This window comes from Lampris incognitus, chromosome 3 (genome assembly GCF_029633865.1).
Source record: "Lampris incognitus isolate fLamInc1 chromosome 3, fLamInc1.hap2, whole genome shotgun sequence".
Taxonomy (NCBI): domain Eukaryota; kingdom Metazoa; phylum Chordata; class Actinopteri; order Lampriformes; family Lampridae; genus Lampris; species Lampris incognitus.
In genome coordinates, this window is record NC_079213.1 from 69,373,501 (window position 1) to 69,517,679 (window position 144,179).

At 44.8% G+C, this 144,179-nt stretch overlaps 5 protein-coding genes and 1 pseudogene across 8 annotated transcripts in view; 1 reads left to right on the forward strand and 5 right to left on the reverse strand.

Moving 5' to 3' along the window:
* Window positions 1-6,684, reverse strand: part of rexo1 (REX1, RNA exonuclease 1 homolog) — a 25,269-nt gene extending 18,585 nt beyond the window's left edge. The window contains exons 1-8 of the mRNA XM_056277459.1: window positions 6,457-6,684; window positions 4,131-6,025; window positions 3,810-3,911; window positions 3,189-3,408; window positions 2,776-2,924; window positions 1,862-1,999; window positions 1,436-1,568; window positions 844-972 (exon numbers count right to left, since the gene is read on the reverse strand). Coding sequence (XP_056133434.1) covers window positions 844-972; window positions 1,436-1,568; window positions 1,862-1,999; window positions 2,776-2,924; window positions 3,189-3,408; window positions 3,810-3,911; window positions 4,131-6,025; window positions 6,457-6,646 — 2,956 coding nt within the window. The 5' untranslated portion in view covers window positions 6,647-6,684. The remainder of the gene's footprint in view (window positions 1-843; window positions 973-1,435; window positions 1,569-1,861; window positions 2,000-2,775; window positions 2,925-3,188; window positions 3,409-3,809; window positions 3,912-4,130; window positions 6,026-6,456) is intronic.
* Window positions 6,685-34,992: 28,308 nt separating this feature from the next.
* On the reverse strand, window positions 34,993-48,234 carry mknk2b (MAPK interacting serine/threonine kinase 2b). 2 transcript variants are annotated; one of them, XM_056277814.1, is made up of 14 exons: window positions 48,101-48,234; window positions 47,193-47,406; window positions 46,572-46,662; window positions 46,197-46,298; window positions 46,002-46,099; window positions 43,193-43,272; window positions 42,850-42,923; window positions 42,589-42,693; window positions 42,150-42,205; window positions 41,809-41,904; window positions 37,390-37,584; window positions 37,002-37,166; window positions 36,843-36,883; window positions 34,993-36,695 (listed from the first exon to the last, which is right to left on the reverse strand). In XM_056277814.1, the coding sequence occupies exons 2-14, from the start codon at window positions 47,241-47,243 to the stop codon at window positions 36,422-36,424; spliced, it is 1,428 nt and encodes a 475-aa protein (XP_056133789.1). In that variant the 5' UTR covers window positions 47,244-47,406; window positions 48,101-48,234; the 3' UTR covers window positions 34,993-36,421. The 2 variants fall into 2 exon arrangements, with proteins under 2 accessions (XP_056133789.1, XP_056133790.1); XM_056277815.1 differs by lacking the exon at window positions 41,809-41,904.
* A 5,006-nt stretch (window positions 48,235-53,240) lies between these two features.
* On the reverse strand, window positions 53,241-58,147 carry mob3a (MOB kinase activator 3A). Of its 2 annotated transcripts, none has more exons than XM_056276395.1 (4): window positions 57,967-58,147; window positions 56,546-57,014; window positions 55,122-55,324; window positions 53,241-54,498 (listed from the first exon to the last, which is right to left on the reverse strand). In XM_056276395.1, exons 2-4 carry the CDS (start codon window positions 56,961-56,963, stop codon window positions 54,469-54,471), a joined length of 651 nt encoding a protein of 216 aa, XP_056132370.1. In that variant the 5' UTR covers window positions 56,964-57,014; window positions 57,967-58,147; the 3' UTR covers window positions 53,241-54,468. The 2 variants fall into 2 exon arrangements, with proteins under 2 accessions (XP_056132370.1, XP_056132369.1); XM_056276394.1 differs by having other exon boundaries at window positions 56,546-57,104.
* An 11,705-nt stretch (window positions 58,148-69,852) lies between these two features.
* On the reverse strand, window positions 69,853-92,043 carry LOC130110033 (tyrosine-protein kinase ZAP-70). 2 transcript variants are annotated; one of them, XM_056277007.1, is made up of 13 exons: window positions 92,003-92,043; window positions 85,793-86,309; window positions 84,318-84,478; window positions 84,004-84,142; window positions 83,545-83,623; window positions 83,359-83,381; window positions 83,228-83,267; window positions 82,649-82,856; window positions 80,306-80,512; window positions 77,593-77,785; window positions 70,716-70,856; window positions 70,452-70,564; window positions 69,853-70,236 (listed from the first exon to the last, which is right to left on the reverse strand). In XM_056277007.1, exons 2-13 carry the CDS (start codon window positions 86,195-86,197, stop codon window positions 70,119-70,121), a joined length of 1,827 nt encoding a protein of 608 aa, XP_056132982.1. In that variant the 5' UTR covers window positions 86,198-86,309; window positions 92,003-92,043; the 3' UTR covers window positions 69,853-70,118. The 2 variants fall into 2 exon arrangements, with proteins under 2 accessions (XP_056132982.1, XP_056132983.1); XM_056277008.1 differs by lacking the exon at window positions 92,003-92,043 and adding an exon at window positions 86,616-86,722.
* Window positions 92,044-93,541: 1,498 nt separating this feature from the next.
* On the reverse strand, window positions 93,542-97,084 carry LOC130109809 (interleukin-11 receptor subunit alpha-like; annotated as a pseudogene).
* Window positions 97,085-118,454: 21,370 nt separating this feature from the next.
* Window positions 118,455-144,179, forward strand: part of adamts10 (ADAM metallopeptidase with thrombospondin type 1 motif, 10) — a 115,997-nt gene continuing 90,272 nt past the window's right edge. The window contains 1 exon segment of the mRNA XM_056276784.1: window positions 118,455-118,557. Coding sequence (XP_056132759.1) covers window positions 118,455-118,557 — 103 coding nt within the window.

A 144,179-nucleotide genomic window follows, 5' to 3' on the forward strand; every position in this document is an offset into this window, starting at 1 on the left:
CAGAGTTCCTTCCTATTAAGGATGTGCACATCCTCATCCTTGAGTGGCCACTGGCCTGTAGATGGGTGTAGACTGCGGAGTCCTGGCCTGATGTGTTAGCTCTTCTGTGTTGTGCCATTCTCTTGGCCAGCGTCTGTTTAGTTTCCCCAATGTATAAGTCATGGCAATCCTCCTGTCACTTAACAGCGTACACTATATTGCTCCGTTTGTGCCGGGGGACCTGATCGTTGGGGTGGACCAATTTCTGGCACAACGTGTTTTGGGGTTTGAAAGCAGCTGAGACGCAGTGTTTGGAAAATATGCGTTTCAACTTTTCCCACTCCCACCACATACAAAATCACCACTAGTTTACACTTAGGCAGCTGTTGTCCTTCTATCTTTGATCAGCTGGTGCACAGTTTATCTTCCTGGCTTTGACAAGCCTGGAAGATGCCCAAAGTACATCGCCCAGAGTACATCTGTCTCCCTCTGTGATTGCAATCATTCCCAAATCCTCTGTGAATAGTACACACTGCCACTGAAACTCTAGTTAATGGTCACGGCAATTTGCGTATGAAATCGATCGTTTTCAGTCATTAGCCACTGTATTGTTTATAAGGGTGGGAATACCTGTGGTAAATTGAGACTGAAGAGGTCACTTAGATGAGTGATGAAATGTTCTCTCTCAATAAACGTTGTGTCCAGATGAACTGATTCTATTTTCTGTGATAAACTAATGGTCACAAAATATATGAAATCCTGAAATGAGGAGAGGACTATTAGGACTACGGCTGAGGCATGCTGTAGGCTCTATGGATTACTGTGAACTTGATATCTCCGTCTTCATTCCTCTGTCCTCCTCACCAGTAAGTTTCTCCTCCTGCTGTTTGCCCATCCTGTTGATGGTAAAGCTGGTGGTGGCAGCCAAACGACCCCCCAGAACTTCCTCATGGGACTGGGCTCTTCTGTTAGCTAATCCTGGGGCTTGTCTGTCTGTTAAGGAACATGTAAAAATCAAATATTATATAGAATATAAAAAATATATTATGTATTTTTATACCATGGTCACAGACAGTACTTGTTTCTGATTGGCTGGAGTGTGTGCATTAATCATATAATGCAAATATATGGCTCAAAAACGTTTAACAAAAAATGTGCGAATGTTTTTATTTTAATTCTTTGGTGAAGTATAAACTGGATAATCCATGACAAGGTGTGCATTAAAATCCTTTAATGCACACCTGGTCGTGGATTATCACTTACTTAGCACTGGACCGAACATACCATTACAGCTTTGTTCTGCACAACTCCCTCTCATATATACAGCAACATATGTAATGGAATACACCACGTATGGATATATCACAACCATCACAACAGTCACATGTTAAATGTTGGTGTATGTTAGCTGAGCATCAAATATAAGCAATTGATTTTTTTTTTGTCTGATTATGACGTGACATACTGGTGGAAGGCAAAGAAGAACAGCCGATTTTGCTGCGGAGCTTCTTCAAGGTGTTGACGGCCACATTGAGGTAGATGTTTTTACTACTACTGCGCTCATATACCATCTTCTCCTCATCCAGGGCCTGTAAAATAATAGTCACAGCAATGTAACTTTTGCAACCCCAAATTATTCTACTACAACACTTACTCCCCCTGATAAATCTGCTAAATGCCCGTAACGTAAATATCAATGTTACACTTGCATGCTACAATCATGAACAGCAAACCAAATTCAAACCTCATCCAAATTATAACATAATTTGCATTTAAAATCTACTTCATTGTGTTAAGACAAATAAAAAGATGCCTTGTTCCTTGAACAGCTAGCAGAGGTTAGGCAACAGCTGCTGCCAAGTCTTTTTTCCTCCACACATACCATCTTAAAGGCAGCTTCCTCCGAAGGGCAGAATTTGACACATTCATCTATGAAGTTGTTGAGGTAGCGCTGGCGAATGTTGGTGGGCACCTTGGCCCCAAATTCAGTAGGGATGACTGGGCGTTTCATCGAAGTACTCTGTCAGGGGAAACAGACCGCGAGAGAGCGGAAGAAAAAGACAAAGAGAGAATCTTTACTGTGCGGCATCAACGGCATTCAGCAAACTGTTTTTTGCAGCTTTTTTCCCATAAAGACGTTACAAGAAAGACAACGACAAAACCAATAACCCTCGGTTTGGAATAATGAGTGAACCTCTGCTGGTTATTACCTGTGCTATTTATCTGCATACCTTTATCATTAAGGGTATGCTGATAAGTGCACAAAAGCCACAAAAGATCATGAAGGGGGAGGTAATAAGAAGGGAAATGAGAATTTCCAGGAGAGAAATGGACAAATCAGACAATGAGAATGAGCCTGAAATCTTAAAAATTTGTAAATGACAACTTGATAAATTTCAATATCATGTTAATAATAATAATAATAATAATAATAATTTTACTTATATAGCACTTTTCTAGAACAATGTTACAAAGTGCTTCACAAAAAAAAGACAAAACCAGACAAGAATAAGAGTAAGATCAAATGACAGTAAAAATAAAAACAGTAAAATCAAAAATAAATATCAAATATTTGTAAAAGCTTCCATAAGAAGAAAAGTTTTGAGACGAGATTTAAAAGAAGCTAGAGACTTAGTTCGTCTTAGCTCAACAGGAAGAGAGTTCCACAGTGTGGGGGCTCTAACAGCAAAAGCCCGATCACCCTTTGTAACCAACTGAGCCCTGGGAATAACTAGCATTAACTGATAAAGCCAGAGTTTTGTTTGCATGTCTATGAAAAGGTGGGATGTTACCTACCTTCATGGTAGGAGTGTGGGCAATCCTCTTTTGTATGAGTGTGGTGGAGGTCTTGGACATGATACCAGCTGAGGTCTGGGCCTTGACAGACAGATGGGCTGTGAGAGTTTTGCTGGGGAGTAACACTCGGCTAGCAGTGGGCTTGGCATCTGCGTGGTCAAGTCACACACATATAGTTCTATCTTTAGTCTTATAAAGTAGATTTTAATGTTGTGAAAGATTGATTGAAAACCCACGGAAAAGATGAGCAGCTTAGAATACTGTTAGTAGGACAACACACACACAAACAGGAAATAAAAGGGGAGGAACTTAAAGAGAAAGTTTAATTAGAAATGAAAATGATGTGTCCATAACAATAAAATGTTTAAACTCGTTTGTATGACGCATACAGTAGAATACAGACGCATTAATACCAGACTTGGAAGTGGATGATGCCAGTGGGCTGGGACGGTGTGCTATTCTCTTCCTCTCTCCAGAAAAGCCCGGGCTGGAGCTCGGGGAGGCAGAGGCCGTCTTGACTGCAGCAGCAAGCTGGGCGGCCTGCTGCTGGGCTATCTGCATACGTTGGTAGCAGATCTCCTGGGCTGTGGGTCTCCTGTACGGCCGTACCACCATCTTGCTATTTGCATCAGTCTGTCAAAATGGAGACGTTTATTTAAGAGAGGCTTCTGTGTTTACACAGTCATTTCTACCTCTATGGAGAAAGTATAATCTTGAAAACACAGGGAACTAATCAATTAATTGACTACCTATTTTACAAATGTATGTGACACGTGTAAGGAAAAGTTGTTGAAAGCACCCCAAAACTAGCATGCTGAGTAAATAATATTTTTTGACTATTCAAACTTTAAAGGTTTTCTGCCCGGTGATTTTTTTTTTTTATTATTCCAACAGGTGATTGGAACCAACTATCTTGTGATTTTGGGTTATACAAAAAAAACATGATACTGGATAGATATAATTTTGGTGATTTCTGCTATGGCTACATCTTTAAATGATGCTAGAATAGAATTAAGTCAAGCTGGCAAACTCACATTTCCTTTGGCAGCAAAATGGGAGACTCTCTTCTTCTGGCCAGGGTAGAGAGTGGTTAAAGTGTGCTCAGTGCTTTCCTCCTCCTCTGAATCTCTGGAGGGCTTAAAAGCAATATGCATCAATATTAATTCACCTCCTAAAAACTGGCATTTCAAACAATGCCCCTTAATGAGAAGGCAGCTGATCAAACTGGCAAACTGTAATATATTAAGGGGATGAAACAAAATATATAAAGTAGCTAAAATAGAGTGCTATATCACAGTGACACGGATTAGATTTTATGACAGATGTCCTGAAAAAAATTGGTAATGTAGCGATACCTGTTTAGCTTGCCTTCCCTTGTCTTCCTTCTTAACATCCCTGGATTCATTGAAGATTCGTAAACACTCTTCCATGGGGTCTGAGTCAAAGTCCACATCCGCCTGGAGAATGGACAGGTCCACGCCACCATCTGCCTCGTCGTGATCTGTCCTACCGTCCCCAACACCCCAGCCCCCTTCGTCTTCGGAAGAGGACTGTGTTAGCACTGAGGTTATCCTCTTATACTGTCTTCGTCTCTGTAAAGCATCAGCCACTTTCCTAACAAGCACCTTCTCGGCTTCATTATCATCATCACCAACCTCACCCTCTAGCGCGTCAACCTCCTCTGGGCTCTCATCCCCAAATAGGTCGGCATGGCTCAGACTCGGCGTTCGCCGTTTGTCCTTCACTGTTCCTTTCTCTCCTGATGAGCTGCTGTGCTTCTTCACCCTGTCTTTACTGCTCACAGAACTACCTTTATTATAGCTGCTACTGCCAGTAAAACTGCTTTTCTTTATGTCCTTCTCTCTTCTAATGGTATCAAGTTTACCATTTCTGTGTTGGTCCTTGTGCCGACCATGCTCCTTTTCTTTGTTCAACATCTTGGATTTCTTGCTTTCCCCTTTTCCATTTTGGCCATCTTTCTCTCGTTTATTTGACTCACTTTTTAACTTTTCCACAGTTTTGATTTTCCTGTCACTTCTCTTCTCTTCTCCATGCTCCCTCAGCACTTTATCCGCTGATTTTTCCTTGACCTTGCTTTTCCTGTCATCTAATTTTCCCTCACTCTTGCAGTCATTCTTTTCAGAGTCATGGCTTGATTTCTTTGTCAGTTGTTTGTCCTTACTGCTGCTGTTGGTACAACTGCCACCTTTAACACTAGATCCTCTGTCCACTCCCTTCTCAACTTTATGCACCTTCTCAGACTTGCCATTCTTTCCTTGACTGGATCTAGAGGCTACTTTCTTATCTAGGTCTTTTTGCCGACCGAGTTCCCGACTGTCCAGGTCCCTCATCACCTCTGCCTGCTCCCTAGACTCTTCTTTACTCCTGTGTGTCAGAGCACTCAGTGTCCCCTCTTCCCTCTCTTTTTTCCCTGTCCCGACAGCATCATCAGTTGACCTGCTATTGCCTTTTCTCTGTTGGAGGGAACTAAGTGATGTGGGTCTATATTGTGTTCCAGAGCTCTCTTCATCAGAGTCAGAAATAGTGTAATACTTTTGCGTGTCTACAACCTGTTGCCGTGGCTTTTTCACCATTGGTACATATTCCTCATCTGTTGATGATCTCCCCGTTCCAGTTAATTTATGCATTTTGCTGCTCTCCATCTTTGCAGCCTGTGTACTCTGTTCCCTCTTGTGCTTTCCAGTAATTCGGGCTGAGTAGTTGGAGAGGGGGTCATATTCCATATCAGTAGATGGTTTACAATTGTCTAGGCTGTATTTACACTTAGAGGAGTTATTAGAATAAGGGCTGGAAGGAGGGAAGGTGAGATGGGGTGTATGAGTCCTAGGTGCAGGTTTTTTTATAGAAGTGGGGACATATTCCATTGAATTAGCATGGTTCCCCTGGATGTCTGAATCCAGCGTGTACTTGCTGCAGCAAGGAGTGGGATTATATTCTGTCGGTGTCATCTGATAATTCCCAGGATCATAAACCAACTGGGAAGTTGCTGCCACTGGATTCGGTCTTTTAATAACATCCACAGCAGAACTGGTGATGGAGCTAGGGTCATATTCTTCATCCCCAATCTGTGAAAGCTTCCGCTTCTCCCGCTCCACCTCACTACGAACCTCCTCGATGGCACGGTTGACCAGCTCCAGAGCACCAATGATATCACCTGAGGCAGACTGCTCTCCATTCTGCTGCTCCTCAGGTCTTACAACCTCTGGGTTGTATGGATCATAGCCTTGCTCTGCAGAGACACACGACAATGCTTACAAGACACTAATTACATCCCAGCACAAATGAAGTAGACTATACCAATTTTGTAAAAGGATAATGGTAACAAAAAACATAACTAAACTAAAACTAAAGAAGACATCGCAGAAAAAAATTACGTAGACTTGGGTTATAATGGTAAATATTTCCGGTGACCGAGCTAACTGGCAGAACTTTAGTACATATTGTTATGCAAACTGGGCTAAACTATGCGATTAACAACACAATGGCGCAACATTTACACCTCGTATAATGCAGTAAACAGGAAACCACTACACTACGTGATGGCAGTGCCTGCTGACATTTCTCAGAAAACGAGACCTGGTTACACAAACTCCGCTCCAAATACGCCATCATTAGCTCAACCGGACGACAGACAAAATCCGGATGAAAACACAAAAGTACCACTTTGCTTGGAGTGACATTTTCTCTCCTTTCGAACATCGCCTGCTGCTTCATAGGACGCACGTCTCTGTTGGCTGTGTCTGAAGTGACAGTATGGTCTGTTGCACCCATTTTTGTCGCCTTTGCCTTCGCAGTATTCGCTGTAAAATGGACAGTCAATCCCTCGGAAGAAACCGGTGGATCTCAGCATGATCTCGAAATGTTTCTCTCATACCCGAGGGCACGCGTTCCACTTAGTTTCGGGTGGTTCTGACAGTAAACTAAGAACTGCAAGGCTTGTACAGGCTGTGGAACAACAACAACGTCTCTACGTCGCCATGTTGGATGGTGGTAGGGAACTGTCGCGAGAAGTCCAACGTGATTACGTCATCGGGGACATGAAAACTCTTGTCGGCTGAACAGGAAGTTATGTCGGGCGCTTCCTCTTACATGAGTTGTGGATGTTTTAATTGTCGATTCATTACTAAATGTGCGTATAAAAGCCCCCCCCCCAAAGTATCATAGGCAGTCGGATGTTCTTCGCCAACGTATGTAAACCGATTACGAAAATTATGTCACGCTACTGCCCTATCAACATTGCGTCAATACAAATAAAATCTGATTGATTGATTTGTAGGTGGTGTAAAACTAGACCTCCCAGAACAAATAACGTAGACTCGTTTCATGTTTGTATCGCTAAATTTAGTCTTGGTGAAAGAAAGTCACTTTATTTTGTCGTACAGGTTATAATGGGCAGCTGTGGTGCAGCGCCCGGGGACCAACTCCAGTTCTTTTTCCTACTGCCTTGCTCAGGGGGAACGGACAGGGGCATTAACCCTAACATGCATGTCTTTTTGATGGCGGGAAGAAACCCCTCGCAAACATAGGGAGAACATGTAAATTCCCCACATCAAGAACCGGGAACAGCCTGGGGTTCTCACACTTGAGGCAACTGTGCTAACCACCGGTCCACCTTGCCGCCCAAAAGTGTATGGTTGCCGTTTTATATATTGTCTCAGCCCTGAAGTCCCTGACCCCCCCTTTTTTTTTTAAACCCAGTGAATAATTCTGTGCGACCTCATTAGGCTTAATCGTTTAGACCCAGCTCATGGTTCGGTCTTTAATGGGAAAAGTAAGACAGCGTATTTTAATTCTTTATTAATTAGGGAATCCAGAGACGTTTGACGTGGTAATCGAAAACATCAGGCCACCCAAGACACCTGGAAGGGGAAAAAAAAGAATTCAAACAAATGTACCATCAAAACGTGCCACTGGTCCCAAAAGTTTGTAGAATCGGTCCCATTAGATGACCCCCCCCCCAACAGAACACCTTCTTCCTTTAACTTGGAACTTCGCTGATTAAGAAAGTTAAGTTCAGATAGTGTGTCTATCCGTATATAACTTTAGATTTCTTTTCTCGAGGTTTAAATTGTCAGCTTACGTACAGAAAGTAATGAGCGCTGTGAGGCAGGCTGGTCTGCCCTACTCTGCAAGAGTGAGGCAGTTGTATGTGTATTTTTAATTATGAACTGCATCTTAACCTATTAACGTTTCCTCCTCAGATCGGTTCAATAGCGTCGAAATCACAAAGACTCGGGACAGAGAATTAAGCTTGAGTAGGTCTCAAAAGTAGTAACAGCCCAATACTGCACACCTACCTGCAGCAGCACTTAAAACGCCGAAAGAAGGCGCCCGCCCGTCATGACTTTATATGAGCCTCCGCGCCACAACAGGTGACGCAATTAGAGTACCCCAACGACAAGGGGAAAGGTAGTTTTTGATACCTGGGGAGGGGATATCACTATGTCGCCCTCTGGTGACTGCACTCACACTTGGGTGAGAAGACTCATCTGAGGACTGGTTATCGTTTGACAACGTGCAAGACTTGACTTAAACAAACTCTACAGCCTTTCTATTTGAATTTCCTTTTCCCGTTTGCTTGGATTTGTTGTCTTATTCGCTTTGCTGGACGAAAAATGACAGGATTCAAGTAGAATTACATATTTCACCTTGAACTGTAATGATCTTCATTTTGTTAGGAGTTTCTCTCTTCTTCCTCACTTGCCCTATAACTGAGGGAGGTCAGTAATGTTCGTGTTCTTGCAACATTTAAATTCCTAGTTATTTATGGACATTATATTCTGTATTTGGTCTTTTTCAGTGAGAAAATTAAATACATATTCACAGCAGAGTGAATGCAATTTGTGAATTTCAGTGTCCAATGGGAAATTTTGGTTAATCACATTCAGATTGATAGATTGCGTCTTTACCTTCATCACCGAGTAGGTATGTGGCTAATCTAAAGAAGGTTCAATAAATTCAGGTATATGAAACTGATTTACGTACTACCTCAGTGCGATTAGTTTACTTTAATTGGGCATATGAATGAAAATAAAGACTTGAGACTAATCCTTTTTATTTCATTTCTGTCATTACCACCCACACTAGATTTTAGGTATGAGACGTGGGACACGTTTGCCCTTGGGAATGAAGAGGAAGCAAAGAATCTGCAGAGAAATCTGACGACAGCTGCAAATGACTCACACTCTTGCTCATCATATCTGGTAGAATATGTTTAGTGGCAAGACTGGATTTAGTTGAAAAAGAAAGGCAATGGGTGTTTTAGTTGCTCTGTCAGATACGTGTACAGTATAAGCCCAGGTTTGACAACAATAACCTTTTGTTTTGAGTCCATCCTGTCATCTACCAAAATGCAATGTTGTGATTACGTCGTTTTATTTATAACGTTAGCACGATGTTGCTACAACATAGTTACACGTTAATAATTACATTGCTGCAATGTATCAATGCAACATATATTTCAAGGTCATTTTACATCTTCGCAACATTACCAACATCATGACACATCCAGTACTTCACAATGGGATGTTGCAGCACCATTTCTTAAATGCAACGTATATATAAAGTCGTTTTAAAATAACTTTGCAATGTTACCAACATGACATATACTTCCCAATGGGACATTGCTGCAATGTTTCGGAAAGGTTAGTCATTTTGCAACACCCATGCAACGTTGTCATGTTGATGTATGCAGTGTGGTGCTATGGGACGTTGTTGCAACGTTTCTGAAACTTTTCAATGCCAACATACAAACCAATAGAGAAGCCATACTGGAGTTAGCGGCTCAGTTTTCATCCCTTACCAAAAACTCAGACAAAATGCTCACTGTCAGAGGCACAGTGGAGGAGTAAATATTGTGTGGATGTCATGGTAGTGACAACAGCGGTGCCTCAAAACAGACACGAAAAGGGCAAGTGTAACAGCTGTGTCAAACAGGGTAATGAGAATTGTGTTCACACTGTGGTCAAGCAGGGCACTGGGCACAGGGCTGTTTAATGAAGGTGTAGAGACAGGGAAACTTGAAGGGGGGGGGGGTCACTGGAAGGGGACAGCCTGTGACTTTACCTTCAACCATGTCCTTCTGAGGGCTTGAAACATAGTACCAGTTTAGACACCACTCAAATGAATGTTGAGAAATGCAAACAAAAACAGGAAACCAAACTTGTGGCACCATTGATTGGAGAAAAAGGCATACTCTCATGCCTGATAAATGGGGTATATTACGAGACATTATTGGATACTGGTGCCCAGGTCACTATTGTTGGGAGAAGTTGGCTTGACAAAAATCTACGAAACACTCATTGAACCTATAGCAAAATTACTGGAAACAAACGAGCGTCTTGATTTAACTGCAGCCAAACGGCTGGGCATGCCTTTTGAGGGGTGGATTGAGGCGGTAGTGGAAATTCAGAGTGTCATATATGGGCGGCTGGCCATAGAGGTGCCCACGTTAGCGAGCCAAAGTAACCTCAGCTTTCCCCTTGTAGGTTTCAATTGCCCCTTTTCCACTACATGGTACCGGCTCAACTTGACTAGACTCGCAGTGTGTCATTTTCCATTACCGTAACAGTATCCCCTCAGTGTAGCTGGTCTGCATTGATTATGGTACCCACTCCTGTTTTTTTTTTGGAACCTCGACAAAGGTGGTACCAGAGAAGTGGTAACAGTTACCAAAATGTCAGTACTTTCCAGTAATGGAAAACGAAAAAGTCGAGTCAAGCCGGTATCACGTAGTGGAAAAGGGGCAAGTGTAGTGAGGGAAATTATAAAAGGAGAGGGGGGGAATAGACCTCTAGACTCTAAAGGAAGTTACAGTTAAGAGGAGCATCGTTGGTACTGGGGATGACTCAGTTGGGGCTATGGTCGATGAGCAGGAAGACTGCAGCTGCATGGTGAAGTCTGAGAAAATTGGATTCAGCAGTCTAAGTAGGCAGGTTACAGATGTGAAGTGCTGAGTGTGAGGCTTGCCAAGTGGGGGTATAATGCTGTTCAAGCCATGTGTCATGTCTTACCTTCCTGAAGGCCTTGAACTCTATCCAAGCATTGTAGAGCTTTCACCAGAGGCCTCCAAGGTTATGAAGATAAAAGTTCTGAATTCATCCAAACATTACATCTGGCTTGCCCCGAAGACATTCTTTGGCCACATCGAGTCGATTGTAGCTATGACCCCTGTACCTCTGACAACACCTCCAGGCATAACCCAGACCACACACACCTCAGGGCAAAAGCCAGGCTGCGCTATTGATGATCCAGACAGAGCTTAGTTCCAGTGATGGCGACAATGTCAAAACAGAGACAGGTGAAAAGTGGCACCCACTAGTAGACTTGAGCCATAGCAGGCAGAGACAGTAAGACAAACGTTATTTGAGGAATCAGATGTGTTCGCCAAGGGGGAAGGAGACATAGGGTGTGTGCATGAGGGCTCAATCTGAAAATTAGACTCTGATGATATACCTGTGGAGAAGTCATACAGCTCAATTCCTAAGCCGCTCTACAAAGAAGTGAAAGACCATGTCCGCACCCTACTCGAAAGAGGCTGGAATCAGAAGTCCAAGTCGGCATACTCTTCGCCTATTGTCTGTGTGAGGAAAAAGGACCAAATTTTAAGGCTGTGCAATGATTTCACGGGTCTGAACAAGACGACAATACCAGACAGGCACCCTCTGTCAAGAATTCAAGCTCTTTTGGACAACCTGGGAGGGTTCACATGGTCCTACATTCTCGATCAAGGGTCAGCCAATAACCAAGGCTTTGTGTCAGGAGTCCAGGCACATGACAGCTTTTAGTACACGATGGGGCTTATACAATTGGGTTCGTATCCCATTTGGATTGATGAACGTCGCAGCTGCATTTCAAAGACGCATGGAAGGGACATTTGATGGGATCAGAGATGAGTGCTGCTCACCATATTTAGATGATGTGCTACGCTACTCAAAGACTTTTGAGGATCATGTAGAGGATGTTAGGCAAGTGTTACAAAGGATGTGTCAACATGGTATCAAACAGATGAGCCAAGTGTGAACTCTTCAAACGGGAAGTGAGATACATTGGCCGCATGGTTTCAGAGGAAGGAGTCTGTGTGACCCGAAGGACCTACAGGCAGTGAGGGTGTTAAAAGAGAAGTCACAATGAAGAGAAGTGACAATGATATGGGCAACTGCACGGATCCCCCTCAGTTTGGGTTTGGGATTGAGAGATAGCGAAGGCCGTTATGGGACAGTGTATTCATGTTGTCTGTGAATGTGTGACTTCTCCTTTAGGTGTAGATAGACTGCTGAGTCTTGTCCTGAGGAGTTTGGCCTTCTGTGTTGGGCAATCCGTTTGTGTAGTGGTTGTTTGGATTCTCCTATGTATAGGTCAGTGCAATCCTCATTGAATTGTACAGCATACACCAGATTGCTTTTCCGGGTGTGTGGTAAACGGTCTTTGGGATGAACCAGTCTTTGTCAGAGTGTGTTGCTGGGTTTGAAGTATACCGGGATGCGGTGTTTGTTGAAAATTCTCCTGAGTTTCTCAGAGACCCCAGAAACATACGGGATGACTGTTCTCTTCCTTCTGTTCCTTTTCTCCTCGTCGCTCACCTGGTTGGTCTTTTTGGAACGTGTTGCAGTTTTCACAAAGGTCCACCACTACCCCAGTTGGACCTTTGTGCGACGGGCACGGCCAAACATCGGTACACAAAGAGCCATGGACATCTATATCTCTGACAACGACTCCAAGAGGATAAATTCTGAGTCCCAGAACCAGCCAGTCAGACTAGCTTCGTCTAGTCAGAAAGGCACGAACTGAGGAAGCCTCTTGGATGAGAGGCGAAACGTCTTCACGGATATATACCAAGTCCAGTTGCACTTGATTCAACTCCTTTGGATGTATTCATGTTCATCACCCTTGTCCTATTGTACAGTATGATTGCAGATCAATCAGTAAAGCACTGAAGGAAAGTCTTGATGCATGCTCAATAATCCATGTAAGAAAATCAAAAAAAGGTTGAATCAGTTCATCTGGATACGTTTCATAGCTCAACTAAGTGACATCTTCAGTCTAAACTGACTGCAGACATCCCCACCCTTATAAACAATACAGTTGCATAACACCGAAACCAACGACCAGTTTCATATGCAAATATGGGTAACCATTAACTACAGTTTCAATGGCCATGTGTACTATTACAGAGGATTAAAGGAACTTTACAATCACAGCATTCTAAAATGACGACAGATGCACAACGACTGAAACCAACGACCAGTTTCATGTGCAAATATGGGGGTGACCATTAACTAGAGGTTCAATGACCGTGTGTACTATTCACAGAGGATTTGGGAATGTTTGCAATCACAGCATTGTAAGATTGTGATGCATGTACCTTAGCCCCCTCTCCCTTCGGTGCAGGGATAGTCATTCCCTCTTAACACAGATGGCCTCTTTTGACTCCCCATTCAAACCAGCGTTCCTCCCTATGAAGAATGTGCACATCATCTTGCCTCTGTACTGAGGAGTTCCTTAGGAAGGAATCTGCCTGTGGATCCACTTATGACACCTCCATGGACTGGATCAACATACTAGAGTAGAATATTTTCTGACACCAAGAGTTTTAGAACTACATTCTTTATTGTGATCTGGGAACAATGCACTCATCTTCCTCACTCCCCACATAAAACCTTGTTACCTTAGCTGTGTCATTTGTCATAAGAATAGTACTACATAGTTTTGCCAATTGGGAATGTTTGCAATCACAGCATTGCAAGATTGTGATACATGTACCTTAGCCCCCTCTCCCTTCGGTGCAGGGATAGTCATTCCCTCTTAACACAGATGGCCTCTTTTGACTCCCCATTCAATCCAGCGTTCCTCGTTACGAAGAATGTGCACATCATCTTGCCTCTGTACTGAGGAGTTCCCTAGGTAGGAATCTGCCTGTGGATCCACTTATGACACCTCCATGGACTGGATCAACATACTAGAGTAGAATATTTTCTGACACCAAGAGTTTTAGAACGACATTCTTTATTGTGATCTGGGAACACTGCACTCATCTTCCTCACTCCCCACATAAAACCTTGTTACCTTAGCCGTTTCATTTGTCATAAGAATAGTACTACATAGTTTTGCCAATTGGGAATGTTTGCAATCACAGCATTGTAAGATTGTGATACATGTACCTTAGCCCCCTCTCCCTTCGGTGCAGGGATAGTCGTTCCCTCTTGACACAGATGGCCTCTTTTGACTCCCCATTCAAACCAGCGTTCCTCCCTATGAAGAATGTGCACATCATCTTGCCTCTGTACTGAGGAGTTCCCTAGGAAGGAATCTGCCTGTGGATCCACTTATGACACCTCCATGGACTGGATCAACATACTAGAGTAGAATATTTTCTGACACCAAGAGTTTTAGAACTACATTCTTTATTGTGATCTGGGAACACTGCACTCATCTTCCTCACTCCCCACATAAAACCTTGTTACCTTAGCTGTTTCATTTGTCATAAGAATAGTACTGCATAGTTTTGCCAACAGTTTGCCATAGATTCAACACATTTTCTTTAAATGCATTTTTTTTGTTGCTTTGACCATCTGTGAGATGTCAGTGTAAATCACAAGTTTAACTCAATGGTTTGCACTTAAGAGTACCTTTGGATTTCCTTTAAGGCTATGACCTACTGTCCTTATTTATACACTGTTCAAAATGCATTTGTCACATTATTTATTATGACCTAATGTCCTTATTTATACACTATTCAAAACGCATTTGTCACACATTATTTGTAAGTGTTGTTTCTGTGCATGAGTGTGCCAAGTATGGTGACTGTTTGAAAACTTAAGGTATTTGCATTGCAGAAGGTTGACAGTATTATTCACTGGAGCACTTGCTGAAATACACTTTTTGATGTTCACATAAATAAGCTGTTGAATAAAATGGGATTCAACTTGTTTTTGAAAAAAAAAAAAACAGAATGTGCACATCCTCGAAAAGAGTGGCCACTGGACTGTAGATGGGTGTAGACTGCAGAGTCCTGGCCTGACGTGTTAGCTCTCCTGTGTTATGCCATTCTCTTGGCCAGCATCTGTTTAGTTTCCCCAACGTATAAGTCACGGCAATCCTCCTGGCACTTTACCGCATACACTATACTGCCGTTTGTGCCAGGGGACCCGATCCTTGGGGTGGACCAACTTCTGGCACAGCGTTGCCTTGGGGTTTGAAAGCAACCAAGAAGTGGTGTTTGGAAAATACGCATCTCAGCTTTTCAGATACTCCCACCACATAATCACCACTGATTTGCGCTTAGGCAGCTGTTGCCCTCTCTTCATGGTGATTCCGTATGTGGTGGGACTGATGAAATGACCATCCCTGAACCGGGGGCGGGGGTGGGGGGGGGGCGCTAAGCGTACATCTGTCAACATCTTACAATGAAGGCTGTGACTGCAAACACATTCCCTAGTCCTCTGTGAATAGTACACATGGCCACTGAAACTCTAGTTAATAGTCACACTCATATTTGCATATGAAACTGGTCGTTATGCAACTGTGTTGTTTATAAGGGTGGGATACCTGCAGTCAGTTTAGACTGAAGATGTCACTTAGTTGAGTGATGAAACGTATCTGTCAATAAATGTATGCAGATGAACTGATTCAACCTTCTTTGACGCTGAAGGAAAGCCGTGTGTCCTGTAGGTTCTTGATCACATCACGGGTGGCGAGACAGGCAAAACGAGGAACCGGTAGAGCGAGAAACAGGCAGGGAACACTGGGTCCAGGGCAAGAGCGCACAGGGGAGGGGGACCTTGCCCAAACCGGGAAGCAGGAAGACACGTGGGGTTCCATGGACACAGATCAATGACTGGAGGCAGGGGCTGGGCTGGGCTGGGCAGAGCAGGCAGGACTGTGGGAAACACAGAGAGCAAGGTTCAGACCAGGAAACAGTAAGAGACAATGTCTCAACATAAAGGCTGGAAGCATAGACTGTACTGAGCAGGCACTACACTATATAAGGAGTAGGGTTGATTGCAGTAGATGAGATGCAGGTGGTGGACCTCTGCTCTGCCTGCCATACACCTGCCTCCAATTCTGAAACACACATACACACACAAACAGGAGAGAGAAACTATGGCAGGGGGCGTGGCCAAGATAAGGGGGACAATTAGGGAGACTGAGACTAGTGTGAATCCTGGGGGGAGGGGCTGGGACATATACTCTTTCTGGAGGAAAGACAGGGTACAAAGCAGGTAGACAGGAATGTTGATGAGGAGTTGGGAGAGGGAGATCGGCAGATGATTGAAGGGAGGGGCAGGAGGAGGGGAGCAGTAAGGCAGGGCAGCCAGGGAGGGATGAACAGAGAGAAGAGTCAGAAGGGGGGTCAGACGGTATGGACCACTCAGATTGCTCGTTGTGTCAGAGGCACCTGCTAGTCAGGTTGAGCAGGGGGATGTTTATTCAGAGGCAGAATTGAGTAAGTTTTTGAGGGTGACCAAAAATAGGAAAAATGTTGATGTATCAGATTATTTTCCTGATGTTGAAAAAGTTTGAGGTCAGTGCAGGGGATCACAGCCATACAGGAGTCTCCTAGTTGGTGAGTGACTCCTAGGAGGAAGTATAGGTTGAAGAAATGGGCCACTATTGTAAGAAAAAGCTTTGCTTTGAACAGTAAAGGCATGCCGGTGGGGCTTATTCTTTTTTTCTAGTTGTTGCTTTTCACCTTTTCTCTTGCTTTTTATTTATTTTTTTATTTTTATTTTCTCCCCAATTGTACTTGGACAATTACCCCACTCTTCCAAGCCATCCCGGTCGCTGCTCCACCCCCTCTGCCGATCTGGGGAGGGCTGCAGACTACCACATGCCTCCTCCGATACATGTAGAGTCGCCAGTGGAGGGCGGCATAAGAGGCTTTGGCCACTAATGTTTTCTCCATAGGGTGGATCCTAATGTGGGGGTGGGTTGCCCTTTCTGTAAAACACCTGAAAGGGTTTTTCACGTTTTTACTGAATGTAATCATGCGACACCTTCGTTTAACCTGCTGTTGATGTTATGTGGGAAGTTGGAGGTGGGCTTAACTGTGGGGCTGTATATCTTCGGGCTGAGGTACAAGGAGGAACAGGGTGAGAGGGAGTGGGTGTGTGGATCCAGTGGCCCTATTCAGGGCACTTGTCACTGCAAGCCTGAGAGCAGAATATGAGTATAACACCTGGGTGAATAATACCATGGGCTTTGACTATATCTGGTGTGTAGGGATGTTTTGTTTGGAAGGGGCGCTTGACTGTATGTTTGTAATGGCTGGTGTGATCAATATGTATGTAACCATACATAAAACTGAACAGCATGTGTGGATGGTGGCGAGGGTCTGACGGCGGTGGTTGGTGTGTGTGTGTGTGTGTGTGTGTGTGTGTGTGTGTGTGTGGAGGTTTGTGAGGTGTAGGTTGTATGTTAGGTTTTTAAGTATGTAAATAGTTTGTGTTGATTTATGAGGTGACTCTGTTCATTAAAGAACATCAAAAGTCACAAGTCTCTCTGCTTTAATGACACACAGGACCCAAAACGTACTTGCTTTTTTTTTTTGTATCAACAATACCATATTGTGGCAAGCCGGGAACCCCCAAAACAAACACAACAATAACCACAACATGAACACATCACTAAAACACAATTTTAACATGAACATTAACAGTCCCATCAGCTATTGTGCTTCCCCGATTTGGCATGATCAAAATGACAGATGAATAGATCTGGGGCTACCTTTTTTTATTCTTATTTTTGTAAAACAAGACTAGGTTTAAACCTAATACATGGTGAAAACGTTTAGATAGTGGCTGTTTTTGTGTGACTACATTTAAAAAGCAGTTGTTTTGACATCGGTTACGTGAACAGTGGCTATATGGGACAGCAGTTTTCAAACCCTGATTATTCACACAGTTAAATAGCGCCAATTTATTTTCATATGGAATAATTACCTGGCTATAATCACTGTTGCCATGATCACTGGAAAGTCTGGGCATCTCATCTCATCTTCAGCCGATTCTCCGGGTCACGGTGGCAGCAAACCAAGTAGGGCACTCCAGATGCCCCTCTCCCCAGCAATACCCTCCAGCTCCTCCTGGGGATCCCAAGGCGTTCCCAGGCCAGATTGGACATGTAATCCCTCCAGCCTGTTCTGGGTCTACCCCGGGGTCTCCTCCCAGTTGGACATGCCCGGAAAACCGACAAAGGAAGGCACCCAGAAGGCATCCTAAGGAGATACCCGAACCACCTCAACTGGCTCCTTTCAATGCGAAAGAGCAGCGGCTCTACTCTGTGCTATCTCCGGATGTCTGAGCTCCTCACCCCAAGGCTGAGCCCAGACATCCTACAGAGGAAACTCATTTCAGCCGCTTATATCCGCAATCTCACCCTTTTGGTTACTACCCAAAGCTCATGACCATAGGTGAGGGTTGGAACGAAGATTGACTGGTAAATTGAGAGCTTTGCCTTCTGGCTCAGCTCCCTTTCACCACAATGGTCTGGTATTACAACATCCGCATTACTGCTGATGCTGCACCAATCTGCCTGTCAGTCTCCATCTCCATCCTACCCTCACTCGTGAACAAGACCCCAAGATACTTGAACTCCTTCACATGAGGCAACAACTCATCCCCATCCCGGAGGGAGCAAACCACCATTTTCCGGTGGAGAACCATGGCCTCAAACTTGGAGGTGCTGACTCTCATCCCAGCCATTTCACACTCAGCTGAAAACCGCCCCAGTTCGCACTGGAGGTCGCGTTCCGGTGAAGCCAACAAAACCACATCATCTGCGAAGAGCAGAGATGCAATTCTGATATTCCCAAAATGGACACACTCTTTACCTTGGCTGCGCCTTGAGATCCTGTCCATGACTATCACAAACAGAATCGGAGGAAAGGGACAACGTTGGCGGAGTCTGACACCCACCAAAAACGTGTTTGACTTTGTGCCGAGAATGCGGACACAGCTCTCACTTTGGTTATACAAGGACCGGATGGCTTGTAGGCTGCCCTGGGACCCCATACTCTCACAGAGTGCCCCGGGGTACACAGTCGTAAGCCTTCTCCAAGTCCACAAAACACATGTAGACTGGCTGATCAAACTCCCATGCCTCCCTCAGCACTTCCGCAAGGGTAAAGAGTTGGTCCGTTGTTCCACAACCAGGATGGAATCCGCATTGTTCCTCCTGGATCCGAGGTTCCAGGAGCCTCCTTTCTAGCACCCTAGAGTAGACTTTCCCTGGGAGGCTGAGCAATGTGATGCCCCGATAATTGGAGCACACCCTCCGGTCCCTTTTTTTAAATATTGGAACCAACACCCCAATCTGCCACTCCACAGGTACTGTCCCCGACCTCCACGTGACACTGAAGAGGCGTGTCAGCAAAGACAGCTCAACAATGTCCAGAGCCTTCAGCATCTCAGGGCGAATCTCAGCTTGGTGGCAAGGCACCGGGCCTTGCCACCAAGGAGCTTCTTAACTACCTCAGAGACCTCTGCCAGGGATATGGGTGGGGCTCCGAGTCGTCAAGACTCTACCTCCTCCACTGAGGAAGTGTTAGCCAGGTTCAGGAGCTCCTCAAAGTGTTCTTTCCACCGCCCGACAACATCCCCACTCCAGGTCAACAGTTCCCCTCCCCGGCTGAACTCAGCCTGAGTCAAGCCCTGCTTCCCCTTCCTGAGTCACTGGATGCTTTGCCAGAACTTCCTTGAGGCCAACCAAAAGTCCTCCTCCATACTCTTGCTGAACTCCTCTTACACCCAAGTTTTTGCTTCCGTGACCGCCTAGATATAGTTGGGCTCACTTCCACACATAGCATGGGCTCTGGTACCAAATTCCTGGAGGGGCTGGACTCTTTCCGGAGTTGGCCAAGGTGACAGGAGCCGGACAGGTGTGGGGATACTCACAAGTCCCCAGTTGAGCGCCGCCATGTTCGAGTTCTCCCCGGGGAATAAGAGGGTGACCTCTATATGACTGCGAGTCGCTGGTGGGAAGGCTCTGACTGTTGTGTGTGCATATACACCAAATAGCAGTTTGGAGTATCCGACCTTCTTGGAGTCTCTTGGTGGTGTCCTGGATAGGGTTCCACCTGGGGGCTCTATAGTTCTGTTGGGGGACTTCAACGCTCACATGGGCAATGATAAGAGAAACCTGGAGGGGTGTGATTGGGAGGAACAGCTGCCCTGTTTCGGTGCCTTGTTATTGGACTTCTGTGCAAGTCATGGGTTGGCCATAACAAACACCATGTTCGAACATAAGGTAGTTCATAAGTGTACTTGGTACCAGAACACCTTAGGCCGAAGATCGATGATAGACTTTGTGGTCCTATCATCAGATCTGTGGCCATACGTTTTGGACACTTGGGTGAAGAGAGGAGCAGAGCTGTCAACTGATCACTGGTGAGTTGGATCAGATGGCAGGGAAGGCTGCCAGATAGACCTGGCAAACCCAAATGTGTAGTGAGGGTGAACTGCAAATGTCTGCTGGAGGCCCCTATCTGTGAGTTCTTCAACTCCCACCTCCAGAAGTTCTCGTGTATCCCAGGGGAGGCAGGGGACATGGAGTATGAGTTGGCCATGTTCAAAGCCTCTATTGCGATGCAGCAGTCTGGGCGTGACACCTCTTATAAATAAATGCGCTTCAGTTACCACCAACTATCTGAAGACCCTAATAATTTTCACTCTAACTACGTGTGGCTGTTTGCGCTGGTGTTTATGGACTGGACATTTTTGCAATGAGGCATTTCAGTGGTATCCAAGAGCAGCAATATTCTACGTTCATTAGAGTGCAACCTGCTGCGCTGATTCATGGCCAAAAGCAAAATGTCCACTTCTGTGTTTACCAGCGACGTCAATGGTAAGCCGACCAATTGCGCAACTTCCAGTGACGTCGTTGGTGAACTGATCCAGCAGCCCAATCATGTAAAACTGATCAGTCAGTCAGTCAGTCAGTCGGGGACATTCATGTTTTTGGCCGGTCCAGTCAAAAAAAACAAAAACAAACCATGAGATCCGGCATTATTCATAAAACATTCGGGGCCTAGCGACGTCACTGGCACTTATGTGATGAGTGCCAATTACAGGCAGAGTAGGGCGGGTCATTCCGTCGCCATCCTAGGAAACAAAAATCTGCTACCGGTACTTCTAACTTGGTAAATTAGCTAATGAGGTGCAGATGTTGTCAAGTCAAAATTTACAAAGAAAAGAATAGTTGAGCAAGAAAACCGGGTATTCAAAGACAAGCTATAAGTGAGCTGATTAAATGTTATTTTGTTATCGCCGATCGCTCCAGACCCCTGACCTTGAATAAAAATCAGATGCGTACCTTTGAGCTGAGAACCCCTGATCTAATAGCCTAGTTATCTCCATCTCCCCAACTAGCCTATTCAAGGCATGCTCATTTAATAAAATGCTTTTGAAGTTTTTCATTTAATGCAACTGTGTAGCCATGGGTGTGCCCAGACGTACCAGTGCCATCTAAATATCAAGCTGGTACACCCAGCGTAATCATAAAAAATGTATGAGGTAGCTGAAAATGAAAAAAAAAATTATTATATCTTACACCATTGAAATTAATTGTAAAAAACCGATGGGACCAATAAAAATAAAATAATTCTTATTTCTTGCTTCTTGTTTACTGTATTGTAGTGACCCTGTATTGTTGGGAGTCTGATAGAGTCAGCCGATCATCCTCCTGCTCTCTGCCAATCATGGGAATGCATGTTATGTCAATCAGTGTATGTGCCTGTGGTTGGTGGGGGGGGGGCTGGCCTGCTGGTTATTTATTGGTTTTCATTTGGGGGGAATGAAACCCAGTTACTGAGGATGCACAAGCCAATGCATTCTTAGTGCTGGTCCTAAGCCCGGATAAATGGGGAGGGTTGCGTCAGGAAGGGCATCCAGATTTCCATACTGGATCGGTCAAGGCCTGGGTTACCAACAACCGCCACCGGTACTGTTGACCTGCAGGGTGCTGGTGGAAACTATGCTACTGTTGGGCGAAGCAGAGGGGGAAAGCATGTGCAGAGGCAGTGGGAGAGAAGGAAGGGTAAGAGTGTGGAGGTGAGAGTCAGAATATTGGCACTATGACTGGTAAAGGGAGAGAGCTGGCTGATGGAGAGAAGAAAGGTAGGTATACTGTGTGTGCAAGAGACCAGGTGGAAGGGGAGTAAGGCCAGGAGCATCAGAGGAGGGTTCAAACTCTTCTGCCATGGTGCGAATGGGAGGAAAAATTGGGTTAGGGGTAATTCTGAAGGAAGAGTATGTCAAGAGTTTGTTGGAGGTGAAGAGAGTGGCGGACAGAGTGATGAGTATGAAGCTGGAAATTGTGTTGATGAATGTTATCAGTGCATATGCCCTGCAAGTTGGGTGTGAGATGGAAGAGAAAGAATAATTCTGGAGCGATTTGAATAACGTGGTGGAGAATGTACCCAAAGGAGAGAGTGGTGATTGGAGCGGAATTCAATAGTTATGTTGGTGGTGATGAGGAGGTGATGCGTAGCTATGGTGTCAAGGAGAGGAATGTGGACGGACAGATGGTTTTGCGAAAAGGATGGGAATGGCTGTGTTTTTGTCCCCAATTGTATCCGGCCAATTACCCCACTCTTCCGAGCCGTCCCGGTCGCAGCCAATTCAGGGAGGGCTGCAAACTACCACATGCTTCCTCCGATACATATGGAGTTGCCAGCCACTTCTTTTCACCTGACAGTGAGGAATTTCGCCAAGGGGACGTAGCACGTGGGAAGATCACGCTCAGGGGTGAGCAATCTTATCAGGAAAGGGCCAGCATGGGTGAAGGTTTTTGCTCCAACCACGCAGTTACACACCTGATCCCATTAATCAACCAGTAGAGTCTTTGCTGAGGAACTTGATTAGGAGACACGGGTGTGTAATTGCTTGGTTGGAACAAAAACCTTCACCCACACTGGCCCTTTCTGGATAAGATTGCCCACCTCTTACTATTCCCCCCCAGTTCCCCCTCCCCCTAAACAGGCGCCCCAACCGACCATAGGAGGCGCTAGTGCAGCGACCAGGACATATACCCACATCTGGCTTCATACCCACATCCCACACGCCCGACCAAGCCGGAGGTAACACGGGGATTCGAACCGGCAATCCCCGTGTTGGTAGGCAACGGAATAGACCACTACGCTACCCGGACGCCCAAGACAAGGGGACTTGGTGATGGAATGAGGAAGTACATTAAAGTATACAGAGGAAGAGGTTGACGAAGAAGTGGGATAGTTAGGAAAAGAGGAAGGCCAAGGAGGAGGTTTATGGATGTGGTGAGGGAGGACATGCAGGTGGCTGGCGTGACAGAGGAAGGTGCAAGGAAGAGATGGAAACGGATGATCCGTTGTGTTGACCCCTAACGGGAACAGTCGAAAGTAGTAGTTGTTACTCTTTGGGGGGAGTGATGACCTTGTGAGTTGTAGGGATTATGGCGGTCTGTGCAGCGTGGCTGTGGCCAACAACAGCTGAGAATAAGTGACACCGTGCATTCGTAAATTCTATGTGATCTTTATAGCGGTGAACGCTACAATATGATGATAGGGTAAGGTGACCAGATTTCTCAAATCAAATCCGGGGACATTTCCAGTTTTGAGTTTAAAAAAAAAATCAAACGTTATCATGACGAAATAAAAAAAAACTGGGACAATTACAGTTTCATTTATTTCAGGAGAGAGGATGGCTTTGTTGCTGGCTAGCATCTCCATGAACTCCTGACAAGGGAGGTTGATGTTGTTCTTCACTATTAGCATGGCCTTGATGGTCTCAACGGTGAATCTATTTCTGCTGTCTGTCCAAGTGTCATTCATGAGGGAGAACACCCTCTCTACTGGTGCATTACTCCCAGGTAGGCACAGGACAACAGATACACATCTGGCCAGGTTAGTGTGTGGGATTTCGTTTGCTTTAAAGTGAGAGAACACTGTGCCCCATCTCTGAAAGAGAGGTGTCTCATCTTTTCTCCAGTGTTCAAGTGCCCCCCCTTTCAAGAATTCATGCAGAGCAGAGACCTCGTCAAATAGTGTATCCTCATCGATGTGGACACTGGGGCACTTTTCTTTCAGTCTTTTGGCTGCCTTCTCAATCTCCTCACGCTGAGGTGTCTTTTTTAAAAGTAGACAGTTTAAGTCTGAGAGAGAGTCTGTGTGCTTTCCCCGAGCCTGTATGTAGTTGACAGCGGTGGTGAAGAATGACCGGGATGTGGTTAGAAAGGTGTCTCTCGTCATTGCTCCATTTTCTTCAAGCTCCCTTAGGAGTCCTCTGGCCAGAACTGGGATGAAGTTGTCGTCATGTCGTGCAGTCAATTTTGCCTCTAGGTTTCTCAGAATTGCAGCAGACTCCACAGCACAGCGGTCCTGGCCTTCAAGCATCTTGATTGTGTCACTGAAATTGGTCAGGTTTCCATGGGCAAAGGCCAGCCACAGCTCAGTCAGTGGATCTTCAAACATCCTTCGCAGGACAACAGGGCATTTCTCTTCAGAGCGAAAAAAGGATTTCAGTGGTGCATACATTTTCAGCACTCTTTCTAGTGCAGGGAGCATAGACAGCCAGCGAACATTGCTGTGCCCTTATATGTTGTGGTACTCCTGGCCAACAAACTCACAAAAGCTCTTCAGTCTTTCTACTCGAACAGTAAAAATATGAAAATATCCAAATATCTTTGTGAGTAGGTACTCCACATCAATGGGGATGATATCCAAAGCTGTTTTGGTTACATTATGGATGATGTGGACAGGACAACTCAAGCCAATCACCTCCCGCTGCAGAGAATCTTTGACTTTGGTGTGGACATTGACCCTCCCTGCCCTATTCAAGCCTCCAAAGTTAGTATTTGTGTTGTCGGCAGAGAATGCCACTACTTTGTTTTCAAGGGTGAACTTTTCTATAACTACCAAGATCTCAGCTGCAACTTACTCTGCCGTTTCTCCTTTAAGCTCAACAAAATCAAGCAGTTTCGTTTCTACGGACAGGCTGCCATCATATATTTTGCAGTACCTGACTACTACTGGCAGCAACTTCACATGTCCATGATTGGATCCATCAGTGGACAGGGACACAAATTCAACCTGGTCTAGGTCCTGTGTTACCATAGTAGTGGCCCATGGTGCAAAAACGTTCCTCACGATGGCATCACCTTTGGTCCTAGCACATGAAAACTTTGGCTCATAAAGCTTCCTTGTCAGTTGTGCAGTGCAGTCCAGTCCAGAGAGCGGCAACTATGATTATGCTTCATCGTATGGTATGCCAAGATTCCCTCCTGTATGGCTAAATCATATTCTTTTTGAGAAGGCTCTACCTTTTTAAAGAAAGTAGTGACAGAGGGCACACCTGCACTGGCAGTTAGAGAGGCTTTGTGTTTCTTTGTCTGTTGGTGCTCCACCACAGCAGTTCTCCCACCGCTGCCTACGGAAAATGAGGATTTGCAAAGAGTGCAGTGCACCATTGTCTCATCCTGGCCAGGACGACAAGGATGAATAAATGGAAACTCTGTTTGTAATTTATCCGTAAAATGACACTTCCTCTTCTTTGAAAGAGCCATCTTGTCAGTCTGTCTTCTTCTCTCTCCTTTTTCCTTCCAATAGGCCTATTCTTCTGCTCTTTCCCTCCTCTCTCCTTCACTCTTCTTTATCAGTCCTATTTCCTCCTCTCTCCTCCACTCTCCTTTATCAGTCCTCCTATTTCCTCCTCTCTCCTCCACTCTTTATCAGTCCCACTATTTCCTCCTCTCTCCTCCACCCTTCTTTATCAGTCCTCTTATTTCCTCCTCTCTCCTTTATCAGTCCTCCTATTTCCTCCTCTCTCCTCCACTCTTCTTTATCAGTCCTCTTATTTCCTCCTCTCTCCTTTATCAGTCCTCCTATTTCCTCCTCTCTCCTTTATCAGTCCTCCCATTTCCTCCTCTCTCCTCCACTCTTCTTTCTATTCTTCCTGTCTTCCTTCTTTCTATCAATCTTCCTACTTTCTACTCTTCTATCAGCCTTCTTATATTTTCTTCCTCTCTCCTTCACTGTTCAGTCTTCCCCTATACTAAAACAGAGACATAATCTCATCACAACACATGCTAATCTTGAACAACAACAATATAACACTGGGTGTAATGGTACACATAAATCACGCAAAATCCCAAACGCATACACCATAGGAAATGCCTGTCATAAAAACACAGAACCACAGGGTGGCGCATTTCACCATAGCCTGTCTGCCTGCCTGCCTGCCTACAATGCAGCCCCATTCATTTGAGCTTGTTCTGTCTGTTGGCTCGAAAAACATAGGCCACGTAGCATCGCTTACATCTTACAAATCAACACATTTTTAGCACAAACAAACAGTGTAAGCTAGGAGTGGCCACACAGTAAGAAAAGTTACATTGGAAATAACGACTCAAAAGTAGGCTAACGTTACCGGTGCAAACCGCACCCCACAGTAATTTCTCGACTAACGTTAGCTGCTAACGTTAACGTTAGCCTACTTTTGAGTCGCTATTTCCAATGTAACTTTTCTTACCGTGTGCCAGTGTATGGCCACTCCTAGCTTATGTTACACTGTTTGTGCTACACTGACTAGCTGAGGGATGTCGAGGGTGAGAGGATGAGGGATGTTGGCACTAACGTCAACTGTTAGCTGAGGGATGTCATGGTTCATGTATGCTAACGGTTAGCCGAACTCACAGTCCCACACAAAATAAAGTTCTTCACACACGTACTTACCATATAACGGAGTAAATCCAGTCAGGACCAGGTCCCCGAAAATCCTCAAGCCTTGGATCAGTGACAATATAGAAGCCATGGCACGAATGATGAGAGCTCTTCTTTTGATTTCCGCGTGCTCTCTGCTCGCTCGGGCTTCATAGTAGTATAGCAACAGCAATGCATCGGGCAGCAGTGCGACCACCAGCTACTGGTCTCGCGCATAGAGATTAGTAGAGACGACGTCTATCTATCTGGTCTCGCGTAGCTTGCTCCGCCTCCAAACAGTAGGCGAAGGGCGAGAGACTACGTTGTTTCTTTGTTATAATTAATATTGAAACATTAACACACCGTTGTTCTGTGTCCTAGTCTGCGCGCATCAAGACGTATACCATACATAAAATGCTGAAATCGGGGACATTTCCGGGGACAACTTTAGCCGGGGACGGGACATCCAAAACGGGGACTGTCCCCCCGGAAATCAGGGACGTCTGGTCACCGTATGATAGAGCAGATTTTTCGATTGGCAGTGCATTTCACAAATGCCAGACAGCGAGCAGGTAGGTTAAGATACGAAATCATGACGAATCAAAGTAGTGTAACCGGTTATATTTTTGCCCGGTGCGGGATTCGATACGGAGTGTACTGCACCACAAGGCAACATCACTAACCGTTCGGCTAAAGGGTCAGACCCGTTAACTAGGGGCTAACTTTTCTTATTAGTAGTTTACAGTCGTCACCCTCCCCGGAAGCGCGCCCTCGCGCTTTGTTATTCCCGCGCTCCGAAGAGATTTCTAAGGATCTGCACACTTCCGGATCCCACCGCTGCCACCAATGTAACCGGTTATTTTTTTGCGCGGTGCGGGATTCGATACGAGGTGTACTGCACCACAAAGCGACATCACTAACCGCTCGGCTAAAGGGTCAGGCCCGTTAGCTAGGGGCTAACGTGTCTTATTAGTAGTTTGCTTAAGTTTTTCACCAAAAAATATATTGTGAGGAGCAGGAGGAAGAGTTCAGATAGGGTTAAATAATCGTTCTCAACCCAAACACCTACTCCTACGCCAGTTTCTCCTCAACAAGTGCTAGTAGTAACGACAATAACGGGCTCCTTATGCAGCCCCTTCCTCGTCAGCGAGCTGTACTGTCGGAAGACTGTTGTACTGTCAGTCGGAAAAAAACTAGTATCAGGGCATCATTGATGACATACAGACTGGACTCTGTACCTGTTCTCATTTGAAAGATAAATGGTTGAATTGCTGGACTATAATGAAGTAATTTCAGCGTTCAACACCAAACCCCGTCGTCGCCTGTTGTTATCAAAGGTATGCTAATTTTTTTAATTTCGGACTGTAGTAGTCTATTGCCTGTTTCACTATTATTGTTGATTGGGTATGGTTTTTGTTGGGTGTACAATTAGGGCCTTGACACACCAAACCGGCATCAGAGAACTAGCGGCGACGGAGGCCGACTGTTGCGTCGGAGCCAAAAAGTCGCTCTTGAGCACCCCGCAAAGACTACGACCAACGGCCAACTACGTTCTGCGCCTGCGTAAAGGAAACAACTCTCCATACCAGCAGGTGGTGGTAGTCTGTATTCGTCATTCAAAATTTGAAACCGGAAGACCCAGGACTGCGGATATACAAACAGTAAACAATGCGGCGTTTGCTTACCATTTTCACTCAACAATCGCTCACGGAGTTCTGTTTTCACCACTCGGTTGGCATAACGTTTTTCTGTAATGTCGTACAGAGCTGGCCTCTCCCGAATCATGCTGATCAGCTGGTTTTCAGTTTTTTCATTCCAGTTTGCCATGTCGTTAAGAAAATATTAGCTTCTTGGAATTTTCAGGTGAGATGACGAAAAATGTGAAGAGCCTTCTGTGTGTGGCCTCTTGACCTCGTCGTTTGCTTGCATTCGTCACTTCCGTTTCTCTTCTCGTGCACTGATTCGCTAAGCTGAACAGCCAATCAGAGTGATCTCTTACCGACGGGCTCCGCCGCCGACTCAACATGCTGAATCGGCCGAAAAGCTGCCGACAGGGGTCCGACTAGTGCCAACGGTGCGGGACACCGCAAAAACTAGGGCAACAGGCGCCCACCGACGGCCCGACATTGGTGTGCCACGGAGAGAGAGAGCGCGTGAGAAAGAGAGAGAGGGAGAGAGAGAGAGATCTTCCAGACGCCCAGGTGTCAGAAAAGTAGACACATATTTACTCTAGTTAACACCGTCCTAGAGCACACGTTAAATTATGGTTACCTGGGACTGAGAATCAGTGCCTCGGGAAGCTTTGGTCTGGCAGTGAATGCACTGAAAGAGAAAGCCCGAAGAGCTTTCTATGCAATAAAAAGAAAATTCTATAAAACAGACATCCCAATTAAAATCTGGTCCAAAATCTTTGACAGTGTCATCCTGCCCATTGCAGTATATGGAAGTGAAGTATGGGGTCCACTTAGTCAGCAAGACTACACTAGATGGGACAAACATCCAGTTGAAGCCCTGCATGCAGAATTCTGTCGAAACTTGCTAAATAAGAAAAACACCAACAAATGCATGCAGGGCAGAATTAGGCCATTTCCCATTGACAATAAATATCCGAAAAAGATCACTTAAATTCTGGATGCACCTTAAAGCAAGTCCCCCCGACACATTGCAATTTAAAGCATTCCAAATCCAAGAGCTAAGGAAGAGTCCCCTCAGTCAGCTGGTTGTGAAACTAACTAACCCCGTAACCACTAACATAGATGAGTTTCAGACTAGCACTGCAAACCAACCACAGATTAGAGTAAACCAAATCATCAAACAATGCAAAAACTCATATTTGGAACATTGGGACATAGAAACCAAATTACAACACATTAGAATGTTATCGGGCCCTAAAAAGAGAATACAAATTGGCTGACTATCTCTCCACTGTCAGAGATAGTAAGTAGAGACACATCCGTACCAAGTACAGGCTCAGTGACCACAGTCTAGCCATTGAAAGCGGCAGACACACACAAAAAAAATCTTGAGCAAAGAATATGTGGTCACTGTACCACAGGTGAGGTTGAGACGGAGTTACACTTCCTCCTCAATTGTGAGAAATTCCAAGACATAAGAGAAAAATACCAGGAGAAATTTGAAAACCAGATTCCAAATTTTCTACTCCTGGATGAGAAAGAGCAATGGCCACTTATTTTAAGAGAGGGCCAAAGGTCACACTTGCGGCACAATATGTGTCAGAATACCATAGCCTAAGAGTCAGTGAGTGGCCAAAACACTGTCAGTTACTGTTCCAACTACTGTTCCAATTACCGTCAGTTGCTGTTCAAGTGCTGTTGTGTTTTTGCCGGTTCTACCTGTTCCTTTTTCCATTTGTTTAAAATTTTGTTTATGTTTTTGGGTACTCTGTTGACCTGTTTCGCTGTCACATGCTTTGGCAACATTATAATGAATGCAGTCATGCCAATAAAACATTATTGAATTGAGCGAGAGAGAGAGAGAGAGAGAGTGGCCGCCATGCCAGGCTAGGCTGGCCCAGATGGTATCCCATCTCGTGTCACCTGCTCTAGTTAGCTATCAGATGTTTTTACAGACATTTTAACCTGTCATTGTCACTATGTGTGGTTCATACATGCTTTAAAAAAACCTTTATTGTGCCCCTGCCCCCCCCAAATAATCACCTGTATCCTGTCCTAATGACTACAGACCTGTTGCTTTGACATCAGTAATAAGGAAATGCTTTGAAAAATTAGTGAAGACATACTGAAATCTTAACATTCCTGCCAATCTTGAACCATTACAGTTTGCTTATCCGCCAAATAGATCTGTGGAAAATGCTGTGTCACTGGCTCTGCATACTGTGTTAAAACACCTTGAAGGAAAAAAACCCTATGTCAGAATGTTGTTTATTGACTGTAGCTCTGCATTTGATATCATTGAACCATATGGTTAAATGATTTTCTGACAGGCAGACCTCAGACAGTGAGACCAGCTACTCATCTACCATAGTTCTCAACACAGGAGCACCGCAAGGTTGTTGCCTTGTCCCTTACTCTACTCTACAGTCTGCTCACACATGACTGTGTTGCCACATATCATAACAGCATAGTGACATTCGCAGATGATACCACAATAATTGGATTGATGAAAGACAACAGTGAAGGATGCCTATAGAAAGGAGGTAGGGGACCTATCCATATGGTGTCAAGATATCAACCTCTCCCTGAATGTTGAGATAACAAAGGAGATAATTGTTCATTTTAGGAAGTCCAAAACAGTTCAGACACCAGTTTACATCAACATGGCCCCTGTTGAAATTGTGAAGAACTTCAGATTTTTAGGCATTCAGATCTCAGACTCCCTCTCCTGATCTCTAAACACCAGTTGTGTCATTATGGTACAGCAGAGACTATACTTTCTGAGATGTCTTGAAAATTTCAGAATGTCCACAAAAAAAACTCTGGTCAATTTCTGTCAGACTACCATAGAGAGTTTCCTTACTTGAAGCATGCTGGGGTGGGTTGGCAACCTGACTGAACAGGATCACAAACAACTGAAGCATGGTAAAAACGGCTTCAGAAATCATAGGAGCAGCACTGCCACAGCTTCAGGACATGTACACCACCCGTTGCAGAAGGAAGGCCCTAAGTATGATGGAGGACACCAGCCACCCAGCACATGATTTGTTCTCCCTCCTTCCCTCAGGACAATGCTTACAGAGCAACAGAGGTCCAACCAGCTGCCCCACATACAGTTTTTACCCCCAGGTGGTCAGAATAATGAACAGTAGGCTCCTTACATAAGTGATTTATTATTTTGTGGGAATTCTTGTTTGTTTTTGTTATTTATTATTTCCTTATATGTAGTTTTAAGGGCTGAAAGCCAGGGCAAATGCATTTCATTGCATTGGAAGGTACATGGTACTTTTATATGTATATGCCACAAAATGAACTTGAACTTGAACTTGGTCTTGGATGGGCTAGGCCAACCTGATTTTCAAATGGTGAAAATTGTATCGTTGATTTCCTCATTGATGTAGTAAAACAATTTCCCTTTATTCCACGCTAAATGAAGAAAGAATATGGTATGCCGTTAACAAGGCAAAATGACAGCCTTTTGTCTAAAACCACAGAAAATTGAATTGGTTCATCTGGACACAACATTTATTGAGAGAGAGATGTTTCATCACTCATTTAAGTGACCTCTTCATCCAGAGCACTGCCCAGGAAAAGATTAATGAAAAGCCGCCAGAGGACTGCTGTGAAAGTCTGCAGAAACAGGCAGTGATGGGGAGGGATAAGCTTGGAGACCGCAGCTTTTCCAGCCACCCTTTGTACTGTTACATCTTAAGCCTATCTACATATGGGCTGAAGTTGCACTGTAGATGCATCAGCTCATTACAAGGCATTTTTCTTGTCTTCGGTCATGTCCGGACACATGAGTCAAAGCATTGGGCTGGTCAGTCTCTAAATTTGTCTGTATGGGACTGTATAGCCAAGACACACAAGGCCTGTCAAATGCTGACTCTTCTCTTGACAGGGATTACTGATAGTTGGACTTGACTTTCAGTACCACTGGATATTTAAGCTTTGAAATTGCATTTCTCTTTGGCAGTTTGGTGTGTATAAGTGAAGAGCTGTCTGTCACAAGTTTGAGAGATGGATTTGGTAACCTCCAATCTGTCACACAAATGTACACTTCCACAGGAAAAAAGTACAAGAGCACAAAAACATAGAGTTCTGAGGTTAACAGTGCAATCTCAGAAAAACATAGAAAACTCAAATCAGTAAAGGAATATTTTGTTGAGTGGCATTTTTGAGGGCACAATTTAGTGAGTGTATTAAAACTGGAATTGCATCACCTTATGGTTCCAGCAAGGGGGACTTTGTCCAACGTTGGCTCTATTATCCTCCGACCCATTAAGAAGAAAGAAAAAAACAACTTTTATCAACTCTCTGTTAAGCTGTTTTGCGAAGAATATCCTGTACTATAAAAACGTTTATCATTATTTACGCAATAGACCACTAGAGGGAGCTAAATATTCGTGAAGGTCACCATTGTGAAGTTTTCCGGCAGCAAAAACATGAAGGCAGATCGGAGCGGGCAGATCGGAGCGAGCACAACGATATTGCGTCATTTAATTTCCTCCTTTCTTCCTTGAAAACCTCGTGACTTCGCATTAATACTGGGGGGAGGGCGCATGTTACGTAACTTTTTATTCCCCCCCCCCTTCGCCTCTGTAACCTACCCTGAACTTTTTCCCCCGTTTGATGCAATAACTGAAAATTAGGGAGTCTAGTCTTGTGGTGTTTCGGCGAGGGCACAACCCAGTGCGTCCGAACGGAGAAAGTGAGGTGGCACATAGGAAGCGGCTGTTGCAGCCAGGTTGCATCAGTCATTTTTTTAACCCACCCACACCCACACACACCCACGCGCACACGCACACACCTTTTTCTCAATTGTACTTGGCCAATAACCCTGCTCTCCACATCCAGCTTCCCACCCGCAGACACGGCCAATTGTGTCTGAAGAGACGCCCGACCAAGCCGGAGGTAACACGGGGATTCGAACCCCCCCAGGTTGGTAGGCAACGGAATAGACCGCTACGCTACCCGGGCGTTGCATCAGTCATATGGGAACAGACCGGCACGGTGACGTCAGCTCAAACTCAAGGTGATGTCCGTCACGTTGCGGCGAGCTCGACTGGATAACCGAGTTTTTGTTTGCCAACAGCTGAGGACAAACGTGACTCAAGTCAGCTCAGGTATCGAGTGTGCTGCTGATAAAGAGGAGGGGGCCAGGAATTAAGAGGACGAAGTCAAACCGTCAGATGGCCTTAGCCTTGGCCAACTGATATGACTTGTCAAGTTGACTGTGAAAGGGGTGATAAGGGGTGAGAGGGCACACATGTTGGGGAAAAAGTTTGCTGGCGTTCCCACCGCCATGTGGCTTCGGTGTGGCGTCAGGGTGGACCAAATAATGCAGACAAACAAAGTCAAGTGTGGTTCAGAGCATTTTTATTTTTATTTTTTAGAAAACGATACAAAATTCTGTAGCAACTGTCATAAATGTTGCTTTGAGTGAACTGCAATCATTCACATGGTACAGTAAAGTGCTTATTCTAAATCAAAATGTTTTGCTTTTTTGTATTCGTTGCATGTATTTACTTTAGGTTTTCTTCCAATGAACATTAATGGGGCATGGGGTGGATTCAGAGTGTTAAACTAAAGAGTGTCAACACACAGAAAAAAAAATCCTCAAGGCTTAAGGATAATGATGTACACAGACAGAATCTATACAACCCCTGCTCCATGTCCAACTTTTACACATTTGATCGACTCACCGGATCAAATGTTTTGTCTATGGGCTACATTCAAATTGTGGAGCAGTTGAAGGACTGTCCATTTAAAAGATTGACTGTACTTTTTTAACACTTCCAAACTTCAAGATGACTTACAATATTAAATTGAGAGGATTCAGATAATTTTATCACTCCCCACCCCATCCCTCCGGTACAAGGCAGTCCAAAATTACTGCCTTTGACAGAAGTAGAAATGGTCAGGACCATATGGAGACTCCTAATACAGGATATTGTGAAGAAAATAGCCAAAGTCTGTGCATTTGACAATCCCCAACCCTAGCAAAATGTAGGGACAAACTTGGTGTGATACTCAAGGGAGAAAAAGGCAGAAATACTGAATTGAGTAAGTATTTAAAACCCCAAGATTACCTTAATCATCAGCTTAATGCTGTTTTAGGTTACTGATGCAAAGCAGTATCCCAACCGGAGAATAAACAGCTGCATAAACAAATTCAAGTAAGTCTTACTATAAGACATATAACCCCACAATGACACATTTGTAGAAAGGTTTTAAGAAATATTACAATCAGTGTCCTTTTATCAGCATTATGGGCCCAATGACACGGAGGGAGCCATTTTCCAGAGTACCGAACACGGCAGTGCTGGCAACACCAAATGGACAAATCAACAGTTCTGCTCTTCTTCCTCTAAGGCGATGGTTTACGCCCTGTGTTATCCCAGTCTACATCATGACTTTTACCCACTTTGGTGATTGGCTACAGTGTCTTGAGACCTCATCGTTCTTTTTAACTGTCATTTTCAGAAATATCACCTATGCTGAACAAACTGATTTATTGCCAACACTTGAACATATGAAAAATAAAAGTTAAATTAAAACAAACCTGGGCATAAACTGCTCCAGATGAACTAAAAACCTCTCTTGCCATGTCACCTTAAACACAACATTACTACTCTGAACTTTCAAAAACGGGATTAAAAAAAAACGGGGGTGTGAGGGGGAATGCTGCATTTCACCTGAAGTGAACAGCACCTGCATGAGAATCACCATAAAATATAAAAGCTTACTACACCCATACAAAAAAAAAAAAATAAAAAAAAAAAACAGTGTGGCACATTGACATAGAATTTCACAAATATGGAAAACAAGTTAACTTAATGATACAGCTACACATACTTGGAAGACTTTTTTTGTCCTTTTTAATTTGCCTGGAATGTTTATTTATTTTATTTATTCCCAAAGTTTGTTTGCTTATCTAATAATTTGCACCAGGAATTGTCAGACCATGACAAAAAAAAAAAGAATAAGTTCTGAGTGGGTGTATCATGTGAATGAATACAGCGTTGGTTACCCCTTCAAAAAGGGTGGTGGTCTGATTAACCATATTCAATAAACAAGTGACACCTGGGTTGCAAAATGTGCTTTTCTGACCCCTGCTGAATAGTGGGGGTTATAACTTTCAAGGCCGAAACAATTAAGCTCACACCTAATGACATAATGACTAATGGTCTGGATGAGAGAAGAAAAAAACTGTTCTGACATGATAAAGTTCTGACAAATCACAAATTACTGAAGAATGTAACTAACACAAACCCAATTTCACTTTCCCAGCCTTTATCATTTACCTGTACCAAGAAACAAAGCAGTCATAGATTAAGCCTGGTACAGAGAACCTTCGTTTTGTTATTGCCATGCATCACAATCCAGGAAGAGTTCAATTGTAACCCAATACGCACCAAAGAAATGCCATAAGAATTGCCTGATTTTCCAATATATAAATACTGAAAATGTGACCACTGGTAATTTGGCATAGATTTACATGATAAACTGCACTGACTGGTGCAGCAATAAGTCAGGGCTGGTTGGTTACTCTGGATCCATTAGGTGCATGGCTATCAAGAAGGGTTCATCGCAGACCAATAAAAGAGGCTCAACTGTGACGAATTTACCGAAAATTGAGATAAAGTCGAAAATCAAAGCTTTTAGGGGCGCCCCCAGCCACATAATGGACTGTACCAGGCACAGACAGCATTGGCTTACAGCTCTTCCAGCCCCCAACACTGAATCCCTTCTAGACAGAACAGCCTTCATCTTGGCATATTGCATAAGTTTGTACGTATCTGCAGATGGGCCATTCATGCTTATATATACACAACCAAAGAGAACATTCCAGATAACTTAATTCACAGTGGATCCAGTTGTAACATGTGGGAGCAGCACAACAGGTTGTCCTTTGGTGTCTGAGCTTGGTTTCAATAAGTGTTTTGATTTTTTTCTGAATTGAGTTGTACAAAAAGAAAACATAACTCAAAAGGAGAAAAAAAAAAACACAACAACACTTCCCTATTTAACCCCAAATCTAGAGATGGCCCTCTCTCTCTAACTTGGACGTGCATATACACATGTTTGCTATATGCAGGCCCTGGGCTGATGTGCTTTAAAAGTGCTGCAGAGAGGCAGAAGGCATTTAGAGGGAAGGCTGCAGGTAGCAGCCCCCTTTACAGTGAGGCAAGAGAGCCTGAATGACTGAAGAACCAAGGCCAGCTAGAGTCAGAGAGAGGGGCCACACTCTGGGAGGGAAGGTAAGAGGGTATTTAGATCTGAGTCAGAACACAAGGTTAGAGGTCAGGGTTTGGGGAGCTCAGGCACAATCTCCCACAATGACGAGAGGAGCAAGGAGCTGACGGAGCTCTGCAGCAGAGACGGGCCCTCCCTTTGGCTGGCTGTTTCTCTGCCTGCGTCTGGCTAGCTTGGAGTTTGATGGTGGGGAGAGGTGCATGGAAGAACCGCTGGCAGTGATAACAAGTGGAGCTTCTTGTTGCTGCTGCTCTTCCATCCCATCCTGCTTTGCCAGCTGCCGGTTCACTGCCATAGCCTGGCCAGCAAAGAATGTCAGGTCCCTGGCACTGCTGGTCCTGATGGATAGGAGCAGACACACAAAAGCAGTGAAAAGGTAGCCAAAGGGTAATGAACTGTAAACACTGCCCTCACATCTAATAACTATCCAAAGGAATGCGACAACCATAAATGTAATTTCGTCAACATTCTAGAGCATGTCTCACCTTTGATGCAAGATGGATGTGGGCAATGTGTCAGAAGCACCCTGAATAAAACAGAGAGACCTGTTAGACGGCTTGATAAAAATAAATAAAAACACTCCCTCAAGAAACACAAGATGTATCAAAAGATTTGCTAGAGGGTTTTAGTGGGTGTGAACTTACTCCCTGCACCCAGGGGTGCTGCAGCACTTGGCTGGCACTCAGGCGATTTTTGGCATCCCGAACCAAAAGTTTGGATATAAGGTCTTTGGCACTTAAGGAGATGTGGGCCCAGTCTTTCGCAGGAAACTCATACTTCCCTTCCTGGATACTCTCAAACAAAGTATTCTGGAAGAGAAAAGGATAATATATTCACAATCATACATTAACCCAAAGAAACAAGGTTTATGTTTCACTACTGTATTATACAAGTCACATGCATAACTAAATATTATAAGCGCACCCAATTACTGATACCATCTCTTAGGCAACAGGATGTTTTCTAAAGTACAAACGCCAACAGGAGACAATGGGGAGAATAAAGCTGAACGCGAAGGTGACTTCTCCTTACCTGGCAAGTGTGGCAGGGCTCTCCCAGTTCCCAACCACAGCCACCACCACAGCGGCCTACAAAAGGTGGGTAGCCACTAAGCATGATGTAGAGAATGACTCCAAGGCTCCACAGGTCACAGCGCTTGTCATAAATGGTGGCCTCCTCACTAAAGGCTTCAACCACCTCAGGTGCCATGTACTCTGCAGAGCCACACTGCAGAAGAAAATGGTGGGGAAGGGAAAGACAGGGAGGGGAAAAAAAAAAATTAAGCCTAGAGGGCAACAAAACCAGTCATAGACTGATGAGTGGCTTGAGCTGGTGCTTTGCAAAACATCTCGTGGAGAGGTCACCAATGTATAAAAACAGAAAAGGATTGAAGAGAACGTGAACACAAGCTGGCACTGTCAGCTTCACATCTATAAACACACTTTTGTCCTGAGCTCAGCTGCTGTCTGCATTCCTTCATTCAGCTGATGCCTCATGTGCTCCTGGGGAAAAGTGGGCCCTGGGACCTTGTCTGGGAGGGCTGACTGTGAGAGTCACATGGTGTACAGCTAGAGTCAACAGGTCAGTCAGTTCAACACAGGCCTGGATGGGGGGGGGCTTAAAGGAGGACTGGATTATACACATAGATGGATTCTTTTAAAAGGGCTGTGATGTTTTCCCTCAACATCTCTCCCCCACAGTGGAAAATATAAAGAGGCATAATCGGGAACATGGTGTGCACTTATCCAACCAGGGCAAGTGAAGGGAGGGCTGAGCTATAAGGAGGCAGATTAGTGTGGGTAGGCAGCAGCAGTGAGTGAGTCATTGTCTGTTTTGACCACTCAGCTGCATGCAGGCCAGGCAGAATTGGCAGAGAGCAGGCACAGGCTTGGTGATGATACCTTGTTATGTAGCTTAGGAAGAAACTAGGCCAAACACTGAGCAGAAAAGAGGATTGGCTGTCCTGCTGAGCCAGAGACAGGGTTGAGCCATTCACTGTTACGTAATTTGCTAACACAAACACCAAATGCCGTTTTATTATGTGGAGAAACACAGAACGGGAGTGGGGGTTTATAAAGCAAGTTGTGAGTTCAACAGGACATGTGAACAAAGACATTCCACTGCTACTTCCTTTGCCCTGCTTTATTCTACAGGCTTTGATAAACACATTCTGACAAAGGAGCACTCGCCATTTTATATTCCTCAGGGAGAATTTACATAAATCCCTTTCAGGGGCTAGAAAGCTTGTATATTTTGACCTCAAAGAGGAATACCCAAAATAGTGGAGACAATTAGCTCTCACAAATGACATTTTCATCTCAACTAGTTTGTTTTATTTCAAGGGTTAGTAACCAGCTATTGCCAATTAAATTGCTTTATCACTGTACAGCACAACACTTTCTTCACCATTTTAGGGTCCAGAATTACTGCTGGAACCCTAAAAAGTGTATCGAGTATAGTTCTATATCCTTCTTACCATCTGTGGCAGTGTGTTTACATAAAGCAGACATCTACTGTGTCCCAGTGCCATGTCCCAGCTGTCTCCTGACTCCTCCTCCACCCTTCTGCACCCTTATGTAACGAAATTTTGCTGTGCAGGAATCTCAACTCAGACAAACACTCTTTTGTGGGAGAGCAATAACCCCCTCCCAAGCCTTCTCCACCGACACCACTGCAACTAGGATCACCCCCCACACATGCAAAACAAACCCCCCCTACCCTTAGGATCTAGGTCAAATTCAGCTGCCATTAAAGAACACTACTGCCCACACCACCACCACTACAGGCCCAGTGCTCTGGCATTGAAAGGCACTGTGAAAGCAGTTGTGCTATCAAGAGAACAGCTATCTTGATAACTCCCATTTCAAAGCCACCCGAAAGACCAATAATCAAAAACGAGTCAGAGATATCCAGACTATGACACCCTGCCACGGTCACTGATAAGAACTGAGGGCACACAGTAAAACGTCAAGAATTTGTGAATCTAACCAGTATCGGGGTCTAAAATCTGCACAAAATACTAACTAGTATTGGAGTACTGCAACTCTCCCGTGGACTTGCATCATTCTCAGCCACTTCAAACCCTGCTGAGTAGCGGATAGCTGCTAATCAGGTGACGTTACATGGGGATTTTGTTGGCAACGCAACCTGGGGCTTTCCTAAAACCATGTGACTGTCAGACCATACACCAAGGTGACGCCACACAGGCATGCGTGCACATACACACACACACTATTGGTAAACAAAAGGATCATCTCCAAGTGTATACAGGAGGTTCTGCTATATTGTCTGTCCACAGCTGCCCCTGATCTGGTAACATTTCTATATTGCAGTCACAAGACATATATTAGTAAGATTAGATTTAAGTTCAGCAGACAGGAAGATACTTGTACTGTGTTCTTGGTAAAAACCAGGTGAGACATTTCCTTGAAAAGTCTACCTCCCCCCAAGCCAAGGCTCAAAGCCAGCCTCCTTGCCTGTAAACCTAAGAGCATGTGCATATCAACAGCCATCATGTGCAATTCTTGTGCAATCCTTAAAGGAACTGAATATTCATTTCAACTAGCCCGGAAAATCTATGTATAAAGGTAACTATATGCAGTACCACTCTATTGAGCAACAGCAACTATAGGAATGTGGGTAAAGGGTGTGTGGGGGGGGACAGAATGCAAGAGATGAAAATCAGAAGACCGTTCCTGTGATTAAGGCACATCAACAGCCATCATGCGCAACTCTTGTGAACAGTCCCAAAAAGAACTAAATATTCATTTCGACTAGCTCAGAAAATATATGTATATAAGTAACTATATGCAATACCAAGCATATAGTTAGCAACAGCAACTGTAGGAATGTGGGTAAAGGGTGTGGGGGGAGGGACAGAATGCAAGAGATGAAAATCAGAAGACCGTCCCTGTGATCAAGGCAAAGAAAACAAGTCAGGGCGCATGAACAGACTGGCATTTGCTCCTCCCTCTTCTCTTCCCCTAATGCTGCTCTAGCCAATCACAGCGCAGTTGCTAGGTATAAGGGGGCAAAAAAAAAAATCTAGAACAAGCTTTATGCATGTCCTTTGTATGGAGAATACAAAGAAAATGCAGACTTGCACAAGTATGGTCAGGGCCAGTGGGTGGAGTCAGCTATAGGCAGACTGAGTGGGTGGTTTTGTCCCCCCCCCCCCCACCCAAACCATCTTTGTGGTTTTGACGCCACAGGAGGAGGGGGCTCAGCACGGGTTTGTGTATTTTGGTTTCGTTCGCCGTTTCTAGCAGAGAAACCTCTTCCTTTCCTCCACTTCCTCATACCACTAGCCATGACCTTGTGAAAACTGAACAATGTGTTCCCCTAGTCTCACTACATTATGAAGATATAATTTCCTGTCTTGAAAACCAAACAAACATCCAACTGCTGATATCACTGGCTCAGATACACTAGTTGAATGAAATCATCATAAAAATAAGTTGGAAAAACTGGTAGAATAAACAGACATGGAAAAAAAGCAACAGGACAAATGAGCTACCCCATCCCCACTCAAAATCAACAGACTAAACATGTGAGGCCTTAAAACTATTTCCTCCACCACCTCCAAATAGTACAGGGATGGGCCCCTGATCAGTAAGCCGTCAGCTAAAAGGATCAGGTTACCAGTGTAGAAACTCCCCCACCCATCCCTATATTTTCTGCAACTTGAACAGCTTTCTGTGTCACCTGTTACAGTTCATCTATCCACCCACTTGACAACCAATGGTCAGACTTCACTGTTTACTCTCACACAGTGGGAACACTGCCCTTTGAAAATTTTCCCAATTGCAGTTTTAAGTTGCAAGCTTACAGCTTCTCGGGGTTCGGCTCGTAGGCAAATGCTTTGCATTTTGGCGCGTGTACAAGGGTTGGCGGGTGGGGGTTAAACCATCATAACCCCCGCATGTGCCTCCTTGTCTGCGAGTGATAAGCAGCAGGATGTGGACATTAGACTGAGAGGGACATCTACCTGAACATAGCTGATATTCCCAGCATGACAAGGCATTAAGGAATTGCCAGGTAAATGATAGTGAGCAAGCAGAGTATGCCGGTTCAGTGTCATGTGACATCACTTCAGAGAAACTGACAGAAATCTTTTTATCTCAAATACCAGAGCACTTTCTCTCACCCAATCAGAGGGCTTTCCTGCAGCCAACACCACTGAGCATTGCCCAATAGGCACCCAGATTGACTTGATAAAAGGACTGTTTTAAAAACAGCAGAGAGAGAGAAAAAAATTCGACTCGCAACACCCTGCCTATCCAACTCAAGGAAACAAGAGAGTGGCAGACAATGTCACAGATCAACCATTTCATGACTGTAAATAGCTGTGTTTATATACTGTATCCCCAAATCATCCACTTCCCTTCTTAGCATTTCTCCACTCCCATTTAACCATGCATCACAAAATAGTCAGCAGGCTGGTGGACTTACAGGAGTGAGGAGCTCAGGAGTGGAGATGGGTGAGCTGTCACTATTCAGCTTGATCCCACTGCCCAGATCAAAGTCACAGATCTTGACTGGGGATATCTGCCAAAGATGTACGGTTTTGAGTTACTAGGAATGCATATCACACACACACAGGGGCATTCTTAATGTGTAACCACACTTCGGATACAAAAAACATTTCATAGAAAGGTTTTTGTCTTGATTTATCACTAATGAGCTCGATATCACAAACCCTCAAGAAACTTATCACGATCACAAGATTAAGAGTGGCCTTTGAGCCAGAGCCAGTGATTAAATAGACTCAAACACGCCTGTGGTAAACTCACCTTGTCCTCATGCTCACACAGGATATTTTCAGGTTTCAGGTCTCTATGTGCCATTCCTGGAAAAAAAAGAAAAAAAATGACTATGGGATTGGTAATGTGTTAGGCCGTTTGTTTTTCAAAACAACATGTTTTATCTAAATGAAACAGAACAATTATCTATGAAGGCTAATCATAATGCACATTAATCCAGTGGCATAGTTGTGGCCGAAGAGATTGCTCCACTGCTGATCAAGAGGGCACACTGTGACCCAACCATCTGTGTACATGCTAAAGGCACCAAGGTAGTTATGCTCCATTGTAGTCAGAGAAAGAAGTGGTCCATTTAATTACCCAGGATGTAAAACCCCTCTCAGTGCAAAGCCAACCTTAAGTTTTGTTGGACTCTTCCGCCATCTTAGAGGAGTAATAACATTATGTGGTATTGCAGAAGTGAGCGTACCCTTGTTATGCAGAAAATCAAGAGCGCTGGCAATGTCCTGCACCACAACGCTGGCTTCCTGCTCGCTGAAATGCCGTCTTTTGTGAATATGAGCTAGGACGGACCCTGAGGGGGAAAAAAGGATCAATTATCTACAAACAAAAAGACTACAGTTTCCTGCACATTCATCAGAAGATTTTGTGGGATAGTGGCATTACAGCGATGTTTTAAAGCGAACCAAGGATGTGATGAGGATTTTTGGCTGCTGTTACATGCACCAACCTCCTCTCAGCTTTTCAAACACCAAGTAGAATTTGTCTTCCTCTTCAAAGAACTCAACCAGCTCCAGGATGTTCCTTTAAAAGATCAAAACAATAACAGGATTAGCTCATTTAGTGTGCCATATGAATCAGCAATCAAATGAAAACATGAATACTTTGTACAACAGCTTTCCATGTTAAAAACTGGAGCAAAAAAAAGAAAAAAGAAAGTAGAATAACATGATTTATCACTCCATGAATGAACTATGGCACTGATCATGTCTGACAATCCGCAGTATGATCTCCTTACAGGTCAGTCAGTCAGTCAGTGTGATGTTCAGTTGGTGACAGCTGAATGGTATTACCTGTGGCCCTGGCACTGGTAGAGCATCTCAACCTCGCGGAAGACACGACTGCGACTGTGACCTGGTCTCTTCTCAATGATCTAGAACAGAGCAATAGTTGGATTAAGTCACAAAGGATCTAACAAGCACAAAACCATCCAGACCAATGGCGCATCTGTGCTGCGTGAGTCAGTTGCAAGTCATCTCCTTCGCAAGTTGTGGAGCTACTGAACTTGAAGAACTGCTGCTCCCCCATTTATAGGTGGCATGTCACGTGTTGTGACTTTTGGTACCAAATGTCCCTCTCAGATCGTCCATGAGTGATTAACCACAATTTGCGATGCATAGCCTATGGCAGCAGTTCCGTGGCGCCGTGGGAAAGAAACCCTGCGTAATCATTCATACTGCAAAAGTAGAAACGGTTGCCAACATAGGGAAAAGTGAACAGAGGGAAAACCAATGCACACAGAATGCCATACGGCAATATTACAACTTCACCTGTGACTGGATTTTAAGACAATAGAGCATATTTTGGACATGATCCCTATTCAGTGCCACTTGAAATTCCTGGGTTGCACACACACAAAAAATTGGCAACCTTTATCCCATTCTTTGACACAGTTACAAAGATGGTTTTAACCTACTTATGACACTGCCTGTGCAACTTGAGAGGCAATGTACTGAAATGTACCACTCCTCTATATAGAACATTAATGTGTAACCCATATTCCCCCCTCAAGTGCTCTATAAGGAGCCTGAGTGTCTCTTCACATCAACGCAAGAGCTGATTCAAAACCGACAACAAATTACTCTAAACATAGCCAGGTGCTGCCTGGAACTTTACCACTGTGGGCCCCTGGATGGCTTGCATGTTGCCCAGCCAAGAGACAGAAAGAGAGACTGCTGACACTGAAGTAAAAAGCCTGAATATTCCAGCCCTGGTCATTGTCTGCTTGGGAGGGTGTGCATGCTTCTCTTCCTGCTACATGGATTACAGCTGCTATTGAAACCCAGCGGGGCCAGAGTGCACTGTGTGTCTAGGATTAATGCATAGACAAGAGGCCTCAAAGCCTATGCACTGTTTCAATCTGAGTCAGCAGCACAGACAAGCCCCAATCAGTTTACTTTCTCCTGAAAACAACCCCCTATCCCACAGGGGGAAAAAAGGGGGGCAGCAAAATGGAACTCATGTTTTGACCTGAACTGGAAATAGCCAAAGTGGTAGTTATGGTGTCGTAGGGAGTAGAGTATGGCGGTTAAAAAAAAAAAATACCATGCTGCCTCTGTCCCTCTGGTGGTCTTTGGGAGTTTTACTGTCGTGTAGCAGAGTCACATACACTTCCTCCAGGAGGAGGATAAATAAGATTCATAACAGCCTCACTTTGTAAGCGTCCCCACTGAGTCACACTGCAGCTCAGTAAATCAATCCAGGCTTACGAAATGATGCGTCCAGCAGGGGCATTAGGTAGAGAAGCAAAGCCTCAGACTGACATAGCACAGCCCTCTGCAGGTTCCTCTACGCTCTTCAGCTTTTGTTACAATTGAAGGAACCCACACCGCCATCTCCCCCCAGTCTTGCAGGGGGAGGGGACCAAGGAGGACATCTGGCAGGAACTGTCTGCCCGCCCCCCCGACCAGACTGACCTAGAGTAACCGCTTCCCCTCTTGCCCCACCTAATCTCTCCCAGCCCAGCCACAAGGGAGCTACCAAACCATCACTAGGTAAACAATACTACTGTAGAATGGTCACTTGAGAAAATGTGTGTTCCAATTCCAGAAATATTTATGGTATGATATAGACTCTTTGCTCTACTGCGGAACAGCCATTCAACACTGGGGGGGGGGGGGGAATCATGAACTTTCAGTTGAAAGCAACAGAATTCTTGAGTGAATATAAGGAATCACAAGGAAATGATGCTAAGAATACAAAAGGGCCTGAACACCTCCCCTTACCATCTCCTCTCACAAAAAAATTCTCAAGTGGTGTTACGTAACGAGAATTTTTTATTCTTTTACTATTTTTTTGCAGAATGAAAGCCCAGGAAGAAGACCCTGGAGTCTAACATATGTTGCAATCCACGCCCCATTAAAGGGAAGGCTGAGCAACGAGAACAAAACAATGTAAACACCCCAGTTCACAACCATAGCTCGGAACCCCTCCTTCCTCTGAATGTGGGTTTTATTTTGACATAGCTGCCAGTACACAATGTTCCCGCCACTAGAGTGCTCTGTAGCCAATGTGAGCAAAGAGAAGGGGCGTATATAGTCCTCCAAGCCCTTTGATAGGTTAGCAGAGCAAGAAAACAGTGAGGTGGAGTGTGCAGCTATTGTTACACTCAAAATAAGAGCAGAGCAGTGTCATAAACATCTGATTTAGAGGGCTGAGTAGCGAAAACTTGTTTTGCCCTGTGAACCAAGTTAGAAATGTAGTGTAGAAAAGACTGGAACAAAGACAGTGAGGAATGAATGAGTATGACCCTTTCAAATACTTTGTGTGCCCTAGTTTTTCCAAGTTTCACAATTCAAAAGTACCTAACAAAACAGGAACCCCATGGCTTCACAGGTCAAAGTCATGGCTATCCATGTACTTCACCATGCAATTCACAGATCAAAGTTAACAAATAATCAAGCGCAGTCGTATGAAATGTAACATCTCCATATCAATCACAACCCAAGGTACTGGTAGGCAGCAAGCAAGTGTTATGTAGATCACATTCACAGACACCATCGAGAGAGCAAATTCTGAGGGGGTTTGTTGACATAAACTATGCAAATTATTGCAATACTATTACAGCCATTAAATGGAGTTAAATGTAAAGGAAAGTCTTACCTTGACAGCATATTCTTTATTGGTAATGAGGTTGATACAGGTTTGCACCCTGGCATAAGCACCCTCTCCTAAGACCTCTTCCTGAAGCCTGTAGACATCTATTTCAGAAAAATATTAAGATAAAAAAAAGATTTAAAAAAAGCTTAATAAAAATGACCATGAAGGAGAAAACTTACTCGCTGAAAAATTGCTTACCTTCAAACCGTCCAGAGAAACTGTCAGTTGCCCGGCAACGTTTTTTCTTCTTGTTTCTCTTCTTGGCATCTGGGATGTCAATAGGCTGACTTGAGGGCATGTCTGTTAAAAGTCAGAATGAGTATCCCAACAAAGAGCTTTATCTCAGGGAAGCTTTTAGCATTTCTGCAACACAAAGAACTATAGAAAGTACCCAAACCCCTAATTCTCAAGTAGTCATAAATAACCATTACTCCTACTTTGAGTGCATCTCAAAATATTGCCAATTTGTATTCCAAAGAAAAAGGTCTATAGGTTAACTAGCTCAAATGTTTAGTACTTTGTCAGGAGGACACTCATAAGAAACATGCATAAAATCCTATGTAAAGCTCTCACCGTGTCTGGGGGAAGATTCAAAATTAAAGGTCGAATCAAGAAGGAGGGATCCATTTTTAGTGAAGTCATCTGACTCAAAGGGATTTTGGCCCTAGATCAAAATAACTCCATGTTAAACGCATACAATTATATCAATGAACCATGTTAATAAATATACCAAGGACTTTGCTTTCCTGGCTAAATGTCACTCATCCTAACATCAGTGAAATCAAACAACATGAACGGGTTAGGTTTACAATCTTAAAAAAAAGCATCATTTGCTAATAATCATAAAAATGGTCATTCACACTCTAGAACAATTAACAGAAATATGGCTTGGCAAAACGCCAGCAGCCTTATCTGAACTAAGAAATGGCATGGCGCGCATACTTCCAGACCATGGCCCAGCCTCTTCCATTCCTACAAAGTATTTCCTCAGCAGTGAATAAGTCATCCGACTCCTCAACCTAGACACGCATTAGCTATATCCACACGTGTCATGAGTTTGAACATCCGCTGGTATCCCACACCTTGCGGCTGACAAACATATGTGGTTATAAATATTGAGCCCTGGTCGCGTCCTGACATCGAAAAGGCATGCACCGAGCACTGTTCTCCTTCAGCGTTCATACCCACACTCACCTTGAAAGACCGGTGGAATCCAGTTACTTCGGTAATTTTATTTTGCACCATTTTTCTTCGATTTTGGGTGATTTTGCGAGTTTGCAGCGGCTGCAGTGGCTCGGAGCTGATCTCGAATTGCACTTCTCCGAAACAGAGAGCCGTTCCAGAGAAAGGAGCAAACGATCACACAGCACTGGCTGGTCAACTTGGTGCGACGCTTTAAACGGGAGCCCTGCGGAAAATGCAACACACCGCAGTTTTTTTAGAATCACAGCCTGCGCAAATCAGAGGTAGCATGTGGCCAGCAAAAATAATAATAATAATAATAATAATTTAGTCATAAAACTAGTATAGAAAATACCATTTTTATGATACACTACCATCAGTTTCGACTACAGGCACGAGAGCAGAGCAAATCAAACCATTTCATTTTAGCAACACGACTCAGCTCGGCTTAAGGACTTACATCCATCAGATGTTCACGTGTTTTCTCTAAGACAAATAAAAGACTTCTCTAACAATATAAACTGCCCTGAAAACAATCAAGGCGCGGCCACCCAACAGCACAGCGCATTCAATTGCGTCAGAAAAGGACGACAAAAGCCACTGGTCATGACAGTCAACCAGCGTTCGCTACGAACAAGCTAACCCAACTAATAGAGAATGGGATAAAAGCTTTTTTTCCTACCCAAATATGCCATCCGTGGGTAAAAAAAAGAAATAAAAGGTTTATTGGAAGGCTTAGCCGTGTCTATACATCAATAAACCGAGGCAGCAACCACAACGAAGGGGGGGGGCTAAATTAGCCACCCTTCAGCTAGCTTAATGAAGTTTAAAGCGCTGCTACAGTCCGATTGCACTAGTATGCTCGCCTGATATGAAACCCGTCGTCGGCGCACCTTAAATAGCGAGAAAGTGCAACTCACCCCGTTGATAATTTTAAAGCTCCAGTGTCGGCGTCGTAGTTGGACCCACTGCTTCGAAAGCCGCAGATGATGGTCGAGGAGGGGAGCGCCTGGCAGTTGAGTGCATAGAAGGTGGTAGAAAAACAAATTGCAACGACGATTTTATAATCTTCCTTCGGACTCCTCCCACATTTGCAACAGAAAAAAAGAAGAAAAAAGTCGATCGCAGGCTCCGCCCCCAGAGCTCACCCTCCCTCCTCCGAAGTACAGGATGGATGACGTTTATTCCAGAATTGGATGAAGTGGCTTAATACCATTTCTATTTCGTAGACACTATACTCGCTTTATCCCGTGAATACTCCATCATATTCTTTCATTTTTTTAACGGCAAATGTATCACCTACATCCTGCACTAAAGCCATGGTAATTATAGCAACTCGACGTGATAATTCTAGTTCATCAATAGGACATGTCATTGTAACGCAAAGGGGACAAAGCTGAGAGCGGAAATGAAATGGGATGCAGCTCATAAACGTTGTTTTCTTCATTGGCCCACAATGGGAGGTATGGAGGAATGACGCGACTGTTAACGTGCACATAGACACCAAATAAAAAAAGTAATGGTTGAACATAAGTGTAGTGTGATTGCTCACTGTATTTTGGTGGAAGATGTGTCTGGACGTTGGAGAAAGATGTGACAGATAAACATGTAGACAAACCAGACTCATTAGTTTACTTTGAGGGTGGCTTAGAATTCATTGTTAGTGCTGACAGGGGACTGCCATGCAACAATATAGATACAATCCCCCAATATTCAAACTGTCTCACAATTAGTTTGATTATTTTTTTAAAAAAAACCTATGCAAGTTGTGCTTGTATGCAGACACAGAAACCAAAAAACACATGACTCTTTCTCTGAAAAGGAGAAAATCCGTGTTTAAAATGTCATTACTAGTGACTGTAATCATTATATTGACTTATGTTGCTAAAACAATCCATCTTTGAGGTGGCGCATGCAGCAATCTACTTTCCAAGGGAATCGGATTCTCAACACCATCAACAAGTAAAATGGTGGCAACACACACACACACACACACACAGTTAAATACTAGTTACATTCAACATGGTGAAATGGCAGAACTGGCGTAAGTATCTTCTAAGATGGGGTCCAATCAAACTTATCATTGCACTTACTAAACAGTTGCTTGTTAAAACATCACATGTGAATCGATGGGAAATAAATGAATAAGCAAACTGACTTGCGCAAGACAAAGCAATTTACTTGAACTCCTGACATCCTGAGCCAAACAATTGACAAGGAGGGGGTCTGATGGAGTGTCTGAACTATTACTGGCCCCAGTAACAACTCCCAACTACAGTACAGTATGTTGTTTGGTAAAGGACCAGGCAGCCAGCAGCACATTTTAGAGCATAATGAGGAGGTTATGAAGAGGGTAGAGGTTCTCTCTCTCAGAACAGTGATAATGAAAGAGGTCCAAGAACTCCTATGGTGTAGAAATGTGTTCTCTCTCAACCCATTTCCTAATTGCGAGATGCCAAAACAGTACTGTCACCCAAGGTATAAGTATGCCTCGTGAATGTTTTCTGAGATTAAAGGCAAGATGTAAAGGGATAATTTTACATAAAAGACAGATGGCACACCAGTTAATTTATATTGCTTTTTTTCCCTCTATGGGCCATTACTTTATTAACTGTAGATCCTATCTATAGTGCTGTACCCACCTCCTCAATAAATAAATAAATAAAAGTATTGCAATGAAATGTTCAAATGTCTATCAGGGCCGTGTCATATTACATAAGTAATAGAGTACCCAAAGTTTATCCCCTCAAATAAAGTTGGGTATTGCAAAACATGTTAATATGTAACATATTTGCTTACTGTATATTATCCTGAACCTGTACATCTTTTCTGTATATGATTAATCCGTTGTTTATCAAGGATGTCCTCGGTAAATACTTACAAGTTTGTTTTTTTTTTAAGAAAAGAATGTGTTTTGAGTGGGGGCTCTCCCATTTCTTCTTCCTTTCACCTTCTGCCCCTTTAACATAGGCCCAACTGTAGCAAACGTTGCGCAAGATGTTGGCACTTTCCATAGCAGAGAGCACATGGTGCAATCGTAGATTTAGTGGGAAAACAAGTCTCTGTGTTGAAGTGCATGGGGGTGGTTAAATGTCACTATAGGGCAAAAGGAAGAGGGTCGGAGATCGTATGGCTCAACACAGAGGCACCACCCTTAAGCGGTTGTGAATGGGTCTTAATCAAGAGTAAAGGGGTGGGCTGTCCTATCAATGAGCGGATCCCGACGTCTGAAATTGAATTGGATAAATGCAGGAGGTGTGTCGTGTGGTTGTTGTTGATGATGATGATGATGACAACGATGAGACTGTGGTTTACAATGTATAGGAGACTTTCAAAAAGAATATGTTCTGGATAAAAATGTAGCATGGTCACCCATTCTTCTGTATCTATATACCTGCATGGCCGTGCACGTGGTTGCCACTTCTGTATAGTAAATAGCCCATTTTCCTACGCTACTAACGATACATCACAATCACTTACTGCAAGACAACATTTCACATCTTTACATCCATTCAGCGGATGGCAAAAAGCCACGGAGGAAACAAGTTTCAAGCTAAATGTTATTTCAAAGAGCGTGAACGTGTTTGCGAGTGATCATGGGGATACGGATACGTATGTGCACGCGCCCAGCACGAGTAAGTAATCACAACAGCTAATTAACATATAGGTGTTTTTTAGGAAGTCCGCACACTTAAAATATTGCACACACTATTACACGTAGTTGCACTTTCCTTTAAAAAAGGTCAGCGTCACACGATGGAGAGTGTAAATTCTTGCTGATAACTCTGTAGGGCACACTCTCGACACGAGTTTTATACAGGAGCAGGAAAACACAATTCTCTGGATGAGAGGGAATGACAGTGATTATAACGGATCACTGAAACAGACACACGGGGGGTGCCACCTCTTATTGCAGGACTAGTTTTATTTTGCATCAGCCTTTGCTTTGATCCAGATTCTCGACCCTCCTTCCTCTCCCAGTTTGATCTGCCCTCGTTTGGCTTTTGAAATGATCTAAATTTTTAATTTCTCGGAACTTCCGCGGAAGATTGGGTAATGCGGTCGGTGTTGCTACACAGATGGACGGCGTTAGGGACATTTTTCGGGGGGCAATGGCGTTCGGAATGTTACGACACGGCCTGGTTTCTGCTGAAGCGTGCGCGCCAAAGCATCACACGTGTTTGCAATCTTGTGCACCTTTTTTAGTAAATTACGTGGAAGGCGTGAAAATCCCAAATCTCATCAGGAACGAACTGTGATTTTCCTTAAGTGCTTTAATTCCTTGGCAGTGGTCAGTGCTGTCCTTTGCTGCTGTGTAATTTATGCACATGCTTGTACTTAGTAAAAAATATACAGTAGCTGGGGGGTGCAGAAAAGGTAGACATGCATAGCTTACTCGGTTGTATTGTTTGATACCAGAAATGATTGATGAGAAAGCTATTTAGCTCAACATTAACATTTGGACTATCTTCCGTTTTAATGCGTGTCGTGCTACCACTGTGATAACGCATGAGGCAACCGACTAGCAAAACATGAAACAAGTAGGGCGTGTACGCGTACCGGAACCGAGGTTCGCTGAGTCACAATTACACCCAAACACAAACTCGGGAGTAAAATAAAAATAAGCAAACACAAACAAACAAACAAACACATTGTACAGTTAAGACAACAGACACCGCCTCCGTACGATGGGCGCAGCCTCTCGGATCTCTCGGCCCCGTTTGCGCATAACGTCCTCCGGGTTATTCTGGTAAATTCCAGGAACACGACGGGAGGGGGGGGGGGGGCGCATGCACGTCTCGTCCCACACGTAACACTTACTAACGCAACACACGGCCCGCAGTGTTGTGGAGGAAATGACTCCTCTCAACTAAAGGACAGTTAGTTGACAGGGAGGAGCAGTTGTCATACGGGAAGATCAGGTTACCGCCGTCTCGGAGAGTTACATGCCGTTTCACCAGTGCCACAGCAGAATGTGATTAAAATCACACGTGGCTTAGATTTGTCAATGGAAGTTGTTAGAAATGCCCCCCCCCGCCGCCGCCGCCGCCCCCGCCCCACTATTTTGTTTTCGGAGAGGAAGTGTCGTCGACAGGTGTCAACACTTCTAAAAAAGCAAGGTGGAGTCTAGACTCAAAACCAGCTGAATGTGCGTTCTCATGCCTCAAAACGGCGTCCCGTGAAGTACAAACCAAAGCCGTATTTGCAGATTATCGGTAACTTCATCATAACCGTATGTATTCGACATAACCCGAACTGCTATAACCGCTTGTAAATCTGCCCCGCAAATGGGGCTCTCTCACAACTTTACTAGGAATTATTCACGACCCGTTTCCGCGAGATCGAGTCCTCCGAGGCAGAATAAAATTTAAAAAAAACAAAAAACCGAAACGCTGTGTACATCATCGAACAGTACAGCCCTGTTTCTTGTATAACCAGCTTAGTCAAATCACTAACCTAAATTAGCTCTGGAGAGGCTCCACTTCTCCTGTTCGTTGGCATAAAAAAAGGGCATCAGACAGATTTCATAATTGCCACCATGGCGGAAAACACGCTCCAGCTGACACGGTCTGTGCACGACGCCACCCAGTGGACAGTTGTTGGACCTTGTCTCCGGATCTCGCGTGACCCTCAGCTGCTGCGGCGTCTCCCACAGACGCCAACCAGTCACACACCTGAGAGCCAGGCCGCACTGCGAACCAGCAACTGTGCAAACAAAAGCCTCGTTTCTGCTGAAACCTCTTCAGCAAAACAAGTATTTTCACACACGTGCAAGTGTAGCTGTGAATGTAAAATTTTACTCGATAAGACTAGAAATCTCAACAGGCTACCTTGGGCCGTTGTGCATGCTACGGAATACCACCGTACCCCCATGATATTGATGACTACATGCTAGATAAAAACGCTCTACATGGTTAGAGACACGCCAGGCAAAAACAGATGACTTTTACACGAATCTTATCTTGCACTCAAACATATATGCATATTTCAATGCTAAACAAGTACACAGCATATACTCGTATTCATATTCCAAGTACAGCGGGGGGGGGGGGATAAGTACTCAACACATCAACTTTTTTTTCTTCATTAAACATATTTCCAGTGGAGCTTTTCACGTGAAATTAAGACCAGACATTGGTGTTCATTCAATACTTAATTTTCGTGTGTCATTCCAATTTAATTCACATACTTTTGATTGACATGTTATAATTCATTTAGCTGTGTTGCCATATTGAGTACGAATAGCAATGTTTGGTCTTAATTTTATGTGAATAACAGCACTGGAAATATGTTTAATGAAAAAAAAATTGACATGACGAAAACACATTTCCCCTACTGTATGTGGAACACAGGCAGAGGGCAAGATACAACTCTACTGTGTTTTGAGTGCCCAAACGTTATCTTGATTACCTGTCTGAGGCATGTTTGATTTAACCACATCACTGTTGGCTCTGTTCGGATAAGCTGCACGAGCTTACATTGTTTCAAGTTAATGTTGCATAGCCAAAAAAACACGTATTTGCTTCGAGGCAAGAATGCTACCAGCTTTTTAAGTTAGTAAAAATAACCTCTCATTATCAACCATGGTCAATACTGTTAAATGAATCGTGATAAATATTCACGCAGGTTTCTTTATATATGATTTGCATGAATGAATATGTTACGATTGGGTATGTTCATAAGAGTTCAATAAAATCACTGCTATAAAATCCTAGTGGTAAAACTGACCACTGGGGACTCTTGGAAAAGGGGGTAATCTTTCATGTTCTAATATTACACAAAATGGGGAAAAAATAGCTTGGTTGGTTACAACCAAGGTAATATATATAACCCAGTGCTACTGATTTCAGGAAAGAAAAGAGGTTAGTTAAATCAAATTCTACCCACACGGCTCGGGGTAGGACAACAGAGTAGAGAGCGATTTTAATGTAACGACATCTTGGATATGTACAGTTACAAATTACATTAATTTTGGGAAAGATGACAACTAAAGAAAAGTTCTGGAATGATTCCGATTCAAACGAAAAGAAAACCTAAACATCAACACAAACATATAGCTCTTAATACTGTGCTCTGATAAAAAGGCTGGAATTTTTAAAAGGAGCAAAATTGCCATACATGACATGATTCCTGGCTAAATCCTACATGGCTAAAATAGATTACAGTACTTAAATACAAAAATAAAGACTCTTTTCGATTTGCTTTTCTTTGTTCACTGCTGCAGTCTTCTAGATGGACGGACGTGGTCGTCGGTGGGGGAATGTGTCAGCTGATCAGTGGTGCTCCCTTAGTGGCACATCCGAGAGGTCATCTCTTTCTATATGTATCAGGGACAAAAAAAACAACAAAAAACATTAAAATGAGAATTACACCTACAGTGCAGGGAAGTCTTGGCGCCAAGACTGGAAAAATAAAAAAATTAAATGTACTTCAAAAGACACCCCTGTGTAGTCTTAAAATTTACATTGCACTGCAATTAAACAGAGTATGGTTTTTTTACTGCACACTAATCCATAGCAATTACACACATTAATTGATAACTGCCTGCAATTCATTTCTCATCTTGTCTAGAAAATATATTAAAAGTGACCAGAAGCCAATATCATACTTCTTAGTAACACTGCAGGAGAGCAGGGCCAAAACATCCAAGCTACTTTCTTATGTAGCTTCCAATAACATTATAGACACCCAATTGACCTATTAGGACATGTTCTTTACTGAGCAGAAATATCTTAGATTTGATTTTTTTTTTGAGTGGATTTCATTATCAAACTACATAGTGCATCTTTGAATAGTTTAGGGTTGGGAGCTGAAAATTAAATAATTTCACCATCATTGATCTTTGTGACAAATTAATCTTTTAAGCGTATTAGCTGGCGCCATACATGTTGTTGTTGTTCCCTCTAGACAAGATTTCAATGTTTCTTCCATTTGACCTACCAGAGGTTCCAGCTCTTTCTGGTCGGTGAGGTTAAACTCGGTGACAAAGTAATAGAAATGCTTGTAGCAGGTATTGACATGAGCCTCGGCCCCCATCTGGCTCACACGATCAAAGTGGTGGATGTAGACGTGAACAAACACACGGAACAGACGAGACAAAATCTTCTTAGCCACCTGCATGAAGGTCTTTGGAAATGGAGTACCTGGGAATAAACAGAAACAAACCAACAAACACGTTCACAATATAGTGATCTCGTGACACAAATATACTATACATAAACAGTTCATACAAGACTTTAAGACAATTCAAATCATATATTACATATTCAAATTTTCCACTACATTAATACTCAGAGACTGAAGGTCAAGTTTACCATGTTTGTGTCATTTGTGCCCCAAAGTGCCCTTGATTCACACTAATGAATGTGACAATGTTATCTTGAAATGCATTGTATCAAAATGGGTTGCTCCTTCCGTCACAAGGTCTTCTTAAAAGTCTCTCCTACATGATTACTTTACCTAGAAACCTTCGAAGGACTGTCTTGATAACTGAGGCCCTGCCCCTCATGCCTTATGTTGGGAACCAGTGTGCTGAGGGATCTAGTCAGTATCCATTTATGTGAGGTGGAAAATCATTACCTCTTGATTTGAACCATAAGCCATGATTTATGACTTTCCTTTCATGAATTCAATTATATTTCAATATTCTGTTCCAAAGGACACCAGCTAAGGCCATGCCTATTCGTAGCCTGCTGTGGATCGTGTGATCCGTTTACAAATCCATTGCTGGGATGTTTCTGTAGCCAGACAGATGCCATGCTATGTGCATGGCGGTGGGGGACAAAGATAAGGGAAAGCTTAGAATATCTGGATTACAATAACTGTAGATAAACTAGAAGTGTGCACTTCCCCCAGCATAATTCCATACAGTCCAGCTAACAAATGTGGCCTTGTAGATTAAATATAAAGCATGCCATGTTTAGTTGTTCTGTTATAACAGGAGGATGATTGTATATTATCATACAATATTACAAACTTGTAACTTGTAATATACACTGCACTCATTTTATGATGGGCCCTTTTTCTTCTTTTACACTTTATTGAGGCCTTAGGACTTATAATGACCAAGTGATGAGAGCTAGTACAACACAAGACAAACAAGTTCTTGTGTAAATCTTAAAGCAGGGATTTTAACCCACGTCTTCACCATTTTTACACAGAATTAAAAATCAAGTCATCCCCAAACCTAGGTGAGAAACAAAGCCTCTTGCATTGGAGCCAAAGTTTCAGAAAACATATTGCTCCTACTGTAGGAGCACTCTCTTTGACAACCCATGAGAGGTAAGCCTATGACCTAATTTTGGATCCCAACGTAAGACATCAAGGTCTTGACAGGACCATCTGTGTCTAATCTCAACACTTACCGACGTTGGTGGGGAAGATGTGCTCGTTGTTGATCTGTACCTCGATCCAATCCATTAGCAGGCTCATGTACTTTGGTGCCGAGAGGGCAGTAGGCCTCTTGTACTTGTGCTCATCCTGCCAGCGGTATTCGTACTTGGGTCCACCGGACATATTAGGGCAGGTCTGGTCAGTGCAGGAGTCACTGATGGTGCCATAGATGAGGTTGATGCGGTTGAAGAAGTCCACCACATGGACAGCCACCCAGTCATTGAGGTCCTCTCCATGGGGCAGCTGCACAGCCTGCTTCAGGTCCAGCCCCGCGTTCAGAGACGCCTGGGCCTTCTTGTGCAGCTCGAAGCGCTGTGTCCCGGGCTCAAACTTGCGCTTGGGCCGGAATGTCCTGTCTTTGTTGAAAACTTGTTTCAGGGCCAGGGACATGGTTGCATGCGATGGCGGCAGTTTGTTTGAGCGCTTCTGGTGAATTATTTACTGGTGAAATGGAAACAGTCAAAAGGTTGTGTAAACAAGCAGGGTAGATCTGTTGTTATGGATTGTCTTTTAGTATTTGTCTTTGTGTTCCTGTGCACATGGTAAAAGGGAGTGGAAGAGAAAGAGATAAGGGAGAGATCTGTGGTTAGTAAGTGTGCACCTCACAGTGCTATCCAATGCTTTTTTGTTTATAACCTGATTTCTCCCTGCCAATTTTTTTAGTTAGGCAAAAAAACAAAAAACAAAACAACAATCAGGTAGTCAAATCATCACTGTTGCTGAATTTCAACTTAACAGAACAGAACAGTTTCTCAGCTCATATGGGCAGTTGTGTATATATAGGCCAAGTCGTCATCAAAAGTCTATTCAAGCCACACTCAGAAAACAACGTACTGTATGTTTCTTCAGGTAGGCTGCAAGTCTCAGTTGTTGAGACCGAAACCAGTGACAACGGCAGTGGGCACCGACTTACAATGCACAAAGAGAGAACACGACTTGTTTCCTATCTTAAGCACGCATGCCAACGCAATACGAAGAATTCACGGAATGACAGTAAAACGCCTTAATCGTCACAGCTGCTGAGGACGGCTCGTTACCGACTGCAGCGGCAACCTTCGCATCCGCGTAACCGCATGTTGCCTGTGTGAAGTTCCCGTGGCGGAGGTTCACGGCGGTCGACACGATGTAAGCCGAGCTACAGGATGAAACGCGGCGGCGCACGTCGACAGGAGCCTGCAAGTTTATTCGTGACGCGGATAGATCGGACTTGTTGCTTCTTTACAGGTGACGACGGGGCGAGGACAAAACAAGCCGGGCACACTTTATTTTTTTGTTGCCACAACGGAGCGGAACACACGTTAACACAATATGTCCCCGAGTCAAGAATAAAACACAGACATACGATCTACGGTGTCGAAATGGCTCAGTTGAAAGCCACTTTCGCCGAACTTACTTGTTCCGCCTTCCTGTTCCGTCAATGTTTCCTTCGACCTTTGTCAAATAGTCATCCGCGTATTGTTGTAGACCTCCGCCGCGAACAGACTACATTATGAATACATTACGTAGCGCTTATTATATTCTTTCTAAACATTCTACAGACATGTCACTTTATTAGTGAAACTAAGGACTGACTCCTCCCTACCACACGAAGAGAACTACTTCCTTTGATGATACGTCACTCTGCCACCCGAGGTGTGGTAGGCAGTCCGTCCAGCCTCGTTTTGGTCGCCTTGTAAAGCTATTTGCTATAGGAGCTATAAAGGAGAACTTAATACATTTCCCGGTAAAAGGAATGACAAAACACAAAAATGCTTAGCACACAGCGTATTTGTCTATAATGAATACATCATCTACTATCATCTACTGTAGGGTAATGCAGGGCCTAATTATCATCATCATCATCATCATCATCATACGAATAATACAAGTACAAGTAAATACATAATACAAGTATTTACTTGTATTAGTACACATACAACTTCTGTATACTGGCTACAAATTGTTATTGTTATAATTATAACATAAGTATATAATATAGTATATAATTACATAATATATAGTATATATTTTAATAAATAATATATTAGTACATTACATAATATACAAGCAATATAATACATAAGCATAATAAGTTATCAACTATTCAGCCATAACAAAACTCTGTATAGTTGTGACATACCTGTTGTATATACGTACTTACCTCCAATATTCTATTTATTATTCCATTTATTTCTTTTATTTGTCTTTTTTTGTGAGTGATATATGCAAGCACTAGAAACTGCTGTAAACCAGAGTTAAATCCCTTGTATGCATAAACACCCTTAGCCAGTGAAGTTGATTTTGATTCTTATTCTCATCATCATCATCATCATCAACAACAACAACAACAACAACTGAAAACACGACTGAAAACACTACTAAAAACGATTATATTGTGGTGATACACAATTGAGGGTAGATTCACCAGGGGCTGTTGCTCCTTTAAGGCAGACGTTCAGAGTGCTGACGTAGGCACCGAGTTTCTGGGGTGGAGCCATGTTTGCAGCAGCCTCGCGGTTAGCTGGTTGCCACGAGATATTGTGCAATTGACTCGACTCGATCTCTCCGTCTCCTCATTCCTGCACTCCCACAATATCATGGTAATGAGCTTGTATTTTTCAATGAACTGCTTTGCAGAGGAAATAGTACTGATAGAAATAATGGAAATAATATATGAAAATTATTCTTTTGGCAATAATATTGTAACGTGCATGGATAAGTAGACACGTGAGCCGTTGGCTAACGGGTCGGACCCTTCAGTCGAGCGGTTAGCGATGCCTCCCGCGGTGCGGGAGGTACGTAATCGCGCCCCGGCTGTTACGGTCCGGCCTGGGACGCCCTACTCGAAGGAAGGGGGCAATGTAACGATCACGGATGAATAGTGTAGCGAATTCGGGGGACAACGCAACCACAGGAACTGCCGCGGCCGGGAAGCGAACCCGTTTTTCGGTTCACTGCCACTGTCCGCACCCTCAGCTGTCCTCTGCGGGTCTGACCCGCGAGCCAGCGGCCAGCGTGTCTTCTTATCCATGCACGTTACAATATGCTCGCTAGCCCTTGGCCAACGGGTCGGACTCTTTAGTCGAGCGGTTAGCGATGTCTCCCGCGGTACGGGAGATACGGGTTTGCGTCCCAGCTGCGGAAGTTCCTGTGGTTGCCCCCCGAATTCGCTACATTGGTGTTAGAAGTGAGATGCGCACGTAAGCGTTTCCCGAAGGGGGTGGGTAGTTTAACGTGCATGGATATGTATGTTATGTCTGCACACATCGACAGTGCTGCATTTGATTTGGTGCTGTTCTATTGTGCTGGGATCGATTGGTGATGCCTGCGGGCTCTGGGTTGTTTGATCGGGTCTGCCTGTGATGCTGTGTCAGTCTAAATAAAGAATGCAACGTAGCGGTTGTGTCGAGCGACAGCGCTGTGTCCTGACGTGATTTCTAAATACAATATTGGCGACGAGGATGGCTGATATCTCTCTCCCACCACCTGCCCCCTTCCTGGCATTACCTGGCGAGCCTCCGGTACCATGGACTCGCTGGCTACATAGTTTTGAAAATTACATCATCGCCTCAGGGCTCGACGACGTGAGCCAGGCTAGGAAGACGGCTCTGTTGCTACATTGCTTGGGAGCAGAGGGTCATCGTGTGCTCGGGACTCTGGGGAACGTCACAAGCTTTGACGAAGCTGTGGGACTTATGAGCACTCATTTCGCTGCTCCACAGAGTGCCCTCCTTCGGCGATTTATATTCCGTCAGCGACACCAACTGCCTGGTGAGTCTGTGCAGCAGTATGTAGCTAATTTGCGAGGGCTAGCTAGCTCATGCAAGTTTGGCGTGCTTCTGGACGAGATGGTTCGCGACCAGCTAATCGAACACACCAACAACGCAAAGGTGCGTGAGACTCTCCTGCTGGAAAAAGACGATCTGCTGCTGTCCAGAGCAATTACCATCGCTCTACAGGTTGAGGGAGCAGCTGAGTGTGCTGCTGTGCTAAATACACAGCAAGTGGCCACCTCCAGTCAAGCTGCCAACGACTCCTCCCTCTACTCACGGCTGCCCCTCGGGACGCAACCCAGCCAGAGCGAGGCGGGCGACGACTCCACTGGGGACGTCTTGCAACTGCAACGACGGCGTTCTCGGCCCCGCCCTCAACAGTCCTGTGGTAACTGTGGGTCTCGGTCTCATGTTTCAAGGGCTCAGAACTGCTCTGCCCGTGGCCAGACATGCCGTAGCTGCGGTAAGCAAAATCACTTTGCCAACGTCTGTCGATCTTCCCCGGCTGGGTCAGAGGGCCACACCCCCCAGTCTTCAACCCGCCGTCATTCACAAGGTGAGCTCTGGGCCAGTGTCATTCAAATCATGCACTGATGTGTGCATCCCCCTGCTGTTGGACACCGGTGCAGGTGTGTCTCTCCTGAATGTTGATACCTACAGTCAATTTTTCGGTTCACTGCCACTGTCCGCACCCTCAGCTGTCCTCTGTGGGTATGGTGACTCCAAAATCGATCTGGTTGGCGATCTACACTCAAAATGGCCTGAACTCACCACTTCCGGCACTGTGACCTCACAGATCATCATCGACTTCCTGGACTCTCTTTTCTCTCGCTGGGGCCTCCCAAAGACCATCACCACTGACAACGGCCCTCAGCTGGTCTCTGCTGAGTTCACTGCTTATCTCGAAAGCAAGGGCATCCGTCATATACGCACTGCATACTACCACCCCCAGGCCAATGGCGGCGTTGAACATTTTCACCAGTCACTGAAGAACGGCCTCAGAGCACACATGGCCCAAGGGTGCTCTTTCACGCAGGCCATCCGTCACACTCTGCTGCACTATCGGGCCACACAGCACTCGACCACAGGCGTCTCCCCAGCCTCTCTCATGCTAGGCCGGGAACTGTGCATGCCCCTTGACAGGCTCCGCCCCTCCACACCCCAGGCACCTCCCTCTGGGGTCAGAGCCTCAGTCACTCGTCAGCAGACGCGGATGAAGCAACGGTTTGGCCAGTCAAAACGAACCGGGGTGCCAGACATCAATGTGTCAGACTGAGTCAGGGTCCGCAGGCCCCACAGGGACAATAAAATGGCTTCATACTGGTCCTCTCCTCTCCAAGTCACCCGTCAGCTGGGCCCAGCCACTTACCTCCTCAGCGATGGCACTCGGTGGCACTCCAGTCGTCTACGGAAGGTGTCAGCTCTGCCACACACAGCTGGTGACACAACCATAGCCATTCCCTCGGCATGGCGAGACGCCCCGGGGCTTCATGCAGCTCCTACACGGGCCCCAGACATTCCTGGGCCTCAGCTTCCCCTGCCTTCTCCCTCCCCACCTCGGCCTGCCCAGTCTCAGGCCACCCCGCGACCTGTTCGCACACGTTTACGCCCTGGCCACCTAGAGGACTTTGTGTCAACCTTTCATGTTTGAAATCCTGCCGGGGGGGGGGGGGGAATGTTATGTCTGCACACATCGACAGTGCTGCATTTGATTTGGTGCTGTTCTATTGTGCTGGGATCGATTGGTGATGCCTGCGGGCTCTGGGTTGTTTGATCGGGTCTGCCTGTGATGCTGTGTCAGTCTAAATAAAGAATGCAACGTAGCGGTTGTGTCGAGCGACAGCGCTGTGTCCTGATGTGATTTCTAAATACAATAACGTAGACACGTTAGCCCTTGGTCAACGAGTCGTACCCTTTAGTCGAGCAGTTAGCGATGTCTCCCGCGGTGCGGGAGATATGGGTTTGCGTCCCGGCTGCGGCAGTTTCTGCGGTTGCCCCCTGAATTCGTTAGCAATTTACTTTCTTATTTCATAACAGGGGTGGCGCGGTGGCCTCACAGCAAGAACGTCCTGGGTTCGAGCCCCCGGGTAGTCCAACCTTGGGGGTCGTCCCGGGTCGTCGTCTGTGTGGATTTTGCATGTTCTCCCCATGTCTGCGTGGGTTTCCTCCAGGGGCTCCGGTTTCCTCCCACAGTCCAAAAACATGTAGGTGAGGTGAATCGACCATAATAAATTGTCCCTAGGTATGAATGTGTGTGTGTGTGTGTGTGTGTGTGTGTGTGTGCGTGTGCGTGTGCGTGTGTGTGTGTGTGTATTTCGGCCCTGTGTGATAGTCTGGTGGCCTGTCCAGGGTGTCTCCCCGCCTGCTGCCCAATGACTGCTGGGATAGGCTCCAGCATCCCCGCGACTCTGAGAGCAGGATAAGCGGTTCAGAAAGTGGATGGATGGATTTCCTAACAGGGAGTCTATTATGTATTGTTTTTCACCATTTCACAGATGACATTGACATTTATTTTACTTTGTATAGTAGTTGATTAACTTGTATATATAGAAAGAAAGACACACAGAGAGACAGACAGACAGACAGACACACACACACACACACACTTGCTTTGCTTGCTGGTAGTCCATCGAGTCTGATGATGACATCCCTCCTCGTTAACGGTGTGTTCTTTGATGACTGTAGAGTCCAATGCAACACTTCTTCAGCGATGTTTTTAGCTGGTCTTTGTATCGCTTCTTCTGACCACCTGCAGACTGGCGGCCCAGATGAAGCTGTCCATACAGGACTTGACATGGCAGGTGTTCTTGAGGCATCCTGATGACATGCCCAAGCCAGCGCAGTTGGTGTTCAGTGACCATGGTGTCTATGCTCTTGCAGTTTGTCCTAGCAAGAATCTTAGCATGAGGAACACGATCACGCCATGTGATCCCCATGATCTGCTGCAGACACCTTATGTGGAACCGCTCCAGCAACCTTAGGTGGCGGCCGTATGTGACCCGGGCTTTATAGCTGTAAAGGAGAGTTGTGATGCAGACAGCTTTGTAAACGGCAATTTTGGTGTGCAGGTGGAAGTGTTTGTTTTGGAAGACCTTACATCGGAGTTTGCCGAAGGTTATAGAAGCTTGTTTGATTCTATGAGTTTCATGATCAGTGTTGCAGCCCTCAGAAAGGATGCTGCCCAAGTATTTGAAAGATGGAGCAACTGAGAGTGGTTGGTGTTCTATAGCGAAGACAGGCATAGTGGGTGGGGGGGGGTGGACCTCCATTGGCATAACACCTCAGTCTTGGTGGTGTTGACTGATAGACCCAGCCTGCTGTAGGCATTCACAACTGCGGCAAGGATGGTTTGCAGGTCTTCTGGTGTGTGAGCTACAAGAGTGCAGTCATCAGCGTACTGCAGCTCAAGGACCTGCGCTGCAGTCTATTGTGATCCCTCTACCGTCTTCCAGATCTTTGTGAAAAAGTTTTGTGACACATAGGAGGTAAATGTTAAAGAGTACCGGTGCCAGCACACACCCCTGCCTCACTCCAGTGCATACATTAAAGGGCGCCAATTCCTGTCCTCCTATGGCCACCCATGCCACCATACCATCATGGAACTGTGATAGAATGTTCACAAATTTGCTTGGACAGCCAAACTTTCTCAGGATTTTCCAAAGTAACTCTCAATTCACAGTGTCAAAAGCTTTGGAGAGGTCGACAAAAGCCATGAAAAGGTCTTGATGTTGTTCGCGTCACTATTCTTGTAGCTGTCTTACTGTGAAAATCATATACACAGTACTCCTGTTCTTCCTGAAACCGCACTGTGACTTTGGCAGCAGATGTTCTGTCAAGTGCATCATCCTGTCAAGTGCATCACCATCCTGCATAGCACTACCTTTGCTAGGACCTTGCCTGCAACAGCTAGTAGGGATATGCCATGACTGTTGCTGCAGATGGACTTGTCACCTCTGTCTTTGTACAGGGTGACAATTTTAACACCCCTCCATTGTTGAGGGACACTCTCCTGGGCCCAGACCTGCAGGATGTACTGATAGATCCTTCTGGTGCACAAGTATCCTCCTTGTTGTTGGAGTTCTGCTGAGATGCCATCACTGCCAGGGGACTTATTGTTCTTGAGGGAGTTGGTGGCTGCAAGTACTTCTTGAAAAGTTGGTGAGTGGTCAAGGTCTGGGATGGGTGGAATTGGCAGCTCTTCCATGATGGATTGGTCAGTTGGTGAGTGCTGGTTAAGAAGGGCTTCAAAATGTTCAGCCCATCTTGCCAGGCTCCACCTTTGGTCTTTCAGGGTTGTCAGTCCAAAGGGTGTGATAGAACAGTTCCTAGGGCCATATATAGTCTTTATAGAATTGTAAAAGTTGTGCATATAATTTCTGTCAGCACATGGTTGAATCTCGTGAGCTTTTTTCATCCACCATTTATTTTGCAGAGTGAGCTACGTTGTTTGTACCTCCTTACGTGTTGTTTGCCACTGCTGCCGAAAGCTGGCGGATGCAGGGCAGTTGAGAGTAGCCTTGTGTGCCCTATGCATGGTTTCCAGCAGAGATACAATGGTGTCAGAGTTCTCGTCGAACCAGTCCTGATGTTTTCTGGCTCTGTAGCCTATAGATTCGATTGCAGCTTGATGTAGCAATGAAGTTAGGGAAGTCCGTTTCTGATCCATGCAATTGTCAGAACTCAGAATGGCGTCAAACTCTAGTGCCATCGTGCCTACAGAGCAATGGAACTCATTCCGTGCTGGGACTGACTTCAATTTGGCACAGATCAGTTGCTTTTTTATGGGTTTCTTGAGACGCTGTGGGGGTTGCACTTTGATGTGGAGCTTGGTCATGATCAGGCGGTGATCCGTCCAGCATTCTGCACCTCTCATGGCCCGGATCAGCAAGACATCACTAGTGTCAGTACGTCTTGTTATGATATAATCAATCAGGTGCCAGCGTTTAGATCGTGGATACAAAGAAATACACACACACACACACACACACACACACACACACACACACACACACACACACACACACATATATAAATATATACATCCATCCATTATCCAAACTGCTTATCCTGCTCTCAGAGTCGTGGGGATGCTGGAGCCTATCCCAGCAGTCACTGGGTGGCAGGTGGGGAGACACCCTGGACAGGCCGCCGGGCTGTCACAGGGCTGTATATATATATATATATATATATATATATATATATATATACACTACCGTTCAAAAGTTTGGGATCACCCAAACAATTTCGTGTTTTCCATGAAAAGTCACACTTATTCACCACCATATGTTGTGAAATGAATAGAAAATAGAGTCAAGACATTGACAAGGTTAGAAATAATGATTTGTATTTGAAATAAGATTTTTTTTACATCAAACTTTGCTTTCGTCAAAGAATCCTCCATTTGCAGCAATTGCAGCATTGCAGACCTTTGGCATTCTAGCTGTTAATTTGTTGAGGTAATCTGGAGAAATTGCACCCCACGCTTCCAGAAGCAGCTCCCACAAGTTGGATTGGTTGGATGGGCACTTCTTTGAGCAGATTGAGTTTCTGGAGCATCACATTTGTGGGGTCAATTAAACGCTCAAAATGGCCAGAAAAAGAGAACTTTCATCTGAAACTCGACAGTCTATTCTTGTTCTTAGAAATGAAGGCTATTCCATGCGAGAAATTGCTAAGAAATTGAAGATTTCCTACACCGGTGTGTACTACTCCCTTCAGAGGACAGCACAAACAGGCTCTAACAGGTACTATTTAATGAAGATGCCAGTTGGGGACCTGTGAGGCGTCTGTTTCTCAAACTAGAGACTCTAATGTACTTATCTTCTTGCTCAGTTGTGCAACGCGGCCTCCCACTTCTTTTTCTACTCTGGTTAGAGCCTGTTTGTGCTGTCCTCTGAAGGGAGTAGTACACACCGGTGTAGGAAATCTTCAATTTCTTAGCAATTTCTCGCATGGAATAGCCTTCATTTCTAAGAACAAGAATAGACTGTCGAGTTTCAGATGAAAGTTCTCTTTTTCTGGCCATTTTGAGCGTTTAATTGACCCCACAAATGTGATGCTCCAGAAACTCAATCTGCTCAAAGAAGTGCCCATCCAACCAATCCCCAACTTGTGGGAGCTGCTTCTGGAAGCGTGGGGTGCAATTTCTCCAGATTACCTCAACAAATTAACAGCTAGAATGCCAAAGGTCTGCAATGCTGTAATTGCTGCAAATGGAGGATTCTTTGACGAAAGCAAAGTTTGATGTAAAAAAAATCTTATTTCAAATACAAATCATTATTTCTAACCTTGTCAATGTCTTGACTCTATTTTCTATTCATTTCACAACATATGGTGGTGAATAAGTGTGACTTTTCATGGAAAACACAAAATTGTTTGGGTGATCCCAAACTTTTGAACGGTAGTGTGTATATATATATATATATATATATATACACTTTTCATGCTCATTATTTTTACCCCTATTTCTATTCATATTTCTGCTGATGTGTCAATGAAGTTTCCCCTCAGTGGCTCATTATGGTTGGTCTCGTTTCATCTAGTCTAATCTAAACTTGTCATTCTGTCATGGCAGCCTGAGGAGACGCTCTTTGCCACTGCTCGTCTGTTGTCGGCTGTTGTTTTCTTTTTTGTCTTCGTCACCTTTTGTATACGTGTGTTGTTTAAATCGGAGAGTACCGCTGGCGTCGTGTGTTGCTGCCGCTTCTCCCACCGTCTTGTCTTTCCCCTCTCTGTCCCCGTTTTGCCGCCTAACTAGCTAACTGGCTAACTACCATCCGGCTAACGTTAGCTTTACGTGAGCTCTGACCTCCAGGCTCAGCACGCTAGCTTGCGGATCTGGCTCTGTCCCCCAGCCCCCGCTGGATTATTTATGTTATTTTCCCTCGACAGTGGACACTATCCCTCTTTGGACCATCATCAACTGGGACTAGCATAATCTGGACATCACCATCCCTTTTTTTTCCCGGTCCACTGTGCTATCCACGTAACTAGCTAACTGGCTAACCACCACTCGGCTAACGTTAGCGTTACGCGAGCTCTGACCTCCTGGTTCTGCATACTATCTTGCGGATCTGGCTCCGTCCCCCAACCCCTGCTGGATTATTTATTTTATTTTCCCTCGACAGTGGATACTATCCCTCTTTGGGCCATCATCAATTGGGACTAGCGTAATCTGGACATCACCATCCCTGGCGGCACTCCCCTTCATATCGTGAGTAGCTAGCCCCATTTAATCCGTGTTCTGGGCTATCCCTCTTATGTTTCCAACGTTATTAATCCACCCTTCTCATGGAACCAATACTCTGCCCTCTTCTGTTTTTACTTACGTTACCCCCCTTATCATGACTACATAGAATACCCTGGTTTCCCTTTTTATTTTCTCCCCTGATTAGTTTCCCTCCTCCTCCCATACACTACTCTCCTGATGAACTCCTGTCCCTCAATAAAAACTACCGGCTATTCTCTGTTGCACGCACCTCCGCGCTGTCTGCTGGCATCCTCCGTTATCTTCATCACGGCCCCAGACACTCCCGTCATCTACATCCTTCCACTAACCCTGATACGATATCCCACATCCAAACCCTATGTTCTGTACTCGGCCCACTCCTTTTCATCATCTACATCCCCCCTCTTGGTCAGATTCACCGCCATTTCAACTTGGACTTCCACTGTTATGCTGATGCCACCCAGATATACCTCAGCACCAAATCCCCTCAAAATCCACCCCTCTCTCACATCAACTCCTGTCTGTCTGCAGTTAAAGTCTGGATGCAGCAAAACCTTCTCAAACTCAACAGTGACAAAACTGAACTCCTCTTCATTGGCTCCAAGACCACGTTCAGCCAAATCAACAATCTTGCACTCACCATCAATGCACTGTCTCCCCTTCCTCCCAGGCACGCAACCTTGGTATGATCCTTGATCCCACCCTCTCTCTTGAGCCACATATCTGCCAAATGGTCAAATCTTCCTTCTACCACCTTCGCAACATTGCAAAAATAAGACCCTCTCTCACGCGTCCTGCTGCTGAGATACTGATCCATGCCGTCATCTCCTCCTGCCTTGATTACTGCAACTCACTCCTCTATGGCATCAGTGCTAGCTCTATCAAGAGACTCCAATTGGTCCAGAACGCATCCGCCCGACTTTTAACTTTCACCAAATCCTGGCACCACATCACTCCAGTCCTAAAAGACCTCCACTGGCTACCCATCTCCCACTGGATCAATTACAAAATCCTGGTTCTTACTTATAAAGTCCTATGCAAACTGGCTCCCCCATACCTCACCGATCTCCTTTCCCCCTACCAACCCTCTCGGTCCCTCAGATCCACCTCAGCCTCCCTTCTTTCTACCCCCAGGTCCAACCTCCATGGCTTTGGTGACCAAGCCTTCGAAGTCCAGAGCAGCTCCCAGGCTCTGGAACTCACTTCCCCAAATCATTAGAGACTCAGAATCCCTCCCACTCTTCCAATCCCGTTTCAAGACACACATTTTCTCCATTGCCTTCACGTGCCCGTCCGCTCATCCACCCCTGGTCTGGGGCAGGCTGGGGACTGAGCGCTTGACCTGCCCCCTCCCTCAACTCCCTCCCCAAGCGCATCGGACACTGCTGTGGGCTGCCCACATTCAGGTCATTGGTCAGGACTCACCTCTTCAGACTTCATCTGTGATTTATGTGATTTATGATGTTTGTTTTTCTTTCCCTTTTGTATCTGTCCAAGTCGGAGAGTACTGCTGGCATTGTGTGTGGCTGCCGCTTCTCCCTCTCGTAGCCCCCCTTCCCATCCACCCCTGTATGTCTGTGTTATGTTTATCTGTCGTCTTGTTTCACCCCGTTTATTGTAAAGCGACTTTGAGTATTAGAAAAGCGCTATATAAGATTGATTTTATTATTATTATTATTATTATTATTAATATTATTATTATTATTTTCCAAGGAAAGCTGTAGGACCCGCTGTCTTAAATCTAAATAAATATATGGATGTGATGCCATACCATATGCCATACAAATCATTAAACAACCACCTGACTATGACATATGATTGAGTAAATAAGAATAAAGTGACTAAAATGTTATTCCACGGGGTTAGGTGCTGTCAAGTCACTATTTAAGATTGTGTCTGACTCATTTTTAGGTAATCCCGTATAAAATTAACATATTTGTATGGAGACTGACTTCCGTTTTTGTTTCAGTCATGTTCAGTCAGAAGTTGCTTTAGATACAGAGTGAAAAAAAATCATACATACAGTAAAATATGATGCGATGTTTGAGTGAGTGGGTGACAGCTTAACTTGAATATTTTCATATCAAGGAAGGATATAACTTCAAATCACTCGTCTTAATGTGAACGCAGTCTGAACCAGACCAGAAGACAACCTAAAGAGGTTAAGCCTTCAAACATCGATCAATACCAGAAGCTCAGGGCTTTTTAATGAAGCACTTCTACAATTACAGTAGTAAATAAACAGTTGAAAATAAATGTGCCAAGGCGCTGCCTGAAATAAAACTTCCATTTTCCATCCAAAATGAATTTATTCATCATTGTGTTGATGACAGTTTCTCCACCTCACATCCAAACACACACCGATTCATCATGCTTGAATGACACATTTAAATACAATTTACAAACATGCATTTAGTATCGCTGAGGCTTGTTTAGTTTTGATGGCACTGTAGCTGAATCTGGTCGGTGTGAACAGTTCATAAGAAGCTCTTTGTTTTTGCTTGTCGATGCTTAATTGAAAGGATACATTGTGCAGCACTGGGACAGAACGTCCCTTGTTTGTCTCTACTTGATAGGCGTAGCAGCTTCTGTCTGTCCCTCAGGCTGGCCCTTGTTGGATATGGAGTAATAGTAGGTCCTCATGGCTCCCTCAACCTTCTTGAAGTCTGGACGTTCCTCATGTCTGGAAATAGGAAGACCAAAAAAAGCAACCATTCTAAACGTTGTCAATGATAGGTGGCACTGCCACGAGGCCTTAAATGCACCATCTACTGAAATGCTCTGCAGAGCTGCACATAAGTATGCTTTCTACAGCGTATAAAACACTGTTTGTGCCACAGTTCAAAATAATTTTACGACGTTCCCATATAATTCAATTTAGAGGATGAGGGTCCTTACTTGTATGTCCAGCAGTCCTTCATCACGGCATAAATTTGCTCCGGACATTTGGCTGGACATTCCATTCGTTCACCGTTTTCAATAAGGCGTATTACGTCTGGAATTTTCATTTTCTGGTTGGGAGGTCAGAACAAAAAATAATTGCAGCTCGTTCCCATATGTAGTGTGAATACTGTAGCCATGCTAACCTTTATACAAAAAGAAATCATTAAAAAAAATGGTTTACTTTTGTGCATTTTTGCCTTGCAACACACAAAAGGCTACCTTGTAAGGTTTTCCTCCATAGGAGAAGGCCTCCCACATGGTGACCCCAAAACTCCAGACATCACCTTTACTGGAGAACTTGTGGAACTTGATGCATTCTGGAGCATACCACTTCAGCGGCCATTTTCCTAATGTACGAGCCTAAAGAGGACAAAAGGAATTGTGGAAGGTGTATTATTAAGCCGATTACTGAGAATCAGAGATAGTAAGTGAGGGGTGAAAGTGGGAACAATTGCAAGTGGAGGTTTCCTTGCTTTATGGGGCTAATAAGTTTATAACAAAAATGTCCACAAAGTATTTTGCCAACCCGTGTATTCTGTTGTTGCTCCCAAAATTGTGTAATTTCCTCAAACGCAAGGTTTCCTGATGCCAACATTTTTGTAGTTGTAGTCCAACCAAATGTGAATCATTTCACCAACATTAGTGATGGGCAGGAAATAGCAATGGTTTTAAAAAAAGTGAACTGTCCCTTTAATCCGACTGCAATCCTTTCCTTTTAAGAGGTTATGTTGAGATGTTTGTGGATAGTTCAACACTGCCTTGGTTCCAACAATGGTAGGAGCAGACTGACTACCTAACTAAACAACAGTTAGTACTTTGCTAGAACTGTAATCCAGAATGTCTTGATGCATGCTCAGTAATCCAGGGAAGAAAATCAAAGAATAAGGTTGAATCAGTTCATCTGGATACAACATTTATTGACAGATACATTTCATCACTCATCTGTGTGACCTCTTCAGTCTAAACTGACTGCAGGTATCCCCACCCTTATGAACAATACAGATGCATAACGACCGAAACCAACGACCAGTTTCATATGCAAATATGGGTGTGACCATTAACTAGAGTTTCAATAGCCATGTGTATTATTCACAGAGGATTTGGGAATGTTTGTAATCTTACTAGCCCTAAAAATTGATAGTGCTGGAGCATCGGGCCCACACCCGGCCGTCACCAGCAGCAGGAGCCTCGAGGGCTAGGCCGCGACAAGTAGGAGGCCTACTGCGGTGCGCACGGGAGCCTAGGGCGCAGGCCCGGATGGAGCCGCCCTGGGTACAGATCTTGGTGGTAGTAGCAAATATTCAAATGAGAACGTTGAAGGCCGAAGTGGAGAAGTGTTCCATGTGAACAGCAGTTGAACATGGGTCAGTTGGTCCTAAGAGATTAAAGTCAAAGTCCATCCATCCATCCATTGTCTTTACCGCTTATCCTGCTCTCAGGGTCGCGGGGATGCTGGAGCCTATTCCAGCCTGGACAGGTCGCCAGGCCATCACATGGCACACACACACGCACGCACGCACGCACGCACGCACACACACACACACACACACACATTCATTCCTAGGGATGTGTCTGTGAATGTTCTCATTCATCCAGGTCATGGTTATCCAAAGGAGTTGAATCAAGTGCAACTGGACTTGGTATATATCCGTGAAGACGTTTCGACTCTCATCCAAGAGGCTTCCTCAGTTCGTGCCTTTCTGACTAGACCAAGCTAGTCTGACTGGCTGGTGATGAGACTCAAAATGTATCCTCTTTGGAGTCGTTGTCAGGGCTATAGATGTCCATGGCTCTTTGTGTTCCGATGTTTACCAACGCCCGTCGCTAACAGAGCGATAGATATGAGTGGCTCTTTTGTGTACCGATGTTTGGCCGCTCCCGTTGTTATCGGAGCTTTTGATATGCGTGGCTCTCCTGTGCTCCAATGTCCAGCCGCGCCTGTCGCCATCGGAGCTATTGATTTGCATTTGTTTAGCAGCGACGGTCGTTGCAGGTGTTAGTTTCGACTTCATTATTCAGTGGTTATGAGAGTCATTGGAGCCGTTAGTGACCGACTGTTGTTGTTGGAGGCTAGGCTTCTTGAGTCTCCTGGGTAGAGATGAAAGGACGGCATTGTAAGTGGGAGATAGGTGGTGTCGCAGACCTCCTCCTCTGTTGAGGGATGTTTTTTCCAGTTTCACATACACTACCGTTCAAAAGTTTGGGATCACCCAAACAATTTCGTGTTTTCCATGAAAAGTCACACTTATTCACCACCATATGTTGTGAAATGAATAGAAAATAGAGTCAAGACATTGACAAGGTTAGAAATAATGATTTGTATTTGAAATAAGATTTTTTTTACATCAAACTTTGCTTTCGTCAAAGAATCCTCCATTTGCAGCAATTACAGCATTGCAGACCTTTGGCATTCTAGCTGTTAATTTGTTGAGGTAATCTGGAGAAATTGCACCCCACGCTTCCAGAAGCAGCTCCCACAAGTTGGATTGGTTGGATGGGCACTTCTTTGAGCAGATTGAGTTTCTGGAGCATCACATTTGTGGGGTCAATTAAACGCTCAAAATGGCCAGAAAAAGAGAACTTTCATCTGAAACTCGACAGTCTATTCTTGTTCTTAGAAATGAAGGCTATTCCATGCGAGAAATTGCTAAGAAATTGAAGATTTCCTACACCGGTGTGTACTACTCCCTTCAGAGGACAGCACAAACAGGCTCTAACAGGTACTATTTAATGAAGATGCCAGTTGGGGACCTGTGAGGCGTCTGTTTCTCAAACTAGAGACTCTAATGTACTTATCTTCTTGCTCAGTTGTGCAACGCGGCCTCCCACTTCTTTTTCTACTCTGGTTAGAGCCTGTTTGTGCTGTCCTCTGAAGGGAGTAGTACACACCGGTGTAGGAAATCTTCAATTTCTTAGCAATTTCTCGCATGGAATAGCCTTCATTTCTAAGAACAAGAATAGACTGTCGAGTTTCAGATGAAAGTTCTCTTTTTCTGGCCATTTTGAGCGTTTAATTGACCCCACAAATGTGATGCTCCAGAAACTCAATCTGCTCAAAGAAGTGCCCATCCAACCAATCCAACTTGTGGGAGCTGCTTCTGGAAGCGTGGGGTGCAATTTCTCCAGATTACCTCAACAAATTAACAGCTAGAATGCCAAAGGTCTGCAATGCTGTAATTGCTGCAAATGGAGGATTCTTTGACGAAAGCAAAGTTTGATGTAAAAAAAAATCTTATTTCAAATACAAATCATTATTTCTAACCTTGTCAATGTCTTGACTCTATTTTCTATTCATTTCACAACATATGGTGGTGAATAAGTGTGACTTTTCATGGAAAACACAAAATTGTTTGGGTGATCCCAAACTTTTGAACGGTAGTGTAGATGGCTTCCTTCACCCCCCTTTCAAACCATCTATCTTCTCTGTCCAAAATGTGTACGTTGCTGTCCTCGAAGGAGTGTGACTTCTCTTTTAGGTGTAGATAGACTGCTGAGTCTTGTCCTGAGGAGTTTGGCCTTCTGTGTTGGGCCATCCGTTTGTGTAGTGGTTGTTTGGTTTCTCCTATGTATAGGTCAGTGCAACCCTCATTGCATTGTACGGCATACACCAGATTGCTTTTCCGGGTGTGTGGTACACGGTCTTTGGGATGAACCAGTCTTTGTCGGAGTGTGTTGCTGGGTTTGAAGTATACTGGGATGCGGTGTTTGTTGAAAATTCTCCTGAGTTTCTTGGAGACCCCAGAAACATACGGGATGACTGTTCTCTTCCTTCTGTTCCTTTTGTCCTTGTCGCTCACCTGGTTGGTCTTTTTGGAATGTGTTGGAGTTTTCACAAAGGTCCACCGCTACCCCAGTTGGACCTTTGTGCGACGGGCACGGCCAAACATCGGTACACAAAAGAGCCACTCATATCTATGGCTCTGTTAGCGACGGGCGTTGGTAAACATCGGAACACAAACAGCCATGGACATCTATAGCTCTGACAATGACCCCAAAGAGGATACATTTTGAGTCTCATCACCAGCCAGTCGGACTAGCTTGGTCTAGTCAGAAAGGCACGAACTGAGGAAGCCTCTTGGATGAGAGGCGAAACGTCTTCACGAATATATACCAAGTCCAGTTGCACTTGATTCAACTCCTTTGGATTCCTAGGGACAATTTAGTATCGCCAATTCACCTGACCTACATGTCTTTGGACTGTGGGAGGAAACCGGAGCCCCTGGAGGAAACCCACGCAAATGCGGGGAGAACATGCAAACTCCACACAGAGGACGACCCAGGATGACCCACCAAGGTTGGACTACCCCGGGGCTCCAACCCAGGACCTTCTTGCTGTGAGGCAACCGCGCTAACCACTGCGTGACTGTGCTGCCCAAAGTCAAATTCAAAGTATCTTTATTGTCAAGGAAATTAGTTTGCAGACAGTATATATAAAACTCTCATGCAAAACAAAACATACAAACACCAAGGCAGAATTGACACATCACTGATGGACAACAAAAAATAACAGGACGTAGTGGGCAAGAAGACCCAAAGGAGTTCAAATATACAGACTATAGAAACAACAGATCTGCAGACAGCAGATGAATACTATCTACTATTTAACATTTGAATGGCAATGGGGACAAAGGAAGCCTTGTATCTTTCAGTCCTACTATAGGGCATCCTCAAACAATGATCTGAGGGTAACAGCTCAAACTCTGGCCGAAGGGGGTGACCTTGGCACTCCAGAAGGGAAGTAGCCTTTCTGAACACCTTCCTATTATAAAGGTCAGTAAGCTGGGCTTAACATCTCCCTGAAATCTTACTAGCCCATTTGGTGAGTCTATCAAGCCTTTTTTATTGGCCAGAGTCAAGTTACCAAACCAAGCAACAATACAATACATTAAAACTGTTTCAATAAAATTTCTATAAAAGAGAGTTATCATCTGGGAGGAGACATTAAATATACACATTTTACTCAGGGAAAAAAATCTTTGTTGGACCTTCTCTGATGTGGAAGCAACACACTTCTCGACAACAAGCCCCAGATATTTGTAGCTGTCCACAAGTTCAATGTCAGCACCTTTAATGCTGGTTGGTACAGGACTAGGAGGAGTCTTCCTAAGCTGATTATCATGTCTTTAGTTTTAGACACATTTAAGTGGAGAAATGACTCATCACACCAAGACACAAAATCATCGACCACAGGTCCATGTTGTTCCTCCTCCCCTTCAAGAAGACTTACAATCACTGAATCATCTGCAAATTTGAATATGTGTCTATTGGTATGGTTGCTGCGACAGTCATTAGTGTGCAAGATGTAGAGTAACGGGGAGAGGCAACAGTCCTGAGGGGAACCGGTTGAGGAGTACAGCTGATTGGAAAAGGAGCCATTAACCCTCACACACTGGGACCTATCAGTCAAGAAGTCCAGTATCCAGTCAAGTAGATTAAGATCCAGTTTGAAGAGATGAATTGGCTCTTCTGCTAACAGATGTGGCTGGATCGTGTTAAAGGCTGAGGAGCAATCTATAAACAACAGCCTGGCATGAGCATTGTCCCCTCAAGATGGCGGTACAAAAAATGTAATAGCGTTATCAAGGCATCTTGTACACCCCTATCGGGCCTGTATGTAAATTGCAGTGGATCAAGGGATTTCCCCACCTGCGATAAAACGTCGTTTTTAATGAGCTTCTCAAATATCTTCATGATTAGAGATGTCAACGCTACTGGCCTATAGTCATTTAATGTCTCAGGGGTTTTAGTCTTGGCAACTGGTACAATTGTGGAATGTTTCCACAATTTAGGGACCCTCTGTTGCTGAAGGGATAGTGTGAAAGATTCCACACAACTGTTCAGCACAGGTTTAAGAACCTGGCCACAGATATTATCAGATCCAGGACTTTTGCTAGACTTGGTGACTTTGGAGTGTTTTTCCACATTTTTGATATCAACAGTCCAAGCTGGGGGGAGCTCTAGTGCTGTTCTTTAATGCATCCAATTTATCTGTGAGGTCATGATGATCAACTCTTAAGTAAAATTTGTTCAACTCATCAGCCAACTGTTTATCTGAATTGAAACCAGCCAGAGCAATGTTCCTGTTGCCTTTGTCTTTTCCAGGCTACCCTTAAATTGGTACTGCTCAGCTCAGCTTCTATTTTACCTCTGTACCTGAGTTTAGCCTGTTTGATTTCTGCCCTGATCTCCTTCTTTGTTTCCTTAACGACAGTATCATTGCCCTCTTTAAATGCATTGTTTTCTCCTTTTATGAACCAGACACTGAAGGGCTGATGAAGCCCATGGTTTGTTGTTAGGGAAAATCTTGACAGCCTTGGTCGGAATCCCATTGTCTGTACAAAAGGAGATATGGGCAAATGCCGTTTGGTCTCCGTCGCCCCTCTGATCGATCGAAATGGAGTTGGGTTCAGATCCAAAGCTGGAGTGGTGGAGATAGGCACAGTGAGGCGTCCAGTGCGGTAACGCAAGCAAATCACGGTATCTACCTGATTGCAAACATTCCCAAATCCTATGTGAATAGTACACATGGCCATTGAAACTGTAGTTAATTGTCACATCCATATTTGCATATGAAACTGGTCATTGGTTTCGGTCTTTATGCAGCTGCATTGTTTATAAGGGGTGTGGATACCTGCACTCAGTTTAGACTGAAGAGGTCACATGAAACGTATCTGTCAACAAACTTTGTATCCAGATGAACCGATGCGCTCTTCTTTGAGTGTAAACCAGAATGTAACAGCTCTCTGGCATTTATACAAGTTTCTCTCCTGCACCTCCATAGCCTTTGCTGCTGAAGGACTGGCTACTGCCCTGTGAACCTGAGCTGGAACCAGGAGAGGAGAAAGCGGTTTACATCGGTAAGACTCTGAACCCATCCATGGCAAAACTGCAGCACATTTCAATGTCTCTATTGTGCAAGGTAATCAAGTGGGTGAACCGCTGCGAATCTGCAATAAGCGCCTCTATCACAGAAACACGTCTCATTTCTCCCTCACTTTCTCTCATTGCAGTACTCTGAATAATCAAAAACTTTTTTTTTTTAGTTTAAGTAAATGTGCTGAAGCATTCCCGCAGTCATATAAAAAATAACGTGTACCTTGTAATAATTGTCATCTGCACCCAGGGCCTTAGATAACCCGAAGTCGCTGATCTTGGCAAACTGTTGATTGACCAGCAGGACGTTGCGAGCTGCTAAGTCTCGATGCACAAAGTTTTTTTCCTCCAGATACATCATTCCCATTGACACCTGGTGCATCAGGTTAACAATGTTCTCTGTAGTCACAGATTCCCTATGGGAATATAATAATGGCAATAACAACAATGAGGATCATAATGATAAATACAGACATAAGCAGTGACTGAAGCCTTTAAATCAGTATGGACGAACACCTCAGACAGGCCAGAAAGGCATAACAGCTTTCATGCAGGAAAGTCTCAGGTACATAAGCTGAATAACAACCGGACTATCAGTTATCAGTTGAGTTATATCATATTATTCACCCATCTTTGCATCAAATTTAATAAGAGTGACTCTTTTTTCCATGTTCTTACATTTACTATTGCAACAAATCCATGTGTGTAAGGGCACCTGGGCAAGGCCCCAGAAAAAGTATTAGTTCTACGTGCACTGTGGGAGATATATTCTCTCACGTGTAATATTTATGGTGCCACCATTGGGTCAATCAGGTTTATGTTTGTCATGTGGCCACCAAGCTCCTTCATCTATTATGCAGACAAAATTAATGTCTGTATCATGTACCATCTCACAGACAATTGCAATAATGTGAGAACAGTTGAGGATGAAGGAGAAAAAAAGAGCATCTGGGAAGTCAGTAGAGAAGTTAATAATGCTATCGACTTGCAGATTTTTCCCATTTGGGAGAAGGCAGAGCAAACAAGGGGAGGCAGAGAGAGAAAGGACAGTGCAAGAGAGCAGAATAATGAAAAGTCGTGGAGAGTAATGCCAACACATGCACTTGTGCAAGCATGTCTCTGTATCTGTGCACGTGTCATTATATCCTATATGTGCGTCACAGGAGTCTCCATTATGTCCCCTCTGACCCGATCTGCTTCAGAGCTGCCAATGTGAGATAGATAATCTGCCCTGTCCGTGAATTCCATCCCCACTGGTCCCCTCTGCAAAATGCAGTGTATCCATTTACACTATAGTAAGACTCTTCAGCCAGGAAGGAGTTAGCGTGTTCCTCCTCTTCTTACATGTACAGAGGCAGTGCTCACAACGTTTCAAAGATTTTTCACAATGAAGTTTGTTTACTAATTAACAAATTAATTGATGAACAGCGAAGGAGGAACACAGTCTGTTAATTGTCACTATCCTTTATCCACAGAGGAATCACAGGCCCATATATGTAAATACCGGGGTGTGATGGCGGCACGTGTTGCTGCCGCTGCTCTCCCATCTGTCTCGTTCTCAGCTGCCAGGATCCCAACGTGCACACCAGGACGTGGCAACACATCCCCCCAACTCTAAAAACAAACTCCGCTGGCTCCTCGTCAAATCTAGAATGGATTACAATATCTTGCTATTGAACCTTGTGGTTCTAAATGGCCTGGTTCCACCTCATATAGCTGATCTTTGGCCCACTCACACCCCTGGCTAACCTGTCCACTCCACTCCTCTGAGGCTGGTCCACTTTTTCGGCATCCCAAGAGCCAGCCCGTCACAGTTGTGGTATCAGGGTTTTTTTTGCGTTGCCGCCACCAAGGCTGTGGAACAACCGATCGGTGTCTCCAACAACTGCCACCACACCGTCTCGTTTAAATCACAACCAAAAATAACCCACTGCCTCTCATTCCTCAGGTATGTCCCGTAGTATATCGTTTCATCTTTCCATTTACTTTCCATTTATTGCAATTTGTTTATTGTTTTAGGTTTATTGCATCAAATCACTTTTAGTTATTCGGCACTTTAAAACACAAAGTTGGGCGTCCGGGTAGTGTAGTGGTCTATTCCGTTGCCTACCAACACGGGGATCACCAGTTCGAATCCTGGTGTTACCTGCGGCTTGGTCCGACATCCCTACAGACACAATTGGCCGTGTCTGCGTGTGGGAAGCCGGATGTGGGTATGTGTCCTGGTCACTGCACTAGCGCCTCCTCTGGTCGGTCGGGGCACCTGTTCGGGTGGGGTGGGGTGGGGTGGGGTGGGGTGGGGGGGGTAGCGTGATCCTCTCACGCACTACGTCCCCCTGGCGAAACTCCTCACTGTCAGGTGAAACAAAGCGGCTGGTGACTCCACATGTATCGGAGGAGGCATGTGGTAGTCTGCAGCCCTCCCCGGATTGGCAGAGAGGGTGGAGCAGCGACCGGGGCAACTTGGAAGAGTGGGGTAATTGACCAGGTACAATTGGGGAGGAAAAAAAAAGGGGGGGGCACAAAGTTGGCACAAAGTGTTTGGCATGCAGAGAAAAAGCGTGGGAAATATAGATATTTGTGTAGGGATAAGATGAACAACGGCACGTACGTATCTCCAGGCAAACAAGCACACATATAAAATGATTTACAAGCAAAGTGAATGAGACAAGAAGAAAGGGGGTAATAAGGCATGGGAGGGGCACGTCAGACGCTGCCAAAGGCCAAAGAATTAAAATAGAATTTAAGTGGCCTTTTGAAGATGTCTTTAGATTTAGCGGCTTTTAAACTCTGAGGAAGGCCGTTGCAAACTGCAAAAGGCCCGGAGGCTAAAGGTTTTGTCTCTGCAACATAAGACGAATGTATTCCCAACATTTCTGCAAACAACAGGGATCAACTGGCCCTCAAACTGATCAAAACGGACAATGTGGACTGACTTCTTGCTGGAGAGGAATTTGTTGAGAGGTCCAGCGGAGGCCATCTCCATGACCAGCATCAGCGCGTCTGTTTGACACAGGCCCAGCATGCGGACGATGTAAGGGTTGTCAAGCTGGTGCATGATCTCAGCCTCTCTCATCATCTCCTCCCGCACCAGCTTTTCATTGTCATTCTTCAATACCTTTATGGCCACATCTATCTGGCCCCTAAGAAAAAGAGAGAAATATATATAGAGAAATATATACTCGGGAAAGGACATGGATTTTTGAATGTTGCACCTCTCCCTACCCCATTGGACATTGTGTATGTGATGTGCATGACGAGGCAGTAAATGGTATGTCCTTTCCCGAGTAGCTTTATTGACAGCTGATGATTGCTTATGGCATGAAACAGGCTTGTACTGTCTCATAGAGAATGTACTTGACTCACTGGATTATATATACGTATGTGTGTGTGTGTGTGTGTGTGTGTGTGTGTGTGTGTGTGTGTGTGTGTGTGTGTGTGTGTGTTTGTGTGTGTGTACAGCTCTTCAGGGACTAAGGTTAGTCCCAAATAAGAGGAGATGTGTGTATGTGACCTATACTTGTTGTGACCCCTCATTGACTACATTCATTCCCTAGCCCTTAACCTTAACCCTTACCATAACCTTAACCTAATTCTAACTTTAACCCTAAACCCAAGTCCTAACCCTAAAATAGACCATTTTCCTCATGGGGACCCATAAAATGTCCCCACAAGGTAAGTGGTTTCAGGTTTTTCTATCCTAATGGGGACATTTGGTCCCATTAGGATAGAACCCCCCACCCCCCACCCACACACACACCCCATATATATAAATATCAGTACAGACCAGACACACACACACCATATATATAAATATCAGTACAGACCAGACACACACACACCATATATATAAATATCTACCGATATAGGTACATGACTTCACCCATGTGAGCTGATGCAAAAATACATAGATGAATGTACAGACCCAGATAAGGAGTCAAAAAAATAAAAAATAGACAGCCCCCTTAATATATCTGAAACATTGTTTTATCATACTATAATTTTTAAGTGTGTTTCAAAATGTTATATATATTTGACATGTTAAATATATATAATAATGTTAATATATATAAAAATGCTTAAAATGTTATATATATTTAACACTATCATCCCTGCCAAACTAACCACCAAACTCACTCCTCTCCCTTGGCCTCAACTCCTCCCTCTGTTACTGGACCCTGGACGTCCTGACCAACAGACCTCAGTCTGTTAGGTTAGGTGACCACACCTCCTCCACCCTGACCCTCAGCACAGGTACCCCTCAAAGCTGTGTTCTGAGCCCCCTCCTTTTCTCCCTCTTTACCCACAACTGCCTGCCAACTCACCCTTCAAATGTTATAGTTAAGTTTGCAGATGACACCACAGTCATTGGCCGTATCACCAACAATGACGAGACGGCCTACAGGGACGAGATTCAGCACCTCACATTATGGTGTACTACTAACAATCTTGTCCTCAATGTGCAGAAGACGAAGGAGCTGATTGTGGACTTCAGGAGGTCTAGAAGCTGCAGCCACTCCCTCATACACATCAATGGGGTGGAAGTGGAGCGTGTTTCCAGCTTTAAATTCCTTGGAGTCCACATCAGCGAGGAACTTTCCTGGACATTAAACACCCAGGCCCTTGTGAAAAAGGCCCAACAATGCTCCTCCCGAGGAGGCTGAGGAGCGCCCGTCTATCCCCCCAAATTCTCACCAACTTCTACCACTGCACCATAGAGAGCATCCTGACCAGCTGCATCTCAGTGTGGTACGGCAACTGCACCTCAGTAGACCAGAAAGCTCTGCAGCGGGTCGTCAAAGCGGCCCAGCATATCACCGGTACCCAGCTCCCAACCATAAAAGACATTTATCACAAACGCTGCCTTCGAAGCATCAGCAGAGATCCCACCCACCCCAACCATGGACTGTTCTCCCCCCTGCGCTCTGGGAGGTGCTACAGGAGCCTCAGAGCCCGCACTACAAGGCTCAAAAACAGCTTCTTTCCACAAGCTGTTGCCCACCTGAACCTGGCCACCCACTGAATGTCTTGTAGATATTCTTAAATATTTTGTACTCCAGCTCTTTTTTTAACTTATTTTAGCTTTTGGTCTTCATGTGTGTATATCTTATACTGCGTTTGCTGTGTTTGTCTGTGTCTGCCTTGCACTGTTTGGTGAAGCCACGGCCCTCATTTCATTTTTAACATGTGCCTGCACATTGTTTTTAATGACAATAAACTGAATTGAATTGAATTGAATTGAATTGAATTGAATTGAAAATAAAAGACTTGGTCCTCACTTGTCAGTTTTCAGGACCCCCTTTTTGACACATCCAAAATTTCCAGAGCCCAGCTCGACCTCATCGATCATCAGCTGTTCCCTCTGGATGTAAAACTTCTTCAGATCATTGGGGTTATGGTACGGGTTGACAAACTCAGCGCAGTCCATGGGCAGGACCTCAGTATTTGCAGGTATGGGGCTGAGTGGCTTCGTGGCAATCCCAAGACCTGAAAAGTACAAAATGAAGGAAATCTTTACAGATGAAATGCACAACATGTGACAATGGATGGTCATGTGGCTCATCTTAGGGTTAATGTTATATATAGGTTATATATATAACGTGTTATATGTTATGTTATATATAGGTTACACGTGTGTAGTATCTGTAGTGAAAGCTTTCTGTTGGGTTGCCATCTCTTCATTATGAGCTTTAACAAAACCCTTGTTATTCGAGGCTCTTTAAAAAGCCCAGTTTGAGGAGCTTTCATTTTCTACAGAAGCTCCTTTGGTGTTAAATCAACACAGGGCCGTTATCGGCGCCTTTAAGAACTGATGTGGGCGGAGTGTTGCGTGAACTGTTGCACGTCTGACGACTGACCTCCAGGGGGCGGTGTGTACCTAGGTGCTGCGGGCCGTCGCTGGGAAGGAGGCATGAGAGAAAGGCGTTGAAATGGTTTTCCATGACATCAAATATTGCACATCGAAATGGAAAACAAACCGAATACTCACTGCCGATGGGAGGACAGGTGTCTCTGAGGAGGTTTGAGAGAAAGAAATGAGAATAATCAACCATTTCTGGCGGTTCAGCTGCTGAGCAAAGTGGAGCGTACGACTGGTTAATATGATCTGGAAATAATGAAACCACCAAATGATTTGTGTAGCACAATAGACATGGAGGCACAAAGCTCTCTGTACGTATAGTGGCTTTGTTGAGGCACGCTTCCCTGAGGATAGTCACAAGGCCGTCAGACTTCATCTTGAGGTACTCAATCAGCTGTGACAAACAGACAGACAGAGAGAAGGGGGGGGGTAAAGGTGATGGTGCCTATCAGAAACTTTAGGGGCTATCACGTTTTCAGTCACTTTTCCATCCCCACCAAACCCAAAGTGCATGAGCAAGTATGCAAAACAAGCCGTGTCCCCGCATCACATTTCCCTCCAAAGCGAGCGCGTATTGAAACACTTTCTAAAGCGGCCGATCATTTAAAAAGGAATTTAACTCGGTTACAAACAAATCTGTGGAGACTCACAAATCTTTGGGATGATGCTGACACTGTCCATTTGAAATTTGTCACTGGGATTAACACAGTTTCCTCTTCTTTCTTTTTTTTCCCCGCAATCTGCACAAATGAAACAGTAGGCTGCTGGGCTCACCTGCCACACAGTGTCGAACTTGGTCCCCTCCGGCATGGAGTACTTTCCTGATTTGTCATGGAGGATCTGGTAGTGGTAGACTGTTTTCCCATACATTATTGAGAGGGCAAAGGTACCAGTCTCGTCTCTGTCTCTTACTCTGAGAAACCCAATGGAAAACACGGCGTAAAAACTTCTCACTGATCGTCTAATAAGTGAGGGCTTGTTGGGTGAACAGGTGCCGAAAAAGTGAGACCATGCATTGTTTTCACTTACATAAGCTACAGATGAAAAAAAGAAAAAAAAAAAAAAAGCAACAACCCTGTATTACTCACAGGAACTTGCCATCTGGTTGCGCCCCGCAGTAAAGGCGCCTCTCGCTCTCCTTGCGTGTGATTTTACCGTGGTACCAGGGCATCTTCTCATGGGCCGTAGTGGCGATCAGCCTCTCCAGCTGAGGAGCTTGACTGATAATGGCCTGCTCCATAGCCTCTCCCTGAACAAACAGATAGGATGGCAGACAGACAAGAGGACGGTCGGACACGCACTGAGAGTGAACACTTCCACGGTGATTGCCGTATGCTGGCGGCACGCTTTTTACACATTTGTCTGTCCTTTTCATCGCCATAGCTCTAAACTAGTGGTGAACTAGCTATTTGGCTTCTTCAGGTACCTACTTGGAGGTCCACAGGCAGCAGCTCTGCCCTAACGCCCCCCCCCACACACACACACATACACAAACACACAATATAGGACAGGAGAAACATCACGAGGACAGTTGAGACCAAAACCGCTGGCTCCCAGATCGCTCTGACACCCAGGGGAGCCTTGACCCTCAACGTTAAAGGGAAACTCGGGTATTTTCTTGAACCCAACTCTTATTTTCCCATCGTTAGGAGTCAAACCAAGCAATGGGTAGCAGAATGTCTAAAACCAATTCAGTATTGAGCAAGCTAGCGTTGGCCGACTGCTGCGCACCAAGCCTGCAATGTAAGCCTTCAGGGGTAATAGCGCTTGCCAAATAACATCCACTAAAATAGCTCTTTTTTGTCTCTTAACAGGCCCAGAATGTTTTGAGAAGTGTCTCAAAATGCTTTCCATTATGAACGGACAATCGCAGTGCAGTGATAGAGTATTTTTTATATATATATATATATATATTTTCTGTCTTGCTCTTCCTCCAACTCACTCACACTTCCACTGTTGTCGTCCCATGACAACTCACGTCTCGCAAGATTACAAAGCAAGACTTCTGCTCCAGATTAGAAATCAATGTAGTTCCATAATTAATATCATGACTACGGCTGTTTAGACTCCTCTCAACACATTCTGACCCGGTTATTGCCAAAAAAGTTATTTCTAATGGAGTTTATTTTACTAGTGGACACTAGTTTGTTCAATTCTGAATCAGCTGAAAAGATCCTGCTACCCATCGCTCTGTCTGACTCCTAACGATGGAAAAGTAAGGCTTTGGTAAAAAAAAAAATTTTTTAAATCATAATGTCCCTTTGAATTGGCTTGCTGACAAGTGGGCTGGATAATAGTCAACAAATAAAAGGGTATATTGTGCAAAGAGGATAGTCATTTTCTCTAAATTATTCTTTGCAAGCTTCTATTGGATGTGTGTGTGTGTGTGTGTGTGTGTGTGTGTGTGTGTGTGTGTGTGTGTGTGTGTGTGTGTGCGCGCGCGTGTGTGTAAATTTTCACAGTAAAATCTCGACCCATCTGTGCGAGGCGTAAAAGGTTGCAACCCGTCGTTGGTCATTCCAAAGAATACAACAGTCAGGCCTCTTTCTCAACAGAACCTCACCTCCAGGTTCCAGGTCTGTTTCACATACTCCCTCAGCATGTTTTCCCTTAGGCTGTCAAACACCCCCCGCCGTATGGGGGTGTCCGGGGAGCGCAGGCAGGGTTTCCTCAGGTTGCACGCCAGTCCATCGGGATCCATGCTGTAAAACTCACAGAGCTCCGCTGGCCCACAGTGAGATTTGCCTCCTGTGATGCAGTACGTCCCATTCAGCTGTTTCTCTATGGGGTAGTGGTGAAACTCCAGGTTCCACACTAGCGAGAGGACGTAACCCCCGAGACTTCGAAGACACTGTCGTAGCAGGAAGAGCCCATCGGCCATCCCGGCCAGCTTCAACTGTTCCTCGGCCTCCACCCGACTGACGCTGCCATAAAAGAAAGGCAGCTCGGCAGCAGGGTCGGCAGACATGGTGAACGTAGGGGGATGATGTGCTGTTCTCCGGGTCCAAGTCCTATCTGACACGGTTGGCAGGGTGGTGGAGTGGAGTTCCAGGTGTCGAAGGCCTCTTGAAAAAACAGACCTAAAGGTGGAAAAGGGAACAAAACAGATAGTGCGAGTGTAGTGGAAGTTGTCACTTGAGGGTGGTTAAGAGTTGATAGGGAAAATAAGGCTTCAGAGCTTAAATATTGGTTCAACGGGCTGTAATACAGGTATTTATGCTCGTATTGTCCGAATCCAACCCAGGAACTCTGACAGATGATACATGACACCCATCTCTGTTCACTCCATTTTATGCTATCTAAACGTGAAGCATCTTCGAAATTTACAGCGCATTTCTTGTATACCAATGACGTGCCATCTACGCTGTTTGATTTTGAATACTTACAGTACTAATGCACAAGTTTTAGAAAATCAAAATGCAGTGTCCAGAAAACGCAAACCTCCCCCTCTTCCCCGAGCTATGGCACACCCAGTGCGACAATGAGGTTTAAGCTCACAGACCATCAACTCTGTACAGATATGAAGCATGTATGGATGACGCATAGCACCTACACTTTTTAGGCTGTGCATGCTCACACAGACACCGGTTGGTGCTTGTCAAAGCCACAACAGGAAGTCTCAATCCACCCCCTCCCCTGCCAGCATTTCAATCTTCCGTTAAGCAGGTGCTTTTCGGTTCTAGATTTTTCCTTCCACTTAACTAACTGGTTTCCTTTGGATTAAGAGAGTTTATCCTGCAGTATCTGTTTGACAGTTATGCAGAATGTGGCCATAAAAAAAAAGTCCGGCGTAAGAATCCAGTAGAGAGGTCTAGAGTCAAGTGAAAGCTTGAAGATAAGAGTAGAATCAAGGGGCTTGTATTTGGATAGATGGTAGATAACAAGTGGGGCGGTCAAAACAGAAACTCACATTTGCCATAACTTCAAAAAGCTCTTCACCTTAAGATATGTGCAAGTAAGATCACCTCTGACAAAGTTTGGAAGCTATTCCCAAAATGGCCAGATGTGATTTTGAGACAATCATATTAAGCTATGAGAACATGATGCATATGAGGGAGTTGAAAATAAGTGAGGAAAATCAATGATTAGCTAGGTGGGACACAGAGTATATGTGACATTGCATTCAAGCCCTGATTTCAATGACAATCTGCTTATCTGGCATGTTTGGAAAATGAGATTCAGGTTTAGCATATCTTTTTGTTCCAGTATTTGTGACACATAAGATGGGGGATTTCTGCTCCTGCAATGCTGGTAGAGATCTAAAGCGTCATCATTTTCCATTGTCAGAATGATGTGAAAGGTAGCTTTGGTTTCTTTTTACCCCCCCTTTTTTGTTGTTTTTTTTGTTTCGGCATCTCCCCCCACCTCCCATCTAAACATAAAAATCACCTCTGACAGGAAACACAACACCTCAGAACATAAAGGGCTCGGCTTCCTGGCTAGACATTTTTTGATGCTGCCCACATCCATAGTGGATGGACAGATAGACAGAGAAAGATGGTTGCCACAAGCTAAGAGGCTCCTACCATGGCTGAAGTGCCTCAAACCCCTTCTCACCACACCAAAGGCTGGCAGAAGACACATCATAGAAGACGTGCTGCAGAAGTGCTAGTAAGGTGTACTTTGTCAGCCTTTGATGAAATATGGCTTGAAACGAAGGATTGTTTGCAGCCATATGTCTTTATGGGTCCATGCACAACAAGCGCAATAGTACATTTCAATAAGTGTGAGCTTCAATATGAAATCAAACTTACTCAGTTCAAAAAAAACCTCTGTTCTAGGTAACATGTAGGGAAAATGTTTTTGGGGAGATTTTAAATTGCATAATTTGGTGTGTGCAATGGAAATGAGCTGTTCGGTTATGTCAGGATTACCACTGATGGATAGGAAAATGGCTTTTTGTGTCATGGTGAAGACTGATTGCTGAACTTGTGCAACTCCTTCTCCCCTTTAAATATTATTTTATGTTTCAAATTGTATACATATTGAAAGATGCTGAAAAAAGGATGAGTGTAATTTTTCATTTTTCTTGAATTTTACGGGCTGAGATATCAACAAAACCATAAATTTGTCATTGCGGAGGCACACAATTTTATCCTCAATTTTGCGTTTGACTTCCTCAGTCCCTTAATTTCCTTGTTGCACAGAAAATGTCAAAGTTTGACTTTGATTTTCCGATTTACCGGTCACATCCCTCATTCTGGATTCTTCCGTGGCAGATTCATGGATTCCAAAAATACTGTGAATACTGTGAATAAGCCAAGATATTAATTGACACAACTTACACTTAAATAGAGAGTTTATTATTTGCAATCCCTAACACATTGTAAGAATTATATTAGCCATGCTGTTAGAATTTTATTACATTAACTTTAGAACTTTTTTTTTTTTCTCGGAACATACCAATCTAATGACAGTTTCCCCACAAGACATTAACACCACATCAATAACGCCAGCTGCCTAGTTTTGGCTTAGTTCAGTCCTTTTTTTTTCAAATGTAACTTTTGGCATTGCTGCCTTGCAAAACAGAACATCATGGAGAGTTACAGGAAAGATGGGAGGAAGAGAGAGGGTGTACCAGGTATCAGACGCTATGAGCCATCTTTGTCACCATGACCTCACGGTATCTGTTAGAGGACACCTTCAATACCTTTTTTCCTTTTATTTTCAGGATGGTACACAGGAAGAGCCCCAGAGATGTGCTAATTACCCTTGACAGAGGACCATATCACAGTTTGGTTGCCATACATAAACTGCCTTCACACCTCAGAAATGCAGCTTCACAAAAGGAGGTTTTGCAAAGAGTGCAAGCTGTAGTCTATCGAGGGTTGTCACAATTTCACACTGTCAGATGAGTCCCCCCTCATCCTTCTCTTAGTGGGTGAAAAAATATGTGCATGCTACTTGCTAAAAGATGTCCACATGCCTGTGTGTGTTCGCATCCTTCTGGGATAAATCAAGTTGTCTGAATCTGAATCATCCCACAGTGAAGAGTTCTGCTGGGTCTGTTATAGGGGAGGGTCCATTTCCCAGGTTGGCTCGGGTTCACTGGACCCTTCAGAGGGCAAGGTAAAATCCATTCAATGCCATGTAAGATCAAATTCTTTCTAAGGTGACTCGCTTGTTTTGCCTTGAATTGGGGATGGACTCTTCCAGGATAAGAAATGCCTCAGTGGGGCACATGTGGTCAGACTGTATACTATTGACCATAAAATCTCAGTACAAATGAGAAGTTACAGAAAATTATGGACAGGCAATTTTTTTTTCATACCAGCATTATTGTATTGTCAAAACAACCAAATGAAGAAAGTTTGTGCCGAACAATAGTTGAGCAGATCCTCAAAAAAGTAGGTCCAGACATGTGGAAAATCCACACAAAGATGTTTTAGGCTGTTGTGGCGGATCATGCAAGACAAAACCTGAGACAAATATTTGATTTGGAAGCTACCTATACCTTTTCAGAGCCCTCTGTCAAAGAAGACCTGTGATTTGTCTTCCTCTGGCAGATCCAAAGCTAATGAGCCAGGGGACAAATACACTCGGGCAACGTTACCAGAGACGTTAAGATATGCTGGGAAAACAACACCAACAGGGCCGCACTTTGGTTGTTAAAGCATGGCAAAAATGCAATGAAAACGATGAATACTATGCAGTTTGCCGTGGTGTGAGATTCATACATCACATTATTTCTAAGCGAAATCTGCTAATTTTATTTTAAATCGTGTTGGTTTACAATCAGTGTGTAAATCCTTATACCTGTCACATCTGTGTGGCTGACTGTACAGGGGAAGGGGAAAACAAGCAAAATCAGCCTCGCAGTGTTCAGCAAATCGTTCCAAACACACGCTCAGATCTCCTTTTAGCACTTGCTTTGCACCGTGTACTGACACTGAGTCACACAAGTGTCCTCAAACCGGCGACTTTTATTTTATGCAATGCTCTTTCTGACTCTAAGAGCACTCTGCTGTTTTAAGGAACCCGTGTTCTCTGTCCGTTCTGTGGTTCACATCAAACCAAGATACATTCCAGCGATTACAAACTACTTAGCTTAACTCAAGTTGATGATTATTTTGGCTGGGCTCAGTTTTAAAATGCAGCCAGGCTTATGTTAATCCAAACATTCCCAGGAACAGACAAGCAACATGTTTGCACGAAATGTTGCCCTTTTGAATGCTTTGGGGATGTTGGCATTTAGAGGGAGATAACACACCCTCGATTTACCTGATTATATAGAGGCCACATTGGAGGACAAATTGGGCCTTTTTGCAAAATAAATTAACGAATAAATGCAGTAATAACACGTTTTCATTGATGAACACATTGGCGAGAGAGGACAAGCTCATCACGTGTGTAACATAAAGAGGCGAGAATCGTCAACGAGGGGGGATATCTGTACATTAGATTAGGGGCCTAGACTGTTTTCAATCTCAAACACCATTTCCTGCGTTGATGCAAACTATTTTGCATCTTCTAAACATCCCATGTATGTTCCTCTTGAGAGAAAAACAACCTAAAAAGAAAAAAAAACATTCTTGTTTATACTTTGTATTCATTCTGACTAAAGTGAAGCAGAAACGATTAAGTTTCAAAGTTGGCATTTTCACCAACACTTGAAATACCACAAACTGCAAGGGAATGTAAGATAAGCTAAACCACCAAAGCTTACATTGTCGCTGCATGCAATTGCAATACATGACAATGATGTAACGGCCGTGATGAATAGTGATAACATTATGGACACAGTAAACTTGTCATCCTTGAGTAATAATATTCACGTCAATGCACCGGAGACAAGAACGTCCAGGATGAAATGTCAGGGTAGGGTTTTTACAATGCCGAGCCTTGTGTGCAGATATTGACTCGTGTTTTCTCCCACCGTGCTATATTCGCTGTTAAACGACCCCGGGCTCAGGGCTGATGGTTCAAACATCCATTGTCTCGAGTCCAATGTCAACAAACGACTTTCTTAAGACAAAGACTTTTTCGAATCAGGCCGGAATGTTTTCCAGATATGCTTTACTGTTTGGCTAAATTATATCTAGTAATTTTGAGAGAAGTTACAAGCTACAAATGGCACACAAAGACCTCTTGGGCGTGTCAAAAGCAACCACTTAAAGGTTTTCTATTCTCAGGCACAATGAAAACAGCTATTTATATGTATATGTGATCTCTACTTTTGACGCCACGGTAACAACATGTCGGCCTTAATGTGTGGAAGACATTCAGCCTTTGTTGCAACAAAAACAAAGCTAATGCAGCGCAAACCCCACGTCCAAATACGCAGTTGTTGTTGTTTTAGATGAAGCCAGTTATGAGAAATAGATGTGGTACTAATTCTTATCATTAACAAACCCTGTTAAGACAAAAAAAAAGAACAAAAAAACTTCAATGGAGTTTTATTGGGCCACTGAGGCTGTGAAAATTCGCATTTACTCTGAAATATAACTTAAATAGACAAAATAATAAGGCAGTGTTTGAGTTAAACCGCTACAAACTTCCAATTTGAGCAACAAATTGGTAGCTTCTTGCATACCAAACCACAAATAGGCAAGTGTATGCGGAAATTGGGAATTGGTGGGGTGGACAATAACTTGCCACATGTTTTTGCCTCAAACACTGCCTTCCAAGTGACCTAATATCCTAATATATTCTATTTGTAACTTCTGTATGGTGTCCATTGCATCAAAAGCTTTGTATCATCCCATTCACATATGACAGCTATCGGCCTACTGTTGTGCTAGATAGCTACAACCCGAAATTGTGAAGTACTTACGATTTACGGCTTCACTTCATAGAGGGGTAACGGAGGTTCAGAGACTAAAGTGTATCTGCTGATCTGAGAAGTATGTTGCAAGGGAAAAAAAAGTGGGTTGGCTGTTACTGACACACTCATCACACACACACACACACACACACACACACACACACACACACACACACACACACACACACACACACACACACACACACACACACACACACACACACACACACACACACATGGGCTACATACACAGGATCCTGATCATGATCATTCAAAAGTTGCATTTTCAAAAGGAAGGGTTACATTAATATAATGTTGATTACTCATATTGTGACGAGATTTTGCCAAATAGTTAATTTGACGAACCTAGCCAAGGCCTTGAACAACGTCAAGGCATATGGCCTGTATAACTGAATACAAGTTACCCTTGGGTACGGCAAACCTGTTTGTGGCCCCTGACAAACTACATCCTTCCTTCCACCTGTAAAACACAGTGACGTACAAAGGGTTTCCCCAAATATATGTGGTATATGATGAATAAATGATTCATAAATCAATAATATGGGTACTTAATGAGGTCGTACAATACACTTGTTAAAACCAGCAGATGGCTTAAAAATATTAATAATTGTCTAATTAGTATGGCTTGGGATTTTGTATCTAGAGCCTTATTCTTCTATTTAATCTAAATTTAACCTCACATCACTTACCACACTAGACTGTCCAGACCAAAATATTTGCTCTAAACTTAACCTTTTGGCCGACCAAAGGAAGCGCTAGTGCAGCGACCAGGCCACATACCCACATCCGGCTTCCCACCCGCAGACACGGCCAATTGTGTCTGTGGGGACGCCCGACCAAGCCGGAGGTAACACGGGGATTCGAACTGACGATCCCCGTGTTGGCAGGCAACGGAATAGACAGCCGCGCTAGGTTTAATATTTTAAGCCTACACTTAATGTTAAAGTTGAACTGAAATCAGTAATTAGATTCAACTTTTAAAAATGTGAATACAACATAATAAAACATTCAGCGCCATTTTTTCATTTGTTGTTATTTGACTGATATTGTGTTTTACCTTTCTCGATTACTGTTTTCAATCGTCTTAGGAGCTGTTAAGGAGTGGTCTGCTTCTCGTTGTATTCATCAGCTGACTTTGAGTGACAGTTGTAAGCAATGGTTGCTGGTAGGGGTGGGCGGGGTTTCGTAATTTTATGATTTGATCTGATAGGTTGTATGTAAATGAGTGTTTTTGACGACATCGTGGGTTTCCGGAAAAACAGATCGGCTGAGAGTAGTTGAACTAGAGGTTCAATCTAAAAAAAGCGAAAAAATAAAAACTGAATTCTACATTTTATACTTACATATTGAAGCGTGTCGATCCATTGAAAGGTCAGGACCACGTAATGTCAGTCGAAAGTCAGGTTTATTGCCATTTTGTTTACGGTAACGACCCGCACTAGCTGCTTGCGGCTCAGTTGCTGCTAAAAACCCTTAAAAAGCCCACCCCTAGTGGTCACCCAGTTTCCATATCAGAAAGCCGATATGCTACATTTCCCCCTTTAAAGAACGCATTCGTCCCCGAATGAGAAATTCTCTGTGCACCAACTCGCACTGATGGCTCTGGTAATCTCGAACACCCCTGGCCCCTCGAACCTAAGATACAGCGATACTTAAAGACATAGGAGAGGGAAAGAAATCTGGAATTTTTTTCATTTTTTTGTTGTCTCTCTCTGGAACTCTTTTCTTTGTCTTCAAATCTCGGTTTCTTCAGCTATTTTTGAACACCACTTGCACTGGGCTGGGTGACGTTTTCGCTTTGATCTTCTCAAAGTCCCCCAATTTGTCTTCTCCCTTTACTCCTCTGAACTGACCCCTGCTGGCAGTTCGCCCTCTTCATCTATTTCTGTCCATGAAGGTGCCTCTGACTCTGCTTCATCCCAAGTTGCAATTGCCCCTGCCCCAAGATGCAGCTGGGTGTCAACCGCCGTGGTATAGGGCCCTGGTGGGGTGGATTTTGGATCTTGGTAGTTCCAGTCATCTCTAGGGACTGGGTCCACCCCTCAGTTATGCTCTGACTCAACTTTCCTCTCTGTATGGGGTTACATGGTCTTGGTGAACCATTAATTTCTTTCGCCGTCCACTTTCTGTACTTGGTACACTACATTGGACAGGGCTTCCAGAATAGTGCAGGGCTCCTCCCAATGAATCACTAGAATAGAATAGAATAGAATAGAATATTCTTTATTAGTAATTTTGTACATACATACAAATTAAATTTATGCTCTGCATTTAACCCATCCTAGCTGTGTAGCTAGGAGCAGTGGGCAGCCGCCGTACAGAGCCCAGAGACCAACTCCAGTTATTTCTTTCCATTGCCTTGGTCAGGGGTACATGTGAGGCTGCATCCTAGCAGCCTCAAATGTGAGGCTGCACCCTAGATGACGACACTATTTGGAGCTCTATAGTGTCCCTTGGCAAGATCTTCTGTTGTTCGGTGGCACAGTGTAGCTGAGACGGCTGCAGAGGAATCCTGTTGCTTTGGGCCAGAACTGCTGCTGAGTTGACAAACAGAGCTAACGGTTGTCGGAACCGCTGCCAAGTTGACTGAGCGGAGCCACCATGGTTTACTCTTTCCGGGTACTGACAGCTGGGTAGACTGTGCCCGGGGATTTGAATTCAGAGTTACCTTCTCCTAGCCTTTACCTAAAGAGGCATCAACCCACAAGGCAGCAGGTGGATTTGAAATCAGAGTTCCCTTCTCCTATCCCAATGTGTTGGCTGGACTGGGCATCATTGGAAGTACCATACAGGCATGCAGGAGGACCAGATCTATCAGTAGGGACGTCATCCTTAGCCAAAGGGCCCTTGCTGAGGTAAGGTGCTACCCCTCTACAGCCTGTGGTTGCAGTTTAGCGTCTTACCCAGGACCATACAGCTGAAGATTTCTATGGCACTCATTCCTCAATCTCATCAGATGGGTCTTCCAATGGGATGCTGACCTCCTGCAAGTATGCCAAGATTTACCTTCTGTTAGCCTTTACCTAAAGAGGCATCAACCCACAACGCAGCAGGTGGATTTGAAATCAGAGTTCCCTTTTCCTATCCCACTGTGTTGGCTGGACTGGGCACCATGGGAAGTACCATGCAGGCATGCAGGAGGACCAGATCTATCAGTAGGGACGTCGTCCTTAGCCAAAGGGCCCTTGCTGAGGTAAGGTGCTACCCCTCTACAGCCTGCGGTTGCAGTTTAGTGTCTTACCCAGGACCATACAGCTGAAGATTTCTATGGCACTCATTCCTCAATCTCATCAGATGGGTCTTCCAATGGGATGCTTGCCTCCCGCAAGTATGCCAAGGTTCGGTGCATTGTAGCAATAACAGCAGTAGGAGTACACTCCCACTGCTATTATTGCTACAACCACTACCACTGCTACTATTCTACTACTACTACTACTACTACTGCTGCTGCTACTACTGCTACTACTACTACCCCTACTACTACTACATCTACTACTACTACTCAAGATTCAAAATTCATGACCACTTGCATAAGTATGCACACCCCTAAACTAGTACTTTGTTGGAACATCTTTTGATTTCATTACAGCACTCATACTTCTTGGGTAAGAGTCTTGACTTGACAATATCTCCCCACTCTTCCTTGCAAAAACATTCTAGATCTCTCAGATCGGGTCAGGAGAATCCTACAGGAACAGCTGAACTTTATTTGGGGGTAATTACAGTCACTTTAATTGCTGGCAGGTGTATATTAACTACTATTTAACATAAGCTTGAGATTGGTTAATTCTGAACACAGCCACGTCCCCAATTATAAAAGATTGTGCACACTTATGCAACCAGCTAAGTTGTGTATTTTTCTTATGCAACCAGGTAAGTTGTGTGTTTTTCTTTTTCTTTTTTTGTGACGCACACTTATGCAACCAGGTAAGTTGTGTATTTTTCTTTTTTCCCCCTAAAATGTTTCTGATTGTTTTCACTTTATTTTTATAGGTTGCAATTTCATATTAAAGGTGGGATAAGTTCTAGTGATTTAGCTTGGTTTCATTTTTTACATCATAAAACCCTGCTGTAACAGGACTGTGTAGACTTTTTATATATCCACAGAACATGCAGTATGTACAGTATGCATGCACATCTTTCCACTGACCTGTGACCAGTGTGCGGAGCTCAGTGGCCAGTATCTGACCTCATATGTCAGAGGAAAGGCTACGTCTATTGGCCAGGAGGACGGGTTGCTTCACTTTACAACCAGCCTTGTAGGATATCCCTCCACTTCCTTTAGCAACACCGACTCTAGGAGGGGTCTGGTTTCAACAGCTCATGTAGTCTTATTTTTTTAATGGTTGGTCTGGATCCCAGGGGGTTGGTCTTAGTAATATTCAGGAAATGGAAGGCCTGCCAGAAAGAGGGGTATGTGATGTCACAGCTTCGGAGGGCAGGGTCTACGATACACGGCATCCACTCCTGGTAAGGCCCCCTGTAGGAGGCGTGGTACTGGGAAGGCAGGAATGTCTTCACTGACTCCACCCATGAGCAGCGAACCAGCGTGTGACTGGGCACTCGACAGGAAATGCTCAACAGCCCGGGGGGATAACCCAGCATGAGTTTGATGGTATGTAGGAGGAGCCCATCGCTGTCATGGCAGCTGTAGTTGCCCTGTGCTGATTGGTCGACATGCAACAGAACCAAGGCTCCATCTGAAGTCAGTTTGTGCCAAGGCAGAACCAAGCTGTGATTGAGACGCCATTCCACTGGTGTCCTTAGTGGGGATGTCCCACAGACCAGTGTCCCGTTAGACTCCGCTAGTTTGGGGCATAACCCTCTCTGGTGCCGACAGTGTAACCACACACAGTCACCTGGGTGATACAGCTTTCCATGAGCGCGAGTATTGTGCTGTTGCTTCTGTCTTTTAGATTCTCCTTGGATGTGGTTTCGAGCAAACTCATGAACTCTCTCCATCCGCTCCTGGATGCAATGTACATACTCGGGCCCTGCTTCTCCCAGCTCTTCTCCTGGAGGGCATCCAAACAGGAGTTCCATCAGTGTGTGCAGTTCTTGGCTGAACATAATTGACACTGGAGTGCACCCTGTGCTCTAGTGCACAGCACTTCGTTAAGCCATCATCAACAACTGTAAGTAGTCATCCAGCTGCTGGGATGGTGCTTCTGGACGAAGAGCAACAGCTGAACCAGGAAGGTTCGGTTGTGTTTCTCTGCCATCCCGTCACTTTGGGGGTGCAAAGCCGTTGTGCATGTCTTCTTGATGTGTAGGAGACGACACTTCTCTTTGAAGACGTTGCTCTCGAAATTGCGACCTTGGTCACTGTGGATTTTGTCAGGTATGCCAAACCTTGTGAAGAACCCATTGACCAAGACTTCGGCTACTGTCGTTGTTTCCTGATTTGGAATGGCGTAGCTCTCCAGCCACTTTGAGAAGTAATCCATGGCAACCAAGATATGCCGGTTCCCCTTTTCTGAGAGAGGCAGGGGGCCAAGAATGTCGATGGCCACTCTTTCCATCTGGTCCCCCACATTATATTGCTGCATCTCGGCCCGGGGTGCCGTGGTGGGCCCTCTCTGGCGGCACATGCATCACATCTCCGGCATCAGCTGTCTACATCACTGCGCAGCCTAATCCAGAAGAACCTCTGTCTTACGCATGCTAGGGTTTTGTTGGCTCCAAAAGTGCCCTGCGGTGGGTAGGTTGTGAGCTAGCCTGAGTATCCTGTCTGAGGGCTTTTGGTGCTATCAGTTGCCACACCACCCTGCCTGCACTGGAGGACTCCCAATTGCCGTACAGTACTTCCCATTTGCGGTACAGTACCCCTTCTTTCACGTCCAGGCAGTCCCACGTGGCCCACAAACTCTTCACCAGCTGGCCCTGTGCAGCCACCTCACACCCGGCCAGACGTTTTTCGTTGAGCTTCAACTCCAATACAGGTTCGAGTTAACTGTCATCAGCTTGCATCTGACCTAGGTCTTTCAGCGTCAAACTCTCTAACCCCACAGGGACGCCTTCCACAGCCCGCAGTATGTGATACTCTTCCTGTCTCTTTCCCTCGCTCTTTTCTGGTATCTCTTTCCCGTTCTCTCTCTCTGCATCTCTTCCTGTCTCTTTCCCCGTTTCTCGCAGTGCCGGCAGTTGGTCTCGAGACATGGGCGGCGGGAAAGGGCATCTGCGTTTCCATGAAGCCTCCTAACTCTGTGCTGGATCTGGAATTGATATTGGCTGAGCTGTTCCACCCACTGTAGGGAGGCGTGGTCTGTCCTGACAGTGAATGCCTGGCCGTACAGGCAGGGGTGGAAATGTTCCGTAGCCTTCACCACTGCTAACAGTTCACGCCTCGTCACATAGTAATTTCGCTTCGGCTGGTTAAGGGCTTGGCTGTAGAATGCCATGCTCGTGCACCCAGAGGCGTGAGGGAACCGATATGCTGAAGCTTCCCGAAGGAGGGGGGGTAGTGTAACGATCATGAATGAATAGACTCGCTAGCCAGTTGGCTAATGGGTCGGACCCTTTAGTTGACTGGTTAGCGCAGTCGCCCGTGCGGGAGACCCGGGTTCTGGTCCCAGCTGCGCTTTAATTCGCCATCATATGTTTTCGGTAGAATGAGACAATACAAAACGCATGACGATTAAAGTAAGGAATGATCTTAGTGTTACAGTTTCGGTCGGACTTTGGGCTACAGCAACACATGCGCAAATGCAGGCGAAGAGACAAAATCCGTATCTTGTCGCGCACAATGTGGGCGGTGCAGGATGTGACGCACACGGAAATCAGTTCGCTGGTTTGTAGTCCGTTCGGTTTTGCGACGGAAAAATGTACCCTAAAGTCCAGAGAAAGACATTTTCATGTATTTGTCTCACTTGTACATATTATTGTAACCGGTTATTTTTTTGCCCGGTGCGGCATTCAATACGGGGTGTACTGCACCACAAGGCGACATCACTAACCGCTCAGCTAAAGGGTCAGACCCGTTAGCTAGAGACTAACGTGTTTTATTAGTAGTTTACATTATCATAGTTTCATGGACAAATTTGGTGGAAGAACATTGGCGTATAAGTTAACTACTACCCTGTTGCTTGCTCTTAGCACTTAATGTATTCACTCGTTTAAAAAAAATCTCTTTCTTGCACTTTTACTTTAGCACTGGTTTTGCTCTTGGATGTTTGTTTAGAGAGAAGATGTACTTATGGTGACGACTAGTAGTTCTCCTGATTTCCTACGTTAAATTCACTTATTGTAAGTCACTTTGGATAAAAGCGTCGGCTAAATGACTGTAATGTTATATTTGTTAGCTTGCTTAGCCAAGTTAAGCTAGTTAACAAATACCATCCATCCATGATCTTAACCGCTTATCCTGCTCTCAGGGTCGCGGGGATGCTGGAGCCTATTCCAGCAGTCAATGGGCGGCAGGCGGGGAGACACCCTGGACAGGCCGTCAGGCCATCACAGGGCCGACAGACACATCCATTCATTCCTAGGGACAATTTAGTATGGCCAGTTCACCTGACCTGCATGTCTTTGGACTGTGGGAGGAAACCGGAGCCCCCGGAGGAAACCCACGCAGACAATGGGAGAACATGCAAACTCCACACAGAGGACGACCCGGGATGACCCACCAAGGTTGGACTACCCCGGGGCTCGAACCCAGGACCTTCTTGCTGTGAGGCGACCGCGCCAACCACTGCGCCACCGTGCCGCAAAAAGTTAACAAATACCGCGAAATAATAAAGTATTTCTGATTCCGAAATATGAATTGATGTTGTTAATAAATGTTCCATTTGTTTATATTCGATGCCTGTCTCCTGACTCACTGCCAGCCAGGCAGCATCTCTGTTGTGGGGCAGTTTGTAGTTTTCACGGGCGATGTCGTACAATACCGGCTGGTTGTACACAGCAACAACCAAAGTCTCCTCCATCCTGGCTCACTAAGAAAACTACATCCAATTAAAACCAAGTGGGGACACACTTCTTTGCTATTGGTTGAGACTGCGGATTCCCAGGTCAACCTCACCTCACCTCCTCACCTAGGTCGCCCCTTAAAGGGTTTCGGTGGCACATGTTTGTTTATAGTGTGGTGAGGAATGCTTCACTGGTAGGTTGAGTGGTTGTGAATGCTGCTCCAGGCCTGACTCCTCCCTCAGCCAATCTCCTCATCAGGGCCAGGTTATCTAAGCCACCTGTGACCACCTTTGCAGTCCTTTTTTTGCCTTCTCTCTTCCTCGGCCTCGGATGTGTCTGGTAGTTGGTGCTGCAGTTCCTGAACTTCTAGCGTGGAACCCCTAGTGTTTGCTGCCACTGTTGTGCTGGTTATCAGGACCATTTCCTGGTGTCAAGGTCCCCTGCTAGAGGTGGTTCACCTGCTGCTGTTTTGCCTTAGTTTCTTTTGTTTGCTTTAGTTTATTTGATTACTAACTGGGTTGGCCCTCTTTAGTTTGGTTTTTTTTGTTGTTGACCTATTTGATTTATTTTGTTAGTTATTTCCCGCAGTGGTCTGAGTTTCATCTTGTGTGTGGCTAGGCACTTGTGATGAGGTCCCTTCACGTGTGTGTGTGTGTGTGTGTGTGTGTGTGTGTGTGTGTGCGCGCGCGCGCGCGCGTGAGTAGGAGCACCGGGACACGTGTGGAGAGTTTACCAGTCTGCTGTGAGGTTTGCGGTGGGTTTGCTGTGCTGCACGGAAGGTGAGTATTGGTAGCACCCCTGGGCACTCCTCAGTTAGTCTGCCTTCCATAGTTGGCCTCAGCCTAGCTTTCTAGTTTGGTTACCATTATTTGTTTAGGCTGGGCATTTTTTGGAATTTTAAAGTGGCTTTTTAAAATTTTCTTAATTGTATTAAAAATCTTTTTACAAATTAGTTGTAATAAAGATTCAACCCAGCCACTGAGGATGCACAAGCCAGTGCATCCTTAGTGCCGGTCCCAAGCCCGGACAAATGGGGAGGGTTGCGTCAGGAAGGGCATCCGGCGTAAAATCTTTGCCAAATCAAATATGCGGATTGTGGTGGACAGGACTACGCGCTGGCCTGAAGCTGTTCCCCTGGCATCCACGACGTCTGCTGATGTGGCCCGGGCTTTTATTGGGTCGTGGGTCTCACGTTTCAGTACGCCTTCCGACCTTTCATCTGACCGTGGGCCACAGTTTACCTCAGAGCTATGGAATGCTGTGGGTGAGGCTCTGGGCGTCAAGCTTCACCGCACTACCGCCTACCACCCTCAGGCGAACGGCCTATGTGAGCGCTTCCACCGGTCCATGAAGGCTGCGCTTCGGGCTACTCTCAAGGACTGCAACTGGGTTGACAAGCTCCCATGGGTCATGCTGGGCCTGCGGACCGCCCCGAAGGAAGACCTACAAGCCTCCTCTGCGGAGCTGGTGTACGGCACGCCGCTGCGAGTCCCAGGCGATTTCATGCCCAATGCAACGCGTCCCTGGTCAGCTGTGGACCAACGAGCCTCCTTGCTGGACGGGGTCAGAGCTTTCACACCCGTCCCTACCGCCCAACACGGCGCTCCGGTGTCCCAGGTGCCCCCAGGTCTGCAGTCAGCGGACTACGTGTTCATCCGTCACGACGCACACCGCCCCCCTCTGCAACCCCCTTATGACGGCCCCTTCCGCGTCCTGGAACGGGGAACTAAGCACCTGGTGGTGGATTTTGGGGGCACGGCCGAGCATGTTTCAGTGGACCGAGTTAAACCCGCACACCTGGACTTGACGCAGCCGTTGGAGTTAGCCCAACCTCCTCGTCGCGGTCGTCCCCCGGCTCCGCCTCCTCCCCCCGTGGAGGCCCGAGCTGCCTCTTCTGCTCCTCAGGCCGACCTCCACAGGCCCGCGTCAATGCCTCCCACAGACACTCCGGCCCCTGTTATCCGGAGCCGCCGCGGACGGCCTGTCGTCCACCCGCGCCTGCCTGACTTCGATTACTAGGGCGAATTCTGGGGGGGCTCATGTGGTGGACACGTATTGGGGACAGAATTCAACCCAGGAACTAAGGGTTAAGTCATGGTTGCCCTGGCAGGTTAACGCAGGGTTAAGTTATGGTTGTCCAGCCAGTATTCTGATTATTCTTGCCACCTCCGCTCAGTCGAGCTGGGGTTTTGTTTGTCTCGCTGATTTACCGTGAATTAAAGAAAGTTGCCTACACGGCTAAAGTGTGAACCTACGGTCTTCTCCGTTCCTTCGGCTCTACAGGATCATAAATAAGACTTACATACCGGATCGGTCGAGGCCCGGGTTACCAACGACCGCCACCGGTACTGTTAACCGGAAGGGTGTCGGTGGAAACTATGCTACTGTTGGGCGAAGGAGAAGGAGAGGGGGAAAGCATGTCCAGAGGCAGCTAGAGAGGAGGAAGGGTAGGCATGTGGAGGTGAGAGTTGGAACTTTGAATGTTGGCACTATGACTGGTAAAGGGAGAGAGCTGGCTGACATGATGGAAAGAAGAAAGGTAGGCATACTGTGTGTGCAAGAGACCAGGTGGAAGGGGAGTAAGGCCAGGAGTATCGGAGGTGGGTTCAAACTCTTCTACCATGGTGTGAATGGGAGGAGTAATGGGGTAGGGATAATTCTGAAGGAAGAGTATGTCAAGAGCGTGCTGGAGGTGAAGAGAGTGTCAGACAGAGTGATGAGTATGAAGCTGGAAATTGAAGGTTTATTGCTGAATGTTATCAGCGCATATGCCCCGCAAGTTGGGTGTGAGATGGATGAAAAGGAAGAATTCTGGAGTGAGTTGGACGACATGGTGGAGAGGGTACCCAAGGAGGAGAGAGTGGTGATTGGAGCCGACTTCAATGGACATGTTGGTGAAGGGAACAGAGGTGATGAGGAGGTGATGGGAAGGTATGGAGTCAAGAAGAGAAATGTGGAAGGACAGATGGTGGTCGATTTTGCGAAAAGGATGGAAATGGCTGTGGTGAATACATATTTCAAGAAGAGGGAGGAACACAGGGTGACGTACAAGAGTGGAGGAAAGTGCACACAGGTGGACTATATCTTATGTAGAAGGCGCCATCTAAAAGGGATTGGAGACTGCAAGGTGGTGACAGGGGAGAACGTAGCTAGGCAGCATCGGATGGTGGTCTGTAGGATGACTTTGGAGACCAAGAAGAGGAAGCGAGTGAAGACACAGCCGAAGATCAAATGGTGGAAGTTGAAGAAGGAAGACTGTTGTGTGGAGTTCAGGCAGGAGTTAAGACAGGCACTGGGTGGTAGTGAAGAGTTGCCAGATGGCTGGACAACCACTGCAGAAATAGTGAGGGAGACAGCTAGGAAGGTACTTGGTGTGTCATCAGGACAGAGGAAGGAAGACAAGGAGACTTGGTGGTGGAATGAGGAAGTACAGCAAATTGTACAGAGGAAAATGTTGGCAAAGAAGAAGTGGGATAGTAAGAGAGATGAAGAAAGTAGACAGGAGTACAAGGAGATGCAGCGTAAAGCAAAGAGAGAGGTGGCAAAGGCAAAGGAAAAGGCGTATGGTGAGTTGTATGACAGATTAGACACTAAGGAAGGAGAAAAGGACTTGTACCGATTGGCTAGACAGAGGGACCAAGCTGCAAAGGATGTGCAGCAAGTTAGGGCGATCAAGGATAGAGATGGAAATGTGCTGACAAGCGAGGAGAGTGTGCTAAGAAGGTGGAAGGAATACTTTGAGGGGCTGATGAATGAAGAAAATGGGAGAGAGAGAAGGTTGGATGATATAGGGATAGTGAATCAGGAAGTTCAGCGGATTAGCAAGGAGGAAGTGAGGGCAGCTATGAAGAGGATGAAGAATGGAAAGGCAGTTGGTCCTGATGACATACCTGTGGAGGCATGGAGATGTTTAGGAGAGATGGCAGTGGAGTTTTTAACTAGATTGTTTAACACAATCCTGGAAAGTGAGAGGATGCCTGAGGAGTGGAGAAGAAGCATACTGGTACTGATTTTCAAGAACAAGGGCGATGTGCAGAACTGTAACAACTACAGAGGTATAAAAGTTGATCAGCCACAGCATGAAGATTTGGGAAAGAGTAATAGAAGCTAGGTTAAGAGGAGAGGTGACGATCAGCGAGCAGCAGTATGGTTTCATGCCACGAAAGAGCACCACAGATGCGATGTTTGCTTTGAGAATGTTGATTGAGAAGTATAGAGAAGGCCAGAAAGAGTTGAATTGTGTCTTTGTAGATTTAGAGAAAGCTTATGACAGAGTGCCGAGAGAGGAGGTGTGGTATTGTATGAGGAAGTCAGGAGTTGCAGAGAAGTATGTAGGAGTGGTGCAGGATACGTATGAGGGAAGTGTGACAATGGTGAGGTGTGCGGTTGGAATGACAGATGGGTTCAAGGTGGAGGTGGGATTACATCAAGGATCGGCTCTTAGCCCTTTCTTGTTTGCAATGGTGATGGACAGGTTGACGGACAAGATCAGGCAGGAGTCTCCATGGACGATGATGTTCGCGGATGACATTGTGATCTGTAGCGAGAGTAGGGTGCAGGTTGAGGAGAGCCTGGAGAGGTGGAGGTATGCACTGGAGAGAAGAGGAATGAAAGTCAGTAGGAGCAAGACGGAATACTTATGCGTGAATGAGAGAGAGGACAGTGGAATGGTCAGGATGCAAGGAGTGGAGGTGACAAAGGCATTTGAGTTTAAATACTTGGGGTCAACTGTCCAAAGTAACGGGGAGTGCAGTAGAGAGGTGAAAAAGAGAGTGCAGGCAGGTTGGAGTGGGTGGAGAAGTGTGTCAGGAGTGATTTGCGACAGAAGGGTATCAGCAAGAGTTAAAGGGAAAGTTTACAAGATGGTTGTGAGACCAGCTATGTTATATGGTTTGGAGACAGTGGCACTGACGAAAAGACAGGAGGCGGAGCTGGAGGTGGCAGAGTTGAAGATGCTAAGATTTTCACTGGGAGTAACGAAGAAGGACAGGATTAGGAACGATTATATTAGAGGGACCGCTCAGGTTGGACGGTTTGGAGACAAAGCAAGAGAGGCAAGATTGAGATGGCTTGGACATGTGTGGAGGAGAGATGCTGAGTATATTGGGAGAAGGATGCTGAATATGGAGCTGCCAGGGAAGAGGAGAAGAGGAAGGCCAAAGAGGAGGTTTATGGATGTGGTGAGGGAAGACATGCAGGTGGCTGGTGTGACAGAGGAAGACGCAGAAGACAGGAAGAAATGGAAACGGATAATCCGCTGTGGCGACCCCTAACGGGATCAGCCAAAAGTAGTAGTAGTAGTTGTAATAAAGATTCAATGGCTTCATGTTGGTTTTAATCGTTTTTTTTTATTTCCTTAGCAGCTCGAGTTCCGGTCCTGTCTCGTTTTGATTAATTAAACAACGTCTTTGCCCTTCTTCAGTAGCGAATCTATTCGCCTGGCTAAGCTCCAAATCCTTAATTCTGGTTTTAAAGAGAAATTGTATTTCCTGGGGTGCAATTCCCCAGGTGGCGTCGTTGGTCCTTTTCTTCGTCTTAGCCCTCCGCCACAATAGCATGGGGCGCTACTCCGCATGCAGTTCTACGGTTCTCCGCTAACTGGAGATTTTGTCGTCGGTCTTTCGGTCGTGACGTCACAATGCCTCTGATCCTTGGAAGATGGCGCCCGGCGTCGCGTTGCCTTTGTCCGAAAAGTCCGAAAGACCGAGTGTCGAGATGCACTGATCATCTGCAAAGCCACGATGTCTCCCGGTCCATCAGTCTAACGATGACTGCACCTAGGACTACTGCTACCCATAGGAATAGCAGGATTTATTATCGAGGTTTGCTAGATCCTCTGTGTTCTGCTCTGTTGTCTCCTGACAACATTAACAGGATTACCGCGAGGAGGACGTGGCTCTAAACCACGCACGGACAAATTCATCATGGAGAGGCTACATTTTGCGCTTCACATGATGCTGGGGTGTGTGGAGACCAGTCCAGGACTCTAGGAAAGGTACGACTCCTATACTTAACCGCCGGTCAAAGTTCACCAACCCCCCCCCCCCCAAAAAAACCTTTATTTACAACAGAGGTACAAAATTGTCATACAGGAAAAAAAGCAACTTTATACTGACCAGTAGGGTGACCAGATTTTAAAAATCCCAAACCGGGACCCTAAAAAGTGTACCGCGCGTTCGTGCACGCGCTCACAAGCTTGTCTGTCTCGCCGGACATGATACATTGAAGGATTTTTATCCCCTCCCACCAAAAAAAAGACAGGCTAGAGTAGCCGAGTTTTTTTTTACTTCCCCCATACAGACAAATCAGTGTTTAATTCACACACGTGGTGCATTGTTTATGTTTTTTGATTGGATTAGGTAATAATGAGTGGGACAGAACATGGGAAACGTCTCTGTAAGCGCTGAAAACAAATATAATATTCAATATTTTTTTTTAACTGCCGTGAAAACCGGGTCATTTGGGGGATGGATGTTGAAAAACGGGACATTTTACTATTTTACAGATATCTGTCGGGACTCGGTACACTCAGCTTGAAACCGGGACAATCCCGGACAAACCGGGACGTCTGGTCGCCCTACCTCTCTGAGCTAACGGCTAAACAGCGAGCCAGTTGGCTAGGCACGTGGATCGGCGAGCAAGGTAGAGAAATCTACAAGACATTAAACTGGGCTGATGGTGAAAAAGAGGATCCCTCTAAAGTTTTGGATAAGTTTGCCAGCTACATCAGACCGAGGAAAAATAAGCGAATAGGCAGGCACCGTTTCAAACAAAGGAAACCAGGACCAAGTGAAAGGTTTGAGAAATTTGTTAAGGATTTGAGATTCATACTCATGGATTGTGACTACGCTGACCCAGATGACATGTTGACTGACGCCATAATCGCGGGAGTAAGAGAAAAACGGGTCCAAGAAAGACTGCCGGACAGAGGTGAGGACCTGACACTACCTAAAGCTATAGAAATCCCTCAACAGTTTGAGATGTCACAGAAACAAAAATCGTCAGAGAGAATGATTCACAAGTATCAGCAGCGTCTGCCAAAGCAAAGTACCCAGCACCTAATAAGATAACACAGTAAAGGACAGCCAAAACCCACACATCAGAGGCAGGCATCAGTCAACCAACCCAAAAGCTGCACAAGTTGTGGAAAAGACCCCCAGCACAAGTGCAGCAAAGGAAAGTGCCCAGCTAAAGGCTCAGTATGTTCCTACTGTAAAAACAAAACCAAAACAAACAAACAAACAAATCACTGGGTGGCTGTGTGTCGCAAATGTGCAGTAAATTCAGTGAGTGTTGAGCCATGTCAGGATGATGAAATTCTGCACATAAATCTGACACAGACTGATAGTCCTGCAGATGACAAATGGAAAGTAAACTTGGAATTCTGTCTCAGGAGGTGCAGTTCAGAATTGACACAAGTGCCAAATGCAATACACTGACCCTAAACAGATACCAGTTCCTTATACACACAGGGGAGCTAAAATGCTCTAGCACAATACTTCGCTCTTACTCCAACCACAAGATAAAGCCTGTCGCTGCAGTTGATCTACTGATCAAACAAAGTGTGAAGTGAGCGCAGTTTGAAATTGTGGCCATTGCACAGGAAAATGTACTCAGTGGTGATACAATTGAGGCTTTAGGCCTGCTTGTTCATCTGGACTCACTAAGAAACACTACTGAAAAAAACATCAAGCAATACTCATGTCGCCATTCCAACACAGAGTGTACCAGCTGGACTCGACGAGTTCCCGGAATTGACATGCACCACCGGAACCCTCCCAGGTACATACACAATCAAAATTGATCCAGATGCAAAGGGCATGGTCCATCCTGTCAGCTGCCAACGAGCCGCACTCAGAGAAAAGATAGTGGAGACAATACCTGAGATGGAAAAAGATGGCTACATCACTAAAGTTGGCCAACCTACAGAGTGGGTGAGCTTTATGGTAGACATAGTGTGTAATGGCAAGATAAGAATCTGCATAGATCCAAGTGATTTAAATAAAGTCATAAAGAGGGAGCACCACCCCATGTACACCATAGAGGAGATTATTCCCACAATACCTAGTGCCAAAGTCTTTTCAGTCCTCGATGCTAAATCTGGATTTCTTCAGATAGCACTGGATGAAGCATCATCCTTTCTCATGACCTTCAATACACTGATTGGAAGGTACAGGTGGCTGAGACTCCCATTTGGACTAAAACGCGCGCCGGAAATTTTCCAACATATCTTAGACAAAGTGCTCGAGGGCATCAGAGGAACCATCAGTGTGATGGATAATATTTTCATAGCAGCCCCCAGTGGAGGAGCATGATGCAATCCTGTGCAGAGTAGTCGAGAGAGCAACGAGCTACAATCTGAGGCTCAACTTCAACAAATGTCACATTTGTCAAGCAGCAGGGCCATATGTGGGACATCTAATAACAACAGATGGACTGAAACCAGACCCTGTGAAAGTTGAGGCAGTATGGTGCATGTTGCCTCCAACAGACAAAGATGGTGTCTGCCACTTTTGGGGCTTTGTACCTGTCAAAGTTCATACCAAACCTTAGTAAAGAGGATGCTCTGCTGCGTCAACTCCTCAAGAGCAATGTGGATTTTGCATGGCAGCCAGTGTGGCAGCCAGCACAGCAGCGAGTTTTTGATAAACTTAAGGAACTGTGCACGCATCCTCCAGTGCTCAAGTTTTTCGACCCTGCAAAGCCTGTCTAAATATACTGTGATGCCAGCAGCAGCGGACTAGGAGCGATTTTGCTGCAGGACAGTCAATCCGTTGCCTTCTCTTCCAGGTCACTGACTGACGCAGAAACGCGCTATGCACAAATTGAAAAAGAGATAATCTCCATTATGCATGCCTGTGTCAAGTTTCCCAACTACACATTTGGAACGCATTTCACAGTATACAATGACCGCAAGCCTCTCGAAGACATCTTTAAAAAAAATCACTGCTGCCTACCCCCATGCACATCCAGAGAATGTGTCTTTGACTACAATGGTATGATTTAACAGTCAAGTACAGGAGAGGAAAAGACATGGAGCTGCCCGACACAATGTCTAAAGCACAGCTTCCAGAGAGCACCCCTGGGATGGATGGCCTAGAGTGTGTCTCCATGCTCCTTTGTTGCAGTTAGCAACCAGAAGTACACAGAACTGCAGGAGCGCACAAAAGAAGAGCCAAGCTGTCTCCAACAGACAATTCAGCATGGCTGGCCAGAACACACATGGGCAGTGCCAATTCCTGTTCAGCCATATTGGGACTCGAGGAGCCAGCTATCTGATGGAGTTGTATACAAAGGACTACGTATAGTAGTGCCCCCCACCATGCGAGAGCACATGCTAAGGCTTATACACCAATCTAGCTTTGGGATAGTGAGGAGTAAACAGCGAGCCTGTGAAGTGCTATACTGGCCAGGCATGAGTGCTGAAATCGAAGAAATGGTCAGAAATTGCAGCAAGTGTGCTGATTTCCAAAATAAACTGCCCAGACAGCCACTCAAGCCAACAGAAACGCCAGAGCTGCCATTTGAGGAGGTGGCATCAGATCTGTTTGAGTTTGAAGGCAAACACTATATCCTCTTAGTGGATTACTACTCAAAATGTATTGACGTAAACGAACTGAAAGACATGCGCAGTCACACCACCATAGATACTCTGAAAGCTCAGTTCAGCAGGCATGGCATCCCTGCCACTCTACGGACAGACAACGGTCCGCAGCATTCCTCAGAGGAATTTAAGGACTTCTGTAAGAGTTATGGTATTTCACACAAGACATCTTCACCACGCATGCCACACTCAAATGGTGAAGCAGAGCATGCAGTGCAAACTGTGAAGAGGCTGTGGTGTAAAGCACCAGACAAACACCTTGCACTGTTGGACTACATAACTACTCCACTTGAGTCAGTAGGCCTGTCGCTGGCTCAACTGCTCATGGGCAGGAGGCCACATAATAAGCTGTCTACTGCTCGTGCACTACTTGAACCAACAGCCTATGACCCTCTCAAAGTAAAGCGTCAGCTGGACAAAAGTAAGCACATCCAAAAATTCTACTATGACCGCAAGAGAGCAGGCAAACCTCGTGTTGCCCTTAAGCCTGGGGATGAGGTTAGGATGCAACCATATCCTGGCAACCACAAATGGTCCCCGGGAGTTGTAGTTAAACCACACAGTGCTCCGCCGTCCTATGTTGTGGACGGTGGAAACAAGGAGTACCGCTGCAACAGCCAACACCTACGCAAAAGCACCGCAGCTGCCAACCGTCCATGCCACTGGGTTCGGGATGAATCTTGGACTGAACTATCAGATCCGCCAACTGAGAAGTAGTCACAACTCCAACTCTTCCTGAACTGCCGCACTCGCCACCTAAAATACCTTTGAGCCCCACTCAAGCCTGACCGGCTGAACAGCTTACTACTAGGTGGGGCAGAGTTGTGAAGCCTCCTGATAGACTGAATCTGTAAGTGTTTGAGTTGAGTTTGATGTTTGAGTTGTTTTTTCTCATCTTGAGAAAGTGAAGCGCTGGTAAACAGTCCTTCCTGTGTATAAAATCACATTCAGATTTACACAAGTATTTTGTTTATTTACACAAGTAAAGTTCAATGAATGTTCATTTTCGTTCAAGAGGGGAGATGTAACATAGTGTTTGCCTTTCATAGCTGCAGTCTGTTCTTGTCCCTACACAGCACCCGTAGCTCTGTTCACATTGCGGAATAAACAAGCTGGCTCCCAACTGAGACGTATGTCCCTTTTCAAATACATTACACGCACGTTGTTTCTCGGCCATGTTTTGCCACACGTTATGCGCGCGCATCTTGTTTACAACGCAGCCTTTACGTCACGAGATAAGGGTTCTATGAAGATCAATCAATCAGTCAAGTTGCATGTTTTATAGCGCTTTTCTATCTGCAACAGCCACTCATGCGAATTTCCTTCGCCACCAGAAGCGAACGTTTTATTCACTTCTTTGCTCGCATAGAGTGGACGTGAATATTCGCCGATATTAATTTCGCGCATATGTGACCGTACTCTTAAACAATCAAAATGTTCAACATTATTTCTCTCTATATACATATGTTGCGGGTGGTCTTCAGTGTGTCTCTGAAAAGTGCGGAAAAGTGACCCCCGGTGACGTCACGAGCGGACAATCGGTGAGTCGCCATCTTTATGGCCCTCGCTACAGCGGCCTTTGGATAGCGTCGTTCACATTTTACCATGCGACCTAACCGACTCCGAACACGTATCCCACCGAAGGTTACGGCAAATCAGGGAGCAAGGGTCGCAGTCCCCCCCCCCCACACACACACACGTTTTACTTGGCCAATTACCCCGCTCTTTAAAGCCTTCCCAGTCGCTACTCCACACCCTCTGCCGATCCCGGGAGGGCTGCAGACTACCACGTGTCTTCTCCGATACATGTGGAGTTGCCAGCCGCTTCTTTTCACCTGACAGTTTTCACATTCACGGATCATCCGCTAGTGACGTCGTTGGCAGTCATTATATGGATGGATAGATGGATAGACTCGGAGACACACTTAGCAGTAACCATAGTCGTATTATGGCTGCTAATGGAGCGTTATCCCGGCAAAACCTTATATATATACAGAGCAGTAACGTGCAGCGAGGTCCATGGCTGGGTAGGCAGAAGACGGCATGCCAGAGGGTGGGAGGGAGTCAGAATATATCCGTTCACAAAACGCGAGGCAGGTTAGCGATGTGCCTCGGCGTTGACACCGTAAGAACAGACTACGCATACGCAAAACTCCTAAATCGCTTGCTTTCATTCCATACGCCAGAGGCACAAGCAGACTCTGCCTCAGCAGCCTGCGTTCACGAAGGCAAGCTTTGGGAGCAAGCCATCCTGAATAGGGCATGCCTTTTATTGATAAAACAAGTTTTACATGATTTTTTTAAAAATTTACAACAATCTTAACGAATTAAAGTTACTAAATAAATAAATGAAAAATAAATATTTTTGTAACTCTCATGATATTTCATTTTTTTTCCTTATTAGCCTGGGTGAGGCAGTGCCTCCCCTGCCTCCCCTGACTGCACATCACTGATACAGAGAGAGAAAGAGAGATAATAACGTGACTGTTTCCTCTCAGCAAGCGTGCTCAAAATGAGAGAGCTTCTAAGCGCCCCATTACTCATTTACTAATCACTATGTAAGTTGTGCTCATTGTAAAGCGTGACCATACACATCACTGGTAGGGTAGGGTTTATCATTACCCCCCCCCCCATAGAGACAAACAGTTGGGAACTCTTCATGGTGTGACTGTGGTGGAAGGCAGGTCCTTTGCCCCCCCCCCCCCCCCTCAGTGATTCTGCGGCATCCAGCAGAGCAGGACAGCCAGGCGGGCGGTGCGCTGCTGCTGCGGTGCTGCGGGTCGCAGAGGACAACACAACAGTAAAGTCCGGTCGGCTCCAACCGTGCAGATATCCACCGCCTCCCCTCCGTCTGCCCTGCCCGGGGTTCTACTGCAGGAGGCTACTTATGAAGAGAGACGCGAGCTGACACGTCTTACGAGGACGAGCTGCTTGGAAGACGGGCACGCGTCGGAAACTTTACAAAAGGGAAACGCGGCGGATTTCGGCTTTCATCGCCCCGACCCCCCTCTCCTCCTCCTCCTCCCCTTCCCAGGGTAGGACAGTGAAATCGACATCAATTATTTTTTTCCTCTCTTGTGAGATTAATTTGAAATATGAGGGGGGGGTGGCTTCATGTGATGTGATGTGATGTGATGTGTGTGACATGGAGCTCATTTTATTTTCTAGAGTCTTCCTGTTTCTAAGTTCGTCAAACTTTCCGAAATGCTTCCCGTTTTATTCTTTTAAGGCGTCTATTCATGTCTGGATGGCGATAAGGAGACTTCTGTTATGTCGTTTAGATTCTCATCACTGGGTGATTGCCAGTGGTCTGCGACTTGTTCAGGCTCACGACGGAATAATGATGTGGCCGATAGTAGGCAGACAGACAAACCAGGTAGGGAAGAGACGCGAAGGGTGACATTGCGTTTTCTATCGGCAGGGGGAGCAGTTTAACAGACGGGATTGACAGCAAAGGTTAGCAGGTTCTTTGTGAGTTAAACACAGATTTATACAGTATACCAGGCCTGGTTTTGTGCGTTTATCCTATCTCTAATGCATGTAAGCTTTCTCAGCAAGCAGCAGAAATGACTCGGTAACTTGGCTTGATAACGCCGTGGCCACCGTGATGGTGTTCCCTGCATGCAAGCATATAGAGACTAACCCTGTTCTGAATACGTCTGGCATCTCTATAGTTTATCTTATTATTTATGATTTTTTTTATTCTTTGTGAGTCACCTTTTAGCTGCTTTGTAAGAATCTATAGAAATCAAATGTGTCAGTGTTTGATATGACTAAATGGAGATATTGCACTCTTAACAGTAGGCATATCAATTGTAATGTATTTGTAGTTTGCATAGGCCACCTGCCTGTATTTTTATATCTGATCTCATCTTAGAGCTTTAGCTTTTTACCCATAACAAACCAAATGCCCACAACCTGCTTGAACACACATATCATATGCACGAGCGCACAAACACACCACACTGAAACAAACATGCATAAAACACTCAAATGCATATATGCATGCATGCAAATCAGTCACCCATTACCAAATCAATGCACTATGTTGTCATACCTAGGATGGGTTTGGAACCTGCTTTTGAAATGAAATGGTTTTAATATGCTTGGCTTGCTCGTCAAGACATCACTTACTGAAATAGAGATCCAAATTGGGGAAAAAATGTATGAATCCCTACAATATAGTATTATCAGCATGAAAATAAGTATACATTTAGATATTGTTGGGGGGAGGGGAGTAGCCAGATCATGGCTTCATGGAATTGAAAAACGGTAAAATATGACACCAAGAGAACCCATTATTCCCCTTTGTACTCAGATCCCAATATTGCTGATCACTTCACTTTAGTTTAAATCAGTTCTCTCACAAAATATTATTGCAGACTAGAGCGGCTTGATTTGAGAGTGAGGGGAGCACATCTCAGGCTCTTCGACAGGCAAGCCCTGTTTATGTTCTCACTTTTCATCTGCCTACTGTTTATTTGGGGAAATTGAGAGAGGAATGCCTTATGCTCTCTTCACCAGAGACAGACAGAAAAAGATGGAGAAGGTCAGACAGAGAGAAGAACAAGGAGACAGACAGAAAGTTTAGACTGAGACATTTCCCACAACTATTAATATTATTCTATTACCTCATATGCATATGTTGTTTGTTTTGCAAGGTTTGATGCAAGGTTTGATGTGATTATAGCTGGCTTTTTCCCAGGCAGTTCATAGGCAGTGATAGCTGCTATCAACTGAGATGTTTCAAGTAACTTTAGACACCAGTCTTTTGAACTGTTTGATCCCACATTTTCACAGTCTTGTAAGAAAAGAGAGGCCAAACTTTCTTCCACACCCTCCAGTATAATGACACGATAAACCAAACTTAAACCTGATTCATGAGCTATTATCTGATCAAAGAGGAGACTGTGCATGCGTGCATGTGTGCATGCGTGCATGTGTGCATGCGTGCATGTGTGCATGCATGCATGTGAGAGAGAGAGAGTGAGAGAGAGAGAGAGAGAGGGAGGGAGAGAGGGAGGCAGTCAGACAGAGTGAAAGTGAGGGAGTGCAAGAGTCTGTGCGGTGTCTGAACCTAAGTAAGGGACACTTAGCATCTGTTCACTCTGCACAGACTTTACTCTTAAGCCGATCATATGGCTTTGATTAGTGTGCTGGTTTTCGGCAAGCTAGACTCTCCATGGCAAATGTTAAAGACAAGGACAGCATGGATAGCTATAGCTTGCAAAAACCTACAATACATCCCACAACCACACTGGAAAGCGATGGTCACCAGAACGTACATGATGAGTAAATTATGATTGTAAATTCTTCGGAGTCTACAGCTTGATTACATCTCAGCTTTAGCTCACTCTTAAACTCTCACCTAAAGCTCATCAGCATTTTCATCACCTCACTCTCTTGTTAACAACAATCCCTATCTTTTCCTTTTTTGATTCATGTAAATTATGATTGCATTGTGACTATATGGCCTGTCTGCAGCTTATTCTACTTTCCTACTTGGATCCAATTGCAACTATACAGTAGATATTTATAGCTGTCAGGGGTACTCATCCAAGCAAAATACTAACTGAGGAGGCAGTCACAGCATATGGGGTTGGTTGGCTGGGAGACAAACACGACTTTTTTATTTAGCAAAAGTGATATAGCCCAGAGGGAAAGTCTTGCACAACATACCATGGCAGATGTATGACACAATCACTTCTGAAAGATGGCTTTCTCTTAGTTTAGCCACATTTTATTGTGGTTTATAACTGACCAATAATTTACCTAAAAAAAAACAACCCAAAAAAACCCTATGCATGGCAGTGCAGTGTTTTAGAGGATCTTGAAAGGTAGTCTGCAAATAATTTTAAGCAGTCTTGTTTAAAAACACCCAAGCACCACTATAGGGGGGTCCAATCATCTGGGCTGCATCTAAATAAATAAGATGAGAGCAAGTTGTAATGAAAAGCATTTGATATCAAGCCACAGGTTTAATAACCCTACAATAAATTGAGACTGGGAGCTGAAGTAATGAAAGCAGAGAAGAAGTTGGCTGAGCAGGAAATGACTGGGAGAGAGCCTAAGGGAGGAGAGAGAGAGAGAGAGAGAGAGAGAGAGAGAGAGAGAGAGAGAGAGAGAGAGAGAGAGAGAGGTTTACAGTTGTTCCACATTTAAGGGACGCGACGGCACAAAGACCCCTCAGTGTTTTTAGCTGGTTTTCCCCAAAGTAACCTTCCCAACTCTGCTGTGAAACTCACTGAAACAACAGACACATTAGGCCTCCGTCCACACCTACTTTCACGCTCATACGTTTGTACATAAACACAGGCAAACACACACACACACACACACACACACTGTCAGCATGTTAACATTCAAGAATGGCTCTCCCAGCTGGCTCTTCCAGCTTACACTTTGCTGTCTTTCTTTCATTCCCCTTCGGCTATGCACTCTGTTTTTTTTTTTTTAACTTTTTTGCTTTTCAGGAGGCAACTTGTTCCCTTGCTCTCGTCACCAAAAAGGTTTCCCATCTGCTTCCGATTACCTTTGGCTGCAGTTGGTTTGCCGCCAGCCATCTGGGCCAGTGTGGCGTCTCCGCTTACTCCTCCGCTCCCAGACAGCACCGAGGGAGGCACACGGGGAGGCACAGACAGAATAGGCTGGGTGGGCAGAGCTGCTTGGCAAGTTAGGATTTCAAAGGCTGAGATTGGCTGACACTGCAAACTATAGGCAGCAATCTGGGAGGAACGAGTCTGATGAAACCGTGACTCTTGTCCTTGGCTTTGGTCTCTTTGCCTAGGGGCAGTGAGGGGCTGGGGAAGTTTGTTACCCATCGCTATTATAAAGCAAACCATCATCTGTGTCGGCCCCCGAGGCAAAACCTGACTCACAAAACTCCAGTCAGCATTGTGGATAATGCACCAAATTTGTCCCTACGATAGAAACCAGAAAGCCAAGGTTTAAATCTGTTATGAGCCACCTGTTTGGTCCTGTCAGCCTGGAGCTGAACTGGTACATCCAAATGAGATTCATATCAGAATCAGAATCATGTTCTATCATGTTTATGTAGGTTTGCATATACATGGAATTTGATTCTGGTTTCGTGGCTCTCTCAGTGTACTTAACGTAGAATAACAACACTGCAACACAACAATCTTCACATATATACACAAGGATTGACTTATACAGGCGAGATACGAGGCGGTAAAGTGCTGTGGTGCAGAGAATATATCAGAGATGCTGAAATAGATGTTAGTAGGTTACTTACATACACGCCTGGGAATAATATTCTTCAAGTGGTGTCAATGGGAATGTAAACATATAGCCTTACCTGTAGGAAATCGTCCTGGGTGCCATCAAAACCTCTTCTTTTTCTATGGAACAAGTAAGGGGGGGTGTAAACATTTCCGTACCATTTGTCTTTCATTGACTATTGTATGCCTGTATTGGCAGATTGTTATGAGGTGTATCTATTAAAGTTTAAATTTATTTCCTAGATGAAATCGGCATTGTTATATAGTAATCTCGCATTTGTCTATCATTCTGAGATGTGGAAAAGCTGCACTTATCATTTAGTCATTCCACCACTTAGTCAACCTTCAGTTTGCCATATGGTTAGGCAGTTAGCCAACAAGTCATTCACACGGTCGGCCAGTGTTGTAGTGGCAGCAACTTGCAGCCTCTGTCACATTTTTCTTTCTCAGTGCCTCTATCATAATACCTCCTTCAAGCCCTGTCTGAGCTTCAAGCACAGCTTTTTACAAGATCAATGTCTTCCTTTCTGCACAAACTCTTTTCCAGTGGGCAGGCAGCTAAAAGAGGGGGGCTGAGGGGTGCAGGTTGAGACCAGCTCCTTTGTCCCCCGTGTTCTAAGTGAAAAGCAGACTGTTTGTCCCTGACAGAATCCATGATTGATTAGCTAAAACAATATCTTGGTGCTGGGCAGACATTCATTAGACGCTGAGTATAAACTGGATAGATCAGTCTTTCCACTGGGGGGCCTCTTGGGTCAGTGGGATCTCATGCTCTCCGCCACTCCCATGCCTCTCTCTCTCTTTTCCCTCTGTCGCTCTGTCGCTCTCTCTCTCTCTCTCTCTCTCTCTCTCTCTCTCTCTCTCTCTCTCTCTCTCTCTCTCTCTCTCTCTCTCTCTCTCTCTCTCTCTCTCTCTCTCTCTCTCTCTGTGTTGCTTTCTTTTTTCAGCTCCCTTCCTTGTTCTTTCTTTGAAGATGCAACCCTACTCTGTCCTCTCCGCCTCCATCCCCTTTTCTCCCTCATTCTCTCTCATCGCCTTCTTTCTCTGTCTCTCTGTTGTCCTCTCTCTTCCTTCCTTCGCTGGCTCTCCCTCTTATTCACTAAACCGCTTCTCCTCTACAGGGTTACAAAGAAGAGTGTGAACACACCAACGCTGCTGAACCAAGTGGAGGACTCCATCCCTCCCCTGTCAGGACGTCTCTGGAAACCATCATCCATCCACCAGGACAGACTTGAGTAGCTGACATGCTGTAGAGGCTCCTGCATCTCTCTGAACCAATCAGCATTTCAACCAAAGTCACAGTAGAGTGAGTGTGTGTGTGCGTGCGTGTGTGTGTGTGTGTGTGTGTGTGTGTGTGTGTGTGTGTGCGTGTGCGTGTGTGTGCGTGCGTGCGTGCGTGCATGTGTGTGTGCATCTATGTATGAGACAGAGATTGAGTGAGACAAATAGAGAGAAGACAGAAAGTGAGTCTGCAAACAGAGCAAGAGAGATAGAGTGGCAGACAGACAAAAAGAAAAAGAGTAAAGAGCCCAGACTGTCGTTTCCAGCTGCAGCTATGGCCCTGGAGAGCGCTGTGCTGTCCCACTGCTAGGCGAGGGGGCATCCCAGAGGGCTGGAGACATGTTGGAACATAGGCCTGGGGACCACTGCACTGAATCTCGTTACTATAGCAACTACTGTAGTAACCATGGAAACACTATGGAGGACCCTGGCCTGCACTGTCATCACTACCATAGTTGCCACCGTGGTCGCAGGAGGGCACAGCGCTGAGGAGCTTGCACTGTCACAAGGTGAGAGAAACGTCCCTCCGGCTGATTGTGCTTTGTTGTTGTTAGTTAGCTCATCTAATTCTTCTGAGGTCAAGAGACGAGGGCTCAAGGGCACACACTGAAGTGACAGATCCCGTTTTAAGATTTAAGATTTTCAGTGGAGAATGTGAATGATTCAAGGGCCCACATCTTTTGGGGTCCCCATATGGTGAGAGTACCACTGTATTTTAAGGAGTCAGGGTTTTGGAGGAGAGAGCACATCTCTCATTTGGGCTGGATAAGTCAAACAAGTCCTACTCTTCTGTTATCGTGTTCGCAAATATGGAATAGACACTTCATTCTGTTTTATGATGACAAAGCGCATGTAAGTATATTTTTCATCCATTTATATTCACAAAATATTTTTCATGTTATTGGAAGCTACTACACACAAGCCACTGTAGTTGCTTTTATCCATTATCCACACACAGTTCTGAGACAAGGTCATGCTGATTTAAATCAGCTGCACTGTTTATCGCAGGGTTTTTTTTTCTGCTTTCTGAACTGTCCGTAGGATGGACTGAGGCACGCTCCAGGCCTGTGGCTACGGTCTGCTGAAGTCGAATTTTGCTTTCACAAATCATATTCTGTGGCATGGCCACACGTCTGTCTCTCTCCCCTCTCTCTCCCCCTCCTTTTCTTCACTCTGTCGCTCTCTCTCTCTCTCTTACTCACAACACACGCTTAAGTATGACAGACTAAAAACTGCCAAAGGCAGAAATATAAATACCAGCAAGCATCCGCAGCTTTTCATCCAGAACAAGGTTGTCATTATGTACTTCCTAAACCTAACCCCTGACCCCTCCCAGTCATCTGTCTCTGAAGTCTGCCATACTGCTTCCTTTAAAACCACCACTCACCTTGACACACACTTTGAATTCCCCCAGAAAGGGCTAGATTTATGTGGGTAAAAAAAAACGTTTGATTTTTAACCATTTCTTATGCAGGTCTCATCTCATAACTGTCAGTAAGGGGGAAAATGTCACACTTAATCAGATTTCCTCTTCTTTCACATCCATTAAAATTTAATTTCAGAAATTCTGTTCTTGTGTAAATCAGGCCTTGGATTTGATTTAGTGTGTTTTCCCCATCCAAAAGGTTTATGGGACACTATAAGTTGTGCCAAGAACACTTGTCTTTCATAGCAGTACTTACTGTGCTAAGGGTGAGCGTGTTGTTATCTCGAATTGAATTGGAAGCTCTTTGCTTTCTGCATTAACAAATAATCCTAACATGTACTACTCTGTGCCTAAAAAAATTATAACTAAAAGATGTGGAGCAAGTTGGGAATTCAATATTTGTTCAAAATTTGATTTGATTTGCACAACTATGGTGGTTTACGTCACAAGCACAGAATAAGAATGTCCCAAATAGAATTAAATTGTCTATTCAATTTTTTTCTCCCTCTATCTGCCTGTATTTTTCTCCCCCATCCCGTCTTTGCCGTTTTTGTCTCTGCACCTCTCCATCTCCTTTCTCTTTCTCTTTTTGTGTCCTCTTTGAACTTGACTCCCGTCCAAGCCTGGGCTGTTATCTTAACACAAATGCTAACCCCTATAAGTCATTTTAGATTAAAAAACTGAAAAAGAGCAAATGAAATAATGAGAAAATGGCAAAAGGCATGAAATCTCTCCCTATGATAGCAGGTTCACATCTTGTCCTGCTTTGTCTAGTATATTTGGCCAATGTATGTCTGTTTATTGAATACCAGCAAGAGAACAAATACACAGACATGCCATAGTTGGAAGTTTGGGTCTTTTTTAGCATCTTGTTTTTCTCTCTCTCACCTGTTCTGGTGATGTTACAATTGCGTGTGTGGGCGTGTGTGTGTGTGTGTGTGTGCGTGTGTGTGTGTGTGTGTGTGTGTGTGTGTGTGTGTGTGTGTGTGATTAAACTTCTGCACGTAGTATAAATATATAAACCTTTCTGTCAGATTCAGCCCCTCTGCTCTGCAACCAAGCCTCACAACCCATGCAGGCGATTGTCCCAGTCGTGACAGCCGTGAAATAAAGCTGTTGAGATGAAGAAAGACAGACAGACAGACAGACAGACAGACAGACAGACAGACAGACAGACAGACAGACAGACAGACAGACAGACAGACAGACAGACAGACAGACAGACAGACAGACATGTAATGAGAGGCAGGCTGGAAGGAATACAGGAGGAGACTTATAGGCAGTGGAGCCAGTGACAGGGCCCTCTGGCACTGCAGGCGGGCAACTCTTCAACAAAGATGAACCCAGTGTGTGGGAGCCAGCTATGGATGAGAGGAATCAGGCCCTCTACCTTCACTGCTCCCCTGTGCTGCCCAGACTGAAGACAGCTGTGGCACATCTGGGGGGAAAGAAAGAGTAAAGGAGAGGGGGATGGGGGGCAGCTCATGTTAGAGGGCTATGGTGAAAAGGTCCGCTGTTCTCATTTCCTAATCTTTTTGAAACCCAAATAAAGCTTACTTTGTTCTGAAATAAATGGATCCCCCAAACAGAACTTAATAGGGGTTATTTTCTAAAGGTGAGCACTCATTCTATTCTCTCTCTCTCTCTCTCTCTCTCTCTCTCTCTCTCTCTCTCTCTCTCTCTCTCTCTCTCTCTCTCTCTCTCTGTCTGTCTCTCTCCTTTTTCTCCATTCTGTCTCTCTGTCTCGGTCTTTCTAATATTCTATTGTCAATCATGATACATTTTTCCATCTTTCACTTTCATTAGTCAAAAAGAAACAAATGATCGTTTCAGCCTTAGGTGCCATGGATATGGGTGTGGGATGGAGGGAGGGGGACAGTTTTCCATCCAAAGTATTTCCACTGTTTTTACTTGATGATAACAGAAACCAGGGTGATGCCCTGCACAAGGGCGGGCCTTTGCCCACCCCATTGGTGGCATGAGATCATTTTTATCTGTGCAGAAACTATTGTAGATGTGACCCTGTTAGCCAGATTGGAAATGCCTGCCTTTAAATTTAGCCAGCATTGTAATGAATGAAAGATGTTATTATTTTGAAGGTCCTGTCACGTGTTTAACTTGACCTACTCACGGGTGTACGTGCAGTGCGTGTGACGTATACAGGAAGTTAGACGCGCATGTTATGAAGGTTGTATGATGAACGAACGCTAGTAAAAGCTACACAGTTAAGAACCTACGAAGTCGGCTCATTCTTGAATTATTCTTATGTCAGTAAGATAAGGCGTCTACGGACATTACATGGTGTCAGAATAGTCTGTGTATCTGAACACGAGCGGTCATGCCGAAGTTTAATCCGCCGAGTGAATTCAAGTTTGACTGCCCCGTTGAATGGCCGGAGTGGAAACAACGGTTTTGGCGCTTCAGGCTCGCGACAAAGCTGGATAAAGACGACGGGGAGATTCAAGTGAGTTCGCTGATTTATGCAATGGGAAGCGAGGCTGAAAAGATATTCAGCTCGTTTGACTTCGCGGCGGAGGATGATAAAGTGGACTATGATATCGTACTGAAAAAGTTCGACGACTACTTTATTCCCCGCCGTAACATCATACATGAGAGGGCGTGCTTCTATCAACGTAGCCAGCAGCCAGGAGAAACAGCGGAGATGTACATCCGGACATTGTATGAGCGGTCTGAACACTGTGAGTTTGGGGACAAGAGGGATGAACATATCAGAGATCGTCTGGTAGTGGGCACAAAAGACAAAGTGCTCTCCCGTCAGTTCCAGCTCACAGCGGACCTTACTCTGGTGAAAGTCATTGAACAAGTGCGCCAGGCGGAGGCAATAACAAAGCAGCTCAGCCTCCAAGCTAACCAACCAGAGGCCCAGCTGGCTAACGTCAATGTTGTCCGACGGCGGGACGGACGCCAAAAGAAAAAGGGCGGACAGCGTCATGGTGGCGGCAGTCCTGCAACCAACAAAGTAGATGAATGCGGGAGGTGCGGCAAGACGCAGCACACCGATGAGCGGAAGTGTCCTGCAATGAACAGTAAGTGCAACAAGTGTCATAAAAAGGGACATTGGGAGCGTGTATGTCACTCTAAAGCGGTGAGAGAAGTCACTGAAGAGGTTAAACATCTGTACTTTCTGGGAGAAGTTGGCAAAGAGAGCAGTCAAGAGGATTGGACTGTTAGTTTAACAATAAGTGATGTACCAATAACCTTTAAAATTGACATGGGGGCTGACGCTACTGTTATCAACCAAGCGACATTTAAAAAGCTGAAGCCAAACATAAAACTGGGACCTCCTGACACATGCTTCATAAGCCCAGGTGGAAACATCAGCTGCATAGGACAGTTTCAGGCCACAACCAAATACAAGGAGAAACAATACTCCTTTCCAGTGTATGTGATCAAGGGGAGAGGCAGCTGTCTGCTGAGTCGTCCAGAGGCAGTAGAGATGGGTCTAGTGAAGCGGATGGATGAGGTCAGTGGAGTTTTCGGTTCAAGTGGACTGCTGAAAACAGACCCAGTGAAAATAGCTCTGGTGGAGGATGCCCAGCCATACGTGGTGCATACAGCCAGACAGATACCGCTGCCACTTGTACCACTGGTTAAGAAAGAACTGCAGCGCATGGAAAATGAGGGCATTATTGAAAAAGTGACTCAGCCCACAGAATGGTGCGCCGCTATGGTGCCGGTGCTGAAACCGAACAAAAAGAGGTTCGCTGCTGCGCTGACCTAAGGAGGCTGAATCGAGCGGTGAAACGTGCTGCCCACTATGGAGGAAATAATGCCAAGGCTCGCGGGGTCAAAGTTCTTCACAACGTTGGATGCAGCAAGTGGGTTTTACCAGATCCCCTTGCATGAAGACAGCAGGGGGCTCACCACTTTCATCACCCCATTTGGAAGGTATGCTTTCAGCTGCCTTCCATTTGGTATAACGAGTGCTCCAGAGATTTTCCAGAGGAAGATGGTGGAAACTCTGACCGGGCTAGAGGGCACAGAGGTGTACATGGATGACATCCTTATACATGGAGAGACTGAGGAAATCCATGACCGGCGCCTAGCAGAGGCGCTGGGGGTCATTGAAACAGCAGGTCTCAAACTGAACCAAGCGAAATGCAAGTTCAAACAGAAACAAGTCCGCTTCCTTGGTCACATCATCGACGAGGCAGGCATCAGACCTGACCCGGACAAAGTGGCCGGAATAGAGAACTTTCCTCAGCCCCAGAACGTGACGGAACTCAAGAGGTTCCTCGGGATGGTGAACTATTTGGCAAAATACGTCCCAGAGCTGTCCACTGTAGGTCAGCCGCTTTATGGACTGCTTAAAGCAATGACAGAGTGGCTGTGGGGACCTGCACAGAACACAGCATTCCAAGACCTTAAAGCAGCATTCGCCACCGCCCCGGTACTCACCTTTTATGACGTCACTAAGGCTACGGTGGTGTCAGCAGATGCCAGCAGCTACGGGCTGGGGGGCGTTCTGCTCCAGCAGCACGGGGAACACTGCCCGTGGCCTACTGCTCCCGACAGCTGAGTGACGCAGAGACAAGGTACGCACAGATCGAGAAAGAGTGCTTAGCCAGCGTCTGGGCATGTGAAAGGTTCGAGAAGTACTTGTTTGGGCTTGACAATTTCAGACTTGTCACCGATCATAAACCACTAGTGCCTCTCATGAACAGCAAAGACTTGGATAATGTGCCCATTAGGTGCCAGAGACTGTTAATGAGGCTGATGCGTTTCAATGCAGTGGCTGAATACGCACCAGGCAAAACTTTAGCTGTGGCTGACGCACTCTCCAGAGGCCCAGAGCAGCGCTACGGAGATGGTGCTTCTCATGATGATGTTGCGGCACACATCGATGCCATCATGTGCCAGGTGCCTGCCACACCTCAAAGGATGCAGGAGATAAAACAGAGCACGGATGGGGATCTGCATTTCCAGACAGTGTTGGGCTTCTTCAGACACGGCTGGCCTGAGTATGTCGATAAAGTGCCGGAGACAGTCAGAGACTTTTATCAGGTGAGAGGGGAGTTATCTGAGGTAGATGGTTTAGTCATCAGAGGCAGTCGTATCGTCATTCCCACAGAGATGAGGGAGGTGATCTTAGAGAGAATACACGACGGGCACCAGGGGATAGTTAAGTGCAGAGAGAGAGCTAGCCAGTCAGTGTGGTGGCCCAAAATGACAGAGCACATTACAACAAAGATACAGCAATGTCAATTCTGCAGAGAACACAAGAACACACAGAGAAAAGAGCCTTTAATGTCAAGTGAGCTCCCATCCAGACCATGGCAGAAAGTTGGCATAGACCTGTGTGAGTACAAAAAGCAAAACTACTTGATAGTGTCTGACTATTATTCCAGGTTTTTGGAGATCCTAAATCTACCAACAACTACTAGCAGTCAGGTTGTAGCTAGGCTGAAGGCTACATTTGCACGTTTTGGTATCCCTGAAATTGTAGTTAGCGATAATGGGCCACAGCTAGTTTCAGAAGAGATGAGGAGGTTCAGTGAGGATTATGATTTCATCCATGTGACTTCAAGCCCACACTACCCCCAGAGTAATGGACAGGCAGAGAGGGCTGTTCAGATAGCCAAAAGCATATTAAGGCAGGAAGACCCTCTCCTCGCCCTGTTGACATACAGAGCTACACCCTCTTCTTCCACTGGAGCCAGTCCAGCGGAATTGCTCATGGGTAGGAGAATCAGAACCACCTTACCCACATTGCAGCATAACCTGAAACCGGCCTGGCCTAAAGAGGAACTGATCAAAACCGCTGACGCCGCAGCCAAATCGAGGCAGTCTTTCTACTACAACCGCAGGAACGGCGTGCGGTCACTGCGCCCACTGAACTCGGGTGACGCAGTACTCACCAAACTTGATGGACAGAAAACATGGACAATGCCAGCAGTTGTTCACAGTCAGAGCTCCACTCCCAGATCCTACATAGTGGAGACAGCTCAAGGTGAACATTACAGAAGGAACAGGCGCCACCTGTTGGCCACACCCAAAACACTCACCTTTATCAGCAGGGATCCTGACCATGTCACTCCAGGGGAGAGTGGAAACACGGATGAGTCCCGAGCAGCAGCAATGCCAACTTCCACACCACATGTTACTCGCTCTGGCAGGGTGAGCAAGCCAGCAATCCGGCTGGATTTGTGAGGCGTATGGACTTGTGTACTGTGGGAGATTTTTTTATTTTCTTTGTGAAAAGGGGGGTGATATACAGGTTGGAATTAAAAAAAATAAATATTTCAGTTGAGTTATGGACTCTTTAAAGCTTACACCCCAGGCCTGTCAGTAAAATGTTGGACATTGTAAATCAAAGATGTTTGATGTCTTTGCTCTTTCTGTTTTACGGTTGAAAGAAAGAAAATGGTATTATTTTATTTGTCAAATAAAGCTACGGTTAAAGTCAGGAGTTGCTAAACTGGAGTTAAAATTGTTGGCAGTAAATGTTCAGAGAAATGTTTAGAAAATCATCTTAGAGGGGGAGATGTAATGAATGAAAGATGTTATTATTTTGAAGGTCCTGTCACGTGTTTAACTTGACCTACTCACGGGTGTACGTGCAGTGCGTGTGACGTATACAGGAAGTTAGACGCGCATGTTATGAAGGTTGTATGATGAACGAACGCTAGTAAAAGCTACACAGTTAAGAACCTACGAAGTCGGCTCATTCTTATGTCAGTAAGATAAGGCGTCTACGGACATTACAAGCATGTTTTCCCACCATGCTGTATTTGCTCTGTTTCGCAACGCTTCCAGCTTCAAATGTTGGTTGCGTCGTCTTGAAGGGATTTTAGAGTGATGAGCATGCTGGTGCATAATTGGTGTGTGTTGGAGGGTCCTTTGGTAATGTGTAGCAAGAACAGGGTGGGCTATTAAAGTTTATGTGAATTTACAGTTGTGCTTAGCGGCTAGAGATCTCATGCTGCATGTGTGAGTGCATGTGTGAGTGCATGAGCTATCCTGTGAGTTAAGATATGAACTACACCTTTTGCCCGATAGGACAGAAATGTCTGTGCTCTTCCTCCCAGGAGGGAGGCCGGTCATTATTGAATGTCGCGAGCGCTGGCGTTGACAAGCACATAATTGCAGTAGTCTTCCGCCATCCTTCTTCTTCCGCTGTAGAGGACAGACGTACCTATTACAGGAGGGGAAAAAAATGTTAAAAACTGTAATCTAGTTTTTTTTTTGCATGTGGTTGTGGAAAAAAATTGGCTAAGAGAAACTGTTAACGCTAAGCTAACGAGTAAGAAGTATTCACGATTGGCTTCGGAGAGGCCCCCCCCCTTCTATTAGTCCATGGGCCAGAGCCCAAAATTTCCTATTTCGGTACACTCAAGGTGGCAAAACTTACTTATAATTTTTGAAAGGATCCATGTCTGTAGATGATATTTTGGTATGATAACCATTCCTGAGTGGCAGCTGTATCACAGTTATCAGCTCATGAAGTTAACCACCCCCTAAAGTAAATTGCATTTTAGACGCTGGTGCATATCCTGGTTTAGCCTCATGGTCAGGACATTTTTCAATGTTCTATAATATTGTCTTTGGTATCATTTTAAAGGGGACCTTCTTAGCTTTCATTCAAGCCCTGTTGTGGATATTTCTCACAAATATAGAGGTCACTTGAGCTCTTCAACCCGTCAATAACACACATCTTTCTGCAATTTTCGCCTAAACTATATACTTTCTTTTAGCCCTGTGGCATCTAGGAATATCAGGGACACAAAACACAAAAACTGGAATACTCACAGGACTGTAAAGATTCAGGAAATGTATAATATACCCATACTATTTCATTGTGTGAGGTGATTGTGAACCTTAAATTAGAAGGGCATTATTACTAAGAAACTAACTAGACCAAAGCCAGTTAGTCCATGGGTCAGACCAGATATCGATATCACCGAAGGTGACACAACTTCACTGGTGCCATTTTATTTGGTACACTAACAGAAGTAAAATAATACATGACAACCTTTCCAAATGAGCAGCTATTTCATTTTTCTTTCAGGAAACCTGTTTCTGTGCCTCTCACGATTGTGTATTTGCCCAGATTTTTACAAATATAGCATTTCAACACCCCTGGTACTGATTAGCCTAGCTTAAACTGTGGGACAGTTCTTAGTTGGCCAACAACCAAGGATAACCAGTACTGTGTACTTTCATTCATTGTGCTAAGCTAGGCTAACGTGCAGCCAGATAGCTTTCTACTAAACACATATAGAGGAAACTGGTATCTATCTTCTTGTCTCACTCTGGAGAAGATTGTAAGCTAATTTCCCATAATGTTAGCATGTTCTTTTAATGTATATGTTAATATGATTAGTTAAAGTGGCTACGAGGAACTTTCATCTTGTGTTGATTTTAGCGGCCTCATGTGGACAAAATACAGCTGTTGCATAGCAACTAGGTAATGTATCTATTTGTGGCTATGTAAGATAAATAATGGTAATATGACGCTGGTGAAGCAAAGTAAACTTTGTTTTAGTAGTGTTCATACACCTAAGTTACATGTATTTGTTTGTATGTGGCAGGTGAAAACTGACTGAATATGGCCACTGGTGAACAAGCAAGTTTTTACCCAATACCAAAGCGCCCACGGGTGGAGTGCGTTATCCACTGTTCTGATGATACAGATAAGCTGGTTTCACTACAAAGTGTCGACTCATGGAGAACTCTGCTCAGGGCAGCTCAGATACGAAATCATGCACCAGTTTTGAAACTGGCAAAAGACATTCCTGAGGGACAGATTCCAGCAATCTACTACCACAGAAAGTGTCGCAGTATCTTCACTATGAAGCAAATTCTTGATGGCCTCCTTGCAAAAGAAAAGAAAAGTTGTGTCTCTGCTGAAGAGAAACAATCTAAGAGAGTAGCTCGACATGCTCCAAGTACATCTAGGACTTATGATGCAGAGTGCATATTTTGTCAGAAAAACAGCAAATATTCCAAGAGACAGAATACGAGAGAAGTACTGGTGCAGTGTCGGGAACTGCGAGCTGATGCAAAGATCAGGAGTGCAGCCACAAAGAAAAGGGACAGCAGAATCCTTGCCATTGTGAGTAGAGACCTTGTAGCAGCTGAAGGGCACTACCACAGGTCATGCTATAGACTTTACACCAAAGAAGAGGTTTCCAAAGGAGAGGTTGCCAGCAATGAAGATGATGATGCTGCAGCCCAGTATGAAGCTGCTGTGAATAAGGCATACAATGAGCTGTTCCTCTTCATCAGGATGGAGCTTTTTGGCAATCCTCAAGTGATGACAATGACTGATCTCTCTTCTAGACTGGTAGCTTCAATGAACTCCCAAGGCATTGCCCAAGTCAAGGAATCAACCAAGAAGCACATAAGGCGAAACCTGGAGAGTGAGTTTGCTGGAGCCTTGCAGATATTCCCTGATGAGAAAGGAAAATTCCTCCTCTATCCCGATAACTTGTCCATGAGGGAACTTGCCAAAGAAAATCAGTCTCTCAAAAGGGAGCTGCAGACCCTGAAAAGTGTCAGTGCACAAGATGTTATAGCCAAAGCAGCCATCAAATTGAGAGCAGACATTAAAAGTCAAGATGTTCCTCAAACCTGGCCGCCTGAAGTCAAACCAGAAGCAGAATGTCCTACCATTCCAGAGTCGCTCATTATCTTCCTGTACTCTCTACTCACAGGCTCAAATGATCCTGATCATGCATCCCAGAGAGTGCAGTGCCTTCTGCAGTCATTTGGCCATGACATAGTATATGCAGTGACATGTGGAAATACCAAGCCTTCCAAGCACATTGTTCTGCCATTCAGTGTCAAATCGTTGACAGGAAATGTAGAGTTGATAAACATCCTCAACCGACTTAGTCACAGTGTGTCCTATTCACAGATGGAAGAGATCAACACTGCCCTGTGTCTCCAGAAACTCTCATCATCAGGGAGTGGCATTGCCCTTCCAGCTAACATCCATCCTGGCATATTCACAACTTTAGCCTGGGACAATATCGACCGTCTTGAAGAAACTGTCAGTGGTGAGGGAACATCTCACAGAGTCAATGGGATTGCTGTGCAAGTGTAACCTGCACGACAGGGGAATGGGCCTATGCTTGTGCAGGGACAGTTTACAGTCTAATGTCTAAGTTCAGTGGAGATTGGTGTAGGTTTTTTTCTAGACCGGATTCTAGTACTCACCCCAAAGACAACACACACACTCGTGGGTATAGTTTACAATAAAAAAACCAATTTATTTCAACAGTTCAAAGTAAAGTTATTTCAATATCAATACTAAATTAGATGTGTTATATATATATATATTACTCTATTATACTTTTTAAAAGTTCTTCCTAATATTCTATTTATTGTCTATATCTATCTATATTCTATTTTATACCCTTCTAATATATTACTCATGCAGCCATATTCTACACTAACAAATTAAAGAAAATAATCCAAAATAAAGTATGAGTGCACTCAAAGAAAATAATAAAGAAAAGAAAAGGGGGAATGATTCAGTCTTCCAATCTGTGCAAGGTGCAATGTCCAGATCCTACCACAATCACAGGGGCAAGTTAATGTAGAGGCGATGATGATGAATCCAAATCCAGGGCGATGATGGGGGCAATCCAAAGGGGGTATCCAAGGGTTCCAAAAGGGTGTAGCAAGGGGGGTTGTTCGGGGTACTAAAAAACCAGTCAGGATTCCTTATTAATTGCAATCTCTATCAAACAATTACAAACAAAATAAAAATACCCAAATCTAGAGTCAATTCTCAGAATTAAATCCTTTCCTACATATAACTAATATGCGGCTGAATGACAACTGCCTGTTGCTGTAAGAACAGTTAAAAACAATGTCATCGCAGCCAGGCTGCGGCACTATCAACGTGAATTCACGTCTAGCTGGCTGCTATGGGTTCCATGCATGCCATGTAGCCCGAGTTGGCTCGGTGGCTAGTGGCGACTGGAGCTTACAGTTTTTTTTTAACAACAAGCATATTATTATATTAAAATGTCTAACATTCCTACATCAAATAAACCCTATGGACCGGGTGTCCTGACTGGTTTTAAAGCTCTGAATCATATGGGAACTGCTAAGGATCATAGATATACGTTTTAGCTGGGTTAGCTTAGCTTAGCAACCAATGGAAAATTGTCAGTGTTTAGATTTCAAGATTTTAAACTCTTATCTCACCAGGATTCCAGCAGCGTACAAAACACAAGAGAAAAGAGTCTTCCTTCTTCCTTCAACGGGAGATCATCTGTCTTTGGATAAAATCAAGATATCCTACGTAAATGGCTATGATTACATGGAACACAGAAAGCTGTTTACTTTTTAGCTTTGGCTAGCGGCTCACCAAGGAAGCTTCATGGGAGGGATCTTTTTTGTCGTAGTTCAAATGTCCTGTAGCTCAAATATCCGTAGTTCAAATATCAATAATTCAGGTATCCATAGTCAAAGTTGTCCGTATTTCTAAATATCCGTATTTCTCTTCTCTATTGTCGACGGTTGTTTGCATGGTTTAAACTCTGTAGCTCGTGTGCCTCCTAGAGGCTACTCGTGGAACTTACATACGTCACAGGGTACATGTAATCATGTGGGTTACATTCTCCCCCTCTAAACCGCATCAGTCTCTGCATGCGTCTAAACACTGTATGGTCTTGCAGAGGGCACTCTAGAAGAATCAGGGACATTTCTGCCCAAACTTTCGAAAAATGAGGCCATGGCTAGGACTAAAGGTCTTCCTAGTTCACCATAACAGAGTCTCTCAGGGGGATGTCTTTCTCTGATAGATCTTCTGATCGGTTCGCTCTCAGACGGGTTTCCGTCAGACAGGTCAGCCTGGCCTGTCACACCAGTGGGCGGTGCACTCTCGGGTTCAAGTGGGTTGTTTTCAGGTGAACGTCCTTCAATAGGTCCAAATTGAGGTACAACAGTAGTGGATGATGCGGGGTCTCCCTCAGGTAAGTGTCTTCGAACAGGTTGAGAGAATTCATCTGTGACTACTTCTGTCTCACGCCCAATTGGTTTCTTTTCAAGTAACTGATTGTGAACAGACTCAGGGGTATGGGGTACTTCACTAAGGAGTGGACTATCAGATTGGGAGAACTCCGACGGACTTGGATTCAACCCGACTGGGTTCAACAGTTCCGTGGCACGTGCTAGAGGGGTGGCCTGTGTGGTTGTCCTAATGCTTTGGGGAAACCTTGTGGAGATCTGTGGATAGCAATCCTCATCCTCGTCACTGCTGGGCATATCTGGGTCAACAATATCGTCGTGCCTGGTCTGCTGCGAGACTGTTTCCCTGCGTCTCAGCCTCCTTGTTGGTAAGTTTGTGTCAGGTTCTGAGACTTTATCTGTAACAGGTAGAAAGCCGCAGGGCAGAAGAAGGTCTCTGTGAAGGGTACGGTGTGGACCTTCACCCTGTTCTTGCTTGACGACATACACTGGGCCATCTCCCATCCTCTTCACCACAGTATGGACTTCCTTTTCCCATCTGTCCGCAAGTTTATGTTTTCCTCTTAAATTGACATTCTTCACCAGGACTCTATCTCCGGTAACAAGTTCTGCGGCTCTGATCTTTTTATCAAACCTGGCTTTATTCTTCTCTCCCATCTTCTTAGAGCTTTCAGAAGCAAGTGCATAGCTGTCTTGGAGGCGCTGTCGAAGATGTTTAACATACTCTGAATGCGACTTGAATCCAATTTGGTCTGGTGTAAGGCCTAGAACCAGATCAATGGGTAGTCTTGGCTGTCTACCAAACAACAATTCATATGGAGAGTAGCCTGTGGTGTCATTTTTCGTGCAATTGTATGCATGGACTAGCGGTTTGACAAAGTCCCTCCAATGATATTTATCCTTGTCTTCTAGTGTCCCGAGCATGCTGAGAAGGGTCCTGTTAAATCTCTCGACAGGGTTTCCACGTGGATGGTATGGCGTGGTTCTGATCTTTTCGGTTCCAATCAGACAGCACAACTCCTTGATGGTGTGGGATTCAAAATCTCTCCCCTGGTCACTGAGAAGGCGACTTGGAAAACCATACTGTACAATGAAGTTTTCCCACAGTGTTTTGGCAACCGTATTCGCCTTTTGGTCTTTCGTGGGGATGGCAACGGCAAACTTGGTGAAGTGATCCGTGATGACGAGGATGTTTCTAGTGTCCTTACTATCAGGCTCAATACAGAGGTAATCCATACACACCAGTTCAAGGGGATAACTGGTCTGTATATTCTCCATATGAGCAGCATGCTGGGAATTGGCTTTCCGCCTCACGCATCTTTCACAAGTCCTACACTTCTGTTCAACAGACTGAAACATCTTTGGCCAGAAAAATCTGGAACGAACAAGATGAAGGACACGCTGAGCGCCAAGATGACCGACTTCATCATGAAGGCCTTGCAATGCTCTTTCTCTGTGGCTACTAGGCAGCACCAGCTGATAGATCTGATTCCCATTTCCTGAACAGTACTCCATCTATAAGCTCTAGTCTATTCCATTCTCTAAGGAGCAGCTTGACTTCTGACAGTTCAGAGGACATCTCTTGAAAAGTGGGTTTTCGGTTTCCTTGAATGAAACTGATCACACGTCTGATAGATGGATCCTGTCTTTGAGACTGATACCAGTCATTGTGAGTCATTCCAGGGAGGGTGCCTTGTCCAGAGAACACAAAGTCATCAGGGATGGCAGAAGCATCTAAAGCTAAGGATTCAGCAAGAATGGGGAGTTCTGGCTGCAAATAGTCAGCCAAAGTGGTCACAGAGTGGCGTTGACATAAAGCAGACAGCATGTCACCAGAAACAGTTTTGCTTTCTCCATCCAAAACCCTTTGCTTCAGCTCTTCTATCCTCGCTTTCTCCTGCTTGAACTCCTCATCTTCTTCTGACGGACTCTGGGGTCTTCTGGACAACCCATCGGCATCTTGATTGCTGATCCCAGCCCTATACTTTATGGTGAATCTGTAGGTTGACAGAGCGGCTAACCAGCGATGTCCTGCTGCATCAAGCTTTGCTGTGGTCAACACATAAGTTAGGGGGTTATTGTCTGTTAAAACCTGAAATTCTGTTCCATAGAGGTAATCATGGAATTTCTCACAGATGGCCCATTTCAAGGCGAGGTACTCTTGCTTGTGGGCAGGATAGTTTTGTTCACTTCTGGATAGTCCTCTGCTGGCATAAGCTACAACCCTCAGCTTCCTATCGTGTTCCTGATAGAGCGCAGCACCGAGACCATCGCGGCTGGCATCAGTATGCAGGACGTAAGGAAGATTGGGATTGGCGAAGGCAAGAACAGGGGCCGAAGTCAGTTTATCTATGAGAGTTCTAAAAGCAACGTCACACTCTTCAGTCCACTCATTTCCAAAAGGTAAGGTGGGATTGATGGAAGTCTTGACCCTGTCCTTCTTGTAAATCTTCCCTCTTTTTCTTGGAGCAACATAGCCAGCAGTTAGAGCATTCAATGGCTTTGCTAATTTAGAGTACCCTTCCACAAAACGTCGGTAATATCCAGCAAATCCTAGGAAGCATTTGAGCTCTTTTCTGTTGGTGGGTTGAGGCCATTCTCTCAAAGCAGAGACTTTGCTTGGATCTGTGTGGACTCCATTGGCATCTACAACATGGCCAAGGTATTTAACAGAAGTCTGGAAAAAATGGCATTTTTCAGGGGACAACTTTAGGCCATAGTCTTTGAGCCGGTTCAACACTTTCATCAATCTGGCCTCGTGCTCTTCTAGTGTGTCAGAGAAGACAATCAGGTCATCCAGAAATACTAGTACTTCATTGAGATGCAGGTCTCCAACACATTTCTCCATCAGTCTCTGAAAGGTGCTTGGTGCATTTGTCACACCTTGGGGCATACGATTAAACTCATAGAAGCCTAGAGGGCAGACAAAAGCGGTCTTGTGCTTATCTTCCTCTGCAACTTCTACTTGATAGTACCCTGACTTCAGATCCATGACAGAAAACCATTTGGCTCCACTAAGAGCAGAGAAGGTGTCTTCGATGTTGGGGAGAGCATAGGCATCTCTGATCGTTCTCATGTTCAGCTTCCTGAAATCTATGCAGAGTCTTATTGCACCATTCTTCTTCTTGACAACTACAATGGGGGAAGCAAATGGAGACTCTGACTCGCGAATAATTCCAGCGTCTAGCAGCTCTCTTAGATGTTGTTTGACAGCTTCTCTGTCAGAGGGATGAATGGGTCTGGGTCGCTCTCTAAAAGAGGCCTCATCCTGGAGTCGGATGCGATGTTTTACTGCAGTCGTATGACCATGAGACAAGTCATCAACAGCAAACACCTCTGGCATGCTGTTCAGCTGGTGTGTGATCCGTTTTTTCCACTCTTCTGGAATGGGGGAATCTTCCAAATCAAAGTTGGTGGTGTTACTCTGAGACTGAGGGATGTCAGGCACAGTCATATTTTGGGATTCAGACGGCATCACATACTGTGCTACCATCATTTCAGCTATCACCTGCCTTGGATGCAGTGTGACACTACGATCAGTCACATTTCTGAGAATGACAGGAATCTTGTTTAAAGATCGAAGTGGAGTTTCTATCAAGGAATTTTCAACGAACACTCCACCAGGTAAGGAAACGGTCTCAGGGGATTCGACCACGAAAAGGGAACGTGGGAAATGTTTCTTCACTCTGACATCTCCAAAGACAGACACTTTTCTTCCTGGTGGAATGGTGACAGGATGGCGTCCATGCAACTTAACATGATTGGCTGAAATCTCTTCCTGATGACTTAGGGCAACATGCTGGAACAGCAAGATACAGTCACTATTGATATTGGGCCTTTGTAAGAATTCTCTTCCATGCTTTTCTATGCCACCTTCATATAATCTGTCAAGGACATTGGTTCCAATCAATAGGGGAATCTGAGTGTTAAAATGGCAATTTGGCACAATGAGAACTAATGAAGAGACCTGTTCAGCTACGCCAGTGATGCTGCTGGGGAAGGAGATGAGGGCTTGGATATAACCCTGGTAAGGAACATGTTGGCCACCTGCACCTTCTATCTGGAAAAGAGTCTGAATGGGCTGGATGGGGAGGAACGATAAGTGGTTCAAGTAGAATGTCTCTGAAATGGTTGTTACTTGGGAACCGGTGTCAAGGATTGATTCACATTCTATTCCTTCAACGGAGACAGATGCAGTGCAGCGTGGCCCTACAAGTTCACAGGGAAGGGATAGGCTATTTTGGTATCTTTGTCTGTATCTATTTTTTCTTGTCTGGGTTCTATTCATAATATCATTAATGGGTTTGGGACTGTTATGCTGGTACTTAGCTCCTGAACGTCCCGAAACAGGAGCTGCTACTAGTTTAAAGGCATGGAGGTGAGGGTATGCGTATTCCTGTGAGCTTCACGTTTTTGTCTCAGCTTGGTGTTCTTTTGATGGACAAGAGCGGGGTTGGGGGCACTCACATAGTGGGCAGCAATGTGACCATCTCCACCACATTTAAAGCAGAACCATGGCTTGGGAAAACGACGCGTGTAAATTCGAGGTGTGGAGGCATTCATGACCATGCAGCTGGTTTCAATCTGAGTTCTGTTTGGCTGTGGTTCTTCCTTGATGGACAGGGTTGCAATTTGTTTCTTTAACTCAGCTACCTCATCACGGAGTTTCTGTGTGTCTTCATTTTTGTTTTCGGCTGGGGCTTCGATTCCATAAACAGTGTGGGCATGCACTGAAGCTTTTGAGCTCCCTAGATGTTTCTTCATCCTATCTAGTTTAGCTGAACGACGGCCTTCTTCTGTCCTAAGCTGATGAAGCAATTCAGGAAATGAGGGTGGGCTATTTTTTTTCTGTTCAAGCTGAAGACCTAAAATCAACGAGTGGTCCCAGCATCCTCTGCAGAACTGTCTTATTAAGTGTTTTTCTGAATCTACAAGTGAAGCTCCCCCTCTAGAGATGACTTTAGTGAGGAGGGTCTGAAGTCTGAATAAATAATCAGATGGCTTCTCTCCAGAATTCTGGTTTGCACTCAAGAATGCAGCAAAAAGCTCTTCTCCATCTTCTACGACTCCAAAGGCTGATTCGATGTGGTTTACGTACGCAACAGGGTTTGCATTGACACCAAGCGGTTTCACCATGTCAGAAGCTGGACCAACCAAACTCTCTAGAACCTTTCTGATTTTTTGTGAATCGGTGACATAGGTGTCACTTAGAAGCAGCTCAACTTGAGTTCTCCAAGTTTCATAATCTACTTCCCCATTTGGCTTTGGAAGCCTACCTGAGAAGGTTCGAATTTTACTTGGGCTACTGTATGGTTGTGTTGACTCATTCTTAATAACATGTTCTACTACTACGTTCTGGATGCTCGGGGGATTAATGATGTCTTCTTCAAGGCTCATTGAATTACGCATGGATGAGTGTGTGGTTGGAGCACGGTGAATGTCAGATATAGATGGCCGTCTGTTACATTCTTGGGTCATGCTAGGCGTGTGCTCAACATCAATGCTAGGCTTAGTGTCTTGCATAGGGCTGTGTTCCGGTAAAGACGTGTTGTCAGTTTTCTGTGATGCTGTAGACCGAATGCGCCTCAGTTCATTTTTTAAGATGGAGGCATAGCCTGACATGGCACTACCACCAATAGCGCTGAGTTCTTCGAGATATTGCTGGGCTAAGTCTTTGCCTATTTCCTCTTGACATATTTGTCTAATTGTTCTGACATTCCATAGAGTAGTTGGATCAACAGGGCTAGGTATAAGGCCAAGGGTATCTGGGGTTATCCTGGTGATTGACTTTTCACACTCAAATTCTATTATTACCCTACCATTAGGTTGGTTGGGTTCATCCACAACTCTGATGCAGGATGAGATCTTCCCATGTTGTTCGAAGAAGCTTATTATCGTTTCGGCAGAGCTCATTTCATTGACACCTTCAACTAATAAGCAGTTTTGTCCATGGACTTTATACTGATTGCAAAGATCCATATTGACTGTGTTATTTTCAAAATAAAAATATATATAATCAAGTATTTTATAGAGAGGTGTGGTCAGTGGGGTAGTATATGGCCTGAAACGCTAATTAACCAATCTCCTGGCTGGCTCGCCAACTTTCTGTAACCTGCACGACAGGGGAATGGGCCTATGCTTGCGCAGGGACAGTTTACAGTCTAATGTCTAAGTTCAGTGGAGATTGGTGTAGGTTTTTTTCTAGACCGGATTCTAGTACTCACCCCAAAGACAACACACACACTCGTGGGTATAGTTTACAATAAAAAAACCAATTTATTTCAACAGTTCAAAGTAAAGTTATTTCAATATCAATACTAAATTAGATGTGTTATATATATATATATTTTACTCTATTATACTTTTTAAAAGTTCTTCCTAATATTCTATTTATTGTCTATATCTATCTATATTCTATTTTATACCCTTCTAATATATTACTCATGCAGCCATATTCTACACTAACAAATTAAAGAAAATAATCCAAAATAAAGTATGAGTGCACTCAAAGAAAATAATAAAGAAAAGAAAAGGGGGAATGATTCAGTCTTCCAATCTGTGCAAGGTGCAATGTCCAGATCCTACCACAATCACAGGGGCAAGTTAATGTAGAGGCGATGATGATGAATCCAAATCCAGGGCGATGATGGGGGCAATCCAAAGGGGGTATCCAAGGGTTCCAAAAGGGTGTAGCAAGGGGGGTTGTTCGGGGTACTAAAAAAACAGTCAGGATTCCTTATTAATTGCAATCTCTATCAAACAATTACAAACAAAATAAAAATACCCAAATCTAGAGTCAATTCTCAGAATTAAATCATTTCCTACATATAACTAATATGCGGCTGAATGACAACTGCCTATTGCTGTAAGAACAGTTAAAAACAATGTCATCGCAGCCAGGCTGCGGCACTATCAACGTGAATTCACGTCTAGCTGGCTGCTATGGGTTCCATGCATGCCATGTAGCCCGAGTTGGCTCGGTGGCTAGTGGCGACTGGAGCTTACAGTTTTTTTTTAACAACAAGCATATTATTATATTAAAATGTCTAACATTCCTACATCAAATAAACCCTATGGACCGGGTGTCCTGACTGGTTTTAAAGCTCTGAATCATATGGGAACTGCTAAGGATCATAGATATACGTTTTAGCTGGGTTAGCTTAGCTTAGCAACCAATGGAAAATTGTCAGTCTTTAGATTTCAAGATTTTAAACTCTTATCTCACCAGGATTCCAGCAGCGTACAAAACACAAGAGAAAAGAGTCTTCCTTCTTCCTTCAACGGGAGATCATCTGTCTTTGGATAAAATCAAGATATCCTACGTAAATGGCTATGATTACATGGAACACAGAAAGCTGTTTACTTTTTAGCTTTGGCTAGCGGCTCACCAAGGAAGCTTCGTGGGAGGGATCTTTTTTGTCGTAGTTCAAATGTCCTGTAGCTCAAATATCCGTAGTTCAAATATCAATAATTCAGGTATCCATAGTCAAAGTTGTCCGTATTTCTAAATATCCGTATTTCTCTTCTCTATTGTCGACGGTTGTTTGCATGGTTTAAACTCTGTAGCTCGTGTGCCTCCTAGAGGCTACTCGTGGAACTTACATACGTCACAGGGTACATGTAATCATGTGGGTTACACAAGCAAAGCCAGTCAACCCACTTCCTGTCCAACCCATGCCCACTGTTCCCAAAACAAAGAAGAGAAGCATTGATGGACCCCGACCAATGTTACCAACTTACAATGCTGGACAACGGGTAGGGCCACCACAAAGCAAAAAGTCAGATGCCGATACTGCAGCCAATACTAAGCTTGCCAGAGAGAAAAACCTTCTTTGGGTCCTAGCACGCATGTCACAACAAGAAGAACAGTCAGTCAGCAGCTGGACAGGCTTCAACATCCTGACTCGAGGAGAGATGACGGTCATCCCCGACAATATAGGCTATCTGCCTACCATCAATGCTCCAGCAACACAATTGTCTACTGTCAACGAGGTGCTTAACCAGTCACTGAGCATCATGCAGTGCTTAGGCCTGAGGAAGATTGTCTGTGTCTTTGACCAAGCCCTGTATGCGAAGGCTGTCGAGATCACATGGAAACACCATGACAAGTTCCATGATATCATTGTTAGGCTTGGGGTATTCCACACCATCTGCACACTGCTGGCAATAATAGGAAAGCGTTTCCAAGATGCTGGACTCAAAGACCTCTGCATTGAGTCTGGCATGATTGCAGAAGGCTCAATTGCTGGTGTTATGGATGGCCGCAAGTACAACAGGGCAGTGCGACTACACAAGCTCCTGTATGAGGCTCTCATGCAACTGACCTTGAATGGTTTCCTGTCCTGGTTGGAAGAAACTCACAGGAATGACATGGTTCACCTGAATGAGACACTGAAGACCATTGACAGCCTTGGGAAAGAAGTCTCACAACATGCTTTGAAGGAGGTCCTCGAGAACAGCTCTTGTACACGCATCATGGATCTATTTGAAGTCTACCGTGAGTTCCTTAGAGGTGGAAACGGCAGCCTCTCGAACTTCTGGATGTCCTATTTGGACATGGTTGAAATCTTGTTGGGGCTCATCCGAGCATCCAGAGAGGGAGACTGGATGCTACACTTGGCTAGCATTCGAGCAATGATCCCATGGTGCTTTGCTTATGACAGGATGAATTATGCACGCTACCTCCCCTAGTACTACGCCCAGATGTCTGAGCTGCCCATCACACACCCAGATGTGTACACAGAATTCATGGAAGGAGGCTTCTCAGTCCAACTGGGCTCCACCAATCCCTTTGGCCGAATCCCTGTTGACCAAGCTATAGAAGAAACGGTGAACAAAGACACCCAAACAGCTGGAGGGACAAAGGGATTCAGCTTGAAGCCAGGAGCTGTGACCAAATATTATCTCACAGCTGAGTATAGAAGCATGTACCTCAGACAGCTGAGAGACCTGACAGGTCAAGGCAGGTGCAAATGGTCTCATCCAGATCTACAGAGTCCAAGGATCAAGAGAGATGAAGCAGATGTCCAGTCTCTCATGGACCTTATGGAGAATAACTGGCTCAATCCTATGTCCCCTGATGAGATTGATTTGGTTAGCCTCTTCACTGGCAACATGGCTCCACCTGATGTGACCATAGATCTCTTGAGAGCTCTTGAGAAAGGAGAAGAGGCCTACCAAGCATTCCAGCAAACAAGGTTAGATGCAGACCCACCACCTGTGAAATTCCACGACAAGATGACCAAGCAAAGTCTGAAAACATTCTCCAATGTCAGCGCAAAACAAGCTCATGGAAAGAAAGCACAGGATGTGGTTCTGAAGGCAGATAGAAACCTTTTCAGTCACATGATCCTGGTGGCTGAAAGCAGGAAGGTGAATCTGAAGGATGTCCTTGCCTACCCATTGGGCCCACTACCATGGGCACTGGCAAATGCTGATGGGTCCTTACGAAAAACAAACAAGGCTGCACTTGCCAGAGAGCTTGAAAAGAATGTATCTCCTGCAGAAGACATCCCAATCCCATCTACTTCCATCATTGATGGGATGAGCCTGGTCCAAAAAATGAATGGCAACAACAAAACCTTTGCACAGGTGGCAGAGTCAGGGAGCACAGAGTGGGAGGATTGATGTTGTTTATGATGTCTATCACCAGACTTCGATCAAAGATGCTGAACGACTGAACCGGGGTGGAGACATCACTCTCCAGTACAAGAATCTTGCAGGGGGACACCACGTCCAGCAGTGGAGAAAATTTCTGTGCAGTTCCTCCAACAAGACCAGTCTCATCAAGTTTCTGGTGGAAGAGTGGAAACTCCCACGATACAGAGCTATGCTGCATGGCAAGGTGTTGTACATGACCTGTGAGGAAACCTGCTACAAGTTGACAGAAGATGGGTGTGAGGAAGCAGCAGAACTGTACTCCACACATGAAGAAGCTGACACCCGTCTGCTCCTGCATGCATTGTATGCAGCAAATGCGGGCTCAAAGTCAGTTATCATCACAGCTGAGGACACTGATGTCATGGTGCTTTGTCTTGGCTTCCAGAAGGACATCACCTGTCCCATCTACCAGAAGTGTGGGACTCAGAACCGCACACGGTTTGTCGACATCACCAAACTGGCAAGTTCACTTGGAGACAGCAACTGTGACAGCCTAATTGGCTTACACGCCTTCACAGGCTGCGACACTGTCAGTGCATTCGCTGGTCGAGGGAAGCTGAATGCCCTGAAGATAGTGAGAAAGCACACTTCCTGCCAAGAGACTTTTAGTCAACTGGGACAGACATGGAATGTGAGTGATGAGCTGTTCCAGAAAATTGAGCAGTTCACCTGTCGGGTGTATGTTGCTAATAGCAGCACTGCTGAGGTGAACAAACTGCGTTACCAGCTCTTCTGCACCAAAAGGGGAGAGGTTGAGTCCAGCCAGCTGCCACCATGTAGAGACTGTCTCTTTATGCATGTTCAACGAGCCAACTATCAGGCAGCAATATGGAAGTGCTGTCTGCAGGCTAACCCTGTGGTGCCAAGCCCTACTGAGTATGGATGGACAGACGATGAAGGCAAGCTGGCCATTTACTGGATGCGCTCCCCACCTGCACCAGATGTGGTCTTGGAAATGCTAACATGCAAGTGTGTGCATTCATGCAAAATGCCAAGCTGCATGTGCCTGTCAAATGGACTTCCATGCACAGACATGTGCAGGTTACAGACCTGCAGTAACCAAAAACAGCAGGATGGTCCAGAACTGGACTTTGAACTTGGGGAGTCAGATGATGAGAGAAACGAGCAGTTTGATGAATGACAGTGTGATGATTCTGATGGTATTACTGTGGTAGTAGTCTATTGATGCACAGGATGTTGATTCTGGACTTGGTTACCCAGAGCTTGATAACAATAATGTAACCATATTCACATATACCCATTACCCTACCCATTACCATTACATATACCCACTAATGATATGGGATTACATGTATCATTGACTAAGTATATGTAAATGTCAATGTTGTTTAAAATATTAAAATAGTTCATTACCTCACTATGGTATTCCTTTTTATCATGTATTTTGATTGTGTATTTAAACAAATGTATAGAGACCAGTTTGTGACCTAACTGGCTTTGGTCTAGTTCTCATTTAAGGCTCACAATCACCTCACACAATGAAATAGTATGGGTATATTATACATTTCCTGAATCTTTACAGTCCTGTGAGTATTCCAGTGTTTGTGTTTTGTGTCCCTGATATTCCTAGATGCCACAGGGCTAAAAGAAAGTATATAGTTTAGTCGAAAATTCTAGAAAGATGTGTGTTATTGACGGGTTGAAGAGCTCAAGTGACCTCTATATTTGTGAGAAATATCCACAACAGGGCTTGAATGAAAGCTAAGAAGGTCCCCTTTAAAATGATACCAAAGACAATATTATAGAACATTGAAAAATGTCCTGACCATGAGGCTAAACCAGGATATGCACCAGCGTCTAAAATGCAATTTACTTTAGGGGGTGGTTAACTTCATGAGCTGATAACTGTGATACAGCTGCCACTCAGGAATAGTTATCATACCAAAATATCATCTACAGACATGGATCCTTTCAAAAATTATAAGTAAGTTTTGCCACCTTGAGTGTACCGAAATATCGTCTGGCCCATGGACTATATGAGGCGCCGAGCTTCCGGTAGACATCCAGCAATTGAGCTAAGCTCGGCTAAGCACTGTCCAACGTATTCGTACCTTCAGATTACACACGAAGACATAAAAAAAAGGTATCCACGTGTTTGTCTGACTGTAAGTAGAACATGAAGTATAAAAACCCTGGAAACCGAACTATCAATTGAAGTTAACAATGGGTGTAAGAGAGGCAGTTGAGCAGGCATGTCAGGAGGGGAACGGATAGGTGAGATGGGAAGGAGGAAGGGAGGCAAAACACTAATGTCTGTTTTACGTTCTGTTTTCTCTAAAATTCTTTTTTTTTTTGTCAGTTAGATTTGTTACAAGAGCTCCATAAATACACCTGGCTCATCTTGATCTGACGAGAGACGGAATGGGTGAGAGAGCTATGGATGGTTCGAGGAAAGGAGGGAGGCCTTATGCGCTATGGCTGTGCTAGGCGGTCCTGCCTGGCGCGAATACAGCTATTTTACAGACCGGGTCAGAGTAATGGATCATAAGTAACAGGATCACTCAAACTTATATTTAAAGGAAAAGTACTGTAAGCATTCTGATAGAAAACAGTCGTGGAAACAATTACTTTACATGCTCATCATCTCTCCTGTTCAATTTGTTCATGAACTGCTGACTAGTTTTTTTTGGGAGGAATTTAGGATAAGTGTTGAGGTGGGGGAAAAATCGATTCAGCGCAAAACCGCGGTACTAATCCGTGCCAATTTCAATATCTCAGCATTTGAAGCACACTGAACAGATGCTGCAATGAGGTTTGAAGTCATTTCTATTTCTCTGAATGTGAATTGTTTGAATTTTTACTCAAGATAGAACAACCATGCTTTTGTAGGACATGGGACTTCATCTAAATGCATTTTGTTGAACATTTTTCTTTGAATTATTGTAGTTTTCACATTTTAGATAAGAGCGGATGGAGCCTTAAAAAGTCATAATATTAAGCGGCAATATTTCTCATTTTGTGATGCACGAAAAGTCGCAGAATATGGACTGAAATGGCACTAAAATATCGTATCAGTGTGTGTATGTGTGTGTGTGTGTGTGTGTGGGGGGGTCTTTCACATCCCCCTGCTTCCAAGGA

Coding starts and splice junctions, on each gene's coding strand:
- mknk2b (XM_056277814.1), bottom strand. CDS start 47,243: ATGGTGCAAAATAAAATTACCGAAGTAACTGGATTCCACCGGTCTTTC. Junction 46,663..47,192: donor GATTCCACCGGTCTTTCAAG/GTGAGTGTGGGT, acceptor ATTTTGATCTAG/GGCCAAAATCCCTTTGAGTC. Junction 37,167..37,389: donor AGCCCTGCCACACTTGCCAG/GTAAGGAGAAGT, acceptor TTTCTCTTCCAG/AATACTTTGTTTGAGAGTAT.
- mob3a (XM_056276395.1), bottom strand. CDS start 56,963: ATGTCCCTGGCCCTGAAACAAGTTTTCAACAAAGACAGGACATTCCGG. Junction 55,325..56,545: donor CATCTTCCCCACCAACGTCG/GTAAGTGTTGAG, acceptor GTTTATTCCCAG/GTACTCCATTTCCAAAGACC. Junction 54,499..55,121: donor AGAAAGAGCTGGAACCTCTG/GTAGGTCAAATG, acceptor TGATACATATAG/AAAGAGATGACCTCTCGGAT.
- LOC130110033 (XM_056277007.1), bottom strand. CDS start 86,197: ATGTCTGCCGACCCTGCTGCCGAGCTGCCTTTCTTTTATGGCAGCGTC. Junction 84,479..85,792: donor AACAGACCTGGAACCTGGAG/GTGAGGTTCTGT, acceptor CTGTTTGTTCAG/GGAGAGGCTATGGAGCAGGC. Junction 83,268..83,358: donor CACCTGTCCTCCCATCGGCA/GTGAGTATTCGG, acceptor CCTCCTTCCCAG/CGACGGCCCGCAGCACCTAG.